The following is a 144,179-nucleotide window of genomic DNA, read 5'->3' as shown; positions in this document are numbered from 1 at the left end:
ACTTTATTTTGTCTCATTTCTCTCTTCCCCCTTTTGTCTTGAAGGTTTTCTCATTTCCTTGATGCTGAGTCCCAGCTCATTTTAGGATTTCTGTCCCATGTTGCCAGGAAGGTTTACACCCCTGGGAGTCATGTCCCATGTAGAGAAAGGGAGGGCAATGAGTTTGCTTGTCATGTTGGCTGAAAGAAAGGCCACGTCTGAGCAACAAGGGGGGTGACTCTTATGCCCAATTTTAAGTAGGCTTAGCCTATCCTTCGAGGGGTTAAGTTTCATATGAACAAACCCCAAGATTAGGGGTTCAGCCTACTGCTTTGGTTGTCCTCAATGCTTGTGAGAATATCAAGAATTCTCCATTTGGGGAAGTTGAATTTCCCCCTTTCTCACCATTCCCCCAAGGGGACTTTGCAAATACCTTTTTATTCACTGTTCAAACCTTTCTGGAATTTACTGAGGCATCATTCTAGACAAGCCTACAAAATCTCATGCTCTACTCAAGGTTGCATGGACTTACGGTGTTCAATTAAGCTGTCCACATAAGTTATATGAGGAAATGCATTAGTCAAAATATAAATTTTGCACCAAATAAATATTTTTTGCTTTAGTCTCACACATAAGTTAAAGTTTTTAAATATTACCATCTATTTTCAACACCCTGCATTGACATTCCTTTGTTCTTCTTCAAACAAAACATTTTTAAATTTGTACATTTAGTCACTATCATTATACACTCTAGGCATTCCTAGATTATAACATCTCAGTCTTTACCATGTATCTTTCTTTCTGATTTCATTTGTGCCCCCAGGCCTCCTGCCTCTATCATTCTCACATTCAGCTTCATTCAGTGTTCTAACATTATTGTATTACAGTTAGGTAGTATTGCACTATCCATTTCTGAATTTTTACAATCATTCCCACTGTACAATCTTTATCCCTTCAGTTCCAATTACCAAATATCTACCCTATTTCTATCTCCTGATGACCTCTGTTCTTAACTGAAATTATCCAAGTTCATTCATTAATGTTGGTTCATATCAGTGAGACCATACAGAATTTGTCTTTTTATTTTTGGCTTATCTCACTCAACATAATGTCCTTAAGGTCCATCCATGTTGTTACATACTTCATAACTTTATTCTGTATTACAGCTACATAATATTTCATTGTATGCATATACCACAGCTTGTTTAACCACTAGTCTGTTGATGGACCTTTGGGCTGTTTCCATCTCTTGGCAATTGTAAATAATGCTGCTATAAACATTGGTGTGCAAATGTCCATTTGTGTCTTTGCCCTCACATCCTCTGAGTAGATACCTAGCAATGGTATTGCCAGACCATATGGTAATTCTATAGTTAGCTTCCTGAGGAACCACCAAACTGCCTTCCACAGAGGTTGCACTGTTTGACATTCCCACCAACAGTGGATAAGTATGCCTCTTTCTCCACATTCTCTCCAGCATTTGCCGTTTTCTGTTTTATTGATAATGGCCATTCTGGTAGATGTGAGATGATACCTAATTGTGGCTTTGATGTGCATTTCCCTAATAGCTAGGGAAGTTGAGCATCTTTTCATGTGCCTTTTGGCCATTTGTATTTCCTCTTCTGAGAAATGTCTGTTCAAGTCTTTTGCCCATTTTGTAATTGAATTGTCTGTCATTTTTGTTGTTGTGTTGAACAATCTCTTTATATATTCTGGATACTAGACCTTTATCTGATTTATCATTTCCGAATATTGCCTCCCATTGTGTAGGCTGTCTTTTTACTTTCTTGATGAAGTTCTTTGATGCACAAAATTGTTTAATTTTGAGGAGTTCCCATTTCTTTCTTTCCTTCTTCAATGCTCATGCTTTGGGTGTAATGTCTAGGAAATAACCTCTTATTATAAGATTTATAAGATATTTCCCTACATTTTCTTCTAACAGTTTTATGGTCTTAGATCTAACGTTTAGGTCTTTGATCTAGTTTGAGTTAATTTTTGTATACGGTGTGAGATATGGATCCTCTTTCACTCTTTTGCATGTGGATATCCAGTTCTCTAGGCACCATTTATTGAAGACTGTTCTGTCCCAGGTGAGTTGGCTTGACTGCCTTATCAAAGATCAATTGTCCATAGATGAGAGAGTCTATATCTGAATACTCTATTCTATTCCATTGGTCAGTATATCTATCTTTATGCCAGTACCATGCTGTTTGGACCACTGTAGTTTTGTAATATGCCTTAAAGTTGGGTAGCGTGAGAACTCTGACTTTATTTTTCTTTCTCAGGATACTTTTAGCTATTTGGGGCACCCTGCCCTTCCAGATAAATTTGCTTATTGGTTTTTCTATTTCTGAAAAGTAAGTTTTTGGATTTTAATTGATATTGCATTGAATCTGTAAATCAATTTAGGTAGAATTGACATCTTAACCATATTTAGTCTTCCAATCCATGAACATGGTGTGCCCTTCCATTTATTTAGGTCTTCTGTGATTTCTTTTAACAATTTCTTGTAGTTTTCTCTGTATAGGTTTTTTGTCTCTTTAGTTAAGTTTATTCCTAAATATTTTATTCTTTTGGTTGCAATTGTAAATGGATTTTTTTTCATGATTTTCCCCTCAGATTGTTCTTCACTAGTGTATAAAAACACTACAGATTTTTGAGTGTTGATCTTGTAACCTGCTACTTTGCTGTACTCAGTTATTAGCTCTAGTAGTTTTGCTGTGGATTTTTCAGAGTTTTTGACATATAGGATCATATCATCTATAAAAAGTGAGAGTTTTACTTCTTCCTTTCCAATTTTGATGGCTTGTATTTCTTTTTCTTGTCTAATTGCTCTGGCTAGAACTTCCAACACAATGTTGAATAACAATGGTGATAGTGAACATCCTTGTCTTGTTCCCGACTTTAGGGAGAAAGTTTTCAGCTTTTCCCCATTGAGAATGATGCTAGCTGTGTTTTTTTCATATATTCCCTTTATCATATTGAGGAAGTTCCCTTCTATTTCTATCCTTTGAACTGTTTCAACAGGAAAGGATGTTGAACTTTGTCAAATGCCTTTTCTGTATCAATTGAGATGATCATGTGGTTTTTCTGCTTTGATTTGTTGGTAGGGTGTATTACAATAATTGATTTTCTTATGTTGAACCATGCTTGCATACCTGGGATGAATCCTACTTGGTCATGGTGTATAATTCTTTTAATATGCTGGCGGATTCGATTTGCAAGAGTTTTGTTGAGGATTTTTGTATCTATATTCATAAGAGAGATTGGTTGGTATTTTTTTTTTTTTTGTAATATCTTTGTCTGGCTTTGGTATGAAGGTGATGTTGGCTTTGTAGAATGAGTTAGGTAGCTTTCCCTCCTCTTCAGTTTTTTAAAGAGTTTGAGCAGGATTGTACTAATTCTTTCTGGAATGCTTGGTAGAATTCACATGTGAAGGCATCTGGTCTTGGACTTTTCTTTTTGGGGAGCTTCTTAATGACTGATTCAATTTCTTTACCTGTGATTGGTTTGCTGAAGTCATCTATTTCTTCTTGAGTCAATGTTGGTTGTTCATGCCTTTCTAGGAAGTTGTCCATTTCATCTACATTGTAAAGTTTATTAGCATAAGGTTGTTCATAGTATCCTCTCTTTATTTCTGAGGGGTCACTGGTTATGTCTCCTCTTCCATTTCTGATTTTATTTATTTGCATCCACTCTCTTCTTCTTTTTGTCAACCTCACTAAGGGTCCATCAATTGTACTGATTTTTCTCATAGAATCAACTTCTTGTTTTGTTGATTTTCTCAATTGTTTTCATGTTCTCAATTTTATTTATTTCTGCTCTAATCTTCATTATTTCTTTCCTTTTGCTTGCTTTGGGGTTAGTTTACTGTTCTTTCTCTAATTCTTCCAAGTGGACAGTTAGTTCCTTGATTTTTGCTTTTTCTTCTTTTTTGATATAGGCATTTGGAGCAATAAATTTCCCTCTTAGCACTGCCTCATAAATTTTGATATGTCGGGTTTTCATTTTCATTTGCCTCAAGATAGTTACTGATTTCTCTTGCAACTTCTTCCTTGACCCACTGATTGCTTAAGAGTGTGTTGTTGAGCCTCCATATATTTGTTAATTTTCTGGCACTCTGCCTATTATTGATTTTCAACTTCATTCCTTTATGATCTGAGAAAGTCTTTTATATGATTTCAATCTTTTTAAATTTTTTGAGACTTGCTTTGTGACCCAGCATATGGTCTATCCTTGAGAATGATCCATGAGCACTTGAGAAAAAGGTATATACTGCTGTTGTGGGGTGTAATGTTCTATAAATGTCTGTTAAGTCTAGTTTATTTATTATATTATTCAAATTCTCTGTTTCTTTATTAATCCTCTGTCTAGATGTTCTGTCCATTGATGAGAGTGTGAAATTGAAGTCTCCAACTATTATGGTAGATGTGTCTATTTCTCTTTTCAGTGTTTGCCTCATATATGTTGGAACATTCTGGCTTGGTGCATAAATATTTATGATTGTTATGTCTTCTTGTTGAATTGTTCCTTTTATTAATACGTAGTATCCTTTGTCTCTTTTAACTGTTTTACATTTGAAGTCTAATTTGTTGGATATTAGTATAGCTACTCTTGCTCTTTTCTGATTGTTATTTTCATGAAATATCCTTTACCCATCTTTCACTTTCAACCTATGTTCATCCTTGGGTTTAAGATGCGTTTCCTGTAGACAGCATATAGATGGGTCCTGTTTTTTAATCCATTCTGCCAATCTATGTCTTTTGATTGGGGAGTTTAACCATTAACATGTAGTGTTATTACTGTACAGGCAGTACTTTCTTCTACCATTTTCCCTTTTGAATTTTATATGTCGTATCTAATTTTCCTTCTTTTTACCTTTACTGATAGTTTTTATTTCTACGCTGTTCTCCACACCTCTCTTTCCTGTCTTTTCCTATCTGCCCCTAGTGCTCCCTTTAGTATTTCTTGCAAAGCCAGTCTCTTGGTCACAAATTCTCTCAGTGATTTTTTGTCTAAAAATGTTTTAATTGCTCCTTCCTTTCTGAAAGACAATTTTGCTGGATATATAATTCTTGGCTGGCAGTTTTTCTCTTTTAGTAATTTAAATATATCATCCCACTGTCTTCTCACCTCCATGGTTTCTGTTGAGAAATCTATGCATAGTCATATTGGGCTTCCCTTGTATGTGATGGATTGCTTTTCTCTTGCTAGTTTCAAGATTCTCTCTTTCTCTTTGACATCTGACATTCTGATTAGTAAGTGTCTTGGAGTGCATTTATTTGGATCAATTCTGTTGGGGGTATGCTGCAATTCTTGGATATGTAATTTTAAGTCTTTCATGAGAGTTGGGAAATTTTCAGTGATAATTTCCCCCATTAGTTTTTCTCCTCCTTTTCCCTACTTTTCTCCTTCTGGGACACCCACAATATGTATATTTGTGCACTTCATGTTGTCATTCACTTCCCTGAGTCTCTGCTCATATTTTTCCATTTTTCCCTATATTTTCATTTGCTTGTCAGATTTCAGCTGTCCTATCCTCCTGACATTGTAGGTTTCCATTGTTTTTTTCATCTCTTCTACTGTGCCTTCCATTGCCATAAATTCTGTGATTTGTTTTTTCAGACTTTCGATTTCTTCTTTTTGTTTATTCCTTGCCTATCCTCCCCTAATTCACTGCTTTGATTTTTGATGAGGTTTTCCATGTCTATTTGAACATTCTGAATTAATTGTTTCAACTCCTTTCAACTCATTTGAATTGTTGGTTTGTTCCTTTGACTGGGCCATATCTTCAATTTTCCTAGTATGATTCGTTATTTTTTTTGCTGGTGTCTAGGCATTTAATTACCTTAATTAGTTTATTCTGGAGACTGTTTTCACTTTTTTACCTAGGATTTTCCTGCTGGGTGACTTTGTTGTCTATCTGTTCTTTGAGATTCAGTTCAGCGTACTCTGGACCTCTAGCTTAGGTTTTGTTTAACAGACAAGAATTTTTCAGTTTTTGTTTGCTTGTTTCTTGTCCTGCCTGTATGGTGCCTTTTCTGCCCCCTTAGGAGGATCCACGTAGGTATTATAGACCCCAACCAGGGTTTCTCAGACCAAACTGACCTGTCAGGAGGAAAGAGTCACCTGAGTCAGTTTTCCCTGAGGGTGAGACCCAGAAGATTGAAAGGCTTTCCTATGAAGCCTCTGAGCTCTCCATTTTTCCTATCCTGCCCAGTATGTGGTGCTTGTCTGCCTGCAGGTCTCACCAGCGTAAGGTGATTTGGTACCTTTAACTTCAGCAGACTCTCCCTACTGGGGGCATGGTGGAGACAGAGGAGAGGTTGTAGTCTGGTTTTAATTGCTTCCCTTTTCCAGACCCTGGGGTCTGAGCTCCTTGAGGGAGGGATTCCACCTTAGCTGGGTCCCACCCCACTCCTGGAGAAGGCACAGGCTCCAGACAAACACTCAAACAAGCTTAATTCTGCCTGTGCTTGGGGCTGTGGAGCCCAAGAAGCCTTGCAGCTGTATCCAAAGAGCAGTCAAGCCATAGAAACACAGCCACCGAAATGAAGGAGAAAAATCCTTTTCAGAACAGGACCCCGTTCCTCAAGTTTGTCAATCAAGAGTTTAAGTTGGTACATTGCTCTGTGTATCTCCAGATCCTATATGCCCCCCTCCTTTCCTTCAGGGCCCAGACCTTGTCAAATCCAAAAAAACCTCTGTTTTTTTTTTCTTTTTCCATCAGCCCTGCCGCCTCTGCACTGGGGCAAAAACTAGAAACCTCCACTTTTACTCCAGATTTACCTGAGCTGGGGGCCTTCTTTTAGTGGTCACAATTTGTTAATTAATTACACAGTTGGAGCTTGGTTGAGCTCAACCCCTACTGCTGGTTTACTTTCCTTTCTGGGAAGCAGCCTATGAAGGAGGGGCACCAGCAGCTATGGTTTGGGGAACTCACAGTTCTGGGTGAGCTCGCAGCTGGTTCAGCTGGTCCAGACTGGGGTAAGCTGTGTGTCTGGTCACTGATGTGACCCCAGCAGCTGTTCTGTACTGTTCCTGGTTATTTATTAGCTGCTCTGGAGGACAAAATAAATCCTACACCTCACTAAGCTGCCATCTTGGCCCCTTCTCTCAAAAGGTAATACACTTTTAAAATATGTCTTCATAAATGGCTAACACTTAAAACAAAAAACACAAAACAAATTTTCTGCTCAAAGAGGTAGAACTTGAGTTATTTGAGAAAATGACATCTGGAACAAATCACTCCCTAGCAATGATAGACATGTACTCATGCACAACATGCATACCTCAATCTATATTCAGATGTGGTTGGTTGAATTATGTACCCCAACACACCCATGTTCATAATCTTAATCCATGGCACCTTGGGTGTAAACCCACTGTAAATAGGATCTCTTGAAGATACTGTTTTTAGTTAAGGTGAGGTCCAGCTGAATGAGGGTGGATCTTAAATCATTTTACTGGAAGCCTCATAAAGAAAACAGAAATTCACAGAAGGTAGAAAAGAGAGGGTATCACCACATGAGGGGAAGCAGAAATAAAAGCCAAAGAACCCAAAAGATTGTCAGCAGCCACATCAGAACACTAAAGTCTTCAAAAAGAAAGAAAGTCTTGTTGATATCTTGAATTTGGACTTCTAGCCTCAAAATCATGATCCAAAAAATTCCTAGTGTTTAAGCCAACCTACTGTGTGGTATTTGTCATAGCAGCTCAGAAAACTAAGATGCCAGCCAAGGAAAAATAATTGCTGGATCTTGAGTGCTCCATTGAGATCAGCTTCATTTATCTTTATTTACCTTGGAGATTATCTTACTTTGACTTCCAATTCAGAGTTTCTAGTGACTTTTTTTTTTTTTTAATTTTTATTAATTAAAAAGAAATTACAAGAAAGAAACACAAACATCCGTAATATATGCTCATTCCATTCTACATATATAATCAGTAATTCACAATATCATCACATAGTTGCATATTCATCATCATGATAATTTCTGAGAACATTTGCATCAATTCAGAAAAAGAAATAAAAAGGCAACGGAAAAATAAAATAAAAACAGAAAAAGAAAAAGAATTTTTACATACCATATTCCTTATCCCTCCCTTTCATTGATCGCTAGTATTTCAAACTGAATTTATTTTAACATTTTTTTCCTCTATTATTTATTTATTTTTTTTCCTGAATCTACTATGTGCTTTTATTTTTTTATCCAATTTTTAAAATTTTTTTTAATTAATCAAAAAAAAAGAAAAGAAATTAACACAACATTTAGAAATCATTCCATTCTACACATGCACTCAGTAATTCTTAGTATCATCACATAGATGTATGATCATCATTTCTTAGTACATTTGCATCGATTTAGGAAAAGAACTAGCAAAACAGTAGAAAAAGATATAGAATGTTAATATAGAGAAGAGAATTAAAATAATAATACTAATAAAATATATATATATATAAAGGAAAAAGAAAAAATGCAAAAACAGAAGATACAAACAAACAAACAAACAAAAAACCATATTTCAGGTGCAGCTTCATTCAGTGTTCCAACATAGTTACATTACACTTAGGAATTATTGTGCTGTCCATTTTTGAGTTTTTGTATCTAGTCCTGTTGCACAGTCTGTATCCCTTCAGCTCCAATTACCCGTTATCTTACCCTGTTTCTAACTCCTGCTGGTCTCTGTTACCAATGATATATTCCAAGCTGATTCTCGAATGTCGGTTCACATCAGTGGGACCATACAGTATTTGTCCTTTAGTTTTTGGCTAGTCTCACTCAGCACAATGTTCTCTAGGTCCATCCATGTTATTACATGCTTCATAAGTTTAGTCTGTCTTAAAGCTGCATAATATTCCATCGTAGGTATACGCCACAGTTTGTTTAGCCACTCGTCTGTTGATGGACACTTTGGCTGTTTCCATCTCTTTGCAATTGTAGATAATGCTGCTATAAACACTGGTGTGCAAATGTCCGTCTGTGTCTTTGCCCTTAAGTCCTTTGAGTAGATACCTAGTAGTGGTATTGCTGGGTCGTAATCCATTCTGCCATTCTATGTCTTTTGATTGGGAAATTCAGTCCATTACCTTTTAGTGTTATTACTGTTTGGATAATATTTTCCTCTACCATTTTGGCTTCTGTATTATATATATCATATCTGATTTTCCTTCTTTCTACACTTTACTCCATACCTCTCTCTTCTGTCTTTTCGTATCTGACTCTAGTGCTCCCTTTAGTATTTCTTGCAGAGCTGGTCTCTTGGTCACAAATTCTCTCAGTGACTTTTTGTCTATAAATGTTTTAATTTCTCCTTCATTTTTGAAGGACAATTTTGCTGGATATAGAAGCCTTGGTTGGAAGTTTTTCTCTTTTAGTAATTTAAATATATCATCCCACTGTCTTCTAGCTTCCATGGTTTCTGCTGAGAAATCTACACATAGTCTTATTGGGTTTCCCTTGTATGTGACGGATTGTTTTTCTCTTGCTGCTTTCAAGATCCTCTCTTTCTCTTTGACCTCTGACATTCTAACTAGTAAGTGTCTTGGAGAACGCCTATTTGGGTCTATTCTCTTTGGGGTGCGCTGCACTTCTTGGATCTGTAAATTTAGGTCTTTCATAAGAGTTGGGAAATTTTCAGTGATAATTTCTTCCATTAGTTTTTTTCCTCCTTTTCCCTTCTCTTCTCCTTCTGGGACACCCACAACACGTATATTTGTGCGCTTCATATTGTCATTCAGTTCCCTGATCCCCTGCTCAAGTTTTCCCATTCTTTTCCCTATAGTTTCTGTTTCTTTTTGGAATTCAGATGTTCCATCCTCCAGTTCACTAATTGTAGCTTCTGTCTCTTTAGATCTACCATTGTAGGTATCCATTGTTTTTTCCCTTTTTTCTTCTTTGTCCTTCACTCCCATAAGTTCTGTGATTTGTTTTTTCAGATTTTCTATTTCTTCTTTTTGTTCAGCCCATGTCTTCTTCATGTCCTCCCTCAATTTATTGATTTGGTTTTTGAAGAAGTTTTCCATTTCTGTTCGTATATTCAGCATTAGTTGTCTCAGCTCCTGTATCTCATTTGAACTATTGGTTTGTTCCTTTGACTGGGCCATATCTTTAATTTTCCGAGCGTCATCCATTATTTTCTGCTGGTGTCTGGGCATTTGATCAGATTTCCCTGGGTGTGGGACCCGGCTGGTTGAAAGGTTTTTCTGTGAAATCTCTGGGCTGTTTTTCTTTTCCTGCCCGGTAGGTGGCACTCGTGGCGCTCGTCTGTCTGCGGGGCCCACCAGTAAAAGATGCTGTGGCTCCTTTAACTGGCCAGTCCGAATCTTGCAGTCGGCCCGGGAAACCGCGCGTGGAGGGGGTGGATCGCCGGCAGCCGTGGCTTGGGGGACTCCGGTCCAAATTGCCCAGCTGGCCCGAGACGTCAAGCGTGGCGGGAGGGCCCCACTATTCAACGTTCCCACTCAGACCGGGGAGCCACGTGCGTGGAGGGGACCCCAGTCGCCAGCCGCCCCGGCCGGGAAAACGCGCGCCCCTTGGATATCTCATCGCAGCGGATTCTCCCTGCCCCTTCAGCCGTTCCAGAATGGGGTACGCTGTCTTTTTGGTCTCTGTTGTGGCTCCAGGAGCTGTTTCGTATTGTTTCTGTTTCTTTAGTTGCTTTTCTGGAGGAGGAGCTAAGACCCGCGCATCTTACTAAGCCGCCATCTTCTCCGGAAGTCCTCTCTAGTGACTTTTTTTAACCTCTCACCATCACCTGTTTGTATTATTAGGGTTGACATACTCTGCTCTTCCTCCCAGTCCTGCTTGTAGGTCACCTGGCTGGGCCTTCTGCCCCTTCTGGCCCAGGTGGGTCAGTTGAAGGGACCTTTGCTGTGTGTCAAGAAGTTTCAATTCAATGGGATGAAATGCAGGCCAGCACCACACAGTTGCCAGCCAGATGGTCTTGGGGAGCCAAGGTGGGATGGGCCAGTGTGGGGGAAGATGCTGTGGAGAAAAGTACTGGGAGCTGGAGCCATAGACTTTTGTTTAAGGCTTTGAGTAGCTGAAATGAAAACTGGTGTTTTTATTTTACAAGTTTATTTTTCTTCCTAAGAAATAAATAAGCCTTCAGCATCATAATATTGTGTAGGTTTAAAGGTTGAATTAAGAGGTTGGAGGATGGGCAAGGAACCTTACTTTTAGAATATTGCATTTTTCTTTCCAACTGACTGGTCTGAGCATGCTTATTTAATCATGAACTGTTGGGAAAATTGGTATGAGAATCTTAAACAAGGGAATCATTATACGGAAATTATTGTGTGCTTTTCCACAAATGATCATCTTGATTTGAAATAGGCTAATCAACTGAATATAGAGATATATTAGTTCTTTGTAACATATCTATGAGATATTTAGAGAAAAAATGACAGGTCTTAAAAGAGTCTGGATTTTTAAAAAATGTTGCCCATCATATTTCATCTGTGAAGGGGATGGGCAGGGAGCTGGACTTTCTGCGTGGTGAACCTTGCAGTCTCTGAGCACTGCCTGCTAAAGCTCAGTTTAGAATCCATCCATTTCTTATCCCATAAAAAACAATTTTGTCTAAAATCCTGGAGTCTATGATTTCAAACCTGAGTGAGAAGTCTTGTTAGTGGCTGTATTTTATTTAATTAAAAATTTACTTCAAACAAAATAAGGCTAGGAAAAGACTATGTAAACTGAGACCTTTTAAAAGTTTATTATTTTGCTAATAATGAAAACTGGAATTTAAATAATATTATTTATTATATTAAAATATTGCAGCCATTAATATTAGCATCATGAAAGGAAGCATGAGAATAATTTCCAATATGTGCCTAGAATCTTCCATCATCCCTGCCCACGGCTATACATCAACAGTGTGAGTTTTTTTTATTTATATTTTCTTGACTGAGCCAGTCGTACTTCATGACCACAGCACCTTACCTCATAGGTAGTGTGGTGTCTTTACTCCCAAGGAACCATAAAACTATATTTACTCATCAGTTGCAAGAAGCTTTTGAGTTTATCTGTGTAAGGACCTCAACTAACTGAGATTCTTTATAAAGGATCATGGCAGTACCTGCTGGATATCTAGGTTGGTTTCAATCTTAAACTGCTGCCTCTTGTTGAATATTTTGGGCTTCCCTTAGTTTGTTTTCCATTTTATTTTTCATTAAAGTTTGAATATACTGTCTACAATTGCCAGGCTGCTATGACAAATACCACACAATGGGTTGGCGCAACAGCAAGCAATAATTGTCTTGTGGTTTCAGAGGTTAGAAGCCCCAAATCAAGGTGTTGGCAAAGCGATGCTTGCTCCTGAGAGTCTGCAGCTTACCGCAATCACTGGGGCTCCTTGGCCGGCATTCCTGCTTCCTATCACAGGACAGTATCTCTTTCTTTCTGTTGCTCTTTTAGTTCCTGTTGACTTCTGGCTACTTTCTCATCCCTCCTCCCAGTAGCCTGCTCTTCATAAGGCTTCTAGTAATACCAGTTAAGACTCATCCTGATTCAGTTGGCTACGCCTTAACCAAAAACATGTTTAAAAGTCCTATTTACAAATAAATAAGATTAATATTAAGAATATGTCTTTTTTAGGGTATATAATTCAACATACCCCTCCCACTATAATTAGTTTTGTCTTTACACTATTTCCTTCAGCTTAGTGGTTCTTAATCTTCATTGTATTAATATATATGATTGCTTTAGCTTTAGACATTTGCTCATTTTCAGCGTTAATGTTGATTGATTAGCATACAATTTCTTCTAACTTTCTATTTTAGTTAGGGTTTTGCTCAGGTAGACAAAACAGGAGATCCCACCTAGCAGTGGCTGGAAGAAAACAGAAGCTGAGCTGACTTTTCCATTGTATAAAAGACACCCACAGGTGGCATCTGAGGACCATCATGGCTGCGTCACTGTCATCAAAGGGTCCTATTTTTCTAGCACCGTATCCCTGTGCGTGGTTTTCATGCTCATGGTCAATTCTTGGTCTAAGAGAGCTGTTGGAGAGTGGGCCATGGTGGCTCAGCAGGCAAGAATGCTTGCCTGCCATGCCAGAGGACCTGGGTTTGATTCCCGGTGCCTGCCCATGTAAAAATAAAGAGAGCTGTTGGAGCTCCAGCACTTATGAGTCTGCTGATAACCTTACCTTTTGTTGTATGAAAATATTTTCAGTTGGCCTATTAATCAGAAATGTGAGCACAGTTACTCAGGTTTTATGCAAAAAAGCAATGAAAACAGTTGCTCCATGTCATTCTTATGTAAAAATATCACTTGGGAAATTAATTTGGATATTCTATCTACTGGCATATGCTAGTTTGTGTGGCATGGTGGTATATTTGATGTGACTTTTGGGGATGTGAAAGGAGCCACTGAGGATTTATCAATGCATAAGTGTGGAGCTCATTTTCTACTCTATCTTCTCTTAGATACTGAAATTCTAGCTTAAAATCTTAAATTATATCTTTCTTGACTTGTACGTTAGAGATGATTCCCTTAGGGAAGAACAAGTTCTATCCCTAAGCAAATTTGTATTATTGATAGCTATTGATTTATGATCTTGTCACTTGCTAGATCCATAGACCTTGATGACGTGTGCTACTGGGTGTAACTGACTGTGTTAATGTCAATATAGTGCCTTTAATGTTATTTACTCACAAACAGAAATAAAATACTATTAGAAAACAGGCCCAGTTTTATCTAATGGTTTAATTTTACGTTGTTTTACAGGATGTGACTTATGCCTCAGTATAAATAGACAGAGAACATGCTTGCAATATATTTTTCAAATTTGTGTGAATGTACTATTTTAGGAAATAAGATATATTCCTAGTCCTCACTTGTTAAGATTATAATGGGTGTGATGATCTAAGCTGTAAGATCATGTTCTTAAAGCTACTCCATTCCTGTGGGTATAGACCTACTGTGGGTGGGATCTTTTGATCAGGTTTTTTCAGGTTAGGCATGCCCTAGGTGGCTTTTAATCCTCTTAGTGGACTCCTTTATATGAGGATGAAACACACATAGAAGCTGAGAAAGAAAACCACAGATGGAGAAGCCAGAAGGTGAAAACAACAAAACCCAGTTGAGAGGGGAGAGCCCCAAAGTGCTGCGATGTGCTTTGCCACTTGGCACAGGAACAGAAGATCACCAGTAGTCTGTCTTTAGAGTCCAGGTATCATCTTGATGATGCCTTGATTTGGACGTTTTCAAGGCCTCAGAACAGTAAGTTTGTAAGTTAATAAATCCCCATTGAAAAAGCCAACCCTTTTTGGTATATTGCATTTCAGCAATCTTAGCAAACTAAAATACTGGGAGATAAACTCAAGTAAATAATATTTGATAAATGATAAATAATCAAATAATCAAATAAATGTTTGTCCAACATAGTATAGACCTGGCTAGCAGGGACACTTGATCAGGTCTTGGCTTGTACAAGAAAGATTTTCCAAGGAGGGAACATTTTATAAAAGTCTGAAGAATAAGTAAAAAATAGCCAGGTGAAGGAAGGGGAGTGGCAATGAGGTTGGTAGCAAGGAATTATAGGTGGATGGGATGTGTACCCATAGGTGAAAAAGAGTTCCTGTGTTTGGAGAGGAATGTGATGTGTATGTAAAGTATTCAGGGGAGGGTGGTGAGAAATATGGCTGGAGAAAGCATGGGCAGATCATAAAGCGAGTTCTCTTCTAGCATTGTTGCATCCAAAAATGGTGCCCTGAGAGCACACTCAAGAAGACATGGCTCACAGAGAAATAGGTTTTAATAATGGTGGTTAGTTGCAAGAAACAAATATTTATTAAATATCTATTAAAATTCTGGTATGTCTTGAATGGTATGTCTGGTATGTTTTAAATATACAGCAAAAACAGAAACTGACACAGCCCCTACCCTCATAGAAATTATTAAACAAACAAAACAACAACAACAACAAAACCCTGCACGTAGAATTCCAGGTTTCCAGGTGAAAGAGAAAGCTCTTTGATTTTTGTTGTTGACAGAGCATAGAGAGGCTGAAATGGAAAGTGAGAGGTTGGAGAGGAGAGAGGCAAGGAACACATGGAATCAAGGAGAAATGGTAGGAAATGAAACTGAGGGTAATAAGGGGCAGGGGCCTGTGGACCACAGTAGGAATCATGTTTTCATCTGAAGAGCAGTGGAAAATTTGTCAGAGATTTAAAAGCAAGGTTTGATGATGTTTACCCTATGAAAAGTTTCCAAGGGAAATGGATGGTTAGAATGTATGCTTCGGTTGAGCTGACTTTCCTCTATAGAGGGCTACTGCCATCAGTACAGATGAATTTTGAGTTTCATTTGTAATTGGCTTGTAGATTTGTTATCCACACTCTTTACTCAGTCTTTCTTATGACCAAAGGTGGAACTTTAGGGGATGGCTTAGTCTGTGGCAAGGATAAAGCTAAGTACCTGTGATGTGGTCCTCACCTGAGAAGGACATCTGCCATATCAGCCAACAAGCATGCATAATCTTAATTTTTATGGTGATCTTAAAAGTAGACTTTATCATCAAATGTGCCCAGGTACCTATTTGCTAACAAAAAGCACGCTTTTTAAAATTGGCTAACGGTGCTATTTTCAAGTTCCCCTCAAGCCATGCGGACTTTATTTCTAACTTCATTTTCTTTTATATACAGAAACACTAGTTTAAAATCTTAACCTGCATCTCTCTTGCCTTGCATATTAGAGATGGTTTCCCACATGTAAGACCAAATTTCATCCTTAGGGATAATGTGCAATTTATTCTGACATTCTTATCCTGCTGTAGTCTCTTTCTTTCTACTTTTAGCTGCTAAGAGTGTATATTTCATAATATCTTAATCCCCAGTTGTATCCCTGCCAACAGAAGTAACTCTTGAACTAACTAGAATTTCTTAGAACTGCAAACAATTTAAGAAATATGGGTTTCATGCTCCAAATGCAGTTTGGGGATTTTGACACATCCAACACCTCAGACTTTGTGGTATGATTAGGTTTAATAATTAGACCCAACAATAATACTTGTGGAATTATTCAAATATGTGAATATATAAATATATAGACCTGTAAAGACAGTTGGATTAAACTGTGAACACAACTCTAGGATTTTTTAACAGGTGAACACATGTCAAAGGCACATGTCTTATTTCTTGAATGTAATATATTTTTCAGTTATATGTTTTATATTAGCATTCCATCTGATACTTAATATTAATTTAATGAGTTTTTTTGCAGTTACGAATCTTGTCAGTTCTTTCATTTACTCAAGCAAACATTTATCAAGGGTATTTTATGGGCAGAAGCTATGCTATTATTCTAGTTAAAGCACAATTATTCAAATATAACTTATCTAATTTCAAGATTAAGCAGGTCTTTTATTCCTCGTCCTTCCCTCTCTGCTTGCTTTTTGAACATTTAATTGTTCATTGTTCTTTAGCGTCTCTGTGAGATGATGAGCAGAGGAAATAACATGAACAAAAAATCAGATCAAATGCCCCTGCTACTTGTCTGCAAGTTTGGTAGGAAAAGATATTGTAACTGTTTTTGGTTTTTCCTTTGATGAATTTTTGATAAGTTTGGTTCTCTGAGTGGCTAAAGTTTTGAGCAATATTTAGGTTTCTGCCAACCCTTTCCTCGGGCCCTCTACTTACTTGGTTAACTGAAGCTTGACTAAATTCAGATTTACCGCCTAGATTTTAACAGGGCTATACGTCTTAAATATCTTTGGACAATCCCTACCCTTCTGCTTACTGTCTCCTCCCAAGTCCTAGCTACCATTATCTCTTGCCTGGAGCCTTAGTCCATGCCCTTTTGGGCCATTTCTCCACGTTGGCACCAGAAATACTTACAAGTCTAATCAAGCTACCTGCATGCTGACCCCATCCCCTCTGGACACATTTCATGGCTTCCCATTGCTCTTGGCACAAAAACAAAACTCCCTTATGTCCCTACATGACTGGACATGTATCCCTACTTTGGCAGGCTCACCTCACACGGATGTCCCCCGCAGTCACCTGTCATCATGCTCTCCTTCCAGCTTGTCATGACCTGCTCTCTGCACATTTGTGACTCTTTTTCACATACTGTTTCTCTCACATGTTCCCTGAGCACATTTTATTAGATTTAATATGCTATTGATTATAAGAAACACCATTCTTCTCCCAAGAGAGAAAAGAGCTGCCAATTAAAAGATGACACAACGCCTTGACAATAACCCTGGGTAATGCAACATTAGGCCCCCTTAACCTATTATTGCATGGAGACTTCTTTCCTATATTTCAAAGGATTGGGCAGGTTTTCCTACCCTCAGTAATATTACTTGGTGTGTGATAAGCCAGATTTTTGCAAGATCCTTGGTAACGAAACATCCTGGCTTCATCCACGCGTGGGTTTCTCCCTTTCATATGTTGTGAAATGCGTATTATTGTTACCTTCAAAGAAAACACTGAATTGCATTCATTCCTCCAGTGATGAATGTCTGCTTCCCTGATATCAAACTGAGCACTCCTCCTCCATTTCCAGATCTTTCTGTGTTCCCAATAGCCTTTTGTTTCAACAGTAACCCAATACATCTTCAAACATTTTGACAACCCTTGTGAAAACAACAGTGTACATAACTCAGTTGAAGAGAGAATAGTATGAACAGTAATTACCCAGTTCTCACACAAGCAGGCAGTGACAACAATGGATCCTTCTTCTCTCTGGGCTCTATCCTCTCAAATCCATTACTTCATGATTTTATCCTTACACTTCTCCTTAAAGTCCTAACAATTAAACTCATTTCTCCGTTCTCATGCCACAACTACATGAGATCTGATTGATGCCAGGCAGCTTGCTGGCTGCCTAGAAATTGAGAGCTGTCTGCAAACAGGACTTCACTCTCCAAGTCTCTTTTGAGTGATCTGTGAAGCAATTAAATAAGATAATTCCAACTAATTTTTTTTATATCAAGAAATGTCTTCTCTTCTCCTGTTTCCCATTCAGTTAAAGCCTTCCCCATAATCCTATGTTAACCGATCTGAAACAGAAAAACTACTTTCTACAGAATCTTATTTTCCTAGCTATTTGAAAGTCTAAATAAATTATGGTAATAAATTATCTCTTTTCTATACTTAGTAGACAGACATGATTTTCTTTTATTTGAAGAGACTATGTTGCCTTTCCCCCAAAAGGCTGTGATTGCATCATCATCATCAACTTTTGCATTTCTATGGCATTTTATGCTTTTCAAAGATTTTTTTCCATATATTATCTCATTATGTGTCCCATGTTCCTACTTTTCAAAGTTTCTAGCCAGCCACAGTATGCAAAAAACGTATACTGTTGAATAAATGAATGAGTGAGCAAATGAATGATCATCTCATGACACATCCTCGATTGTACAAAGTGTTGGCTGGCTTGGGTCATCTTGCAGTCTGTATAGGACTGGCTTGTTTTATAGATCTCCATCATACTTAGCAATGGGTTTTTTGTTTTATGCAAATAGGACTGTGATGAAGCTATGGGGGGAAAAACACATGTGTTTCATCCAAGATTTTGTTTTAAAAGCCAGATTCAGATGGATAGAACAGAAATAACTAATAAGTAAGGGTTGAATAAATTGTCATTAAGCTTATGTCAGTATGCCATTATATTTTTAATCTTTGTATATAGAGAGTGAGCATTTGCTAATTGCCATATAAATATATTGACTATAAAACATGCTTTAATATATTACTGCATCTCATCAGATTAAGTGTTACTTTCTCTCTTGCTTATAATTTTGTGGAGCTTTCTTTCCATATGGCCTATTAGCTTACAGAAAGAGTTCCTTCACTGCTTCTCACAACAGTATATATTCTCTCATGGGCACCTATCGGTTTATTACAAAAATGACCTTAATGTGATTTGCTTACTAGCATGTTTTACTAACATCTTGGTTGAATGAGTTGCTTCCCTACCTGAATTTTTTTATTGCTCTGGCATCCCTTTAGTGCAGGAAGGCTAAGGCTCAGCATTTCAGTCTTTAAGGTCCATCTCATTTGGTGCTATTGGTACCCTGCCTGTAGAAACTCATCCCCAAGGGCTGAGAAGTCACAAAGTCTGGACTGATGGGCACTTCCTGTGAGTTGTACAACCCATTGGCTGTCATGGGTCTTTCTTTCTCTTTTGGTTCCTGGGAGGCTATTTCCAGAGACAGTAAACCAATCAATGGTCCATTTAGCTAATGGACATTCACCTAGAAGATGCGAATTAGAAAAGCAATGGGAAGTTTTCACTTAGTTTATAATTTTTTTTTCTGATTTGTTGCTTTCATGGCAATAGTTGTGCAGGTGGCTTTATATAAATATCCCTGCTTCCATAAAGTATCAGAATGGGTGACTCTTGGTTTCCCAGTGCTAACTTTTCTATTCTTGCTTTTAAGTTACATATTCTTCACTGACTGTCAAGCTAAAATAGGAAACGCCAACAAGAATAAATAAAATCACAAGACTTGCAATTAAAAAGAAAAGCTTCCCTGTATACTTGAGTAGCTGCTGGCCCTTTTGATAAGATGTTGGGCATCCTGTATCTCCTTTCCAGTAACCTTTTATAAACATAGATCTAAGCTATCAAAAAAAAGATGCATCCTTAATCTGGGGGTGAATAAAACACTTACTACATCTTAGTTGCTGAAATTACTAAGGAAAACCACGTGATATGCTTCTTTGTGAAGAGTTGGGTATATTCAGAACTTTGTTGTTTTTGTTACAGTGAATGCAACTCCATGCCAGCTCCTTGAAATTTTAACTACAGTTTCTCAAATATCATCATTAAAATATTGGTTTAACATGGGAGATGACTCCCAGGGATGAGTCTGGCCCTGGAACCATGAGATCAACAATGCCATCCTGACCAAAAGGGGGAGAAAAGTGTAATAGATAAGATATCAGTGGTTGAGAAAGTTCATATAGAGTTGAGAGGCTACTCTGGAGGTCACTCTTAGGCAAGCTTCGATTAGACTTTGCTACCTATCATAACTTGCCAAGCCCCAACCAGGACCATTCAAACCAATCCTAGAGAACACTTAGGGAATTTTATGGGATTCTGCAGAGGTTTAATGCACTAGGGTAGCTTTCCAGAGACCTACAACCTCCAGATGGATCCCTGGACAAAATGGGTCCTGAAGCTGGAGGGTCCAGCCTCTCCAGAATCAGTTGGATCCGTCTCCTTACCCCATACTATTGACAGCCCCTTCCAAAATGAAAAAGTTAGACAGGGCATAGCCCAAATACCTTTGAAGAGTGGGAGAAAGAGCCAAAGCAATGGTGGAGTTGTACTGAGAAGGTAGGGTTTAACAAACGAATATGATTGCTGAATCATTATATTGATATTTCTTTTGGTCTCCGGTGCCGGGGAGTAACTAGAAGTGAAAACCTAGAATTGTGGAGTTGTAACCCCTACCAGACTCTGAGGTCTGTTCCACAACTGGTTGCTGCAATGTGCTTTGAAATTTATTGCTTTTTTGTATGTATGTTATTTTTCACAAACAAGAAAGAAAGGGTCAATTGTGATGATAAAAAAATATTTACCATTTAGCCTCCAATGTTCTGGAGCAGCTAGAAAGAAAAATCTGAGAGGATGGTATGGTAGCCCATGACAAACTCTTGGATCTGTCCTTTGACTACTCATTGAAGAGTGTTTGAAAACGGTTGCTTTTTTCTTTCATTGCTTTGTATATATGTTATATTACACAATAAAAAAAGTTAAAAAAAATATTGCTTTGAGTACGATTGCTCAGTATATGCTGATTTACTATGAGCCATCAAAAAAGTGATAACGATGAGCTATTTAGGAAACCAACCTGCTAACAGTAAGTAACCAAATTTTTTTCTGGAAGTTTCTTCTCAATATGAGAGAGAAGAACAGTTTGAGAATAAATTGGAAATAAGGTGAAAATAAGTAAACCTGATTCTTCTCCTCGTGTATTTCCATGTGGATAAGGTCCTTAAGATTTGGGAACCTGTACATTCAAATAGTATCCCTTTTTTTCTTCCCAAGTTCCTAAATTAGTTGATAAATATTAAATATTTTTAATTGAAAATTAGATTACGGACATTTCTCAAAGATGAGTGTTTAGGTACTTTCACTTGGGCTTTCTTCTGCTTCTTAAATTTATTGTTGCAAATTTAGGAAAGAAACTTAACAATAGAATTCTGCTTAACAGTAGAATTCAATTTTATAACCATATGATTTTGTTTACCTAAAACTAATTTTTGTACAGCTTTATTACGTACAAAAATTATGTATTTGTATTATGTGTGTTTACTTAGGATATGTCTGTTCCTTTGGTTATTTATTACTGATGCTTGTACATATAGCTGGCTAGGAAGTAATTCCATGGTTGTTCCCTTTACTTTTTTATATGTCTAATTTAGAAAGCAATTTGCAAGATTTCACTTATGCTCCTCATACCAGATACAATTTCACTGTCTACAGATATAATTTTCAGAATGAATTCTTTGTGTTCAATTGCCAAGAAAATAGTTTCTCTTGGTACATCCATGATTATACACACACACACACACACACATATTTATATATTCTTGTATCTGTTTTTAACTTTCTAAATTAAAGAAAAACAGGCATTTTAAATAGTCTGTACTTTACCATAATTAAAGATTTGAGGGTTGAAGTTTTATCTAATATGAGAGTCTCTACAATTTGATTCTATAGATTTGATTTGCTATGACCAATTCTCAGATGATTTCTATGTTGAAGTAAATGTATTATAATGATATTCTAAATACTGATCAGAGCTTTCAAGTGTGTTTATAGAGATGTCTGAGATTTCTATTTGACTTTCATTGTCTTCTCTGCTGTTAGCCAGTGATAAATTGGATGTTCGAGCTATTTCTGGGCAGGCCCAATAAAGTGGTACATTTGTAAAACCACTGTGAAATCTACTTATTCTTAATAGTAGTGATAAATTTCTTGCAAATTGCCTTCTCCAAGGGGACTGCAAAACAATGGCATTGTCTGACGATATAATGGTGGCAGTCAAATCACCTTCCATAAATTTGTTTAGGTAGAAAAGTCTGGAATCATATTTTCCAGAACATTAGAGCTTGACCACAGCCAATTTGAAAATCTAGAAATGCTCTGAAGCATATTCTGTATCTTTGGGATGTTCCCTTTTCTAAGCCTGTTGTCAGTTTGAAAATTTGGGGGGATATTTAGAGGGGGTAAGAAGGGAGTCACTTAAAAATTAGCAAAACTTACCTTGCCTTTGTATGGGTGTAAAAATGCAGCCAATTACAATTTGATGATAGTTTGTTCTCCTTGGAATGTAATGGATGGAGTGCCGGGGTAGGAATTACAAAACTTGAGTTCTAATCTGGATTGTTCTCCCAAATAGCTAAGTAACCATGAGGCAACCAATTATCCGTTTGATGCTACTCTTTCCCCACCTGTGTCATGGAAGTAAATTAATAATCAACAAATATCTTTTAATAACATATTATATTTTAGTGATAGTTGCAGAACTTTCCACCCAAATCCAAAGTTCTCTTTTCATAAATCATGGATTTGTTAATCAATCAATCTGGCATATGAGCAAAAAAATCAATCAATGGGATGGAATAGGCTGAAGAACCCAGAAAGAGACTGACATTTGTATGATCATTTGAATTTTGACAAAGACACCAAAGCAATCCAATGGGTAAAGAAAAATCTTTTAACAAATGGTGTTGGAATAACTACATGTCCATACAGTAAAAAATGAACCTCGACTCCTACCTCATACCATGCAAAGTAATTAATTCAACATGATCCACAGACCTAAACATAATAGCTAAAAATATGAAGCTCTTAGAGGGAAAAACAGAAGCCTATCTTCATGACTTGAGAGTAGACAAAAGATACTATTAAGGAAATAAATAAATTGGGAAAAAAATAACAAGCATATATCTGACTGATTGTGATGGTAACATATTGTATATTCAGCAGCACTGAACTGTATAGGTGACTGTGGTTAAAAGAGGAAATTTAGGATGTATATATTACTATAAAAATTTAAAGATAAAACATGGGCCTGTACAACACATTGAACCCATTGAAACTATTGATTGTAGCTAATAGTACAACTATAGAGAATGTCCTTTCGTGGATTATAACAAAATGTACAATACTAGTAAAAAGTGCTAATAATAGAGTGGTATATGGGGGGGGGGAATAGCAAATGTAAATAAGAGACAATAGATAGAACTATTGTAATAATCTTTCATCAACTGCAACAAAGGTAACTACTGTTAATACAAGGATCCTATATTTCATGCATGATTGTTCTTACAAACTCACAACTTCTTTAATAAAAAATAACCTGTTACCCCACTACCTAGTGTTATCACTATTATTTTTAGTGAATTGTGTTAATTATTTTTACTATCTTGTATGCCTATATGTGCATTTTTTCCTTGAATGTGATTGGGAGAATTGTCACCATCACATTAGATACTTAAACAATTTTGAACACTGACTGTTCTCTGTGCTTTTCATATATTTCCTTACTTTATATCCCACAACAACCTATGGGGTAAGACTATTGTTATCATGAATTTTCAGGTAAGAAATCTTGTATCCTTAATTTGTAAGCATTTTCCTGTACCAAATTTTTGTAAACATGAGTTCCAAAGACTATATAATATTTTATTTTATGAAAGTAACAAGCTGTAACTTCCAAGGTTGCTATTTACAAACGGTGTTGAAATACATGTATGTCAAAAAATAGATCTAGGAAGTTAAAGAGCTGCTACAACTCAGTAATAAAAAATAGAAACAACCCAATAAAAGATAGGCAAAAGATTTTAAGAGATATTTCACAAAAAAGTTATTATATGAATGTTTAATAATCACATGAAAAAGGGCTCATTGTCATTTGCCATTAAAGAAATGTAAACAATATCCATCATGAGATACTTGTCATCCATTTAAAAAGCTAATGTTAACAAAACTGTTAACAATATCATGTGCTACATAGGATGAGGAGCACCCAGGACTTCCATGCATTTCTGGAGGGAGTGTAAAATAGCACAATCGCATTGCACAATGTTTTGTTGCTTTCTTACAGAATTAAATATATGCTTACTCTGTGGCACCATAACTCTGCTCCTAGGAATTTACCCAGGAGAAATGAGAACATATGTGAGACAAAGACTGCACAAGAGTGTTCATAGCAACTTTATTCACGAAGGTAAAACAAAGAAACAGCTCAGTATCTAATGAAAGGAAAATGGTTAAACAAACTTTGGTACATTCATACAATGGAAAACTATACAGCAATAAAAAGCAATGAACTGATACATGCAGTAATATATGAATCTCAGAAGTATCATGTTGGATGAAAGAAGCCAGACACTAAAGTGTGTGTGTTGTATGAATCCATTTATATGAAATTCTAGAAGAAGCAAAACTAATCTCTATGATGGAAAGAAACAAAACCAAACCAGAATAGTGGCTTTCTTTCCTCTTGACAGAGACAATGAAGTCTAACTGGGAAGGAGCATAAGGAAGCTTTTCGGGGTGACAGTAATGTGCCCTATCCTGATAGGGGGGTTCGGTTACACGGGTCATTTTGATTACACATTTGTCAAAAGATATGTATATTTGATTATATGTAAATTTTACCTCAAAAGAAAAAAAATTGTACACAAATATTAGACTCTAGTTAATGATATGCACACTAAAGTATGCAAGAGGAAGTGTACTAAGTCTGCAATTTACTTAAAAACACATTAAAAATAAGATAAATTAATAGATGGGCAGAGGGATGAGTAGATAGATAGAAAATAAAGCAAATTTAGTAAAATATTGATGGGAGAATCTAGGTTGTGGAACTATAAGCATCTACTATGAAATTATTTCAACATTGCTGTACGTTTGAAATTTTCATAATAAAATGTTGGCACTTTGTAACAGACTAAAAATGCAAGATTATTATTATTTAGTTTTTCTAAATCAGATGGTTCTTGAGAAATTTTAATAGGAACCACTGTTGGTTGAATACAGTGCTAGTCTATGTGTTGTTTCAGGTTCTAGGGATATGGCTGTGGTGGACGCACCCAATGCTGACCCCTAATGAGTCTGATTTTGTACAATCCCCTCTCCTCTTGGGTGCAGGCAGAACCTGTGATTTGCTTCCAACCAATCGAATAGGGCAAAGATAATTGACGAGGCTTCATTGGAAGGCAAAGGTGAAGGGCTGGTAACTCTAAGGATCACGTTACCCTGTAAGATTCTGCCTCAGCAGACAGGAGTGAGGGTTCCTGCTGGCCTTGAAGAAGGGACCCATCAAAAGGTGAGAGGCCTGGTCTGAGGGCCACGTGATGGGGAACCGTGGCTTTGAAGCCTTTGAAGTTGAGAGTTCTCCCTGGGTGATGGAGGGTAGGAAATTATGCCAATAACCAAATGAATTTGGAGGAAGGCCCCAAGCTCCAAAGGAGAACCCAGCCCCCCTGACTCCTTGAATGTAGCCTGTGAGACCTTGAGAAGAGAACCCAGAAAAGCTGTGTCCAATTTTTGCACCCTAGAAATTGTGAGATAATAGATCTGCATGTTCCGAGCCACTGTGTGTGGTAATTTGTCATGTAAAAATAGATAACTAGTACAATGGGTTGAGAAAGAAAATGACTGTGTCTCCACTCTCATGGAAGTTCTAAGTAGGAAATCTGCAAGTTAATGAGATAGAGACTGATGGGATATAGGGTTGTTATTTTAGATAGTGTAATGGGGAAAGAACTGTCAATAAAGTAATATATTTTTACAGGTAACTGAGTGAAAGGAGGAGTTAGCAATGAGGATACCTGGAAGGAGAGAGTTCCAGGCAGTGGAATGAGCCACTCAAAGGTAAGAATGAGTTTTCTTGGCCAAGTTGACAAACAGCAAGGAGGCCAGTGGGGCTTGAGTTTAGAAAGTGAGGAGAGGAATGGTAAAAGAAGCATTTGTGGATGACGTAGGGGTAGTGATCATGTAGAAACTTTGTAGGCTATGAGAAGAGCTTTCTTCTGGGAAAGATGGGAAGGTTTGAGTAGATTTTCACAGTGTTGACATGATGTGACTGGCATTTAAGAAGGTTCTCTCTGGCTGCCATATACAGAATAGGCTCCAGGAGAATCAAGGTGGAGATAAGATGACCATTTCGATGGTGCAAAATAACTAGACAGCAATTTAGAGTAGAATTGTACTGGCGGAGGTGGTGAGAAGTGGTTGGATTCTGATGGGATTTTTCTGAAATAGAGTGAGAAAGGGGAAAGAGAGATAAAAATGATTGCTAAGTATTTTGACATGGGCACCTGGAAGTGTGCCTTCATTTGCTGAGGTGGGGATGCCTACAAGAGGAATAGGTCAGGAAGGATAAACGTGGAAATCAAGATTTTGGTTTGCATGGTTTCAGTCTGAGAGGTCTGTTAGAAATCGAGGACAAGTGTCAAGTAATAATCTTAAGAGTTGTTAACATTTTGTTGGGTGCTTATTTTTGTAAATTATCTCATTTAATCTTCTAAACAGCGCTAAGGGGTAGGTAACATTATTGTTGTTTTTTAGAAATGATGAGATAGAGCTCAGAGAGGATAAGCTCCTTGCCCATGGTAACAAAGTTATTGAGCAGTATAGGCTGGGATTTGAACTTAGTCTGGCCTCTTCTCCAAGGGGCTAGATGTGTAACTCAGGAGAGCTCGTTGATGGAAATACACATGTTGCAGTATTAGGCATGTATATAACATTTAAAGCCATAGACTGCTGTGATGGCTGTAGATGTGGGGAGAGAAAAGGGCCAATTTCTTGGGTGTATTTCAGAATTTAGAGCTCTACATTGTGAAATTAAGCAAAGGAGACTCAAAGATTGATCGGTGAGGAAGGAAAATCCAAGAGGAGCAGTGTTCTTGCAGTGAGGCAAAGAAAGTCTTTTTTGTGGAAAGAGTAAACAACTAGTGAGTAAGATGAGCTCTGAATATTGACCTTTGGATCCAGCTACATGGAGCTACCTGTGACCCTATAGATAAGCTTGGTGGAGAGAGGGGAGAAAAGTTGGAATAAGTTCATGAGATAGTTGTAACCAAGAAATTAAGATTTAAGGGTGGGTTTTGATTGCTGAATCATTATATAGGTATTCCTTTTGGTTTCTGGTATAATGGAGTAGGCAGAGGTAAATAGCTTAAATCTTTGAACTATAATCCAACCACTTTGATCTCTGATAATGATCGCATGCCTTTATCTTGTGCCCTTGTGATTGTAAAAATCTTGTGACTGACCCTCACTTGTCCATTTTTTCTTTTCGACTTTGGAGTCTTATGATTACTAAAGACAGCCCATGATGTTTATTGATGAAGAATCATGGGTCAACCCTAGACTTACCCACCCCAACTCCAAAGTTATCTTGATAACCGAGACTGGATCTAACCAAAACGGGCCTGCCAGACATGCTCAGTAGCCTAGACTTTAACCTATAAGTCACCTATACCTTATAGTAATACTGAAAATAATATCCATCATTTTATTAAGGTTGCCATTTTCTTACTTACATTCTTTGACTAAGCATGTAATCAATCTGTGCACGTGCAATAATTAAATCACTACTAATAACATCATCTGGGGCCATTGTGCTCATTATTCTGAAGCCTGCCAATCTTTTGATGCTATAAAACTATCAGAATTACTGCAGTTCAGGGAGACAGATTTTTGGGCCAATAGGCCATCTGATCTGTGTGAAGCATAAATTTAAAAAAAGAAAAAAAACTGTTTTCTCTTTGAAACCCCTTTGGTCATTTGAGCGCATCTGGCAGAGAATCCATCACCTTTGTCCAGTAACATGACTAGAAGAGAGGCAGTGGATACAGTAAAAATGGTTTTGAGAAACTTCTCTCTAAAGAAGAGAAGTAGATATTAGTTTGCTAGAGGGAGTGATTAATTAAAAAGTGAGAAATTGAAGATGAAAGAAACAGAGGAGAAAATTGCAAGAGCAAAGTTCTTTGGCAGACAAGGGGAATCCAGTGCACTTGGAGAAGGGTGGCTTTAGGATGGAGAAGAAAAAGTTCATCCCAGTGGTAAGAAGGGAAGCAGGGTTCCCAAGTATAGATGCAGCATGTTTGATAGACTTCGTGGTGGGTAGGTGAAGGTAGTTCTTTTCTCACAGCTTCTTTGTAAATAAGGCACAAAGTCATCAGTAGAAAATGGTAGCAATAAGCAGATAATACGGATTTGTGAAGTGAGTACAAAGTATAAAATAGCCAGCAAGGAGAGGGAGAGATTATTTGAGTATGGGAAGCTAATAATATGGCAAGAATAGAGAGGAAAAGATTTCTATTGCCAGAACTTACAGTGCTCAGATTTTTAACCAGGAGCACAACTAAATATGGAGATAATTGGTCTTACTTTGGATTTCCCTCAGTTTCCACATTCAATTCTTTTTCCAGAATTACGTGCATAGATGATCTCAGATGCCTCTGAAAGCCATAACACCTATGAATTTATGGAGAGAACCTCAGGGAAATCATTGCAGGCCAAGGAGAATGGCAGGCCAATGCCATGGCAGGTTAGTAGGGGACCTATATTTTGACATGGGTCTTGATAATTTCTTTTGCTCAGATCACATGGATAGTGGCAGAAATTCTACTTACTACAGGGCTGACCAGACTAATTCCATGGTGATGAAATGATAGTATTTTTATTTAAACAGCTTAGGTTGTGAAGTGAGTTGACACTGTTAAGCCCCTTGAAACTTTGCTTAATTTTTAAACACTGTATTCAGATTGGTAATTCGTCTCCTCATGTTTTACTCCTTAATCCTAATCAGTACTCACTTGCCATGAAAAACTATTTTGTTTATCTCGGGAATGTCTTTTTCCATGAAATTTATATTTTTATTCTACTAAACAATCTTAAACATTTTTTTCATAGAAAAGGTTCTTTGACATCAAGTCCCAAACATTGTCTCTTCATGTTTCATTACAGCAGCAACTTAAAACTCTACTTCCTCTTGGGAAAAGTTTTGCTCCTTGGTATGTGCTATGTTTCTCTGGCCCTTGGTGGTGAGACAGTCTACAGCAGGGACCTGAGAGGGGAGAGAAGATGCCGTGAAGAAATCCTTGAGCAAGGACGCTGAATTAAAGTCAGGAGGGCCTGTCTTGGACAGACATCCTGCCTGGGGCTAACCACCTAAGCGAAATACCCACAGTCAGCTGAACTGCCCAGGTGCACTAAGAGAAGAGAGGGTAGGTGACAGACCCCTGAATAAGGAGGGGGAGGGGGGGTAAGTAAAGCTAAGCAATAAAATATGGCCCCACAGTGCTGGGGCCTCTCACTTCTCACCTCTTCTTACTGGACAAAGGCTGTGGATTGTTTTGCCTGATGTACTCAATAACCAATTCCTGAGACATGGGGGTTTCAGAGAGAAAGAGTTTATTACTAGGCATGCAATAGGAGAGCAGATAGCCTAGCAGCCCAAAATCTGTCTCCCTGAACTGCAGTAATTCTCATAGTTTTGTTAGAGAAAAATATGGGCAGAGTTGAAGATAATGAGCACAGTGACCCCAGATGATGTAATTAGAGGTGATCTAATTATTGAGCATATGCAGATTTATTACATGCTTAGAGAATGAATGTAAGAAAATGGTGGAATGAGGTATAGATATCTTGTAGGTTGAAGTTAAGCTACTGCAAAAAAAGTTAAGCGGGCCCACTTTGGCCTCAGTTATCAATTTTTCTTTTCTTCTGTGCGACCTCATTTATCTGAAAGCTTTAAGTACTTCTCCTATGTTGATAACTCCTAAAGCATTAGTTCCATCACACACACTGGGTTTTATTTGTGTCCCGTCCACTTAACTGGAGATTTGGTTTTCCTACGGTTCTAGTTTGCTAGCTGCCAGAATGCAATACACCAGAAATGAAATGGCTTTTAAAAAAGAGAATTTAGTAAGTTATTAGTTTATTTGATAAGATGAAGTTGTGACTCCATCCATTCTAGAGCCTTTTTCTAAGGCTGAGGAAATGCCACAATTAAAACAAGTCTATAACAATGTCCAAATAAAGCACCAACAAGAGGTTAACTTCACTAAAGAAAGGCTGATGAATTCAGGGTTTCTCTCTCAACAGATGTTGTACATGGCGACCTTTGCTAGTTTTCTCTCCAAGCTTCTCAGTTCATGAAGCTCCCCCAGGGCCATTCTCCTTCTTCATCTACAAGGTCATTGGCTAGTAGACTCATGGTTCTTGTGACTCTCTTATGGCTCTCTTTCTGTTTCCAAAACATGTTTCCTCTTTTAAAAGATTTCAGTAAACTAATCAAGACCTGCTTGGAATGGGTGGAGTCACAATTCCATCTAATCAAAGGTTATACCCACAATTGGGCGAGTCACATCTCTGTAAAGATAATCTAATCAAGTTTCCACCCAACAATAATGAACGAAGATTAAAGGACATGGCTTTTCTGGGGTACACCACTGATTTAAACTGGTACACCCACAGTCACCTTAACCTCAAACTTTCAAACACCGAACTTATTTTCTACCCTGTCTTGGTTAATAAAACCAGTAGTGATAGGGCCAACCACATTATCCTCACCTTTTCTGCTTCTCCCTATACTTATTCATTCACTAAAGAGTTACTGAGTACTTTCTGTCTCTGGATACTCTCTTAAGATTTAAAGCCAGTGAGTTAGGGGTATCCTTGCCCACTTAGAGCTAACAATCTTTTTTACATTTCTACATTGCTGCCCTGGGTTTTTAAGGCTTATTTCATCCTATAGATATCTTGGCATAGAGTTTTGTTTTGACAGTAGGCATTAAATGAAAGAAATAAATTAAACCAGAAAGATTCTGAGGTCCTATGAGTTGAAAAAAAAGAGGATTAATGAAATTGTAGTTTTCTTTATGGCTGGTTTTCTTTGATCCTTTAATATACCCATGTGCATTATGCATCATCAAAGGGAAAGAAATAAATGGCATTATATGAACTTGACCACAAATCCTTTGGATGCAGACCACTTGGCTGACATTGTGTGCTTCAGGAAACTCTTCGAGCAATTCTGCTTTAATGAGCAAACAATTCATTCTTTTGTATCATAATTATTGTGAGCTTACTATGTGTTTTTTATCCTTACTCTTCTGTTAGGGACTATGTGGAATAAGAGGAATAAATCATTGCCTCTGACCTGAAGGGCTTATGATTTTTTTAAATCCCTTTATTCTTCCAGTCTACTAAGATATTATAGTTCCTAAAGCATTTGAACTCCTTTCTCATATCTGATGGTGAATTTAATCCCAAATAGGAATTCAAATCTCAATTCCTTTCCTCGTTGTGGCTTAAATTTCCTTTTTAAATTTCTCTTCTCCTGTACATGTTTTTTTTTGGTCTCACGGATGATTTCCTTACAGTTTCCTTTTGATTGTAAGCACATGGTGTGGGAGCAGTGTTGGACTTTCATTTGTATAGTTCCTAGCAGATACGTCATATCCAGAGGTTAATGAATGATAACAAATTAATTCTGGCCGCCTTGATGGACTCACCAATGATTGCAACGGTGTCTTTCTCCTTTTAATAGAAGGATTTCTGTGGTTGCGATGGAAATGGAATGCTTCTTTGGGTATTGATTAACAGATGGAATTTTCCTTGCTTTGTTCTGTAGCTATTATTTGGAAAGTTACTATGTTCTGAAGAGCAGTCATTTGTAGCACAGCAAGTGCATTTTTTCTGTTGTTGCATTATACCATCTTCTATAAATCTGTAGCTATTGTTGGACTCCAGTTTTTCTCATACACACCAGAATGAGGTGAATCATGTTATTGAATAGAATCAACACTAGCTTTATGAGAAGCTGAGAATGTTCATAGCCTTTTTTTTTCAACTAGAAAAATTTTTTCAAAGCTTTGGCTTAGAAACAGTAATTTTCTTTCAAGCCAATCTGAAATTCCCTAATGTAGTTATTGTGAAGCTTAGGGAGAGAGGCATGTATGTGTGTGTGTTTGTATGTATTTGAATATAGTTTACATTGTGGCTTATTTCTTGTGAGAATAAATATCATTTCCAAGTTTTTCATAAATCAAATATTGTCCACATAAATCATAAAGGAAGGTGATGTTGAGGCAATGGCCAATCTCTACAAATTCATGGATATCCAAAGATTATGATTAGACTTAACTCTGGTGACTATTACTTGAAGGCAGGTATACCAGAGAAATGAGCGTACAACTCAAAGACACTGGCATCTGCACTCTGAATGTCTGGGGACCCACCAGATCTGTTTTAGTATATATAGTGGGACACAGAGGATAAATCAGTATATGCATGTAAACACTCTAGTGAAATAATTACATAAAAGGCATGTTTCTGTAAGAATTTTGGACATAGTCTTTTATACTACACTTAGTTAACTTATGCTGAGGGCTAGCAAAGCTGGACTAAAGCGGCCTAAGTGCAATTGAGATATTTAAATATGAGCTCTTGGAAATCTTCACAGTTTAAACTCAATTTATTGATGGCAATGTGCTGTGTCTAGAGCTCTGACAAAACCCCTTTCTAGAACTTTAATGGAAAGGTAGTTTAGTGTCATGGAAGAAACTTGAAGGGAAAGTTTACCAGGAGAGGATACATGACAGAGCTCTGAGAGGTGGGCCTGAGTAGGAAATGTCAGTTGTTTTGTAGACCGGCATCCTTTCTGCCCCTCCTCCCTCTCTTGAGGTCTGTGATAACTGCACCCCATCTTCTTCTAAAAAATGCTCATAGAGTCTGAATGGAGCAGCGAATTTATTTTTTATTCCAGCATGGCCGTAGCTGATTGGGGTCTGCCACTTCCAAGCAAGAGACTCTTAACTCACAGAATCTGAAAGATAAACCAGGGAGAAGTACGTATGGACTAGAAAACAGAAAGTTGCTTCTGTTAAACCAAATAAGCCTTAATTCTTCCTGTTTGTGTGCAATGCTTCTCTACGAAGTATGAGATTCACAATAAGCGTGTGAGTAAACCATACTGGATATGCATGGATCTATTTTGTAGAATCCAGAAATCATTACTAAATTCAAATACTTGCCACACATTTGAGTTGAATAGTTTGCTCACTTCAACTTACTCTCTTCCCCACCTGACCACATGGAAGGACTCAAATTGGTATGAAACTGAAAAAAAGAGTTATATACCAGGCTATCTAAAGAATTCCAATACAATCAACATGTCACTCAAACAAACATTAATTTTGTATTTGTATAGCAGTAGAGTTCATAATACATGAGATTGATGAGCAGTAAAGCAGTTTTCTTTTCCATGACAGCTTCCCTAGATTCTACTTAGACATTCACTAATCAGTTAGAGAAGGATATGTTTATAAGTTTCAAATTACTTTAAATTTATAAGATAGCAACTTGGAGCACTTTGCATCAATTTGCCAGTAGGCACAGGATCAGAACCTATACCGGGAGCCTTACTCACTATCCATCTTTCCCCATGATGTCTTGCCCACTCAGCCCACCTCCTCCTTAGAATGTTAGGGAAATCACAGACATCTGTTAAGTGGCCATCGCCCAGAGCTCACTTACACTCCACCTCTAACACTGGGGAGGTCACAAACATAGGCTAAGTATCCATCCTGAGGACATCCACTCCACCTACCTCCTTTTCTATTGTGCACCATTCCACAACCTAAGGGAGAGGTTATGTCTAATGGAAAGGCCAGGTTAGACTGTAAACCCACAAATGGAGATCAAGCAGCCCCAGATGCTCATCAGAACAGGAATTCTCAGTGGCAGGGCTCCCTTCCCCCAGGTGGATAAAAACCACATTCAAATAATATGGATTGGTCTCTCTTCTCTGGTGAGAAGTGGGGCATGCATAGCTGTCACCTATCAACCCTGATCTGGAGCAGTTTTTGGTTACCCCAGGAGACTAGCCAAGATGGGATTTCTTCTCCTGCACTTCTGGTCTCCTTGTGCTGTGTAAGTGATAAGGAGATTGTTTGCCTTTTTTGAACTCTTTATTCTGTGAAATAAAGGGATCATTTGCTGAAAGTTTCTTTTATGTCCTGGACCTGTACTCTCATAATGCACTTTTGTAGCAGCTTTCTTCACAATGGATATTTAAAAAAAAAAAATTTATTGATAGATCTTAACATACAAATATTCGATGCATGATTTATAATCAGTGGCTCACAATATCATCACAGAGATGTGTTCATCACCAGGATCATTTTTTAGAACATTTGCGTCACTCCAGAAAAAGAAATAAATAGGAAAAACTCGTACATACCATACCCCTTATCCCCTCTCCGTTTGACCATCTACCCAATTTATTTTAACCTTTGTCCCCTGTATTATTTATTCATTTTCCATTCATATGTTTTACTCATCTGTCCATAATTACTCATCTGTCCATACCGTAGATAAAAGAAGCATCAGACCCTAGGTTTTTGTAATCACACAGTCACATTGAAAAAGTCATATCATTATACAATTATCTTCAAGAAGCAAGGCTACTGGAACACAGCTCAACAATTTCAGGTACTTTCCACTAGCCACTCTGATACACCATAATCCAAAAATGGTTATCTATATAATATGTAAGAATAACCTCAAGTACAACTTCTCAACTCTGTCTGAAATCTCTGAGCCACTGAAACTTTATTTTGTCTCATTTTTCTCTCCCCCTTTTGGTCAAAAAGTCTCTTTCAATCCCTTGATGCTGTGTCCTGGCTCATCCTGGGATTTCTGTCCCACATTGCCAGGGAGATTTACACCCCCTGGGAGTCATGTCCCATGTGGGGAGTGGGGTAGGGAATGAGATCACCTTCTCAGTTGTCTTAGAGAGATAGACCACATCTGAGCAACATAAGAGTTTTCTGGGGGTGAGTTTTAGGCTGAATTTTAAGTAGGTCTAGCCTATCCTTTGCAAGAATAAGTCCCACAGTGGCAGACCCCTAGTTCAAGGGTTCAGCCTATATATACTTGGTTTTCTCCACTGCTTTTGAGACTATCAGAAATTCTTCAAATGGGGAAGTTGAGCTCTTTCTCCTTTCTCCCCAGTGCCCGAAGGGGACTGTGCAAAAACTTATTTACTCACTGTCCAAATTACTCTGGGATATATTGGGGTATCACACTAACCTGGACAAACCAACAAAGTTTCAAGCCTTATTCAAGATTCCACATACTTATGTTATTTAACTAAACTGACCATACAAGTTAAATTAGGAAATGCACTACCCAAAATATAAATTTTGCACAAAATAAACATCACTCCTTTTGGTCTCATACAGAAGTTAAAATTTTAAAATATGGACAGTATCATCCTTTACTCTGTATTCTGATTTACCTTAGTCCTATCCAGATTAGCTTCATTCATATCATTAGTTGAAGTCAGATCCCCTTTTCAACTTTTTAAACAATTCCTGTATGGGGTACTGCTAACTTTCACAGCTTCAGAGCTCTAATTCTAAGTCTCAGGTGTCACATAAATACCCAAGTTTCTAGGAATGACCAGGTTATAAACAAACAGCTCAGTATCTCAGAATTGAAAAATAAGTTACAACTTGTAAATATATATGACTGCTGTAAGAGTTTACAACCTAAGGACTCTTTATAATAGGTCCCAACCTGATAACCCATGCTCTCAATGCCACTGAGTTTTTATATCATAGTCAGTCCATATGAGTGAGGCATGGTATTATTTGTATTTTTGTTCCTGGCATTTCATTCAACATACATTCCCAAGGTTCATTCACCTAGTTCCATGTCTCAAAACTTCATTCCTTCTTAGTATGCTTAGTGGTCCCTTGTATATATACACTATAGTTCCCCTTTCCATTCCTCAGTTGTTGTTAGGCCACCTCCATCCATTGTGGATTGTGTACACTGCCACCATAGGTACCAGTGAGCAAATGTCCATTCGTGTTCCCACACTCAATTCCCCTAAGTATATACTGAGCAACGGGATTTCTGGATACTACACCAACCTCTCCCCTATCTTTCTGTGGAACCACCACACTTTCCTCCAAGGGGCTGCACCTCTCAGTTTCCCTACCAGCAGTGAATAGGTACATCTCTTTCTGCACATTTTCTCTGACACTTGTTTCTCTGTGTTCATTTTTAAACAGTTTTATTCACACACCATACAATCCAACATAGATGTATAGTCATGCCTTCACCACCACAATCTACATGAAGACATTTTCTTTTCTTCCACAAAGAATCTATACCCCTTCCCCATGCCCCCCATCTGTCGACATTTAGTTTTGGCATAATGCCTTTGGGTGCAAGTTTGAAAGGATTTATGCACCCCAGAAAAACCACGTTTTAATCCTAATCAATCTTGTGGGAGCAACTGTTTATTCTAATTCCTATTCAGCACTATAGGTTGGAAACTTGATTAGATTATCTCTATGGAGATGTGACTCATGCAGTTGTGGGTATTAAATTTGATTAGATGGAGATGTGTCTCCACCCATTCTATGTGGGTCTCGATTAGTTTACTGGAATCCTTTAAAAGAGGAAGCATTTTTGAGAAACCTTCAGAACAACATAGCCATGAAAAGCAGAGTCCACCAGCCAGCGACCTTTGGCGATGAAGAAGGAAAACGCCTTCTGTGGAGCTTCGTGAAGCAAGAAGCTGGGAGAGAAAGCTAGCAGACTGTTGCCAGTTTCTCCATGTGCCTTTTCAGTTGAAAGGGAAATGCTGAACTCATTGGCCTTTCTTGAGTGAAGGTAACCTCTTGATAGTGCATTGGTTTGAACATTTTTATAGACATGCTTTAATTTGGAGATTTTCATGGCCTTAGGACCATAAACTTGTAACTTATTAAATTCCCCTTTTTGAAAGCCATTCCTTTTCCTACATGTTCCATTCCAGCATCTAGCAAACTAGAACACTTTGTTACATTAAGTGGAAGCATATTACAATGTTACTGTTGACTATAGACCCTAGCTTGCATTGATTATTTTTTTCCCCATATACCATCTATTTTCAACACCCTGAAATATTGACATTCATTTGTTCTCCCTCATGGAAAAATATTTTTTTATTTGTACATTTAATCACCATCATTGTCCACTCTAGGCATTCCTAAATTATACTGTCTCAGTTTTCATCCCCTTTCTTCTGGTTTCATATGTGACTCCAGTCCTTCTCTCTCTATCATGCTCACATTCAGCTTTATTCAGTACTTATACAATTGTGCTACAATCAAGTAGTATTGTGCTATCCATTTCTGAATTTTTACAATCAGCCCTGTTGTACAATCTGTATTTCTTCAGCACCAATTGCCCAATCTCTACCTTATTTCTATCTCCTGATAACCTGTGTTCTTAACTTCAGTTCTCCAAGTTTGCTTATTAATATTAGTTCATATTAGTGAGATCATACAGTATTTGTCCTTTGGTTTCTAGCTTATTTCACTCAGTGCAATACCCTCAAGATTCATCCACATTGTTACATGCTTCTTATAGCTGTGCAATAGTCCATCGAATGCATGTACCACAGCTTGTTTAGCCACTCATCTATTGATGGACATTTAGGCAATTTCCTTTTCTTGGCAATCATAAATAATGCTGCTATAAACATTGGTGTGTAATTGTCCATTTATGTTCTTGCCCTCAGGTCCTCTGAGTATATACCTAGTAATGGGATTGCTGGACTATATGGCAATTCTATATTTAGCTTCCTGAGGGACCGATAAACTGCCTTCCAGAGTGGTTGTACCATTTTACCTTCCCACCAACAGTGGATATCTGTACCTCTTTGTCCACATTCTCTCCAGCATTTGTCATTTTCTGTTTTTTTGATAATGACCATTCTGGTGGGTGTGAGGTGAGATCTTATTGTGGTTTTGATTTGCATTTCCCTAATAGCCAGTGAAACTGAACATCTTTTCATGTGCCTTTCAGCCATTTGTATTTCCGCTTCTGAGAAGTGTCTGTTGATGTTTTTTGCTCATTTTTAAATTAAATTGTTTGTCTTTTTGTTGTTGAGTTGAAGAATCTCTTTAAATATTTTGGATACTAAACTGTTATCTGATATGTGGTTCCCAAATATTGTCTCCCATTGCATAGGCTGTCTTTTTACTTTCTTGACAAAGTTCTTTGATGCACAAAAGTGTTTAATTTTGAGGAGTTCCCATTTATCTATTTCTTTCTTCAATGTTCGTGTTTTGGGTGTAGGTCTAGAAACCACCTCCATCACAAGATTTATAAGGCATTTACCCATATTTTCTACTAAAAATTTTATGATCTTAGCTCTAATGCTTAGGTCTTTGATCCTAATCAAAGTTATTTTGAGTTAATTTTTTATGGGGTGTGAGATATGGATCCTCTTTCATTCTTTTACATGTGGATATCCAGTTCTCTAGGCATCATTTATTGAAGAGACTCCTTTGTCCCAGGTGAGTTGGCTTGACTGCCTTATCAAAGATCAATTGTCCATAGATGAGAGAGTTTATATCTGAACACGTCATTTGATTCCATTGGCCAGTATATCTATATTTATAGCAGTAACATGTAGTTTTGACCACTATAGAACTTTGAAGTCAGATAGTGTGAGACCTCCCATTTCATTTTTCTTTCTCAAGATATTTTTAGCTGTTTGGGGCATTCTTCCCATCCAAATAAATTTAGTTATTAGTTTTTCTATTTCTGCAAAGTAAGTTTTGGGGGTTTAATTGGTATTGCATTGACTCTATAAACCAACTTGGGTAAAACTGACATCTTAACTTAACATGGTTTTCTGCTTCATGAACATGGGATGCCCTTCCATTTATTCAGGTCTTCCATGATTTCTTTTATGAATTTCTTGTGGTATTCTGCATATAGGTCTTTTGTGTCCTTAGTTAAATTTATTCTTAAATATTTGATTCTTTTGGTTGCTATTGTAAATAGAACTTTTTAATTGATTTCCTCCTCAGATTGCTCATTACTAGTGCATAGAAACACTACTGATTTTGGGGTGTTTATCTTGTACCTTGCCACTTTGCTGTACTCATTTATTAGCTCTGGTTGTTTTGCTGTAGATTTTTTCAGGATTTTCAACATATAGTATCATATCATCTGCAAACAGTGAGAGTTTTACTTCTTCCTTTCCGATTTGGTTGCCCTTTATTTTTCTTATCTAATTGCTCTGGCTAGAACTTCCAGCACCACGTTGAATAGCAATGGTGACAGAGGGTATCCTTATCTTGTTCCTGTGGGTTTTTCACATATTCCCTTTATTATATTGAGGAAGTTCCTTTCTATTCCTATCCTTTGAAATGTTTTCATCAAAAAAGGATGTTGAATTTTGCCAAATACTTTTTCTGCATCAATCGAGATGATCATGTGGTTTTTCTGCTTTGATTGATATGATTTATTATATTAATTGATTTTCTTATGTTGAACCATCTTTACATATCTAGAATAAATCCCACTTGATCATGGTGTGTAATTCTTTTAATGTGCTGCTGGATTCAATTTATAAGTATTTTGTTGAATATTTTTGCATCTATATTCATTAGAGAGATTGGTCTGTAATTTTCTTTTCTAGTAGTATCTTTGTCTGGCATTAGGGTGATGTTGGCTTCATAGAATGAATTAGGTAGCTTTCCCCTCTCCAATTTTTTTTGAAGAGATTGAGCAGGATTGGCAGTAATTCTTCCTTGAATACTTGGTAGAATTCACAAGATGTGAAGCCATCTGGTTCTGGACTTTTCTCTTTGAGGAGCTTCTGATTCAATTTCCTTACTTGTGTTTGGTTTGTTAAGGTTGTCTATTTCTTCTTGAATCAATGTTGGTTGTTCATGCCTTTATAGGAAGTTGTCCATTTCCTCTACATTGTTTAGTTTATTAGCATATAGTTACTCATTGTATCCTCTCTTTACCTCCTTTATTTCTGAGGGGTCAGTGGTTATGTCTCCTCTTCCATTTCTGATTTTATTTATTTGCATCTTTTCTCTCTCGTCAACTTAGCTAAGGGCCCATTAATTTTATTGGTTTTCTCAAAGAACCAAGTTCTGGTTTTGTTGATTTTCTCAATTGTTTTCGTGTTCTCAATTTCATTTATTTCTGTTCTAATTTTCATTATTTCTTTCCTTGTGTTTGTTTTGGGTTTAGTTTACTGTTCTTTCTCTAGTTCTTCCAAGTGAATGGTTAATATCTTGATTTTTGCTCTTTCTTCTTTTTTTAATATAGACATTTAAGGCTGTAAATTTCTCTCTTAGTACTGTCTTTGCTGCGTCCCATAAATTTTGATGTGCTATGTTTTCATTTTCTTTTGCCTTGAGATATTTACTGATTTATCTTCTAATGTCTTCCTCAACCAACTGGTTGTTTAAGAGTGTGTTGTTTAGCGTCCATATATTTGTGAATTTTCTGGCCCTCCTCCTGTTATTGATTTCCAACTTCATTTCATTATGATCTGAGAAAGTGTTTTGTATGACTTCAATCCTTTTAAATTTATTGATACTTGCTTTGTGACCCAGCATATGGTCTATCTTTGAGAATGATCCATGAGCCCTTGAGAAAAATGTGTATCCTGTTGTTGTGAAGTGTAATGCTCTGTAAACATCTGTTATGTCTAGTTCATTTATTGTATTGTTCAAATTCTCTGTTTCTTTTCTGATCCCCTGTCTAGATATTCTGTCCATTGATGACAGCAGGAAATTGAAGTCTCTAACTATTATGGTAGATGTGTCTATTTCTCCCTTCAGTGTTGTCAGAATTTGCTTCGTACTTGGGAGCACTTTGGCTCATGCATAAATATTTATGACTGTTATGTCTTCTTGCTGAATTGTCCCTTTTATTAATACATAGTGTCCTTTTTTGTCTCTTTTAATTGTTTTACATTTGAAATCTAATTTGTTGGATATTAGTATAGCTACTCCTGCTCTTTTCTGATTGTTGTTTGCATGAAATATCTTTTCCCAGCCTTTCACTTTCAATCTGTTTTTGTCCGTGTGTCTAAAACGAATCTCCTATAGACAGCATATAGAAGAGTCCTGTTTTTTAATCCATTCTACCACTTATATCTTTTAATTAATGTTTACTCCATTAACATTTAGTATTATTACTGTAAAGGCAGAACTTTTTTCTACCATTTTGTCTTTGGGATTTTATATATCGTATTTAATTTTTCTTTTCTCTTTTCACCTTTACTGATAGTCTTCATTTCTATACTCTTCTCCAGATCATTCTCTCCTGCCTTTTTCTATCTGCCTGCAGTTCTCCCTTTAGTATTTCTTGCAGAGCCAGTCTCCTGGTCACAAATTTTCTCAGTGATTGTTTGTCTGAAAATATTTTCATCTCCCCCTCATTTTTGAAGGACAATTTTGCTGGATATAGAATTCTCAGTTGGCAGTTTTTCTCTTTTAGAATCTTAAATATATTGTACTACTGCCTTCTTGCCTCCATGGTTTCTGCTGAGAAATCCACACATAGTCTTATTGGGTTTCCTTTGTATGTGATGAATTGCTGTTCTCTTGCTGCTTTCAAAATCCTCTCTTTCTCTTTGATATCTGGCTATCTGATTAGTAAGTGTTTTAGAGTACGTCTATTTGGATCTATTCTGTTTGGGGTATGCTGCAGGTCTTGGATTTTCAGTAATAATTTTCTCCATTAGTCTTTCTCCTCCTTTTCCCTTCTCTTCTTCTGGGAAACCCACAACACATATATTCATGCACTTCATGTTGTCATTCAGTTCCTTGAGACCCTGCTCATATTTTTCCATTCTTTTCCTACATTTTCTTTTGTGTGTCAGATTTCAGATGTTCAGTGCTCTAGCTCTCTAATCCTTTCTTTTGTCTCTTCACATCTATGTTATAGGTTTCTATTGTTTTTTTTTTCATCTCTTCTATTGTGCCTTTCATTCCCATAGGTCCTGTTTTGTTTTTTCAAACTTTTGATTTCTTCTTTTTGTTCACCCAATGTTTTCTTTGTATCCTTCCTCAACTGGTTGATTTGACTTTCGATGAGATTTTCCACATCTGTTTGAACATCCTGAATTAGTTGTTTCAACTCCTGTACTCATTTGAATTGTTGGTTTGTTCCTTCTACTGGGTCGTGTCTTTAGCATTCCTAGTATGACTCGTTATTTTTTACTGTTGCCTAAGCATTTGATGTCCTTGATTAGTTTATTCTGGAGATTGTTTTCACTCTTTTACCTGGGATTTTCTTGCTGGATGGCTTTGTTCTCTATCTGTTATTTGACATTCAGTTCAACTATTTCTAGACCTCTAGTGTAGGTTCTGTTTAATACATCAGAATTTTTCAGTTCTTGTTTTTCTTTTCCTTGTCTTGCCTATATGGAGCCTCTTATTTTCTATTTATCTATTTACTTTTTTTTTTTGAGGAGGGTCTCCTCAGATATTATAGACCCCAGTCAGATTTTCCCAGTCTGGACTGGCCCATGTCTCAGGAGGAAAGAGTCACCAACATCAGTGTTTCCTGAAGGTGAGACCCAGCAGATTGTCAGACTTTCCTAAGAAGCTTCTAGACTCTGCTTTTCCTCTCCTGCCCAGCATGTGGCAATTGTCTACCTTGGCTTCCCACTAGCATAAGATAATATGATGCCTTCAATTTTAGCAGACTCTCAAGTTCTGCATGGGGTCTTAGCCTGTTCACCTGGTCCAGACCAGTATAAGCATATTTCCAGTCACTGATGTAGCCCGAGCAGTTGTTCTGTACTGTTCCACCTTGACTTTGGCCTGTGCTTTCCAGGTAGCTGTGACATAGAGAAATGAGTACTAGCCTAGAATCTAGCTGTGACATAGAGGAATAAGTACTAGCCTAGAATCTGGAAATCACATGGGACATTGGCATTTACTTATTCTAGAACTTTAGGTAAATTATTTAATCTCTGAACCTCTTTTCTTTGTTGGTAGGCAGAGATAATACAAATATCATAGAGTTGTTACACAGACAAAAAAGTATTAGTTGGTCAATTCATTCAGTAAATATTTATCAAGTGACAATCATATGCAAGACACTTTTGGAAGCTGGCAGTAAATAGACCAAAGAAAATCTCAATCTGCCTAAGGATTATAGTCTATTGATGGGGATAGTCTGTAATGAATAAAAGATGCTGTGTAAGTGAATGAAAAGTGCTAAGGAAGAAAATAAAAGGAAGAAAGAATTAGGAAGTATATAAGGGTGTTGTAATTATTTGGAACTATGACTAGGGAAGACCATGCCGGCAAGCTTATGTTTGGATAAGGAGGAAGGAGGGGTCAAGTTCTGGGGTAAAACCTTCCCAGGTGGAGGGAACAACACATACCAAGCAGAATGCAAGATGTGTAGGAGGAAGAGATAGAAGAGTATTGTGTCTGGAGTGGAGAGGTGTGGAGGAAAGCTCATGGCAGGGAGGGCCTTTCTAGTTCCTTGAATGGACCTTGCCTTTTACTCTAAGTAAGCTAAATGCAGACATTGCTTTGGAAAGGACTTAGTCCATTTTCTGGTACATTGAAGGTTCAGGAAATGCTTATTGATTTGTTGCTAAGATATGGAAAGATCTAATCCTTCTGCTTTCATTTTCAGCAGGAGAGTAAAGGGTTGAGGCCGTGGCCATATTATATCATATCATGGCCATGGCCACACAGTGTAAAAAATCTTCTAAACATCCCAGGGGTGACTGCAACAAGTCTGCAAGCTAGTTGCTCCTTCACTGTTGCCTTAATTTCTTACCAAAGCCTGTTGGGGATGATCAAAGCTAGCTTAGAGTCTGAATGGGGTTGACTGATATTTTTACCAATAACTCATTTGTATTGGTGCACTTCCTAGAAGCAAGTCATCATATTTCTTCTCTATGAACATGGATAGGAGCTCATTAAATATATTTAACTGGTAGTTTTAGAGCCATTAAGGAAGTTAATTATGCAGTGCTCAAAAGAGCATAAAAATAGAAAAACAAAGTGAGTTGATCAGAGAGGAAGTGTCACACCTGCTGGGTTTCTCGCCTGACCTTGATAGAATCGTACTTGGAGGGAAGTTGGCCCATAATATTGAAAGTGAGGTTTCTGCTCCCTCTATGTTCACAGGTGCTCCTAACTAGCTCAACTCATCCATGAGAAATCAGAAAATTAAGGTTAAAGATATGTGCAAATGAGCATTTGCTATTCAAAACAATAATTTTAAAAACTCCCTTGATACAGTAAGCAGACAAAAAAACAGCTGTGTAGTTAGAAGGTGGCTTTCCTGTTTTTCTTTTTATTTGTTTTAAGAAGGCATTTCAGCAACACTTGCTAGTTCTGAATTCTGTCTGCTGAGGGCTGTTCAACTTCCTAAATAGGAACACGGTTTAGATCCTTAGTTAGCAATGTGTTCATAAATACCATATTTCATTTTTTATCACACTCCTTTTTTCTCTCACTATCTTCATCACTTGAAAAACAATAAGACCTATTGGCAGTTTGGGCACCAGAATTTTCCAAGTGCAGAGTATTTTTAAAATGAAGACGCTACAATTCAGTTAAAATGGATGAATTTCACAGCTATTAACAGTATTTTTATGATATGACTTATAGTCTCAGTAGCAATTATATTCATCAAATGTGTTTGCAAGAAATGGGAATAAACACACCCGAAATCATAAGCAGTTTACTTTTTTCAAACTAAACACAATTATTAGTAATGTCTATGAAACATCATATAGAGTTTCTAATGCATCTCTGAGTTTTACATTTTCAAGGTAACAGTGAGGATGACATTTGTTGAAATAGATTGATAAAGAAGAGAAGTGAAGTAAATAAGATTAAGGAGCAGGGAATATATGAGATTGATTTTTTTCTAGACCCAATAATTACGACCTGACTCAGTTTAAATTGGACTCTATGAAAACTGGTCCTATAAGAGTCGCCTGGACAAAACAAATGTGTGTTCGATGCATTTTAGATATTTTTTCAATTTCCTTATTTTGTTATAGCCAGACTGATTGGAAGGAAATATAATTCAGCATATTGTATGAACATTCATTTTGGTGACTTGAAGTTGGGAGGAGTTTATTCATCTTTTGAAATATATTGTTATGTTAGTCAGCACCCCTCTCAATCTCTGGTAGAAGAGCTCTCCTTCTCTTTAGGAAAGGATCCCTTCTCCCAGTTCTTCATTATGTGACCCGGCTGATGCTGCCATGTTTTCACAGGACCTTTTCTCCCTGCCTACAGTGTCTGTTTGTGGAGTAGGCAGTTATTCCAGGTTGGGCGGTCATGGTACCCAACCCCACACTTTTAGGCATTGGTGTGGGCATAGGCATATACAATCCAAACTGGACAGAGACTTCCCTGATCTTTTTTAAATTGGAGATAATAGAAGAATGGTGGTCTCTCTTGGAGGCCAGGAGTTGTGAGAAGCTGTGTGTCCTGTGTGACAAGTTAAGCAGAAGAACATGAGTTACCAGGATAGATGAGACCAGAGTGAGGGAGTCCAGAACATGAGCTAGTTCCTGATTCCAGCTGTCCTTGAGACCCAAGCCTCTGCATGTTTTTCCAGGTAGCTGGAATTGGCATTGCCTTATGCATGAGATTGGGAATGACTAAGACCTGATACCATAATCCTTACCACATTGAATCTCTGGCTCTGTAGAGGCAGGAACAATACTTTTCATATTCATTTTAAAATCTCAGAACACCAAAACATAAGTTTAATTTCTCAGGATGAGTCCAATACTTAAATTACTTATTTATGTGCATTAATAATGTATATTTATTTATATATATCTTTCATTCGAATGCAACTAAGATGCTGTATATATGTAGACATCTTAGGCAGAAACACAGATTATAAACAGGCTGTATGAAAGGAAGCTTAAAATATGACTTTTAAATTTTTTTAGGGTGCATTTTTTGTATTGCTAGCTTTCATTCTATCCAGTTTTACCTTTATAAAGAGAATTTTGTGCTGTGATAATCAATAAGGATCCAGTATTGGGACACTTTTACTGCAAAACCTGGATTTGTTGTCATGCCAAGACAAACTATATATTATACATGCCTACAATGAAATCCATAACGATGCAATTTGTCATTAGTGAAACTAAGATTATCTTCACTTATCACTGGGTATTTGCAAAATATTCTAATGATAAAGTCAAGCTCACCCAATACATCTTTTAAGGTCAACTTATGTGATTTGTGTCACAAAAAAAGTCCAACTTTTATTTTTATCTTGCACTGATTTTTATGCTGGTCATTTATGAAAATAGTTATTACCCATGGTTTGCTGTGGAGTCTATTGAAGCATACATGTCACAGTCATCATTGTTTATATGTAGATAAACATATGGCCCATCTTTGACATCAACAGATGTAGCATTTTCATACTATACAGAAAGTAATGGTGCCTGACATTTCTAGGTTGCAAGCTCTTCTTTGTTTCTTGCACTAATGGAAATAGACTCTTGGTCTTATTGTTCACTTCAAGATTGTATGTAAATGTTTCTATAAAAATAAGGTGGTTCCTTTTTTTTTTTTTTAATTTCATGGAAGTTAGAACATAAAGTTGAAGGAAGAAAATTGCTAGACAAACCAAGATGATTTTAAAAAACAGTTTGAATTCTAAGTACCCAAAATAAAACTGAGATACAAGTAGTGATGTTTGTCTTTTGTTTGTAGGTAGTGAATTTGCATGACATTTCCATAAAGGACGAAAGGATAGAATACTTCTGGATTGAGGTATTCAAACAGCTGCAATGTGCCCATTCCCTGGCAGCATTTCATATTTAGGTGTTACTTCTATTGGCGAAATCACAATGAAAGCTCAATTACTTTGATTTTGAAGAAAGAGCTCTTGTAACGTCAGTGGGTCAGCATTAAGGCTTTTCAAAAAGCCCCCTTGAATCAGCTATATTTTGACCAGCTCCCATTTTCTAGTGAAGCATGAGTGTTAAACAAGGTAACTTGTAATTTGTTACCTGAATTTTTAACATGTTGCAGCATCACTTGCAATGAGGAAATTAGCAGCTGAATATATTAGAGCGGTGGGTTGAGGTAGATCATGGTTATATCCGGGAAGAGAAAAACGCATTTATATTTTTCAGATATAATTTGGATAATATTCTTTATTATTGTAAAATCTTGAGGTTGACTGGCTCTGCTATACTCACACGAACAGAAGGATGTCCCAAAATGATAGAAAGAGGTGGTGGGTGAAGATATGATAACACTTTTGACAAAGAACTCTTATTAAAACTTTCCTGATCATAAGCCTTTGTCATTATTTTAGGGTTTTAATATTTGCTTTGAAGTTCTTTCCATAACAATGCAAACATTTGAGCTTAATGAAAGGAATACTGGCTTGTACAGAAAATTTTAGAATACACAGAGAAGCAAGAAAACATTACTACTCATTATCCTGTCATCCAGATATAATAACTATTAATATATTGGCAGTTTATACCTACAGTAATTTTTCTACACATATGCACTATGAAAACCAATTTTTAAATCATATACACTACAGTATAATTTTCTTTTCTGTTTTTGAAACATAAAGTTATAGAATAAACATTTCCCATCATCACAGCCTCATACTATTATATCCTATGAATGTACAAATCTTTAGCTGATTTTGTTGTTTTGGGAAACTTACATCATTTACAATTATTTGATATACAAAATGGAGTTCTGGTTTATATTTGAGGAGCAATTTAGCAGTATCTAGTAGAGTTGAAGTTATGCATATCTTATAATTTTGCAGTTCAATTTTAATTACATGCTAAAGAGAAATTCTTGCCTGTGTTATGATTAGTAGTATACATTGCTGCATTATTTGCAATAGCTAATTGTTCTGTCAGTAGGACATTACAGGATATACTGTGATTTATTTATACCATAGAATGACATATAGACTGGCATAGTGAGAGTAAACAAGATCTATATCAAGTCCATGTGGATGAATCAGAACACTTAAGGCTGAGATTAAAAAGTGAAAAAAGGTATATCATTTATGAAAAGTTTTAAACACAAAATACTATATATTGTTTATGAATATCCCATCAGCACATTTTCCCTTGTAAAAGCTGTCCTGATTATGCTAGAGATGAAATATCCATGTTCTTATCTAAAGATAATTCTTCCTTTTATGTACAGGATCCTAGCTTTTTTCCCTACTCCCGGCCTTGGCTCCATCAATTCTCCCCCATCTCTCTCTCTCTCTCTCTCTCTCTTTTTGTTGCATGGGCAGTCACCTGGAATCAAACCTGGATCTCTGGCATAGCACCACTGTGCCCCCACCCCCCATCTCTCTTTGGCGATGATTAATTTTCTGTTCTTCTGGACCACTTTGATCATTTAAACAAAATTTTCACCCTTACCTAATAACTCATATTTTCTCCTCCCTCTTGCAGCAAAACTCATCAAAATCTCCTGTTTTCTCCTAAAGCTCTCCAATCATCTTTACTCCATCTTCATTTCACTTAAACAGCTCTTTTCAAGGTCATCAGGAACATGTATGGCAGGGACCTCAAAGTTACTGAATCTAATGGTTGATTTTGTCAGCTTCATTTGATCATTCCTTCTCCTTGATATACTTTTCTTCACTTGGCTACTGGGGTACCACATTCTCCTGTGTTTCTCCTACTTATCTGGTGGTGCTTTCTGTCCCCTTGGCAGCTCTTCTTCCCTTCCCTAGCCTTTCAATGTTGGAGTGCTTCAGGGCTCAATTGCACGTTTTCCCTTCTTTGGTTCACTCCTTTCTCTTCCAGTCCCATGGCTCTAAATGCCATCTTGATACTGACAATAATTCTTAAATGAATATTTTATGTGTCAAGGTCTCTATTGAACTCAAACTTGTAAGACAATTCCACTTAGATGTTCAGCAGACATCTTGAACTCAACATGTCTAAAATGTTCCTGACTTCACCCCAAGATATCTTCTACCCACAATCATTTCCATCCCAATTAATGACAATCTTTTCAGTTTCTCTGTTACAATCCATAGTCACTTTTCCAGAAAATCTTATTATCTCTAACGTCAAAATATTTCCGTTGTCTGACCACATGCATCACATTCACTCATCCACAGCCCTCTCCCTGGACAACGGTTCCTGCCTCCCCTTGGATATCTATCTCCCCACTCCCACTCCAACTGGTGTTATTCTAAAATCTGGCATAGATCACATCGCCCTGCAGCTCAGAGTCTTCTGATGACTCCCCCTTCTGGTAGATGTTAAGATGATTTGTTCAAGTTAAGGTGTGCTACCAACTGGATCAGTGCGGGTTTTAATCTGTATTACTGGAAGGCTTTATAAGCAGAGTGAAAGTCCAATGGAGAGAGAAGTCACAGGGCACAGTCTTCTGAAAGTCAACAGAACCCAAAAAAGAAAAGAGAGGACATAACCATGTTCTTTGCCATGTAATGGAAAAACCAAGGAACTCTAGGGATTGCCAGCCAGCCAGAAGTTACCTACCCTGGAAGGAAGCAAACCTTCTAAGCTCTGAAAACTAGAGCCAATAAATTCCTGTTGTTAATCCAACACATTGTATGGTATGTGTTTTAGTAGCCAGGAAATTAAAACGTTTTTTATCCACTTATGTTCTCTGTCTCTTTTACCGTCTGTCTCTTTGCTACACCATTTGAAATTACGGATGTCATGGCATTTCATTCTTAAATATATTAGCATGGTATGCTGGTTTGAATCTATTATGAACCTCAGAAAAAACACGTTTTAATCCTGATCCAATCCGTTTTCTGTTAATTCTATTTATTTATTTATTTTTACCTTTTTATCATATAGTAAAACATATATACAAAGGAAAGAAATAAAAAAGCAATCATTTTCAAAGCACTCATCAGCTAGCAGTTACAGGACAGATTCCAGAGTTTGTCATGGGCTCTATGATCCTCTCAGATTTTTCCATATGATCCTCTCAGATTTTTCCTTCTAGCTGCTCCAGAATATAGGAGGAAAGAAGGCTTAAATATTTTTTATCACCAATCAACTTTTCTTTTTTTGTGTGTGAAAAATAACATATATACAAAAAAGCAATAAATTTCAAAGCATAGCATCACAATTGGTTGTTGGACATATTTCAGAGATTTGACATGGGTTACAATTCCACAATTTTGGGTTTTCACTTTTAGCTGCTCTAAGATACTGGAGACTAAAAGAGTTATCAATTTAATGCTTCAGCAATCATATTCATTTGTTAAATCCTACCTTCTCTGTATGTCTCCACCATCACCTTTGATCTTTCTATCCTTTTCTTTAGGGGTGTTTGGGCTATGGCCATTCTAACTTTTTCATGTTGGAAGGGTCAGTCACTAATACGGAGTAAGGAGATGGAACTATCTGATGTTATGGAGAGGCTGGACCTTCTAGAATTTAGGACTTATCTGGTCCAGGGACCCATCTGGAGGTTGTAGGTTTCTGGAAAGTTACTCTAGTGCATGGAACCCTTGTGGAATGTTACATGTTGCCCTAGGTGTTCTTTAAGATTGGCTGGAATGGTCCTGATTGGGGTTTGGCCAGTTATGGTGGGTAGCAATGTCTAGGAGGTTGTGTAAGAGCGACCTCCAGAGTAGCCTCTCAACTCTATTCGAACTCTCTCTGCCACTGATACTTTATTAGTTACACTTCTTTCCCCCCTTTTGTTTCAGGATGAAATTGTTAATCCCATGGTGCCAGGGCTGGATTCATCCCTAGGAGTCCTCTACCGTGTTGCCAGAGAGACTTTCACCCCTGGATGTCATGTCCCATATAGGAGGAAGGGCAATTATCTCACTTGCAGAATTGGGCTTAGAGAGACCGAGGCCTCATCTGAGCAACAAAAGAGATCCTCCAGAATTAACTCCTAGGCATGACTATAGGTAGGCTAAGCTTCTCTTCTTCCTACATAAACTTTACAAGAGTAAGCCTCAAGATCAAGGGGATGGCCTATTGATTTGGGGGTCCCTAAAGTTTGGCACAGTATCAGTAGATTTCCTGATGGTAAAGCTTAATAGTTTCATATTTTTTCCCCAACCCTCAAGAGATGTTGCCAATACTTTTTGATTATCTGCTTAATATATTCTGGGATGTATTCAGGTATTACATTAAGCTATACAGAATTACAGGACCTCTTTCTTATTCTGAGTTCCTTGTGCTTCAATTGCTCAAATGAGCTATACAGACAAGTTGAGTTGATTATGTGCTACAGAAAATTTGGGGTCCAGACCAAATAAACCTTTGTTCCTTTGGTCTCAAAGAGCATGTGTGGTTCTAAAATATAGACATTATCTTCCTTACCCCTGTGTTCTGAATTACTTTATCCCAACCTGATCAGCTTCATTCTTTTCTTTAAATATCAGATTATATGTATATAACAGCCTCTTGAAATCCAGAAATAATAATTACCACTCTGGACTAAATGTCTGCTATAAAAGCTTATAATCTAGGCCCCTGTTTTCTTGTAAGCATTTTCTAAAGCAGACCATCCATTGTTGCTCTTTTGTTTTTTGCCTCACCAAATGTCCCACACATTCATTCACATCGTTGCTTGACTCACGACTTCATTCCTTTTTTGCAGCAGCAGCACAACATTTGTTTTTAAGTATACATCATCGGTCACCAATCTACTTCTCAGTCTGTGCATCCTTCAGTCACCTTTCCCATGCCATAAAAGCGGAATCTTACAGTATCTATCTTTTATGTCTGGCTTATTTCACTCAGCATTATGTTCTCAAGGCTCATCCATCTTGTCATGTGCTTCAGAACATCATTTCGTCTTACTGTTGCATAATATTCCATTGTATGCATATACCACATTTTGTTAATCCACTCGGTCTGTGGATGGGCATTTGGTTTGTTTCCATCTTTTGGCGATTGTGAATAATACTGCTGTGAACATTGGTGCGCAAATGTCTGTTTGGTTCATTGCTTTCAGCTCTTCTGGCTATATACCAAGTAGTGCTATCGCTGGGTCCTATGCTGGGTCATAGGACAACTTGATGTTTAGTTTCCTAAGGAACTGCCAAACAGTCTTCCATAGTGGCTGCACCATTGTACATTCCACCAGCAGTGCATAAGTGTCCCAATTGCTCCAAATCCTCTCCACATTTATAGTTTCCTGTTATATCTTGAGGTTTGAGTCACACTCTCATGTCAAATGAAATTCTGGTGTTATAAATATGTTACATAGCAAGGCAAATTTGGAAAGCAATTTCAGGCAAAATGAGCAATGTGTCATTTAATCATTAAAAAAATGCAGGCTGAAGAACGCTGTTTAAACAGAGAAACAGGATCTGTGGTTCCTTAGGATTCTAGTGGGGACTCCCTAGCCCACTGATAACTTCTAATATGTCATTGAAAAAGTCACTTCACATCTCTGAGCCTTTAGTTCTCTCATTTGCAAAAAGGTGTAAACAATAAATATTTTCTTCGTAGGTGGTTATTGCTATCTAATAAACTAATGCTGGTTTATTTGCTACTACTACTGTCAGCTCTGTTGTTTGTTGTACCATTAACTGGAAAGTTCAACTGCTTCTCTTATCCTCACTATGGGTGTATGCCCTTAGTCATATAGGATAGTGCCTCAATCTGATGTGCCTTTTGAACTTCCAAAACAAGGTTAAATTATGCCATTAAATGCTAGAGCAGTGATTCTTAACTGGAAATGAGTCACACCATCCCTACAATGCATGGGACAGTCCTACAATAAAGAATTATCTGGCCCCAAATATCAATAATGCTGTTTGAGAAAATCTGGTCTACAGTATTTTAATGCACTGTAATTCTTTGGCAAGTGTAATCTGGTTTACTGTACACCCAGGAACTAACCAATACAATGCTCTATCAGCCAGAAACCACTTTCTTAAACCTTGCCGGGCAATAAGTTTTATCAAGGTTTACACACTAAGAATAATTTTTGGAGCACAAAGTTTGTGAAGACCTGACACAAATAATTAGGAGAGCACATTGAACTTTTCCTAGAACTCTGTAATGGATGAGATAGCTCCTCTCTGACTGGGATATCTGTGGCAGTGTCTGAGCCAGAGGTTTTTACATATCAGGTGATTTTCACATTTATTGTTTTTGTTATTCCTTTTCGTTGAAGGCCCTAGTTTCACCTATAGAACCTGATATAGCCCTAGGCACCCAAGGAGAGAAATAGTGGTCTAGAAAAACTTGGAAATGGTAATTCCTTGAAAGCAAAACAGCCAATTTGGTCACCTGTTATTATAATCTTCCTCATAAAACCTAATAGTGAGTGGTACAAATGAGTTCATTACTTTTTTCCTCTCTTCTTGATGCTCCCTTCTTTTCCTGCATACACCTCTGAGAAAAGGTTTGCAGAAACCCATGTATCTTAGTTTGCCAGAGCTGCCATTACAAAGACCACAATGGGTGGCCTGAGCAATAGAAATTTATGGTCTCAGAGTTTGGGAAGCTTAGAAGTCCAAAAGTAAGGCCATGCTTTCTCTAAAATCTGTAGTGTGCTGGTGGTGGTTTGCAGCAATTCATAAGTCAACCTCTTCCTCCATCACCTGGCTGTCTCTCTCCCCGTGTATCCCCTACTTCTTGTCCAGATTTCTTCTGCTTATAAGGACTCCAGTCTTCCTGGATCCACCCTCATTTAGTTTGTCCCCCACCTTAACTAAAAACATCTTCAAGGATCCTATTTACAAATGGGTCGATGTCTACAGGACTTGGGCATGAGTTTGTGGGGACATGATTCAATCCATTTGCTATGGAAGTTTCATTAAAAGGCTGTAGGATTTTAAATCATTCAGGCCATTCTCTACTGGCATTTGTGAAGAAAATGATGCTTGAGAGCTGCAGCTTTGAATTTGGAGCAACATGGGCTTGAGTCCAGTGCTTTTTAATGGCTGTATGTCTTTGGACAAGTCTGGAAGCCTCAATTTCCTTTACCCCCCAAAATGGGGTTTAATGTAAGAAGTAAATGATTATGTCTGGCATATATTATTGTCAGTAATGCTTATAATTATGATTGTTAATCAGAATCTGTTCCAAGTTACTTTTTATTTATTTATTTTTTTTGTACGCTGTATGGTGGGGTCACATTTCATTCTTTTTCCAAGTGAGTATCCCATTATTGCAGCACCATTTGTAAAATTTGTTTGTTTGTTTGTTTGCTTTTGGGAAGTGCATGGACCAGGAATTGAACCCAGGTCTTCCACATGGCAGGCGAGAATTCTACCACTGAACTACCTTTGCACCCTTGTTCCAGGTTACTTTTATCCATCTCTTTTTCTGATTTTCAGTGTTCATGCTTAGCAGGCAATGGGCTGTTCCCTAATCCAGAGCACTGTATCAGGCTCTGTTAACTTGTGCACTCCCCCCTTCTTCCTGGAACACCTTGCCTATCTTACCTGGCTGTCAAAACCTGATCACTCTTCAGCACCTAGTTCAGATGACACGTTCCTTGGGAAGCTTTCCCTGAACTCTCCATTCACAATCCCACTCCTCTGTGCTTCTATGTGGTTTAGTTCTAAGTACATGACTCCAAAGTACAGCTTAGAAGGCTTTGCAATGAGCCAATGAGCGAGGGGTACAAACCTACCCATCAGGCTCATTGTAGAGCTCCACGATTATCTCTTGAAGGAATGGATTCAAATTTGCTTTGGTTTGAGTGTGTGGATAATCCAGGAAGGAGTGGACTCAGGACCTCATGAGGTACTTTCTTGCAGGACCCCAAAGAGAAAGCACTTGACAATGAGAGGAAGTGGCAGAATGGGGAGGGAGAGGAGAGAGAGAGGTGTTTGTGGGAAAAGTATTCTAAATTCTTTTCTTTATATCAGTCACAATTGTTTTTATAAATGCAGCAACCATTCATCAAATACCTACTGTGAGCCCCAGACTGTGGGAGCTGCTGGTGACGCAGTGATGAGTAAAATAATCAAGCTCCCTGGCCATACTTAATTATAATCCTTTACCCCATCCTACACACAGACATATTGTGCCCTCTTATAATGTGGTCCCATAGAAGACAGATTTCTACATATTTAAGTAAATAAAACTTCAGTGCAACTGAGTCTTTCATTTGGTCTTTGGTGCCCGCAGCAGAATCTCTTGGTGGAGTTGGATCAATGGGTTAACTCTTCTGAGTTTGTTATGTCGCCAGGTAAAGTCATTGTCATTTGACAGGTGTTAATTTGTCCACATTATTCTCCGCCAAACTAAAAGCAGAATAACAAATAATTATTTCATCTTTGGAAATCATCAAAGCTTCAAGACTAACATGCAGACTGAAATAACTGTAGAATACTTGCTTTTATTATCCAGAAGCTTTTTTTTTTCCCCCTGCTGCTTGGCATGCTGATTTTGTTTCTCCAGAGATGCAGGGCATTCCTTACTGATTAGGACTCATTGTGTTATGATACACATTCTCTCACATTTTGCAAAATGGATGTTGTGTATGAATCCCCTGGATTTGGTCTCCTTTTTCTTTCTAGGTGAACTTGAAAATCCAAAGGTGATGGCGGGGGCAGGGTGTGTGTGTGTGTGAGACCCACAGTATAACTAAAACATTGGATACATCATCCCTCCCACCCTTTACTAATTTCTAACTAATGCTTCTCATCTCAGAGAGTGCATGAATATGTAGGTGCAAGCGCTACTTATTGTGAACTCCAGACAAAGCAGAGGGCTATAGATTTCACTGCGTTTGGACCATAATGTGCTGCTTTCTTGATAATGGGTTCTCTTGGCATTGAAATGAAAAGCAAACATGTCATTAAAAAGGTGCTCCATAAAAACTGTCTGTCGTATATCTTAAGCTTCATTAGTTTAGATTAATGACTTGCTTGATATACATGACAATAGGTGAAGCAAATCTTTGTTTATTTATTGACAATTAAATGCAGTGGTGACCTGGATAAACAGGCTTCCTTCTGATTAGTTCCATGTTTTAAAGTAACTTTGTGTTATAAAACTTGTTAACCACAGTATCATTTTATTGAGCTCTGCTGGGTGAATGATGTGATCTACATTGAAAGGCATCGATATTGCCGCCAGTCCTGGCAGTCACTGGAGCATTGTGCTCACAGATTGGAGTTGATGTCTCATTGTACAAATTCAGGGACCCAGAAAATGTCCAGTTATTGAGCCTCTGCCCTGCGAGGACAATGTTCTATTCATGGAATCTGGGTGCAAGGTTGCAGACTGAAACCTGAACGAAGTGTAAGATTCAAATTCGTTCCTTGGTTTTGCACTGGACCTCCCTGAAAGTTAGTGTTGTGAAAACATAGAGCTTTTCCCAGAGTAGTCTGCTATAGAATAACGCTTCCTAACGCAATGCAAAAGAGTGGATAAATAAATGCAGTGCCTTAAATCAGGAGACTGCTAGGGCACTAGGCAAGCTTACCTTTTAAAAAGATGCTAATGGGTCTGATGTTATATGGATTCAGATGACATATGAAAGCTGCCAAGAATACCCCGTAACAGAGGTACCATTTTAGAAAAAAAGCCTGGGAAGGCACGAGAGAGAAAAGAGGAGAAAAGGGGGTGAAGGGCAATGTGGCATAAAATTTATATGCACGCTAGGCTCACCGAAATATTTGCGGTTTGCCTTTCCATGAATTTACAAGTTGGAGGCTGTCAGGGATGATCAGCCCTTCTCTTCACTGACACCCCGTGTCTTCCTTAATAGCTCCCTTTTATGTGCCATCAGTCCTCAAAAATACATTTAGAAGACACTTATTTAGAAGGAGGCATAAAATAAAATCCATGTTGCAGTTGGGCATTACAAATGATTCCTGGACTCCATTCTGTGCTATTAGGCTTTCTGTAGAATTTTCATGCAAAGTAAAGAAATAAACTCTCAGCCAGCCTGGAGGAGAACTCATTTGACGAAAGGAACTTGTTTATTCTACAAAGCCACTCATGACATTGCATGAAGGCAGATTTGCCCAGATACTGGAGACCAGTAAAATTTACTTTCCTTAGGGAATGTCTGGCAAAACAGCATATACCTGATGATATTTCCTATGCAATATTCTGAGGCAAAGACTGAATGCAAAGGAAAGGATCTGGTGTGGGCTGCTGATATGAACCTGAACATTTTCTGATTTTACTCATAGCACCTGTTTTAGTTTCCTTGGCTGCTCAAGCAAATACCATGAAATGGTTTGGCTTAAACAATGGGAATTTATTAGTTCATGATTTTGAGGCTGGAAAAATTCAAGTTAAAGCATCATCAAGGTGATGCTTTCTTCCTAAAGACTAGCAATCTGGGACTGGCTGCCGGTGATCCTTGGTCCTTGCTCCTCTGTCACATGACAAAGGCACAAGGTGGCTTCTCCTGGCCTCTCCCTTCTCTCCCAGGTTCCTCTGACCTTCAGCTTCTTGCTTACATGGCTTTCTGTCTCTCTGTCTCTGAGTTTCATTCTGCTTATAAAGGACTTGAGTAACAAGATTAAGGCCCATCCTGATTGAATTGGGCCACATCTTAACTGAAGCAGCTTCATCAAAAGGTCCTATGTGCAAAGGGTTCACACCCACAGGAATGGATTCACTTTAAGAACATGTTTTTTGGGGGGTACACACAGCTCTAAACCTCACAGCCTCCAAGGTAGCTCAGACACAGGCACTGATTGTCCTTGAACGATGACTCTAGAATCATTTTCCTCATAATTGGTTTTAATACAGAAAAGTGATTCCTATAATATAGGAGAGGAACCAAATTTCTGCTCCTTAAATTACGCTTTTTCTCTTCTTTTCATTAAAAACCATTTCTCCCCTGCTCAGGTCCACGCTCCCTCCCCACCACAATGAATAGCTCCCAATGCAGGTGATAACATCCACCTTAGCCTTGGGGACTGTTGTGGCCAAACCTGTGCAGGTTCTTCAGATAGCAGTGTGGGGACAGTCTTGTCTCTTATCCATCTTGTATTATGTTTGTGCTTTTGGCGAGTGCTAACCCCTCTCAGAGGAACCAGCCAAGAATGCCCAGACCTGGGGACCAGGGAACTTTAGGAGGGACAATAAAGGAACACGGCACAAGGGATTAAAAAAGTAATCAGGACTTGCTCCTTGCTTGTAAACTTTCTTCATTCTTCTTCCTGCGTTTAAAGATGTGAAAAGTTGCTAAAATATTGCTATGGTGAGTTTTGAGTTTTCCGGATAATTCACTGTCAAGCATTTCTCTGCTTCTGTTCACATGCTTGCTTCAGGATCTGTTGGAAGGCTGCTACAATTCTCACATAATAATAATCATTGTCATCAATTATGAAGAGCACTTGGATGCCCTTGGGGCACCTCCTTATTTTTTTAATGACTTCTTTTAAGCATAGAAATGTCTGCTTATATTTGGAAAGAGAAAGATTTATATACAAAAGTTTCTTAACCAAGGAAATATGCACTCTATCCATTTTTAATGTTTTTTAAAATTGTGAAATATGACATATATGCAAAAAAAGCAATAAATTTCCAAGTACATTTTAATAAGTAGTTATAGAACAGATTTTAAAGTTTGGTATGGGTTACAGTTCCACAATTTTTTTTTTCTTCTAGGTGCTCCAAGACACTGGAGACCAAAAGAAATATCAATATAAGGATACAGCAGTCATTCTCATTTGTTAAATCTATCTTCTCTGTTATATACCTCCTTCTTTCTCTTCTCTTTTTTTTGTGAAAAATAGCATATATACAAAAAAGCAATAAATTTCAAAGAGCATTGTAACAATCAGTTGTAGATTTCAGAGTTTGGTGTGGGTTACAATTCCACCTTTGTATGATCTTATATATTGCCTTAGGTTTCTTTAGGATTGCTTGAATGGTTTTGGCTGGGGTTTGGCAAGTTATAATGGGTAGCAATGTCTAACTGAAGCTTGCATACGAGTGACCTCTGGAATAGTCTCTCGACTCTGTTTGAACTCTCTCAGCCACTGATACCTTATTTGTTACATTTCTTTTCCCCCTTTGGTCAGGATGGCATATATACCCTATACATTTTTATGAGTGCATTCATCTACACATGTTCTCTTCTTTGGGATTTTGTAAACATGTTTTGGATTTCAGTTTTGATACGTCATTATCTTTTATGAAGGAACAACAGTCTTCCTAGATTTATCCAAGTTTATGAACCAGGTATTTACGATCACGAGCCATTAGATGGTGATACAAATCCGAAGTGATGTGAGACAACTGGCTTAAAAGATAAATTGACTAGGACGTATTTTATTATCAGACAATGGTACTGAAGATCGGACAGAATTATATAAAAGAAACTAATGTGGTGAGTTTTTTGTCTTAAGAGTGACAGGCATACTTTCACAGACCATGTTGCAAAAATCCTTACCAAACCACAAAATTAAAGGCAATCCATCTGTGACTTTGAGATAATAAACAACTTTTCTTCTAAACAATGAATGTATTGGACTCTCCTAATGCTTTTGAACAGAAGCTTTGTACATTTTTTTTCAGAGAAGATCTTTAATATTTTCCATGTTTTACAAATTCTGCATCATCCATCTTGATTTACCTATTAGAAAGAGTTCTCATACACTAACCAGGAGTTCCTAATACACTGATCCTTTCCCTAAAATACTATGCTTATTTTATTGTACCCTCCTTTGTTCTTAAGACTCAGCTTTTCTTTCAACATTGCACCCTCTTTTCTCTGTTACAGTGTTCTGAAGCTTAGAATACAAATGATCATTTACAAATTGAAGGTTAACGCAGAGATGCATTGTACTTGTGATTTGATGAGGAAAAACAGATCACAAAATAAGAACAAATGGCAGTATTATCCCATGGGAAAGAGCCTTCGGTATTGATCTATTATTTCCCAGCTTGAAATGTGCCACTATTGTAGTTCCACTTGATTATGGGCCTTGTTACCACTTCCCCTGGTTGATTCAACTTGAGTGCTTCTGACATTTGCAAAGTTCCTTGCATATTCTACTGAGCAGCAGGGGAAACCTCGTTAATGAAGAAATAACAAGTTGAAGATTTGAATACATATTTAGCTGATTGAAAGGAGGTACACAGTTAATTTTTTTTATTGCTCACAACTGAGGAAACTCACTAACATGCTTTGCTTGTGTTAGCTAACAATGGGTCTCAGCAAAGTTTTTCTTTCTTTCTTTTTTTTTTTTTTTTTTTTTTTTTTACTGCACCACAGGGCACTTTCATTTCCTGATTCTATTATAAACTAAGTGGCCACCTGAACCTGCCAATGAACTTGTTCTATTATGTTTTTCTATTTTTAATCCTGAAAGAGTAAACACATTTCTCATCAGATGTGTTACAAGCTGCCATACATTGGAGAGATTTTATGAAGGTGCCATTGGGTTATTACAGAACCATTCATTTATAAATAAATGTCCATTCTGAAAGGAAACTATAGAGGATAGCAGTATTTTCATTATTTCACAAATCTATATTATAAAAGTGTGTAGGTACTTTTTTTTTAATACTTGCTACAGTGGCATGGAAACAATTTGGATTTTATGCTTTTGGGAGGCTGTGTTCTCAGTCTTAATATGTAATTAAATTGCTGGTCTTATAACCAAGCTGATGTTTTATGTGATAAGCAGTAGCGGTGGTGAGAAGAAGAAAGACGTTTCTTCAGGATTCAGGGATTAATTAGAGAAACACTGAGAGCCTGGTCTTGCTGTTTCGGGAATGGTCTCTCATGAACCTGGAAACCCACTGGAAACTCCTAAGTTCTCTTCCATAGTATCACGGTGTGTTCTGTCCCCTAGGAATGTGTTTTTTCTAGGACATTGTGCTGGTTTGAAACTATTGTGTACCCCAGAAAAGCCATGCTCTTTAATCCTGATTTAATATTGTAGAGTGGGATTTTTTTGATTCAGTTGTTTCCATGGAGATGTAACAATTGTGAGTGGGACCTTTTGATTAGATGATTTCCATGGAGATGTATCTCTGTCCATTCAAGGCAGGTCTTAATCTGCCTACTATAGTCCTTTAAGAGGGAGACACTTTGGAAAAAGCTTCAGAGCAGACTGAGTGAACAGAGTTAACATGAGATCCAAATGTTTGGAGATGGAAAGAGAAAATGCCCCTGGGGAAGCTGTTTGCCAGCCATGTGCCTTCCTAGACTGGTCTTCCTTGAGTCAAGATATCTGTCTCTGGATGCCTTAGTTTGGACATTTTTCAGAACTTAGAACTGTAAACTTGCAATTTAATAAATTCCCTTTTTAGAAACCATTCAATTTCTGATATATTGCATTCCAGCAACATTTAAAACCCAAAACAAATATATATACATGCATTTAGAGCTTTAGTACATGCGAGTTAGTGCCCTGAATTGAGGATATTTGAAACTATCTTCCAAAAAATGTGTCAAATACCAACACACTTGAAAAAGACTGCCTCAAACAAATGCATTTCAAGTGAAGGTGGGAAAAAAATGAGTGCATTTGGGTATTGATGTTATTTAATGAATGTCTGTTCCCCCATGTGGTATAATATCTAGAATCAAAGAACCTCAGGGGTAGGAGGCAGCCCGAGAATATTAGAACCTGATATCAGAGGGACTGGAAAGGTAGGGAGTGAGTTATGGGACATTATAAAAGGAGAGGGAAGAGCTTAAAGTGATCTGGGGTCTCCAGAGTGTAAGACTAGGGAAAAGATACTAGTGTTGATAGAAATAAGAGAATTTAGGAAGTCATACCAGGTTTTGAGAATGGGGTGCTCAACAGTTACTCTCTCCTTTATCAAAATGTGGGAAAGGGAAATTCATTCTATATAACAAATGAAAAAAAAAAAAGAATTTTTCTTAGAAAGAGTTGGAAGAGTCTTGAGTTCTACATAATTCCCTCTGAATTTATGCTTTTTTGGTTAGCTCTGAAAATGTCCCTAACATTTCTCAGGGTACATTGTAAAAATGATCAATCTACTCAAACCCAACATGTTTAGTTTGAAGTTGTGGCAGAACTTTCAAATGTGATATGTTCTGTTGCGAGTTATAAATTCCAGAATTGGATGTCTTAAAATAGTTAATGTGATTCCAATGTATAGCTGTATACTGGATTTTCATTTATTGAATATAATATTCCATAAATGCTTAAAATAAATACATTCTTGAACATACCTTGAGTAGCAATGCTTTTGAGAACCAGCATTTTGATATTGACACAAGAGATAATGAATATTTAAAGGGACAAAGCTATTTTAAATATGATAAATGACCCTTCCAGTTTTGGTCAGTTGGTGTAATTTTTTTTTGCTATTCTTATCTAATGGATCACTTAATCCCAAGATGAAATACAATGAAGGATATTTTTTTTGTGGGAGAATAATGTTCATCTTGGAAAAATTTCAAAAATGCAAACTGAATTTTGAGAGTTTGCGCTGCAGGATTCTTATTTTAAAATGCTATCTACATCATTCAACCTCATGTTTCTCAGACACTGTCTATTTATCTTACTGCCCAATCAAAAAAGAAACTCTTACTGAAGAGTTTCAGTAAGTGCTCCTTTCCTCATTTTATTTCTCATTCACTGAAAGGGTCAGGAATAATGGTGGCATATATCAGTTACCTTTACAGAGCACATGAATTTTATATATAAATGAATTTAATAGGCTACCTTACAGGATGCAAGACCATGCTATTTAGTTTTAATTTTGATGCTGGGAAGCAAATTTGGAAATGTTGATAGATACTGTTCCTGGTTCAGTCATTGGGAGATGTTAACTGAACTATAAAACATCATTTAACTATGGCAACCTGTTAGCCATGGGGATTATGAGATAAAAAATGGAAGCACACTCATTACAAAATTGACATCATATGCCAACAATGTTTTCTGGGTCATGCATAATAAGTATGAATGTTATCTTGGATGAAAAAAAATATTGGTTTTATGCAACACGCAACATTGAGAAAAAGTTTTGACTTTCATTCTTAATACCGTTCATAATCTTTACTATTGAAAATAATATTATGTCAGTGTTTTACTGGTATAAAGAGACAATATTTCTGTAATTCAACAGAACTGAGATGGTTCTTAAAATAGAGATTTCGTAAAACAAAGAAGGACAATTCATCAGTCTTAATGGAAACATCCTTTGAGAATATCCAGTTCTCCTTATTCCAAATTTAAACTCATAAAGCACCCTCTGCTTTAATCGTTTGTTCTCCTGGGGGAATTTATCTACCAGGATTGAGTTTACAAATAGCCTTTATTCCTAAGCCAGGTAGGTCTGTCTTTGGAAACTATTGAATTTACATCAATGAAGTTGTCGTTTATGAATTTAGTTAGCCCTAGTTTTCCCTTGAAGCTTAGTAAAAACACGTGTCCTTAAAATTTGAATTGTGGGGACTGCAGACCTTAGACCAGAGCCTAGAATTGTGAGTAAAGTGTTGTGGGGAATTTTGTGATTCCGTGTGCTTATGGAGCTGTGGATGCTTTTATGAATCTTTGGCAGACTGTCCATTGCTGGCCACACCTTCTGATTTTTTATTCTCTTATGTGGTCTCCTCTCATATTGACTTGTTTTGGCCAATGGAACATCAGCAGGTTGATTCCAGCAGAGGCTTACCAAACACTGGAACAACAGAGCTCTTCTGGAAAGCTATCTCTTGGAGGAACGTTGCCACCTGTGAGGAAGTTAGGATTAGATTATTGAATAGAAATATTACTAATATTAATATTACTAATAGTAATAGAGGTCGGGGCCATCTTGGAAGTACAATCTCCAGCTGTGGACCCCACCAAACTGGCTACATGAATGACCTCAGCCCAGTCGAAGATAAGCTCAAATGAGTGGTCCCAGTTGAGTCTAATCTACTCACAGAATTGTGGTAATTAATGAATCAGTGTTCATTATAAGCCAGCAAGTTATTTATTTATTTGGGGGGGGGGGGGGTTGTGTTGTTGCACAATAGAAGAAAACAGGATACTTTTGTCATAAGTTATGATCCCTTTATCTTAAATGTATCATTAGTGAATACTTAAAGAGAATAATATCTCATCTCAGGGGGCAGCATAAATAGTAGTACTTATCCAAAGTCCCTTGAACCCATTTTGTTACATGCTGTACATGAGTGGTATTACACTGACATCTGGTGGTAGATACTAAAATGTTCCAGCATTCCTGAAACTTAAAATACAAATAAGCACACAAGCACAGAGGACTCCAGGGGGCTAAGGAGAATTATTTCATAAAGTGAACTTGATGGAACTTACCCGCATGCACAGTATAAGGGTTCTTTGCTTTGGTCAGTTGCTCTTAACCTCCTACTCACTCTTGAATGGTTGTGGACTCAGGGAAATACCATGATGCCAAAAACCTGCTACTTCTTATCCTTTCTCCTCTGGGAGGGGAGACAGGACATGAAGTTCAGAAGAGAACATCTGCTGCATGAAGATGTGAAATGGACTCTAGCACTCTGAGATTTCTGAAACCTTTTTCATGTGGGCAGCAACTGCTACGAGTAGGGTGGAAAGTGGGGAGGCAGTGGAAAATGAAGGAGCTTTCAAATACTGATTTCACTTGACTTTGTCCTGCCTGTTTTGCAGTGATCTGCAGGAACTCATACTGTCAGGGGGCCAAGCAAAGAAAGCCAGGACTGGATGACTTAGCAAGGATGGTTCTCGGGCTTGACCCAATCTTCCTAGAGCCTGTTTAGGTTTGTGTCCAAGGTTTTTTTTGCCATTGGGACTATCCTTTCTTCTTTGTGCTAGATTGAAGGGGAAATTCGAATACTTTTGGGGCTTGAAAACACACACGGTAGAAATGCCCACAGATTTCTTTCTTTTGTCAAAGAAAAATAATTGTACTTTGTGATATATTTGCCATCAAGGTACAAAAGCACAACACCTATCATAGTAAGTAATGGGTGTACATTTGTGCTCATGTTAAATCTAGTAAAGGAAAAAAATGTGATTTCTTCCAAGTAAAATGCTTTGATCTGAATTTATGATATTGAAGGAAACACAGTACGTACTTTATCTTTTCAAGTTGAAGTAAATTTCTCTTACCATAATGTATATTACAATAATAGTATCTAGTTAAGATTTCATTATGACATTTCAGTTCAATATAATACACAATCCCTGCCATGTTTTTGTAAAACATTACTCTGTGTGAGATATTCACATTAACCACAATTGCTGAAATGACTGATGTCTCAATCGAACGACAGTTTCTATCATTATTAAACTTCATTATAAAATAAAGTGCGTTGGCGGAATTGTGAGTTGATGCTTTTTGTAATTTGTGCTCTACCTTTCAATGTACTTTTCGGTTACATCAACTGAATCATTTCATCTTATGGATGCAAAGATGAAGGAAAAGAACAAAAACATGGCCATTAACTGAAGCAGCACAAATGTGCATAGGTAATGGAAACCATTTTGACATTTTGCATTTGATTCCATGGTGTATCTACTCAAACAATTTCAATGGCATATTAGAACAAAATGCTACATTGTGCTCTTCACTAAGAATGCAAGTAATAGACTTCAAAAATTACCTTTTCACTACAAGTATTATCTGCTGGAAATGAAGAAATGTTTTGCATTATGAGAGGCTAATGGCAGCAAGGGATGGGGGCGGGAGGGCTGGTATAACTCCGGGATGGGTTGGGTGGGACTTGACTCTTTACTCTCCAAAATGTAGTCTTTCATTTTCTAAAGCACAATAACAATATCCCCTTTCAAATCCCTGAGTTCAATGGTAATTTTTTTTACATCTTCTAATTGTGTTGTTTCTAATTCAAGTGAAGGATTATGTAGTTAAAATTGAGTGTGGATCTCTATTTACCACTGGACCAAAGTATAAAACATAACGGATGCCTTTTAAAGAATATGAAAATTTTGATTCTGGAAGAGAATTTTTGATTCTGGAAGAGAGATTTCTTTTTTATGTATAAAAACCATAGTGTCTTAAAATTTTGCATAAAGAACAAAAAAGCTACTCGGTCCTTATTTTGCATACTAATAGGTACCTCATTTTCTGGGGAGCAAATATAGGTCCTATGAATTTTTCTAAAGATGTGGTTTATTAGGGGTGTTCTGATGTAGGGCAGAAAGGAGGGTGCCTACACATTTGAGGGAGGAGCCCCAATGTGGGAGAGGTACATGTGAAGCAAATATTCTCTCCATTTTTCTAACATCAAAACTGAAGCTCATAGAGAAGTGATTTGCATAAGTTCACTCAGATAGACAAAACCAGGAATTGAACCCCTGTCTTTTGCATCAACTTCTATTTGGGGGAAATGTGGAGGTGGAGAGATAAAAGGGGAAATAAATCAACGCTACAAGACTGAGTGTGGGAAAGCTTTTAGTTGGGCTGGGCAGATTTTGACTCCATGTATTGACACGTTTGAAGGGTGGAAGCAAGGCTAGTGGGAAGAGATGACAATGATAAAATCTGAAGATGTTTTCATTTGCAGCAATCAGAATGGTGTAAATTAACCAGTGGATAAGTGACGTGGTATCTAATAACAGGTTTGAACAGAAATATCAAGATCTGGTTTTCTGTCTCCCTGGCATCTGCACTATGATAACCTGTGCTACCCACTCGAGACCTCAGTGGAGCACTGCCCTGAAGCCTTGGTAATTTCATGTAAAAGGTCAAGCAGAATCTGGGTCAGAGCGACGGGAAAACCCAAGGACCTACTTCTGTAAAAGAGAAAAGGGTGAGATGCCTTGAAGAAGAGAAGGCAAAGAGAGTGAGAAGGCACATTGCAACATCCTTTTCATTACCTCCTAAATTTTTTTTTCAGTTCAGTGTGTGGCCCAAGTTTCTAGTTCTTGGTCAACTGCAAGCACCAAATGAACACCAATAGTTCAGAGTATCTCCTGGTTCTTTTGCTCCAAATGCGGCCTTCTAGGATAATTCATCCTTGTCATTGTTGTTCTGTAGTTACCAAGTAGGCAGAAGCCTACAAGCTATGCAGGGGAAAAGACAGGAGGCCTGGATGCTAAAAAAAAAAAAAACCCAATTTCTCCATTATCTGAGAGAACCAAAAATGATAAATCTCTACAAAAACCCAAGGTGCCAAAGAAACATTTTTAAAATTAAGTGGGAAGTTCATTGATTGTACCTTTCTTAAACAAGAAGCAATGAACTACTAGTGTTAGTCTACTTGAAATTCTGAATGTTCCTGTCCTGACCAGTTACTGAGAGAATTTGTACATTAGAATTTATATATTTGAGATGAAATATAAAAAAAAGAATCTATTTCTCTTAGTTCGGGTAGTGTAGCATTGTTTCTCAAACTGTAACTCATCTCTGCAGAATCTGTTTTTAAACTGTTCCTTTGATCCTGGAGTGAAGTTTACATGTCCAGAGAATGAGAAGCAATTGCCAAAATCTACGGTCTGAGAATTCTATCTGCCATAAGCTGAACAGCTGTGCTAGTCAGCATATTGGGGATCCATTTTTAGCTGATTGGGTACATATGTTGTCACTGACGGCCAGACCAGCAGCCTGGGTGGAGCTAAGCAGGACAAAGTACAAAGCAAAGAGTGAGTTGTGAATGCATGTACCCATGTTAGCAAAGGTATGATGGGTGGGTGGCAGGTCCATGCAGGTGGTCCTCAGAAGCTCAGTCCATGTACATTAGATAGCAGGGGAGAAGGCAGCAGACTAACTGCAGACCTGCAGCCAGAGTAAGGGTCAGGGGCAGATGCATCCAGGGTGCTCAAGGGCTTATAAACTACTAAGTCTCAGGCACCTGCAAGGGGCTTAGGCAGGGAGAGGCTGATACACCATGGGGGGGTGTCAAGCAGGTGATCCTTTTAGAAAGTGTGTGGTAAGGAACAGAGAAGGCTGGGTGCAGTTTTTAAACAGGACTTTTATTTGACTGCCACCACTCCTAGTTTGTAGAGGAGATTCCCCAGAGCAATGCAGGTACTGGAGCTACAGAGGGACATCTGCACTTTAGGTGCTCCAAGCATGGGGAACCAGCTCTGATTACCTGGGCAATACATATTTCCTGTTGATAGGCAGTATACAAGTGGCAGAAACAAGTGCTGTATTTGTGCACATGCTTCTTAAAGGAAGCAGACAGCAATCATTCTCATTATCCTTAATAGTCATTCAATCAACATACCTACATATTTTGGTTATTCACATTAGAAATTTGTAGAAAGAATGTGTGCCATGCTGCATCTACTATTTTGGTTTGGACATTTACCTATTAAAGAACAAAGTTTCACCTAAAATGTGAAACAACACCTTTCTTGAGGAAAATTATACCTTGGAAAAATCTACCATTGCATTGTCTAAAATTGTTTTTCCCAAACAGTACTTTAACATATAAGCTATATTATTTAAACCAATAAACCACGCCTTAAGCTTAGGGACAAACATAGGCAAATATATACAAGGAAGAAAAAATGCAGAGAGGACTATCACCTGATGTGTGAACAGTTATGACAAACAATGGAGCAGGTGGTGCCTTGGTGCATAAAAATGAGAATGCAAAAGCACAGCAATCAATACCAAAGAAAAATCAACACATATTCAACATCATCCTTATAGTGTTAAGCTGATTATCCACTTCAAGTAATTGAGGCAGTAGAGATGAAATGTGCTAAGTAGCCTTTATTTTTCTTTTTTGGAATGTGGAGCTAGGTATAAAGGTTAGCTGGGAGCTTAGATAGCTCATCATTCCCCATCCCAGCCATAGACAACCAAGCAGAAAGAGAACTTTGGCGAAGGCTGTGTAATGCCTCCTTACTTTCAATCATCTTTAAACCATGTTATCATTGGAAAAGGAGTAATTTTTTCTTTTTCCCCATTACACATATGTACATAAATACATTTACACACATTTGAAAACACAGAGACGTACATATACTTATGCACAAACACACACCACTTGTATCATTTGATGGCGTCACGTGCGTGTGCTGTATTTGAACAAAGGAAAACTTCAAACAGACCCTTTTAATAAAAGTCTCCTATTTAACATCATGACCTCTGAAGAGGCAGCATGATCTATATGGACAGAAGAGTTATACTAAAAATGGGTTTGTATAACACCACAATGTGAAACTTCTCCAGGTCTCTGTAGATGATTGTTTCTCTAAAACCTTTGAAGACAGTGTGGTTATCTTCCTTGGTGAAATATTCTGTTAATCACTCTTATGATCATTATGAAAGCATGAAGCTGCTAATATTTTAGCTTAGGCTCTTTTCCTTTGGTGAGAGGATTAGCTGTTTTTAAACATCCGAGTAAACATCCTTCATGAAGAAATAATGCTTATAAAGTTATTGACTGAGCCTCCTCTGCACAGACCCTAAATTGCCCAGTTCCTTTAACTTTCCTTAGAAGACTTGGTATTCAAGAATTTTCACTTGCATCTTCCCTAAACCTTCTTCCCTATCTGAAAACTTTTGCATCTTTACCAGTTTACTAATACTCTACTCCTCTTCCAGGACCATTTTAAATTGTACCTCCTCAATAGAACATTCACCCAAGAAACATCAATTCCCACTTCCTTGGAGTCTCTCAGTAATACTTTAGCACATATCAGGGGCAGTACAGAGGCTGACAGTGCAGCTTCTAGAGCAAACAGATCTGGCTTTGAATTCTACTCCTTTTGGGCAGTTTGTATAATATGTCTAAGCTTCATTTCCCCTCTTTGTAGATCAGAGTAGTCATATCATCTTTCACTGAGGGAAGTTGTTAGGATTACATGATCAAATGCAGCTAGGTATTCAGCTCAGAGTACATAAGTGTTCCACAAAAATTAGCTGTTGTTATCAACATATATATAAATGTATGTATGTGTGTATGTATATATAAGTATTATATATATATATATATATATATATATATATATATATATATATATATATATATATTACACTTTGGGACTGTGTGGGCTTCTTTATGCATATATGTTTAAACTATGGGCATCCTTGGACAGGATCCCAAATCTGCACAAGTTATGGGTCAAGCATGAAGCAAGTTTATTTAGAGGAATGTGGGGCCAGCACCCTATGTGTCTATTTTCATGGGGAATTTAGGAGATTCAAGAAGAGGAACACATCTATGAGGAGTGAAAGTCAGAGTCAAGCTTGAGTCCTTCAGCCCAGATCCCCAAGATTTTTACCTAAAAACTTGGGGAAAATGGATTTTAGTGAATAGTTTATTAAAAATAAAAGCACATCAAGGAAATTTATGTAAGGCAAAGGTCAGAATGATTTTGTGCCTTAGGCCATAAGCTGTGATGCTAGGGGTTGAGGCATGTTGTTCCCGTGTATTTTAGTAAAGTTGTTACTGGACAAAGGCTATGGATTCTTTTGCCCGGTGCGTTCAAATAACCTATTCCTGAGACACCAAGATTTCAAAGAGAGAAAAAGTTTATTACTAGGCATGTAGCAGGAAATTGGATGGCCTATTCACCCAAAGTCTGTCTCCCTGAACTGTAGTAATTCCGATCATTTTATAGAATTAAAAGATGGGCAGGTTTTAGGATAATGAGCACAGTGGCCCCAGCTGATATAATTAGAGATGATCTAATTACTGAGCATGTGCAGACTGATTACATGCTTAGTCACAGGATGTATATGAGAAAATGGTGGCCTTAATATGATGATGGATGTGATTTTTCATAGTGTAATGAGGTATAGGTGACTTGTAGGTTAAAGTTTAAATTACTGTGTATGTCCGGCAAGCTATTTTGGTTAGATCCAGTCTCGTTTATCAATATGGCGTTGGACTTGGGGCATTCTGGGCTGACCTAAGACCCTTCATTAATAAGCTTTAGGGTCTGTCTTTAGTGATTACAAGACTCTAAAGTTGAAAAACTGGATAAATGTGTACAAATGAAGGTTAGTCACAAAGTTTTTACAATAACAGGGACACGAGATAAAGGCTATACAATCATTATTAGAGATCAAGGCTGCTGGATTACAATTTAGAGATTTCATGGATTTCCCTCTGTCTACTCCAATATACCAGAAAGCAAAAAGGAATATCTGTATAATTATTAAATAATGGAAATCATGCCTTAAATCCTAATTTCTCAGTTACAATTCCTCCCTCCAATTTGATGATTATTTTGCAATCTTCTTGGATAGCTGGGCGATGATTCTTCTAACTGCTTCAAGGAGAAGGGGTGCTGTCATTGAGGGGCAGAGGGATGAATCAATGAAACTGTTTGTTGTTCTTGGAGAGGCCAGTATTTCTGGGTTTCAGAGCTTCTCTGGCATTGGAACAATCTGGAGGTTTTAAGTCTCTGAAAAACAAGTTTTATAGAACCCAGGATATCTTTCAGTGTTTCCAGGAATACTGTTGGTTGGGTTTTGCCATACTGTGACAGTTGGCAATATCTGGCTGAAACTTGCATAAAAATAACCTCCAGAATGACCTCTTGACTCGATTTGAAATCCCTTAGCCATTTCAATTCTGCTTCTTCCCCCCTTTTGGTCAACTAATCCATGATGCCAGGGCCAGGCTCATCCTTGGGACTTTATGTCTCATGATGCCAGGGCTGGTTATGTCCCACAATGCCAGGGCCAGGCTTATGCCCCTGGAAATCATGTTCCATGTAGGGGGGAAGCTCAGAGTTTGCCTGATAGAGAGACCACAATTGAGTAACAGCATTGGGTAATAGGTTCTCTGGAGATAACTGTAAGGCACTAATCATAAGTAGGTTCAGTTTACTATTATAGAAATAAGTTTTATAAAGGCAAGTCTCAAGATTGAGGTCTTGACTTATTAAATTGGGCACTCCTCTTGCTTAAGAAAATGTCAGGAATTCCTCAGATGGGGAAGTTTAATAGTTCTATTTTCCCAGTCCCTGAAGGGACTTTGCAAATACTTTTTCATTTTCTGCCCCAAATACTCTGAAACTCATTATGGTATGACATTAACTTGTACAGAATAGAAAGATTTTATTCCTTATTCTAGGTTCTGTATCAAATGAAACTGAATTAGGTTGTTTAAATAAACTGACTAGACAGATTAAATTAGATCAAGTGCTACAGAAAATTAAAATTTTGGACAAAATAAGCATTTTTCTTTTTGTCTCACACAAAAGTTAAAGCTTTAAAATGCAGACAATATTTATTTTTCACCTTGTATGTTGATTTTCCTTAGTAACTAGATCACTTTCAGTCACATCTTTAATCAGAGTCTGATTTTTTCAGGTTTTTTTTTTTTTTTTAACAGTTGCTGTGTGGAGTTATGCAGACTTCCAGAGCTGAAGAACTAAATCTAAGTCTTGGGTGTCACATAGATATTTAAAGTTCCAGGGAACTATTAGGTTATGCAAAGAGAAAAGCATTTCAGAATTTGAAGATAATAGTTAAAGCTTACAATTTAAACTCTAATTTTTATAAGCATTTTAAATGAAGCTACTTTCAGATATAAAAACATTAGACAGTTGTTTTATATTATAGCAGAGGTTTTGTTCTGTTTCACTTTTACACATTTACCAGTTATGCTAATTAACATAAAATATAATCTATATATTTGTCCTGCCTCTTTTTAAAGTCTCTGTTTCACTTCAGAAGCATCAATTTATATAAAGCCATCTGTTTATTTCTTAAGCAATTCCAGGAGGGCTTTTTTTAAAAAGAATTTTGTTACTTTGTTATTACTATTTGGAGGGATGAGACTGTACATTGAACAGACTGACAGACACAGACAGAAAGTTAGTTATACAAGAAACAGAAATACTTTGAAGAGGGACAAGTAAAGTATTGAATGTTTAACTCATCCCATTTTTACCTTTTTGCAGGACAATTTTAACTGTAATATCCTTAATTTTAACTATAATGGTAGTATTTTCATTTTAAATCATTTTGAGGCTAGATTATGTTATAGAAATAAACCCTTTTTTATAGACTCATGTACTGGTTCAAAAAGATGTCTGTCCCCTAGAAAAGCCATGTTTTAATCTAAATCCCATTTCATAAAGGCAGAATAATCCCTATTCAATACTGTGTGCTTGAAACTGTAATCAGATCATCTCCCTGGAGATGTGATTTAATCATGAGTTGTTGTTAAACTGGATTAGGTGACAACATGTCTCCACCCATTTGAGTGCGTCTTGATAAGTTTCTGGAGTCCTGTGAAAGAGGAAACATTTTGGAGAATGGGATATTCAGAGAGATCAGGAAGAATGACATAGCCATGAGAATTAGAGAGTCCACAAGCCAGTGACCTTTGGAGATGAAGAAGGAAAATGCCTCCCGGGGAGCTTCTTGAAACAGGAAGCCAGGAGAGAAAGCTAGCAGATGACACCTTGCTCAACATGTGCCCTTCCAGACAAAGGAGAAGCCCTGACTGTGTTTGCCATGTGTCTTCTCACTTGAGAGAGAAACCTTGAACTTCATTGGCCTTCCTGAACCAAGGTATCTTTCCCTGGATGCCTGTGATTGGACATTTCTATAGACTTGTTTAATTGGGACATTTTCTTGGCCTTAGAACTGTAACTAGCAACTTATTAAATCCCCTTTTTAAAAGCCATTCCATTTCTGGTATATTGCATTCCAGCAGCTAGCAAACTAGAACAACTCATAACTAAAATCTTTTTAGTTTTCAATAGAGCCCAAGGGTTCCCTATTTAAAGAATTTCCATAATCAGTAACCAATTAGGAACACTTGATCAATACAGTAGGACACCAACTAACAAATTTAAACAGACACTTAACATTATTGTATTTAAATAACACACCGATTAATAACTAGATCGAATACACCAACTAACAATTAAGCAGGAATTAAACACTTAACACACCGATTAACTATTAAACAAACATTAAACTCTTACTATATCTGGTAACACACAGACTAGCATTTAAACATGCTTACTTAATTTCATTCAATACCAATTAATTATTCATTTTCCAGGAGTACTCAACAGACAAATATAGGTCAGGGCTTCAAACCCCATACAGCACGGTGCCCAGAAAACAGAAAGGTGTAGAGGTCAGCGCAAAGGGGATTGTTCTGGAAGCAAGACTGCGCCTTAAAGCCAGGTCCAAGGGGACTCGAACTGGCATATTTACTCCCTGATCCACATTTACATGGATGACCCACTCACCCATTCAGATGTCCAGACCTGGAACTGAAAACAGTTTCTCTCTGAAGATTTTCAAGGTACTGAAAAATCTCTGGAGTGCTGGCAGAACAAAGAAACCTTGGTTGCTGAGCATCTAGACTAAATTCAGTCCAATAGCCACAAAGTGCTCGGTTACCTGGCTTACCTGCAGCTCCAGAGTCTTGGACATCGTTCCTTTGGAGGGTGGCCAAACTGCTACTGGACAGTGGCGGTGGATTCTTTTGCCTAATGTGCTCAAAGACCAATTCCTGAGACAGCATGGTTTCAAAGAGAGAAAGGGGTTATTACTAGGTGCATAGCAGGGGAGCAAATGGCCTATCAGCCCAAAATCTGTCTCTGCAGTAATTCTGATAGTTTTATAGCATTAAAGGATGGGCAGGTTTTAGGATAAAGAGCACAGTGGCCCCAGATAAAGTCATTAGAGGTGATCTAATTATTGAGCATGCACGGAATGATTACACGCTTAGTCACAGGATGAATATAAGAAAATGGCAGCCTTAATATGATGGTGGGCATAATGTTTAGTATTATAATGAGGTATAGGTGACTTACAGGTTACAGTCTAAGCTACTGCACATGTCAGGTGGCCCCATTTTCATTAGATCCAATCTTGGTTATCATGATAAGTTTGTACTTAGATTGGGTTATTTCTGGGCTGACCCGTGGCCCTTCTAGAGGGCCTTTAGTGATCATAAGACTCTAAAGCTGAAAAGTTGGATAAATGGGTACAAGTGAGAGTCAGTCTCAAGGTTTTTACAAGCAGAGAGCACAAGATAAAGACTATACAATCATTATCAAAGATCAAGGCAGCTATAGAGATTTCAGGTGTTTCCAATATACCAGAAACCAAAAGGAATAGCTATATAATGATTCAGAAATCAAATTTATCCCTTAAATCCTAATTTTTTATAACAAAGTGATAATTGAAGCATCGTGGCACAGAAAGGACAAAGAGGACCCTCCATGGCATACAGTCAGCAATGAGAAGAGGAGAACGTCACAGCAATTTCTGGGGCCCAGGGACCTTTGTCCGGGGCCACACTTTCTATGCTAGAGCATTAGCAGACATGGAATGGAGTCTATGTGGACCCAATTGGGTGTGAGTGAAAAGGATCCCATATGGTATCCAAGATAACTCTATTTCCCAGGGCACTTTACATGCTGCAGCAGAACCCTGAGGATTTCCTTAATTAGTTGGAGCATTTAAGGTAGGCTGAGATTGTCATGCTCCGCAAAAGGAAGTTCCTCTGGAAAACTGTTACTGTAATACTATGGTATGGCTTGAGTTTGTGAGGTTTGGGACAATGTGGATGATATATTTTCCTTACAACTAGATTGCAGATCCCTTGAAGACAGATATTTATTTAATCAGACCCAGGGTCCCTGTGAAGATTAAATTGGTCTAAAATAGTGGAGGGCCTGGCATGTCAGACCTCCATTGGTTCTTACCAGAAAAACTTGAAGGAGCTTTCACAGAATATTAATATTATGAAGTTTCAAGAAGATGAAATACTTAGAAGTATTTTACTTTTTCAGTGAACTGATTGAGGAAAGAGTTAAGAATGCATGAAATGAAGTAATATGTGACAGAATGCAGGAAGTATGAGAAAGTGCAGTGAAAGATCCCAGAAGGATTTAATTGGGCATGTGGTTTTAATATTCAGTTAATTGCATCAATCACTAGAATACACAAAAAAAGAATGCTAAATTATCATATAAAGCTGGGATGAGATGCAAATTTTTGCATCCTAAAAATATTAGTTCTATATGGTGAATATATTCTCAGGGAATAATTCAAAAGTGTTCATTGCCGTGCTACCTATAAAGTAAGAAAAGTAATGGCATACATTTCTTTATTGTTTGGCCCTTAGTTTAGTGAAATTATGTATAAACACAAAATGGACAATGACACGATCTTTTAAGTTATACAACAGTATATAAAATTATACAATAGTTTTTGCTAGTGTACAAAGTGTGTATATATATATGTGTGTGTATATATATATATGTATCATCCAAGGGAAGCAATCCAGAATCTTATTTATAAATACACATAAAATTCATATTGTATGATAATAGCTCTGTAAAAGTGGCATGAGAAAAGCTAGAAGAATATATGCCAAAAATTTAGAAATGGTTATCTTTAACTGGTAAGCCGGAGTATTTTTAATGTATTTTAATATATTTGTTTTTTTACAATGTTACAAATAATGAGCATGTATTACAAGTATGAGGGAAATGAAACAAAATGATATATTCTTTAAAAATACATACTGTTAAGTTACTCTGTCAAATAGTGGTATCTATTTTATTCCCACCAGCAGCAGATGTAAGAGCTCATTTCCGTATCTTCAGTGGCAGGGATCATATTTAATTCATTTTTGCATCCCTTCTCCTATAGCAAACTGGACAATGTCCACCATGTTGTTGAATGAATGAATGAATGCCAGAAGATAATCTCTGCAATCTTCCTTTTCTCTTCACTTGTCCTGCCCCTACATCCTCTGTTCCTTGCCCAGATTTTTGCAACAATCCCTTGACTGATCTCCTACTACTCATTTCCCTTCCTCTTTCTGTTCAGGCAATTTGCTGTTTCTTGAACAAGTAGCAGAAACTGAGTGAATCTCAGCTTCTTAATTTTCAAGAAAGAAAAAAATGAGAAAGTTGTAAAGTGCTTGAAAGGCAGCAGAGAGAAGAGCAAAGAAATTTGACTGGCTTCCCTGCAAGACAACATTATCTGGTGCCATGTAAATATACCTCTATGAAAGCTGTTATAAGCTGAGAATAAAAGGGGAAGAAAATGAATCATTTCCATACCTACGGGCAGGAAAGAAGTTAAAGATAAGGAAAAGATAGTCTCTGAAGAAATGAAATAAGGTAAATTAAGATAAAAAACAGTGTTTTTTCCCCTTCTGCATAGAATACACTTTTGGTTTCCTTTATCCTTCTATAATGGGGCACAGATACTGAAGAATACTATGAGATAGGAGACAAGAATATGAAGAATGAACTGAATTTTTTCTCAGCTCTTCTAAAATTGGTCTTCAAGCAAAGTGAAAGGCAAGGTTTGATTGCTCCATCTGAGTATCTCTAAAATTCAAACCAAGATTTAACTTCCTCCTAACAAAGCTAAACTAAAAATAATAAAATCACACTTTTGCTCCTCCTTTCCTTTGGTGCATGGTCCAGGAATTGAACTGGGTCTTCTGCATGGAAGGCGAGCATTCTACCACTGAGCCACCTCTTTCTTTTAAACAGTATTTTAACCTAGTTAATTGAGAGTTGAGGAATTCTAGGTTAACCGTTAGTTGTCAAAAATAGCAAATATGAGAAATATTTTTAAATTTCCTGGAATTTTACCCCCCACCCTCACCCCACATTGGATAGAATCTAAGAGTAAGAATAACTACAGGATTTGCTTTGGCGACTTTGGTGTGGTTGCTATGACAATGAAACTTTAAGGTATTGTTGCCTACACGGAATAACCAAATGACAGATGGCCCTTGACAGAATCATACATATTTGGAGATGAAAAGAAAACACGTGACTATGAACATTTATTCTGCTGTTGCCAAAAGAGTTGGGACATGAGAACTGAGTAGGATGAGAAGAAGCAACCAGAAAGGGAAGGTTAAAATAAAACTCTATCCATCTTAAAAGCATGTCACCTGATTTGAATACGCTTTAGAGATTACTGCCACTCCCCACCCACATAGAGATTTTTTATCCCATCGGGTATTTCACTGGCACAGTTTTGTGCCAATCTGAAACTTTGTCCATGACTACAGATAAAAGGCCAAAGCAAAACTGGCTAAAGACAAGAGGATGACACCAATATGCAAGTGACAAATGGGAAGGCTTCATTTGTATACTCATTCTTGAGTGGTTTTGACAGTATATAAGTAAATGATTGGAACTATCAGAAAGGCTGATATGTTTCCCTATAGGTCTGTCCAAGAAGATATTAGCAGATTGGAATTAATAGGTCAAACATAAGAAGATCAAACTTAAAACACATAATACAAAGTTCTGAGCTAGGTCCTCAAAACCGTCATTGCTGGATTCGAGTAATAAATTAAGAATTAACACCTTTGAAAGACTGTGGTAATTTTGGACAACTGGTGAGCTCAGGATGGGTAAACATTGTGATGTAACAACAGCCAAGTGATGCTGTTTATTACTAAAAGCATGATATACAGACAAGGAAAGAGATAGTCTTTTATGACTGTGATCATTTCTTGGGATGACTGCAGAAGAGTATCTATTATTCTATGTATTATCTATCCACTTATATTGATCCTCTCTACCTATCTATCTATCTATCCATCCCTCCATCCTTCCTACCTCCCCATCTTTGCTACCTTTTTATAAATAATGAAACACCCTACTATGAGAGGACCTCAGGTCATATGATATACTGTGTGTTTCTAGAACCAGAGAAATTTTACCTGTCTTCAAGTGTCTGAGGCACCTTGCTGCAGAAGGCAGAATGGGACTCTCTTTGGTCCCAAGGGAAAGTATGGGTGAAGACTTCAAGAAGAAATGTTTTAGTTCAATATTTTTTAAAACCTTTCTAAAAGTCAAGCTTTCTCAAAACAGCATACTGCCTTAGCAGGTAGTGAATTCTCTTTCGTGAGAAGTAACCAAGCATCAGCTGGTTGGCCTCAAGGCAGATACATTGTCAGGAGGATTTAATTATCAGATGGGAGCCTTGGCTAAATGGCCACAAGTCCTCTCCTAACTTTGAGATCCATTATTCTCCGGTTTCTGAGCTGGACCAAAGGTGCTCATCAAACTCTTGAACCATGAAACTCCTGCATTCCTCAGGCTCAAACCCTTCTAAGGCAGGGCTCACAAATCATTTGCAAAATTGGATAGTGGGATTGAGAATGAATGAACATTAAGGACAAGGTTGGGGTGATTAGATTTATTCTTTATGATGGCTACTTGATATATTTTTAACCTTGGCCTCTAAGGATGTAAAGTCAATACATTAACCTTGATGACACTAACTCTTTTGCAAAGATTCCCATTCAATTAATGGAAATGTGAAGCTTGTCAAAATGAGGAAATAAGGCCATTTCTCCTTTCTAAAGAACCCTTGCAGTATATCAAAACAAAATACGTTGAAGAAAGCTTTCTCACATTTTAGCAGCACAGCATTTATCAAGAAATATTTTTGTTGGTTAGACTTTTTCTTGAGTGCCATAAAATATTATTAAAAATCTCTACCTTTGGAGAGATCAGTATATGGTATTGCTAAGATATATATAATATATATATATACACACACATATACTATATGCATATATCAATGTGCAAGCACTATTCATTTTTCACATGTTGGCATGCTGTAAAATTCTGTTTTCTTTTCATTCATAGATGTTGTAAATAAGTGGGATCTGTACAGTAGGTTTTTTGTCTGACTTCCAGAAAGACAATTTTATTTTATAGCACATCCCAGAGTGACAGCCAGAAACTCTTGTGTAGCGCCTCAGTACAAACAAAATTAGCTTTTCACAATATTTTTGCAGATGTTAAAGGTCATTAATAGAATGAAACCAGATGACTAAAGCAATACATTTGGAATGATTGGGTTTTATTTTTCTCCCTTAGCTTAAAGACACAGAGTCCCCTTTTCTCTACTACTTGGCTGCATTTCAGAATTTCCAGTTATTTAATGGTTTCCAAAAATCATAAAAGTACAAGTGGTGGGATATGTATTTCTTGGCTTATGCCACCTTCCTCATTTAACAGAGTTGGAATTTTACTAGGATGAAAATAATATGAGCTGTTAAAAAAATGCACTGACAATTGCCCAGGCTTTCTGTCTCTACCGAGGTCAAGCTTTTGTTTTGCATCAAGTGAAATCCTCTTTCTGACTGAAAGGAGAAGAAGAAGAAGAGAGAGTTAACTGGAAGAAATGCTACTAGATTTCTCTTTCAGAACGGAGTGGAGGGAAGTGACTCTGGTTGAATGGAGGATGGACTGTACTTTGTTAGGACAGAGTGGGCATGCTGGCTGTCCATACCTGCCCTGTTTAATTTGTAGTATCTCACCCATGGGTAAGGAAGCTCCTGTTGATATCTACAAGTGGATATGCTTATGTTAGTAATGCTTATAAATCAATTTGAAGTTAGTAGACATTTTCTAATTATCCTGCCTTTATTAGTCAGTAGGTGGTTACTTAGAAAATAATCTTCATCATGTAGGTTTCAAAAAATTATGATTTACTCCATTTCCTAGTGAAAATGAAGTAGCAATGTAAATCTGGTCCTCATTTCCCAGATATACCTGTGGCTGGATAGGTGGAGAATATTGAAGAAGTTATTTGTTTTGCTTTCCCACCAGGACCAAACAGCTTCCCCTTATGGCCAACCATAAAGTGGTTGCAGAAATGGGGTAAGAAAGAGGTGTGAAGAATAGTAATAATAATGATAATGATAATGATAATGATAATAAAGCTCTTATGAGTAAGGGCTGATCACTATTACATGGGACTTTGAAGGAGAGAGAAGGGATTGAAGTACAAGGAAGTGAGTGGCTAAAATGTGGGAGTTTGGGGGATGTTCTTTCCTTTTATTTTGGGTTTCCAGACCCAGTGGGACTGATTGTGTAAGCCTGAGGGAGCATGCTGTACATTTATTATTGAAAATATATCTTGAGACTCTACTGTGTGCCAGGCGTTGTTTGGCCTGCTGAGAATCTGGGGTGAATACATCAGACTAGGCATTGCTCTCAAGAAGCTTATTTTTTTAGTGATAAACATGTAAACAACAACAACAAAATAGCCATTCCAAGCAGAGGGAGTACAAAGGCCCCACTATAGGGTAAAGAATAAGCTTGCTTGGTCAAGGAGCAGAAACAAGGTCTGCTTTTTGTAGTAGGTTAGGGACACAGTGATAGGAGGCAGAGTCAGAGGGTGGATGGGTCAGCCCACCTAGGATCTTGGAGGCTTTAATAATGAGGAATTTAGATTTCTTAGATTCTAAGAAAGGGGATGAAGAGACACAATTTAAATTTCCAAAGGACCACTTAGGCTTTTGTTTGGACCAGTTAGAAGACTTGAGCAGTGATCACACAGATGATTTATGGTGCCTTGGAAAGGGTGGTGGCTGTGAAGACGGAATTCTGAAAAGAATTTGCCAATAAGCTGAATGCCAGGACATCTGAGATCCGGACCAGGTTCCTTAAAGTCATAGGGCTGTGTTGATTTTCCTCTGTTAGCTCCTAAGACAAAGCCTTTTTTCTGATATTAAAAAAAAATTAGTTGTGATGCAGACAGTCAAGAAAATAATATTATGTACTTGTCTGAGCTGGTGTAAAAGAGTGGCGACATCCTCCCTCCCCCCACACCTTTATGTCTGCAAGGTAGTGGTTGAATTAAACTACTGAAAGACAAATAAGTATCCTGGGACAGAGCTGGGCAGTGCGTGTTCTGGCTATTTTTTCCATCTGAAGTGTGTCAGGCAAATGCTAACTTTTGGAGATCCTGTTGTTCTTGAAATTGATGAACATGTTAAAACACATTTTTGCTTCTCCTTTTTCTGATGTTGTTTAAAAAAAAAACTTTAAATAGAAAGCTAAATTCCCCTTTGATCACTATCCCTTTACCTTTACTTTCTGTGCCCCAACTCCTCAACCAGGGAAGCCATAATTACGAATTTGATTTTGTGCTTTTTTTTTTTCCACATGGGCAGGCACCAGGAATTAAACCCATGTCTCTGGCATGGCAGGCGAGAACTCTGCCACTGAGCCATCGTGGCCTGCCCTAATGTGTGCTCTTAATAGATGAGTTTGATGCATGTAGTATCTGTTTTTATATATTTATATGCAAATATTGAAAAACAGAAGGTAGTATTTTTTGTGTGTTTATTTAAAGAAATTTGCATAAATTTAATTTTGTAAATAATGTTCTGCAAAGAGGTGAATTAATCTAAAGAGTTATTTATCTATATCCATGAAAATATGTGAAGATATTCTCCTATATTTTCTTTTAAATTATTTGAATGTTTTAGTGTTTAATTTTTTCTTGAATTTTTTAACGTGTTTGGTGTGAAATATATAATTTTGTACTGTGCCACAGGCAAATCAATTGTCCCACTTATTGAGGAATGGCTCTCTACTTATTTTACGTTCATATATAATGAAAACTGCTTTTGATCTTTATATCCCATTCCCTTGGTCTTATTTATTTCTCAACTAGTACTCTCTGTTTTAATTACTATAGCTCTGTAATGTATTTTAATGCCTGGTATCTTTCTTGATACATGTCAGAATTATATTCTTGTGCCTGTTTCTTTCCTTATGAGTTTTACATTTAGTATATCAAGTTCCAGAAAAAGTCCTATTGATATTATGATTGGAAGTGCATTGAATTGATAAATTAACATGAGGAAATCCAACGTCAAGATAATGGCCATGTCTATCCATATATCTTTCTGTTTAGTCAGACCTTTCATAATCTTGGATAAAATGTTATTATTTTTTCCATATAGATTTTCTCTTTTTTCAGGTATGTTACAAATGCTGCCTCTCCTGCTGCAGCTTCTACTCCTACTCCTACCTTCATTATTCAGATTGAACCAGATATCACTTTAGGTAATTCATTTGCATCATTTCATTTCATCTTTACATCAACCCTCGGAGAAAAGTATCCGTCATTATTCCCATATTCCAGATGAGAAAACTGAAATCTGGAGAGATTGAGTCACTTTATCAATGTCATGAAACTAGTAATTGGGGGAACTCACTTGAAACCCAGTCAGTTTGACTCCATGGCTTCTTATTGTTATGAAAACAATTTCCAGCTTCGCAGTTATAGATTTTATTGCTATTTAAAATAAGATATTCTTATTACATTTTTAAATTTGAGCAAGCTAATATATATTAATGTTATTGATTTTGTACTTTGATTTGGGTCCAGCAGTCTCTCCGGATTCTTAAATTCATTTTCATAGTTAGCTGTTGATTCACTTGGGAATTCTCTACGAATATCAAATGCAAATAATGGCCATTTTGCCTTTTTCTTCCCAGTCTTTCTACCTCATTATCCTTTATCTTGTCTTATTGCAATGGCTCTGGTACAATGTTTAATAGTATGATTGCTTGTGGGCATCCTGGTCTTACTCCTGATTTTAATGTTTCTGCTTCTTAGATTTTACCATTGTTTCTTTAAATAACCTTTTTTTTTTTTTGCATGGGCAGGCACCGGGAATCAAACCTGGGTCTCTGGCATGGCAGACAAGAACTCTGCTTTCTGAACCACTGTGGCCCACCCCTTTTAATAACATTTTGATAAGAGTTTTATCATAAACAGATATTGAATTTTATTGAATGTCTTTTTCCTTGGCAGTTTTTTCCTTTAATGTTTAATGTGGCATTTAATGCATCAGTTTTCTGATGTTAAACTAGACTTGAATTCCTGAAATATTGCAACTTGGTTACAATATCTTATATTTTAATACATTGCTGGATGTGATTTATAAAAAAATTATTAATATTTTAAATGTAATTCTATTTTTATACATGAGAATGTATTATCTTTAAGCAGATTTATATTAAGGTTATGCTTTTTTCATGAAATGGTGTAAGAAACTTCTTTTTTCTATTCTATTTTCTACCATATTTTGTATAAATTAGGAATTTTCTGTGACTTGAAAATTTAGTGCAACATTTAAAAATAATCTAAACATGGTGGCTTATTTGGAGGGAGATTTTAGAAACTGCTTATTTGTCTATTTTGGTATTTTACTTTTTCTTGATTAAATTTTGGAATTTTTAAATTCCCAATCAATTGTCACTATCAGCTGCCTTCATATTTGTAGACATGATGCTATTCATTGTATTCCCTATAAATAAAAATGTTAAATCTCTCTTTAGTTATGCCCTTTCATTCCTCGTATTATTATTTTTTCATGATTATTCAAGTTATAAGTTATTCTCTTCTATGTTTTCAAATACCAAGCTTTCCAATCTGTTGCTCATATCCATTGATTTGTGTATGTGTGTATTTTTTATTTAATACATTTTCTTCTTTAATCTTTACATTTCCTTTCTTCTTTTTTTGAAGTGACGTCATTGTTCATATACTAGCTTCTAGTTAAGTGATTAGCTCATTTATTTTCAATTATTAGTCTCTCATATGGGCTTTCAAAAGTATAAATTTTCTTCTACGTGTTTCTCTATCTGTTTTATACAAGTTTATGTGCCATTTTAGTGTGAAGTTCTAATTGTCTTAACTTTTATTATTTTGTAGCTAAATGAATTATTTAGAAGTGTGCTTTAAGTTTTCACACACAAGTTTTTTCTGGGGGAAGGAGGCTATATTTTAGAATTTTATATCCAATTTTATTGCATTATGGCTAGAGAAAATATACATGAAATTAGTTCTTAGGAATTTGTTGAGATTTACTTTGTGACCAAGTAGTTAGTTTTTGAAAAATTATTACATATTACCTTGTCAAATAGGCATTATCTATTTGTGATCTATTTGGTTGTTAATCTAATTATTCAGATTTTCTTGGTCATTTTTGTCTCCTTGATGTAACAGTTTGAGAGAGTGCTGAAAATCTCCCACTTACTGTAGCATCCATTTCTTCTAGTGGTTATTTATTTATTTGTTATTTTTAAGTATATATATTTTAAATTATAGAAAGTGTAGGCTTACAGAAAAAATCATGCAGAAAATACAAAGTTGTTATATACCCTCCTTTGCATTCTATTTACTTTGAGGTGAGTTGTAAATTATAACCAAGTCCATGATTGTTATATCTTTTTGGATTTTCATTTTCTCAATATAAATTTTCCTCATGATCCCTTTTATTACTTCTTTTTTAATATATATATTTACTGACAAAACACAACAACATACAAATATGAACATTCTTAACATGTGAACATTCCATACTTGGTGTATAATCAATAGCTCACAATATCGTCACATATTTGTATATTCATCACCATAATCATTTATTAGAACATTTGTATCACTCCAGAAAAAGAAATAAAAAGAAAAAAGAGAAAACTCATAATACTATACCCCTAACCCCTCCCTCTCATTGACCACTAGTATTACCATCTACCCAATATATTTTAACCTTTGTTCCCTCTACTTTTTTGTTCTATACCCCTTACCACTCCCTTTCATTAATCATTAGTATTTCAATCTACTCAATTTATTTTAGCATCTATTCCCCCTATTATTTATTTCTTTTTAATCCATAATTTTTACTCATCTGTCCATACCATAGATAAAAGGAGCATCAGACCCAAAGTTTTCCCAATCACACAGTCACATTTCAAAAGCTATATCATTAGACAGTCATCTTCAAGAAATATGGCTACTGGAACACAGTTCTACAGTTTCAGGCACTTCCTTTAGCCTCTCTAATACACCTTAAACTAAAAACGGGATATCTATATAATGTGTAAGAATAACCTCCAGGGTAACCGCTCGACTCTGTTTGAAATCTGTCACCCATTGACACTTTATTTAGTCTCATTTCTCTCTTTCTCCTTTCGATTTAGAATGTTTTCTCAATCCCTTGATGCTGAGTCCCAGCTCATTCTAGGATTTCTGTCCCATGTTGCCAGGGAGGTTTACACCCCTGGGAGTCATGTCCCATGTAGAGAGGGGGAGGGCGATGAGTTTGCGTGCCGTGTTGGCTGAGAGAGAGATAGGCCATATCTGAGCAAAAAAAGGTTCTCTAGGGGTGACTCTTAGACCTAATTTTAAGTAGTCTTAGCTATATATGGGGATACGTCTCATATGAACAAACCCCAAGATTGAGGGTTTGGCCTATTTATTTGGCTGTCCCCACTGCTTGCAAGAGTATCAGGAATTCTCCAGGAAGTTAAAATTTTCCCTTTTTTCGCCATTCCACCAAGGGGACTTTGCAAATACTTCTTTATTCACTGCTCAGATCACTCTGGGATTTATTGGGGCATCATGCTGAACAAACCTACAAAACCTTATGCCCTATTCAAGGTTCCACATAGTTATAGTACCCGATTAACCTGTCCATATAAGTTATATTAGGAAATGTACTAGTCAAAATATAAATTTTGTACCAAAAAAACATTTTTGCTTTAGTCTCACACAGAAGTTGAAGTTTTAAAATGTGAATGACCATCTATATTCAACACCCTGCAATATGGAAAAACATTTTTAATTTGAATATTTAGTCACAATCATTGTACACTCTAGGCATTCCTAGATTGTACCATCTCGGTCTTTATCATCTAACTTTCCTCTGGTTTCGTATGTGCCTCCTCTCTCTATCATTCTCAAATTCAGCTTCCTTTTTCAGTGTACTTACGTTATTGTGCTACAATCAGGTAGTATTGTCCTATCCATTTCTGAATTTTTACAATCAGCCCTGTTGCACAATCTGTATCCCTTCAACTCCAATTGCCCAATATCTGCTCTATTTCTATCTCCCAATGACCTCTATTTTTTTTTTTTTCTTTTTTACATGGGCAAGCACTGGGAATCAAACCCGGGTCCTCTGGCATGGCAGGTGAGCATTCTTGTCTGCTGAGCCACTGTGGCCTGCCCTCTATTCTTAACTGAAAATATCCAAGTTCATTCACTAATGCTCATTCATATCAGTGAGACCATACAGTGTTTGTCCTTTTCTTTCTGGCTAATCTCACCCAGCAAAATGTCCTCAAGGTCCATACACCTTGTTACACACTTCATGACTTTATTCTGTCTTACAACTGTGTAATATTCCATTGTATGTACATACCACAGCTTGTTTAACCACTTGTCTGTTGATGGACATTTGGACTGTTTCCATCTCTTAGTAATTGCAAATAATGTTGTATAAATGTTGGTGTGCAAATGTCCATTTGTGTCATTGCCCTCCTGTCCTCTGATTAGATACCTAGCAATGGTATTGCTGGATCATATGGCAATTCTATACTTGACTTCCTGAGGAATTGCCTTTTATTGCTTCTTGGTTAAATTCTATTCTGTCCTTTTGGACTTCCAATAGCTTATAATTTAGTTATTTGTTTTTAATATTTCAGTGGCATTTTATTTTTGTTGGGCTCTAAAAATATAGTCTGTATTTTGGTGTGAAAATTTAACACCTTTGTACTTATTTTTATTATTGATATATTTGAACTTATTTTTGCCATTTTAATTTGTAGTATCTTCTCACCATTCTTTTTTTGGGAGTCTTTTTACCCTTACTGTTCTTAAAGAATTGATTGAATTTTTTCCTTCCATTTTCTTAGCTTATTGTAAGTTATACATTATATAACTATTGTATTAGCATAGCAGTTTTCAAACATTTTAGACTTGGGAACACTTTACTTTCTTAATATTTATTCAGGACTCAAAAATATTTTGTTTGTATGGGTTATATATTTTGCCATTTATTGTATGAAAAAAATTTATTTCTAATTTTTTTTAAACAATAATGATAAACCTACCACATGGTACCATAAATAGCATATTGTTTCGAAAATAATGGCATTTTCCAAAGCAGAAGCAGCTAGGGTAGCATTGTTTCACATACTGGCCAATCTCTTTCGTGTCTGGCTAAGAGCAGACAAGTGGAGTTTTCTACCTGCTTCTGTGTTTGATCTGCTGCAATATTATGTTTTGATCAATTTATAACAGTAAAATCCATCCTCACACAGATAAGAAATTAGAAAAGTCAAGACCCTGTGGACCCCTGAGATACTCTCAGGAATCCCTGTAAGTTTCCACACTTTGAAAGGTGTGGTTATGGAGTTACTCCTACAAAAATTTACATTTCTCCATGAAGTTGGAAGTTAATCAGCATCTCCTTTTCAAGCAAAAATTTAGAACACATTGGCACTCTCCTTCCTTACTTCACCATGATTTCCATGTTAGAGTTGTCTTGAATTTATTACAGCTATGTTTTCATTGACAAAATATGTTCATGAACAACCAACCTTTTTTGCTCACCATTGCTTTTGAGTCTATTTTTCTTTATGTTCAAGAGTATCCTTAAGTAGTTCTTTCTCAGTATCTGCCAGTGGTAAAACACGGATTACTTGTATGTCTGAAAATATTTTGGTAGAGTATTATATTGGATTAGATTTAGATTCTAGGCTTGGGCCAACTGCTGTCTTAGAAAGAGTTTGATGTTACTTAGATTCTCTGAGCCTCAGGTTTCTCACAAGTGAGATTGCACCTAAGTTCCTGGCGGAGAGGACCCATGCTGTCATGGCCCATATATCTCTGTGCCAGTACAGTGCCAGATATAGTATGGGCCCTTCACAAAGATGGATTGAGTGGATGAATTCAATTGAACGGCTGCATACAATTATACATCTAAAAGGTAGAACATGGGTTATTAGGGATGAGTTTCCCAAAACACAGATCGGTTTTATTATTGCAGAATTGATAATTAAACATATTAAATATATTCCAGTTATACTTCTCTATCTCACTTATATAGAAAGCAATTTCCAACACAAGTTTAAATTTTTGGTCTCATTAAACACTGTTGATTTTGTATGAGTTGAATTTGCATTGAACTCTGTGCTTCAATATGCATGGATGAAACATAGTTTTAGAAAATGGTTGTGTTTGACTTCAGACATCAAATACCCTACTGAAGTGAATTTGGACTCCACCTTTAATAGCTAAGCATTATTAAAGTTGAATAGATAACCCCCTAGAAGTACAAATGTGCAATTCTTTATATAGGCATAATTTGGAGCTATATGAAGTTTGGCCTAAAACTGTGTTCCCCTTTATATTAAAATATTTAAAAATATTTATTTGGAATGTTTCAATGCATTAGTTAGTTTTGTATATTTCTTTTTATTAAAGAGGATATAGGCTTACAGGAAAATCACGCAGAAAACACAGAGTTCCCATATACTTCTCCTATTATTAACATTTTGTGTTATTGTGGTAACTTTGTTACAATTGATGTAAGAATATTGTTTAAATTGCACTAATTAACTATTGTCCATAGTTTACACTAGGCTTCACTCTTTGTGTTGTTTAATCTTATGGCTTTTTCAAAGCAAAAATTATTCTAGTAATATATATATAATCCACCATTTCTCCTTTTAACCAGATTCCTATGTTATTCAGTTTTGACATAATGTATCTGAATCCATATGCAATCTCACTGAGATTAAGTGACAAGTTATTTGCAGATAATCTTAAAATAATTCATTTTCCCCTCATATTCTAGTTGGAACTACTATTATTGTCTCATATTAGAGTTATGCATGTGGCTTCCATTCTCTGAAATATCACTGTTGCCAAGCATGATAAAATATCCAGATCTAACAGATCTTAAGTCTAGCAAAATATAAACCTGTTGGTAATGTAGCAAGCAGGACCCTTGCAGCAGGTGGGCCCCTCACCCCTCCTTGTACATTTAAACTACCTCTTCTTTAAAAATTCCCCAAATTCTTCTGAGCAGTCAGAACTACACATAAACAGAATGCTTGCCCCGAGAATGGGTAAAGCTGCTCGTAGGCAAGATAAGACAAATTCTTGTAAAGAAACCCCTCCCCTAACCACTCATCTGCTTCTGCAAACCCAGCTTCACGCCCTTCCCGATTTAAACCAGCCAATCGTTTACCTTGTCTTTAACGTGACATCCTGTCTATAAAACTGATGTTAACCCTTTGTTTGGGGCTCAGACTTTCAGAGGCTACTTGGCTGAGCCCTTTGGCCATGGATGAATAAAAACCTACTTCCTGAAACTTTGGAGCCTCGGCCCCAGTTTGTTCAGTTTCTGCGTAACATTCCTGGAGGCTTGCAGCACTGTCCCTGGTTTTACGTAACATTTCTAGGGGTTCCTCCGGGATGGAGAGACAGGTGATATTTTTACCTCCCTCGCCCATGGCCGTGGCATTGCCCGGACCAGAGACCCGAAGGAATCCAGTGCTGGCAATGGGGCTTTTCCCCATCATGTGGATTCTTGACCTCCCCAGGCAGGGCTACTGTCACCGCTGGCATGGCGATGGATCCGGGACAGTTTCTGGAACCAGATTTCTGGGAGCACTGTCCGTCTGACTGATAAGCACCTGGGTGCGTCAGTCTCAGCCCACTGGTAAAAGGCTTGGGGAGCCTGAGTGGAAGGGCAGCCTGCTCACCTCCCAGAGACTCTGTGAGTATTGGTCTCCAGCTGGAAGACCAGGGGAAACGGAAGTCTTCAGGTCCGGTTTTGGGAAGGGAGGTGCAGGAAGGGATGCTGGAGTGTGTGTGTGTGTGTGTGTGTGTGTGTGTGTGTGTGTGATTGTTGTGAGTGAAAGGCAGCCCTGGGACACAGAAGCTGAGCTGTGCACCAGGCCATCAGTGAGTTCGGATTCTGCGAGTTCGTGGAGACCCTCATACAGCTCAGGGTGGGCAACCTGAAAGGGGGGCCGGCAGGGGTTTATACCGGACCACCGAAGCCAAAAGGTGCCCAATGTCCCCGCTAGGGGAACGGACAGACCGGATGAAGCAACAGTTTGTTCAAAACCTTTTGCTGTTTGTCGGTAAGCCTCTCTCTAATTGTTGGCACCACTGATACCGGAGGGGACGTCAGTGAGACACGGTTGCGGTCCACGATGTTTAACGTTAGGAAAGCTTTTACTGATGACTGGGAGTCAAGCTGACTCCTGGCTGACTTAGGAAACTTTGTGAATCAAAGTGGACCACTTTGGGGGAGGATAAAAAGAAATTCTCTTGTATTACGGTTTATCATTACTCTGTCTTATAAATTAAAATGTTCACATTTCAAAGTAAGAGGAGAACATCTGTGTAGAGGTTTTAAAATGTATCTCATTAAGAGAGTCTATTTTTTACAACTGATGTTGCCATTGCGTGATCTTGGTAAGAAACAGTTAAAATGTGTGCTCTAGCTGGGAGGACTGGCTATCCTCCTGGAGGGAGGTGCACTTTAATAAAGATATCTAGGTCCCAGAAAGCTCTTCTTGGTCCCTAGCCAGTTCCCAGAGGACCAAACTGGGTCCAATCACATAAGCTAATTGGAATTTGGCCACTATTATGTGAAAATATCATAAAAAAAATTGCATGGAAGCAGTTAGAGAAAGAAAGGAGAAACTTAGAAGAAGAGAGAGAAGAACTTTATGAGAGAGGGAGAGCACCTCATCAGAATCTTCTGCTCTGCTATGGATCTTAACTAAGGAGATTCTAAATGCTGCCCCCAAGATTGCTGTGGATTTTTACTAATGAGAGTTGAAATGCTGCTTCTGAAACTCTCCAGCGCTTCTCTTCAGGTGTTGGTGCCATCTGATTTGGTGATGTAACTCTGCTTTGCTTGTGAAGACTCTTTTAATTGCTATCTTTTAATTGTTTTATTTCCTAACAAAATCTATTTTTATATCACTGAAGTCTGTGTTGTCCATGAATCCAAACCTATAAATCAAATGGCCACAAATATCACATTGCCTTTTGTGTGACAAAATTGGTGCTGAGTTGACAAGCAAACTCACTGCCCTCCCCCTCTCTACATGGAACATGACTCCCAGGGGTATGGACCTTCCTGGCAATGTAGGACAGAAATCCTAGAATGAGCTGGAGCTCAGCATCAAGGGATTGAGAAAATCTTCTCAACCAAAAGGGGGAAGAGAGAAATGAGACAAAATGGAATGTCAGTGGCTGAGAGATTCCAAACAGAGTTGAGAGGTTATCCTGGAGGTTATTCTTACACATTAAATAGATATCACCTTTCTAGTTAAGGTGTAATGGAGAGGCTGGAAGGAAGTGCCTGAAAATGTAGAGCTGTGTTCCAGTAGCCATGTTTCTTGAAGATGATTGTATAATGATAAAGCTTTCGCAATGTGACTGTGATTGTGAAGGTCTTGTGTCTGATGCTTCTTTTGTCTAGCTTATGGACAGATGAGTAAAACGTATGGATTAAAAATAAGTAAATAATAGGGGAAACAAATGTTAAAATAAATTTAATAGATTGAATTGCTAGTGATCAATGAAAAGAAAGGGTATGGGGTATGGTGTATATGAATTTTTTCTGTTTTCTTTTTGTTTCTTTTTCTGAATTGATGCAAATGTTCTAAGAAGTAATCATGATGATGAATATACAACTATGTGATGATATTGTGAATTACTGATTGTATATGTAAAATGGAATGATCATACAGTAAGAATGTTTGTGCTTGTATGTTAGTATGTTTAATAAATAAAATAAATTAAAAAAAATTGGCACCGTGAGCAGGATTTGCATTTCAACATGGCTTCATAATGGTGAAGGTCAGTAAGACAAGCTTTAGAAAATTTGTGCAGAAAATATGGACTGTGTTCTTCTGAATATTGTAATGCTTTACTAGGACCATTCTTGATAAATTTAAACTCACCAGTTTCTTATCATTTTCATATGTAAATGTTTTGGATTTAAACATTTTGTCTCCCTGGTTTGTACTTTCTAACACTATAAGACATTTGGAAATTTTTAAGTCAATAACCCCTCTTCAAGATTTACTTGAGATAGATTCATAGTGGGCCAGAAACTTTGGACATAGGTTAGGAGATAATGTCATTTTTGCAAAAGTCCTCTAAGCTCAAAGTAAAAAACCAAAAAATTCCAGGAGGGATGATTTACTTTACTCTTCACTTGCAAAGAAATGGGCAAAATGCACAAGACCCTATGAAGATTGGGGGAATAAAATTAAACAGGGAGAGCCTATTCAGGTTGCTCTGTGTCTAGAAAACATTCCATTAGAATAAGGGAAAGAAATGATTGGGGTGCATAGAAGAGGATGGGTTTTGTTAATGGAATACAGAAAAATGTATGAACAGAGAGATCGAACAACCTCTGAAAAAATGAGCTATGAAAAGGAATTGGCAGAATTACAGGAAAAACTTTCCATGCTGCAGAATCAAAACTTTTCTTTGGAAAATCAAATTTGTAATTACCAGTCAGTAGCTGAGAGGGCCGTAATCCCTGTGGCCCAATATAAATAGAAGAAGAGATGAGGTAAAGTGAACAAAGGGAAAATACATATGGTACTAGCCACTGCCACTGCTAATCGGGACCCTGATAAATGGGATGGTGATGTGTGGGATGAGGCAGATGATGGTAAAAATGAGAATATTTTAGATGAGAAAGTTTGTCAGAAAAAAAAGTAAATTATCCTCCAAAAAGAGGAGCTAGCCCAATATAAAGGCAAAAAGAAGAGAAACAGGGCAATCAGGTTACTTTCAAAACCACTATAAAAGAACAAAAAATAACTGACATTCTTAGGCGTTTACTCAGAAAACTGGTAAGACATTAATTACCTGGATGTTCAGAATTGCTGCTGCATTGGGCTAATGGAATGGTGCTAGACTATGCTGAGTGCATAAAACTTGTAAGAACTAGCACCAATCCCTTTATACAAACTGCTTTTCAGGAGTATAGTCAGCAGACTGGAAAAAGTTTTAATTTGCTGGCCTTGGCTGCACAAAGGTGTAATGAGCAATGCCCTGATAACACTATGTGGCCACAAAAAATTGACCCTGGTACACTTTGTGAGATACTATGTAGAAATTAAAAAAGGAAGTTATGAAGTCAGCAATTGCATTGGGAGAGGCTGACACATGCCACCTCTTCCCTGTCAATGTTTCACAGAGAAATGCTATCATTAAGGCAGCACCTCCAGCATATAAACACTTGATAATGACTTTATTATTAAGAAAAACAGGCAATCCACTTAATAGTGTCTTAAATAAAATGACGGAGTTGGGAGACACGGGAGACTGGAATACAGGGAAAGGAAAGGCCAAAAGTTATAATGGGAAATGTTTTCCCAATACCAGTAACAAGATTTCCTGCAGAGACATGTTCCAAGCCCTGTTGGAAGCTGGGGTCAACTGAGAAAGTATTAATGTTTTGTCAAATAATGAGATAAAAAGAATGTATAAAAGAAATGTAAACAAAGTTATAATCATAAAGTGAATAGTGCTCTTACTCCTGGCAAGGCAGAAGACCTATGTCCAGCTTCCTTGGCACCTCTGTACCCTCATTTAGTCCCTTTCTTCCAGACAAAGGGATTAAGCCAAACTCCATTATCTTTGACTCCAAATTTGTGGCTTCCCTCTGGTTTTATGTTTCATATTTTTCAATTGTAAAAGCTGTTTAATATTGAGAAATTTCTTGTTCACAAGTTTTATCCTTACAGTTTTTTGAAAAAAGTCCTGAGATGTGTCATTAAGTCTTACTTTAAAAATTGTATATTGATGTTTCAAATATGCATTAACTAAAGCATTTCAAGTATTTAACATTATTCTGACAAATTCGATTTTGATGGTAATTTATGTGGTGAAATGTTTGCTTGAAGTAATGACTTAAGTATGAAGGATATAAAGGATGTGTTTTTACTAAAAGGAAAAAAAAAAAGTAGCTTTGTCCTAAGACAAAAATAAATGGCTGCTGCAAAATGAAGAAAATGTAAGACAAAGCCGGAACAAATATAGAAAGTTGCTGAAGGTTTGTGAAAAAGGAATTTATAGTCAAAGTTAGAAAAAGTTTTAGATGAATTAAAAGGGAAAGTGTTGAAAGCAGTACCCCAACTCTTTAGCATCTATTGTCTCTTACATGAGGTTGAGCCAGGGAATGTGGTGTGGATAAAAAATTGGAGAAAAAAAATAAAGGCTCCCTCCAGCCTCAATGCAGAGGTCCTAACCGTGTGGTTTTAGTGGCGATCATCCTGTGGATTCACCACTCTCGGGTCCAGAGGCCACCGCAGACGGCCCCTGGTGCAGCCCTCATCCTGAACACCTGACGCGTGTCATCCTCCGGGAGCCACTGCGTCTTCTCCATCTCAGCAAGATCAGCTGACCAGCCTGTGACCGAAGCCTGAATGACCCTCATTGCCCGGCTCTAGCTCACTGGAAGCAGTTTGTCAACACATGGCCAAAGCCCGAGGAAACCTCCAAGCCCTGCCTCAGTCACCCCGGAAGCTGTCTGACCTACGCACGGCCAAAGATTGAGGAATCGACGCATGGGCATCCCGGCCTGCCAGGTCTGTGGGCTAATTGTCTTTTCTTGCTCTTTGCATTTGTCTTTCATTTAGTAGTTTTAGCCCTCCTGGAAATAGGTCACCTGGAGTTCTTTCCGAAAACCAACTTTACTCTAATTTGGTGGATCCCTCTTACCTAGGTAAATCCCCCCTTCCTAGCTGCTGCCCAGAGTGTGGGTCTCCATTCCTCCCCTGAGGCTAATTGTGCTTTCATGTGGTGGCTCTCCCTATAGCTAGCACCATGTGCCTCACTCCTCTGCTTCTGCTCGGCATGGCCATAGCCCTTCCAAGGGGAATGAAGCATGCCAGGCATGCCTCAAGACCACCTATGTTGGGAAAAAAGGTGAGAACTATAACCAGTATTAACGCCGGGGCACTTCTCAGACCTGCATTATTCTGTATGCACCCTAAAGGAAGGTCCCCCAGTATGCTGTAATCCCACCTCGCCAGGTTCAGTAGTGCTGTTTTTGCTACTCTAGGGTGACAAGACTATCACCATAACCCCTAGAAAAGGAAACAGTTCCCAAGTCCACCTGACCTTCAACACATGTACAGTTTCACCCCCCACCGAATATGACACCTTTCCCGGGGCAGTCCTCCTGGTAGTGCAATGCCTACGAGATCAGGGGGAGCTCTTGGCTGGGCTGAGGAGGAGGCCTCCTGGGAGCTGGTGCCATGCAGTTTGTCTCTTGCCCAAGTCTATGAGCTGAGCCCTCACTGAAGGAAGAAAAACCTGGGTTCCCCAAAACATGTGACCAGAGCCAGGGCCCTGCCAGCAGGTGAGAGAATCTCAAGGCAGTGTAGGGCATGGAGGCCAGGGGCATAGGCTGTGAGAAAACAGATCAGATGCTCTCGGGGGCATTGCCCTTCCCTCACTTGCATGTCTCACATCACCCTGCTTGGCCCTAGAGGATGGCTGGTTAGCCAAGGACAGGTAAGCTTCCTCAGGGAAGGAACAACCTAAGACAGGCACAGTTGCAAAGGGGCCATCAGGAGAAAACTTGGGGCCAGCAGAGGTGGAACACAGACCCTTACCCCCCTCAACTTTGCAGGAACCTAAACCCTGCCTGGCTACCTTGTTTGCCACACCCAGCTCAAATTGGGACATAGCAACACCTGCAACAAGAAAAGGACGAAATATAGGTGATGCTATAACCCCTTCTTCTAAGTCGGGGTAAATGGGGAAATGTAGCAAGCAGGCCCCTTGCAGCAAGCAGGCCCCTTGCAGCAAGGAAGGGTGAGGAGCAGGCCCCTTGCAGCCCCCTTGCAGCAAGGAAGGGTGAGGAGCTCCTCACCCTTCCTTGCACATTTAAAGTACTGCCTCTTTAAAAATTCCCCAAATTCCTCTGAGCGGTCAGAACTACACACAAACAGGATGCTTGCCCTGAGAATGGGTAAAATTACATGTAGGCAAGACAAGACAAACTCCTGTAAAGAAACCCCTCCCCTAACCACTCATCTGCTTCTATAAACCTAGTTTCATGCTGTTCCCGATTTAAACCAGCCAATTGTTTACCTTGTCTTTCTTTAACATGTCATTCTGTCTATAAAAACTGATGTTAACCTTTTGTTTGGGATTCAGACTTTCAGACACTACTCAGCTGAGCCCTATGGCCATAGATGAATAAAAACCTACTTCCTGAAACTTTGGAGCCTCAGCCCTGGTTTGTTCTGTTTCCTTGTAGCGTTCCTGGAGGCTTGCAGCCTTCTCCCTGGTTTCGCACAACAGTAATAGCTTTATCTTTCTGCCATCAGGCTACTCCCCCTCCCCAATTCTCCTAGCTCTTCTCTGAGGTCTGTGATTCTTCACGTTTCCCAGCTATCAGTAGGAGGTTCACATTTTACATTTCTTCTCTCTTCCTTCAGAATTAATGTTATATCTTCCTGAGCATCTCTTGGACACATCTTTTGCTTGGGCTCAGTGTCCCTTGTTTTCTACCTACACCTTGTCTTTTGTATCTGAAACCACGGTGGAAGTGGATGGTTACTGCCACAGGCTCTACATTTCCTCCTCATGACTCTCTGCTTCACAGACGAGGGTTTAGAGTCTAGAGAGGCTACAGAACAGTCCCATGGTCATGTATGGCTCACCTAAGATTGAAACCAGGACAGCCTGCCTCCAGAGCCAATACTCTTACCAAATGGCCTGTTTTCTCCCCTTCTCATTCATCTTGCATCCTCTTCCTCATGGAGTCACTTGGTGATCTGTTAGCTGCAATGTCTCCTGGTGATCATCACATTGCATTAAAGCTCTTCTGTAAGGTTTGCAAGGCCTACCTCCATCTGGGACCCACATAGTCAATTCTCATTTCCTAGATCTCCTCAACACACAGCCTCTGAGTCTACACTCCTGACGGTGGCCTTCCTGCCCCATTCCGCCACAACATGTGTCTCTGAGATCTGTGTCTCTGTCCTCCAAACACCCTCTGTTTATCATGTTATCTTCATCTAAGTGCTCCTCAACTGACACAGATTTGCTTACTTCTTTTTAGATGCTTTGATTTCATTCATCAGCTCGTTGGTCTGCTGAGTCTAAGATGTTTCATGGATTCCCACTGGAGATTATAGATTCAGAGACTACTAAATTCAAGTTTCTTGTTTTTATATATGAAGAAAACAAGTAACAGCTGCTGTTAACCAAGATGGGGCACATGGACCCAGTATAGCACTTTGAATGAAAGACACTGAACTTGCTTTGGGCATGTTGAGCTTGGCTTACCTAAATCGAGATGTCTAGTAGTTGTTGTCAGTGTAGATCTGCCACTCAGGAGGGAAGAGAAGACAAGAGATTCCATTTGGGGGTCCATCATTATAGAATTGGCCACAGAAGCCATGAGAGTGGTTGAGAAAGCCCAGAGAATATTCAGAATTAGGAAAAAGCCAAAGACTGGCACTAGGGGATCACTGATGATTTTTAGGGGGAAGAAAAGGGACCAGCAAAGGTGGCTGCAAAGGTCAATGGGCTGGTAGGGAGTTCAAAGCAAGAGAGAAGTGTTCAGAACATTGCTGTGGGTAACCCAGAGTTTTCTCACACAGAACTCTGGTAAGTCTATGACCTCAGGCTCCACATTTCACATGCCACCCCAGGGCTTTGGGCCCTTTATTTTCATGCAAATGCTCTTTAATGTGTATACTCACAGCCTGTTCTGCAGCCTTGATGACCAGGCACCTGTGGTTTTAATGAGACCAGACCATATTTTTCGGTTGCCTATAGGTGGAACCCTTGTAAATATCTTGTTCCATCTCTAAATGATAAATTGTGTAACGATATGAAATTCACTTTAAACATTACAAGTGAAAGGAGTATGTGATTTAAAATGTCATGCTTTGGAGGTGCTGTATGAGTAGAATTCCTATAATCAATCATCCAAAGCAAAGTATTATTTAGAAACTATTTAAAAATAGATAAGCTGAAAATATCTTATTTTAAGAACAAAGAAAACTGATGGTATATCAGAAATTGCTTTTTTTTATATCAACATCTTGGGTTTTGGGTTAAATTTAGTGTTATTTACTTAACAAGATAGAACTTCAAAGTATCTCTGGAAGGCAATAAATATCAGTGAGAACACACTTTACTTAAATTTCCCTCAAACTTAGTGCACTACAGTTTAAAGCCAAATATGAATATTTCTAATGTTCTGAAACTTTTGCTTTGTTGCTTTAGAATCTGTTATAAGAGGTAAGCTTTGATTGGGTCAAATTTTTCCATTCTATACCACACACACTCACATCCATGCACATATACAAATATACACAGAACATTACCGTGTTTATGCATGTTTACATAAAGTATCGTGGAAAAATATATTGGGAGCTTGAAATTCTCATATAATGCTGGATTACTTTGAAATATATCAATACGTGAGAGGTTTAAAAATTGGAAGTGGTGATCTGGAAGGTGCATTAAAGGTGCTTATCACACAAAATAGAGACAACTAAGGCCCATTATTGATCAGGCTGTAATCAATAATGATAACAGATTAATAAAATATAAAATAATAATGACACTAAAGACCAACAAACAGTGTCTCAGACTTCTTTAGTTTCACAAAATCATTTCAGAGAAGTGAACCATGTAGTAGTTTTATTTTTCTTGAAATGCAACAGCACATCATAGGAAGAAAGAATAATGACTTTGGAGTCACGCAGGTCTGGATTTGAATACTGGCTGTGCCACTTGCTAACAAAAGTACGGGCAAGTGTCTTAAGGTTGATGAACTTCAGTTTACGATAGGATTAAGTGGGAAAAAATGCGTAAGACTCTTTGTAAAATGAATGGACGAAGTGAGTTGAGTTGAACTGAAACATTAGGAGCTATGCAAGAAAGAGACCGAGGTAGAGGGACAGTGGTAGAGGAGTCTGGCAACCCAGGGTGATTTGTAACATTCTTAGATGTTCCCAGGAAGAGGAGTCCCAGCTTTTACAAATGCCGAATGTCTGGCATTGCAGCAGTCCCAGCTGTACCATCGAGTTTAATTTAGTCACAGATCAAATGCCATCATGCATTTGCCTCTTCCTAGCTGCTTTTACCGTGGGCTGGGAAAAGTTATAGCTGTTGTATACACAGATCTCCTGCTGACAAACTGTGAAGCGTGGGGTGGCTTTGTGAGTTAGTGTATCTAGGCTTAAGCTAATGAGGATGTTTAGCACAGTCCTTAGCAATTTGTCAACACGGTGGAATTCTAGAACCATTTCCCAGGGCACTGTGTAAACATTTAAATGTTAGAGACAAAACAGGCTTCTCGTTAAGAATAATGTTATATGTTCTCTGTGTGCTTTATCCTGCTATTTCAGAAGTGAACAAGACTTTCTTTTAAACTGGTGATTCAGTAGACAGTTGCAGGATAGTTTTAGAAAAGTTTAAAGGCTTTCCTGCTAGAGATTTTCAGTGGTCTTCCAGACATCGCTGGTTTGCAAAACGACCAACACAGATCTATAAATATATATTATTCAGAAAGAAATTGTTTCCAAGATGACAAAATATGAAAGAAAACTGAGGGAAAGTGAAATATCTTTATGACATTTCCTTTCTTTCTGACCCATTCTGGGTCAATGACATGAACACGTGGCCATAAACTTCAAAGATGGCTTTAGTGCTTTATGCTTCTTATTTGCTTAAAATATTTATTGAATGTTAACTTAGTTTTGACAGCTGTGCAGTAAGTACGGATTGCATTTTCATTAGGGGAATCTGGGTGAAAGGTATATGGGAATTCTCTGTGCTGTTTTTATGATTTTTCTGTAAATCTAAAATTATTCAAAACTAAAAATTTTTAAAAACATAAAAAATATCCATGGATATAGCAGTTAAAGTGAGTTATCTTGTTTTACTCTTTTCTGCTATAGTTTTGCATAATCTTCCCTATAATGTGTCAAAGTAGGAAAAAGTATTTATTGAACATGTATTATGTGCTGTTCTAGACATTTGGGATATGTCAATAAGCAAACAGACAAAACTCCCTGACCTGATGGTACTTATAAAAGTATAGTAGGAGAGACCAACAGTAAAGAATAAGCACAAAAATTAGTGAATGGATGGATGAAAGAATGAATGAATGAATGGATTTAGACTGCGGTAAGTCCCATAGGGACAAAAAAACAGAGCTAATTCAGAGCAATCAGGGATGAGGGGCAGGGGAGGTTTAGGGTACAGGTTACAAGTCTCATAAGGCGGGTCTCATTGAGTGGGTGACATTTCAAATTCCCAAGGCCAGGAAGAAGTGACAGAGTTGGCTCTGGGGAAATCTGGGGGTGTCACATTCCTTCAAAAGGCCCCAAGGAGGGGCTTGCCTGCTATGGGAAGGGAGAACAAGGAGACCTGGACAGGCGGAAGAGGAGGGAAGGAGACCAGGTTCTCAGTCTGTAAGTAATTACCTTCTGGTTCCTTCAGTTTACCTCACAGTAAATACATTTGGCTCATGGGGGAAGAAAGAGAAAGAACATTTAGTAGACACCTATGCTCCAAAATTTTATGAGCATTGTTTTACTTACTCATTGTAAGAAACTCAGAAAGCGGAAATAACATCCAAGTTACAGGTGAAGAAGTTGAGGTTCAGAGAGATTAAGTAGCTTACCTAAGGCCACACAGCTAATAATCGGTGGAGCAAAGGTTCTGACGTTAATGTCAGAACATAGAGCTCATGACCTGTCAATACTTTCCACTCTGCTGTGCTGTTGCCCTACTAGTCTTGCACATCAAGCATAGCTGTGTCCCCACCCCCTTTTTTTGTTTTGTTTTTTTCCTTATGGCAAAGCACCAGGAATCAAACCCAGGTCTCTGGCATGGCAGGCAAGAACTCTGCTGAGCCACCGTGGCCCACCCCCACCCCCCCATTTTTTTTTTTTTAGTCTCTTATCCATTGCTTCTGAGTGTGGAATAGTGAGAAATAGCACCATGTGGTTCTGTAAATTATTTTCTTCTTATTTTCAAACACATACTAAATTTTATGTCTACATGGGTAAAAGCAACATTTCCTTCTGAATCATGAACTCATTCTAGAAAAAGGAATCCATTTTATTGACAAATATGTTGAAATTGCCATCCTATAACGTATAGTATTTAAGGTACACTACAACATAAGACGGTATCAGGAGTAACTGATATTTCTCAATTTAAGGATCTTTAGTTTTAAAAAGGAATGAGTTTGAGGTTGTCATCTGAAGGAAAATCACTGCCCAAGCCACAGTAAGTGATCTGAAGATGAGAACAATTTTTTAGGTTATATTTCACAGGAGAACACTTTTTGCTTCCATGGGAGATTTAGTCTTATATGGAGGGAATCCACAGAACCTAATGTCACACTTATTTAATACAATTGAGCATTTAGTTGTTGAATAAAAAAAATAGCTGACGTTTTGTCATTAATTGTGTGGGGAAAAACTAAAGTCTGACAATTTAAAGAGAAAGTAACAGTGCTGACAGTAAAATCAATATACAAAAATGGCCTCATTTAATCATTGATAAAATTAGGGGAATTATAAGACAACAGTACTGTCCTTTATAAGGTCAGAAAGAAAAGCTCACAGAGAATACTAGACAAGGTCCAAACTAAATTAACAATGTGTAAATCTCAGAGGGGTCAGAGTTGGGTTTACAAAAGATTAAAAACTTATTTAAAAAAATCAAGAATCTGCAGATGGTTTAAAATGTTTATATAAGCAGGTTTTCTTGTAAAGTTGTGTCTATATTCACAAGAGATTACTGTTGGAAATACCCACAATAAATGGTATTTGCTCAGCACTTTTTATGACACAGTTTCAGATCTGTGGTTTGATAAGTAGAAGAATCTGTTGCTTCTATCTTGCAGGTATTATCAGTAGTTGCAAATGGAGACCTCATTCTATAAACTGATAGCATATAGAGTGGAATTCACTTTGTCAACTGGAGAAAGAGAAAATATCTTTCTTTTTCCTATTCCCCCAATTTTCACTTCTCTTTTGCTTATTTGGACATTGTATTATTGTCTTGCTTAGTCAGTTGGTGCAACCATAGATTTGGTCTGCTGAGTTCCAATCCTTTTTTTGTCTATTTGTGATCAGCTCTTGCCATCCCATCTCTCAGTATATGATGGATAATGATTAGGGAAAAAAAAACCCTGTTCTCATCTTCTATTAGAACACTATTGCACGGAGTGGTAGAATGAGCTGTCTGTCACAGATAATACTTTTTACAAGAGGGTCAAAAGTTTTAGAGATAGGCTGGTGATTCTGTGACTCTTTCTCTTCTTTAGTTCTCCTGAAAACATATGACAGCAATCTAGCTAAGACAAAGTGAAAAAAAAAATAAAATTCTAAGCTAGAAAATAATTGTACAAAGTATAGACAGTCATTCCAGCATCTCATTCCACCCTTCTGGGTCTCTGGGAGACCAGAAAGGGCCGGAGCTCTGTGATACGAACACTGTGTCCCTGAGCTTCTCCAGCAGCACCTAAGAGCTGCCTCTCTGCCTTCCTAGTTTGGGCAAGAGCCATAGGTCTGATGAAGCAGCATTACATGACAGCTGACCCAAAGGTTAGACTGTTTTAGCATCTCTAAACAGGATTTATCAAACCTGATGAGTCAGTTGTTCCTCAGCTGGGCCATTGCTGGTGCAGCGTGATTTTAAAATATTTTTAGTCATTTGTCATCTGTTTGTGATAACACAAGCTTAGGTGGCTTCCCGAAAATCACATGGGAACGTGGATCCTGCTCCGGACTGAGACTTCTGAACATCTGCAGAGAAATGCAGTACAACGGCAGATTCTCAGCAGGGTCAACATTTTTTCCAAAGCTCACTTCAGAGTGGATATTATTAAGAAAATCTCTATTTAACATTTTATTTTCTGTTGGTGAAAGCAATGTCGTCAAGGGATATAGATTTATGATATTGGGCTCAAATTCTACTTGAGTTACCTTTCTTGTTATTTAAGCGCTTCTGAAATTCTAGGTATAATTAACCTAGTTTCTGTACCCGGTTCAGCATCTCATGAAGCAGATATTGTTGAGCAGTTTTTATAAAATGTTATGTTAGCCAAATAATCTGTACTATGGTATTTAATATAGGTAATTACCATGTTAACTAATGAGAGTGACTTTCTCCTATTTCTTCTTTGAAAGAAAGTTAAAGACTTTGAATTCAAAAGCCTATATTTTGAAAAAGGAAAATAGGTTAGCTATGTTCATAATTGGAGAGTTATGTGTTTTATTTTGGTTAAACAAAAGTTCCTTAGATGCTTAGCACTAACATAACTACTTCCTTCTTTTTCACACATAGCAACAGGTGTTTATAGCCTGGCTTAGAGAACTTTTTCAACAGTAGTCTGCCATTTTCCCTTCTTTTGTGAAAAATAAATCATGTAGTTTCAAATTTACAGAGGAAATTCTTTTTTAGATTTATAGCATGGGCAGTTGAAGATTGGAAGACAATCATTCATCCTCCATTTTACTTGTGGAACCACTTTTTATGCAATAACAAATTCCCAGTTTCTTCAGGGAAAAGGGACTTTAAGACCATGGGGGAGACCGCATATTTTTGTGAAAGCATTTAGGCTTAGCCCCAAGATCTGGGTTTGACTTCTTGTTCTGCCATTTGTCAACAGTTTTGCAAACATTATTTTACCTCTTCAAGCTTCTATTTCCTCCTGTGTAAAACCATGATGATAATATCTATGTATGTAAAGCACCTAGTAATGCGCTTCGTTGATGACAGACATTCACAAATGGTAACGGATTAGGGAGAAAGGATGGTATAAATTGAATTCCAATTTAGCCATCTAATCATAGACAAACTAGTAAATGTTATAGAATCTTATTTCGCTTCCATCAGTCCCACGCTATTCTCCTCTCAAACTCTCTGCCTTTTGAAAGCAGATGGTTTTCAGTGCAACATTAGGTACTAAAGGTATCTGCCCTAGGAAGCAGGAACCACTGAAGTTTTTTTTCATGTCCTGACTTGTTTCTTTTATCCATCTTGTGGTTTTTCTAATGGATTTTCATACTCTTCTCATAGCTGTCAAAGCCCCACCACTTCCTAAATTTTAAGAACTTTAATCAAAAGTTTAAATTGAAGGAACTATTTATAGACACTAAACACCCAATGAAAACCCAACCATTGACAAATCCTTGAGCGTCTTTGCAGCTCCCCCATCTCCTGTCTTTTTTCTTAATGTGCAGCCCCTGCTGCTGATCTCAAAGTTTCTGGCTTTCCTTCCCCCCCTCACCACTTTGCAGACCTCTGCAGTGGTTTGGTGAGAGACATTATTGTTGCACCTGCCCCACCCTCCCCTCTCCCATAACACAAGTACGTTTTGAGTTATTATTGCAATAAAAGTGCTTTATGCTGCTTTTTTCAAACCAAAGAAACAACAACAACAACAAAAACAAAAACAATGAATAAGCAATATGAGAACCTTAGAAAAATGTAGAAATTTTAAAAGGAAACCAAACAGAACTACTGCAGATGAAGAGCACAATCACCAAAATGAAAAATGCCCAGGAGGGTTTCAAGATCAGATTGGAGCTGGCAGAAGAAAAAATCAGTGAACTTGAAGATGAAAGCAATTGAAATGAGTTAGACTGAGGAACATAAAGAAATATTTAAAAGTGAAAATAGTCTAAGACATCTCTGGGACACCATCAGGTGTACCAATATATGCACTATGGGAGAACCAGAAGGGAGAAAAGAAAGAGAAAGGGGCAGAAGGAATGGTCAAAGAAATAATGACATCAAACTTCCCAAATAATTTTGTGATAATATCAATTTGTCTGGATCGTTGCCTCTCTAGTGCCTAGAATACAATTAGCATATGCTAATATGACAATTTGTACCATAATTATTGCTGCCATTAGCCTGTCCTGATGCTCTTCTGGTCTCTGCATCTGACCCAGACTCACCTCTGAAGTGCGTAGTCTGGTCCCCTGTGGTTTAGTGTTTCTGCCTCCGGTGTGATTTTGGTTTCCAGGCAGGTCCTTTGGGTAGAGCTCCAGTTTCCCTATCCAGGAAGCCTCTCTGTTTCCTGAAGTGTGGGGAAGAATTTTCACTCTGCAAGGTTTGGCAGCATCCTTATGTAATTTTGCATTCCATTGCTTAAACAGGGATTGCTTTGTTGATATACATTAGCCATATGGGGCTGTTTCTCATCGTACTGTTGACAGTTATGCTTATATTGCTGTTTGTTTCTTTTTTTTTCTCTTTCCTAGTTTTAAAACAACTGAGGGATGGGAGATTCTATCCATACTGTAATAAGCATCACTTTCTTCCTTTTTTTCCCCTTTCGTCCTCTACAAACATAACTTGCTCCTTCTTTGTAAGTGTAGGCAAATCACTGACTTGCATAGCAGAATTGATGATGATGAGTGTCTTTCAGAATCTTCTATCTTAAGGGAAACATATTATTAAGTTTCCACCAATATAACTAAATGACATAAAAAAAAACAAGTGAGAAAAATAGACGGATAAGATGAGGTAAAGGGGGAAATTGTTTCAAAGTTTAATTAAAGGATTATTACAAATATAAAGATAGGGAAATGGTCTGAGTTTTAATGAGCTTTTGGAATACATCAGACTTAAAAAGCTATTAAATTATAATAGAAAGCAGAGCACTCTTGCATATTTTGATGTAGTGCAAATTCTTACTATAAATATCTCCTCTGGTTGAGGAATGGAAAGTTTGATAGAATTTTAGAAAGGAAGGGAGAGAAAAAGTCTATTGATGATTTGCAACCTATAAATAACTATTCACCAAATTTGGCGAATGGTGCTCTCCAAATTAGGCATTTGCAGCAAACGGACTAGATTCTTGGGAATCTAAAATAAAAAATTATGAAATATTTCTATGTATCATGAAAAGTCCTTAATCTGACCACAAAGGTGGGATGGAATGCGAGATTTATTTTTATGTGGAAAAACAAGAATGAATTTAAAGTGTGCTTCCATTAATATGAAGAATTAAAACAGACAAAACAAACCCATAATGATTAAAATCAGATCTATGGTTACTTGGGTAGGGGACAAATTAACAGCAAAGGGGCATGAGGAAATTTTTCATAGCAATGAAAATCTATATATTGATTGGGATGGTGGTTGCATGGATATGTACATTTGTCAAAATCCATTGAGGGTGGTACAATGGTGGCTCAGTGGCAGAATTCTCACCTGCCATGCCAGAGACCCAGATTTGTTTTCCAGAGCCTGCCCATGCCAAACAAGCAAGCAAACAAAAAAACATTGAGCTGTACCCTTAAAATATGTTCATTTTATTATATGTTAATTACAACTTAATGTTGACTAAAATATTGAGTTTGTACCAAAGAGCAGACACACTAATTAGGAAAACTATTGAGAGACGATTATCTCTGTTTTGGTTCCCTAGGGCTGCCACCACAGATTACCACAAACTGGGGGCCTTAAAACAACCGAAATGTTATGTCTCGCAGTTCTGGAAGCTAGACGTCCCAAATCAAGGTATCAATAGGGCTATGCTTCTTCTGAAATCTATAGGGAAGAATCTGTTCCTTGCCTCTCTACTGGTTTCTGACAGTAGCTGGTCAACAATCCATTGTGTTCTCTCCTCAGCCCTCACTGGTGTTCTCCAGGCCTGTCTGTCTATGACCAAATTTCCTCTTGTAAGGACACCAATCGTGTTGGATTAAGGGTCAACCCTACTTTAGTATGACCTCATTTTAACTAACTTAGTTTCATCTATAATGACCCTATTTCCAAATAAAGCCACAGTCTGAGGTAATAGGGATTAGGATTTCAACATGTCTTCTGAACAACAATTCAGTTCATAAAAATCACTGATATAAAATATGAGTTCAAATTGATAATAAACTCCCAGAAAACTGGTACACATGAGCCCATGAAAATATAATCTTCAATCAGTTATTGATTAAAACTAGCCAGCTTTAAACCAGTAATTTAAGGCTTATTTCCTGCAGCTATCATTCATTTAATAGACAATTGGATCTGAGTCAAAAGTTTCAGCTTCCTAAGGATTCTCTATAGACTTTGACCACATGAAGACATAATATTTGGGTAAAGGGAAAACTTAATCCAGCTGTACATTTAGATATATGTGAACATTTAAAAACTCTCAGCCTAATATATTAATTTACCCAATAAAATATGCATCTTGATACAAAAATATAAAAGGGTGAATGTAACAATCTTTTTCTGGCAGTCCTGTGCAGCCTGATTTCTCTCCTTAATTAGAAATGCACAAAAGTGGGTTGAGGTGCACAAAACTCAGTGATCAGAGGGCATATTTGTGTGTTGGAAGTGCTGTCTCCTTTGACATAGGTGCTTATCAATGAGCTATATGACTCCCAAAGAGATGCTGACATCTAGGCCAAAGAGGGGTCATAGGCAGACCCCAGCTTTTGTGTTCAGCCGAAGTTCATTGGGAGTAAGCTATGTGCCTAACAGAGGGTCTTTCACATAGTAGGTGCTCAAACATATTTACAGATTGAACTATATTCACTGCCTCCAACAGCCAACTTTTTGTTTCCCACTGAAATACTGTAGGGACATGGCACATAGTTATGCCGTTTGTCTTCCTAATGCTTTGAATTTCTTTATGAGTTAGAATTTTATTAGATGCCTTATTAGCATGTACAGTGCTAATTTATTATCCCTACATAACTGACAATAGAGTGGGAGCTTCCTCTGCAAGCATTTCTTAACATGATGGATTGTTTAGTTATCGAAAGGTTGCAGTGTATTCCCCTGCAATCATAGAATTCTACCTAGGATACAAATGAAAATTTATCCAGGTTAGAGAAAATCTCTCCACATCAATTTAACCCAGTCATAATATTCAATATAATTTGGGCATCTCATTTGGCTTCATTTGTTCTGCTTCAGGTAGTATCTACTTAATGATCTATTTATGTAATTGTGTAACAATAATAAAAAAATGCCTATTTCAAGACTCATCATTGTATGACAATAATAAAAATGTCTAACAATTTTAAGACATTCCAAAATGTTTTTCAGGGAAATCTAATAAACTGTGGAGTGGTCCGAGAGGGGGGCAAAAAAAGGATTTTATGTCAAAGAAGTTGGGAATCACTTTATAGTTTTGCAGTTTCATTGTGCCTTTCTAGCAAATGAATGCCTCAGGGAGATATCACAGTGAAGAACTGTGTAGAATTTCATTTAACCCAGCATTTCACAAATTTCAATTTTGTTTTGCAATGCTTTCTGGCATCTTAAGAAATACTGGTCTTTTAAAAAAGCTAATCCCTCTGACCAACTTAGTGAAGGACTCAGAGAACCAAAATTATGTCTCAAATGAAATAAGCAAGTGATGGAAGAAGGATCAAATTCAGTTTTACTCCAATGCCTGCCATCCATCCATCCATCTGTAGGAGCCAAGGGTTAGAACAAGACCTGCAGAATTTGTGGAAGCAGTTGGCCTCAGGATGGTGGCAGTAAGCCATGGAGATTGTTATGTAGAGCAGTCTGGGAGGAAGAAAATGTTTACCCCAAATGGTTATGTTAAGTATGAAGAACACTGAAAGATAAGAACTTTGCTCCCTCAGGAAATGCATGCATGCCTATTGACATCCTGTGGTATATAACCAGGATCTGGTTAAGAATAAAATTGTCTGAAGTCTGTCTGAAGTAAACTTAAGCTTCAAATCCCCTGAGCCCATCTGTGTCTTTCTTTCTTTCTTCCTTTCTTTTTTTCTCATCATTCCTTAATAACCTTAGAGCTCCGTTTCAATAGGAAGCAACATCCATCCATCCATCCGTCCATCCATCAATCCATCCATCCACCCATCCATCCATCATCTTTCTTCCTACAAAATATAAGCTTGCTTCTGCTGTAGGCTTATTGATTGCAGTTTTTATCTTCACAGAGTCTGTATTTTATTGGCAGGAAAAGACATCTGATAAATAAGATGTTTTTATGCAGTGATCTCTGTAATGATAGAAGCAAACAAGTGGATATGACAGGAGAGATGGTATGGAACTGGACTGGACTGTTTTAGATGGGGTCCTGTCAATGGATGTGAAACCTGCTTTGAGACCTGAAGGGTGGAGAAGAAGTTCTTCCCACAATTTTTAGTTAAGCTGGAGGTCCCCAAGATGACACAGAATCATGATTTAGAGCCTGCGTTTTAGAGTCCTGTTGCCTTGACTTAAATCCCAGTTCTTAGGATGAGCAATCTTGGACAAGGAATGCATCAACTGTGTGTCTCAGTCTCCTGATCTGTAGAAGGTGAATGTTAATCCTACCTATTCTGCAAGGGGTTGGTAGGAAGTTTAGAAGAGTTACTATGTGCTGAGAACTTAAGGTAGGTTCCACCTGATTCATAAGCACTCAATAAAGGCTGGTTGCCGACATTATCATTTCCTCATGATTTCCAGCATTTGCTCCTACTGGAGACCTGGTGTGAATGTGGCTAGTGAGCTGACTGTTGGGGCTGCAGGGGATTGCAAGGCCTACAGAGTCTCAGTTAAATCAGGCACATTTTCTGATTTTTAACTGATTTTCATGATCTTGAAAAACCCTTTGATGTGATAACTTATGAGCCCCTTATGACTTTGTAGAAAGTTGGACTTGTCCAATATGGACATTGGTGTGCTCTGTAGTCTGATGAAGTTGATGCCCAGGTGGCAGACCTGTTCCTTGGCTGTGCTTAAGGGGTTAGGGCAGCTGCGCTGCTGATTGTCCTTCACTCAGGTGGTCAAGAGTACCATCAGGGCCAAAGAAAGCCAGTCCAGCAGTCCTCAGCTTTGTCCAGCCTCCAAGGGTTTTAGGCATACCTGTAACCCCTTGATGACACCCATGTTGGAAAACTCTGGTCTGTGGCTCCTTAGAGCTAATTAGCATCCTGGGATGTTATGGGGAGGCAAAATGATTTGGCAGGAGAGATCTTTAAGCCAGGAAGGGTCGTGAAACCGGAGCTTGAGTCCAGCACATGCACCAGTCTCCTCAATTGCATTCCTCCTGGATCACAGAACTCTGGAATGATTCTTTAGGAAGGAAGCCGGGACCAAACTCAGCTCAAATGTGCCACAGAAGTAGCGTTCCTTTCTCCCTGCCAACTTTCACTATTCACCTTCTTCATTCCTGCTGCTTCTATTTTAAACTGTTTCTATCAATAGTCCTCATTTTACACTTACAAGTGATTAAAAGCCCACAATCCAACTTGATGGTTTATGAGGAAAAAGTTGACGGCTAGGAAGAGACGCCCTATGCTTTATCAATGTAAACCCTTTTCCCCCCTTAACATGCTTCTTTAATAAGAAGATCTTGTTCCCAAGCCAAGGAACAAGATCTATTGCTTTCCTTGAATAGGGACTTGCAAAATATATAAAATTCAATACATCTTTAGATTTCCCAAAACATTTATTCTTAGGAGTATACATATTTTCAATTTTTGTGAAAATAAAGATATCACTATTCTGGGAAATCTACTATTTATAGATGTTCATAAGTGAATTTTCCATATGTGTTTGGACTAACCTCTCCCCCCAAAATATGCATCAGTTTAGACTTGTAAATGATCATTTCTGCCTATTTAAAATTTTTCATTCATTCATTTATTCATTCAACAAAAATCTGAGAACCTATTATGTCTCCAGGATTGTGATAGAGGGTGGATGATACAAGGGATGAGGAAACTATGGTTCTCTCATTTTGAAGAACTGCTATTTTGGTGAGACAATAGGTAAATGATCAGTTAGATCACATTGTGAACAATCACAAAGATGAAGGGAATAGAGATGATAAGTGATCAAGTTTTCCTGTGAAAGTTGAGAAGTTGTTATTTGAATTGGCCACAAAGAATAAAGTGCATTCCAGGGTCCCCACACAGAGATGGAGGGGACTGGAACTCAGAAAAGGGCCTGCTATAAAAAATGAGCAGGAGGTACAGTAATATCGTACTGGGGTGGTGGTGGCAGTGATACATTTAGTGTGTCTGCAGGGAGGACATGTGGAATGGAGGGTGGGAGATGAGGTTGGGTGTGAAGAACAGGGCAAGACAGGGATGGGGGTTGTAGTTTGCTAGCTGCTGGAATGCAATACACCAGAGATGTATTGGCTTTCAATAAAAGGGGATTTATTTAGTTAACATATAGTTCTTCAGAGGAAAGGCAGCTAACTTTCAACTGAGGTTCTTTCTTAAGTGGGAAGGCACAGGGTGATCTCTGCTGGCCTTCTCTCCAGGCCTCTGGGTTCCAACAACTTTCCCCAGGGTGATTTCTTTCTGCATCTCCAATGACCTGGACTGAGCTGTGAGGGCTGAGGTGAGGTATGCTGACCTGCTTGGGCTGTGCTATGTTGCGCTCTCTCATTTAAGCACCAGCCAATTAAATCAAACATCATTCATTGCAGCAGGCACGCCTCCTAACTGACTGCAGATATAATGAGCAACAGATGAGGTTCACATGCCATTGGCTCATATCCACAGCAATATAACTAGGCATCTTCACCTGGCCAAATTGACACCTGAATCCAACTACCACAATGGGCTTTTGTATCAGGTAAGAAAATTTGCCTCCTGCTAGCTGGCAAGGGAAAGCAACATAATCCAGCCTTTTATCTCCTTGGACTTGATTTGCGAGGAAGTTTGGCAGTGAGACCCAAAAGGTGACTCTTTCAAGATTCCTAGTGTAATGATGATGAGCTCCATGAAGGATTGAAAAGAAGGGGAGAGAATGGGTTTGAAAGACATTTAGGAAGTAGAAGATGCAGAAATTGGGAAATATAAGAAAGAAAAGAGTTAAAGACACTATCAACATTTCTGGTTTGAACGTTTATTTATTAAGAAAATTGCCATTGAGAATTCACCCTATTCCAAGCTTAATGCTAGATATAAGGGCACAATGGAGTGTCCAGTCCTGGGACCATGTTTTTATTTGCAAAAAAAGACAATTCAGGGTGACATTTGCTACCTCAGGGGTTAATGCAGAGTGCCAGGAGAACACGTTTGGGGAACACTGCTCAGTTCCTACTGTTGTTTGACAAACCACCCCAAAGGTAGTGGTATGAAACAACAGTTTTATTGTGCTCATGAATTTGATGGGTAAGGCATTCAGAAAGATGTCTGGGGCCTCAGCTGGGAAGACATGCAGGCTGGGAGGAGTTACTGGCTGTGAGCTGGAATTATATAAAGGCTTATTCACTCTCCTTCTGGCACCTGGGCTGGAGAACTCAGACTGCGCATGGAAGCCTCTACATGTGGCTTGGCTTCCTCCTTGCAGGGCAACTCAGGGGAGTTGGATGGAAGAGAACCTGGACCGTGTTCAAAAGGTGGATGGAATTCTTGATGGTTTTAAGGCAGTTGTGGTATATGTGACATTTTTCTATTTGTGATTTAGATAAATCATGCCTTCTGCTGAGTCTCAAGTGATGAGCCAGTTTTGGGGGGACAATGGAAAGAACAGGATGGACAGTCTTAAAAAACAGAGGTCCTAAGGCAATGGTAAGAGGTGGGCTGCAGAATGCAAATGAATTGGAACCTAGACGCTTAAAGGCAGGGTCAGGAGGAACAAGTGTTCGTGGTAATTTAGCCAAGATAGAATTGTCACCTAAACTAGGAAAATGGCAGGAAGATTTGGAAAGAAATAGAGAGATGTGAGAAATAGGCAGAAGGTACAACTGACTGGACTGGATGACTGCTTATATGTGCAGGGGGGAAAAAGAGAAACAATATATAGTGACAACTAATTATGATAATGAAGAATATAGGAGGGGGAGCAGGTTGTGGAGGTGGGGAGAATGAATGGGCTTTTTTTCATTATTGCATTTTAAATCACTAATTAAACACTTAACCTGTACTGTATGAATTTCACACCGAGACATGGTGGTGTTTATTCTTGGCAGTACCATTGTATGGGTGAGAAAATCACCTCCTGAAAGAAAATACACATTTTCACATGAAATACATAGCATATATTCATAGTCATTTACTTTTGATTTGTTGAGTCTTTGCCCACAAATGCAAGAAGCAACTACCAAAATGACCTTATAGATTCTGAAAAGCAATATTTGGTCCCCCAAGTATGTTTCAGTTGGGCCCGAACCACCAGGGGAAAATTTTGCTGAAAAATCTATTGCAATGGATGGACAGCTGGAGGTCACCACTGAAGCTTTGGCCTGTGGTTTTGAAAATCAGAAATTTCATCTGTATCCTTGGAAGGTTCTAGAAGCTTCGAATTGTTCTCTCTATGAACTCAAATCAGCTACAACCTCATTCATTTGCACATGCACTTCCGAAAGCAAATACTGTTCTTGGTTATGAAAATACAATTTCTCCCCTAATGGGCTGCCCTTTCTTTGTGAGCATGCTTGCCTTTATTATTCAGAAAGGACAAATACCGTCTTCTGTGGGATGAGAGCTGCACATTGATTTCAGCAGAGTAAAGAGAGTCTTGTTTCCTCATTATCTTGAGCTTACAGGCAATACACCCACTTCCAAGCAAAATAAAATTTCTACAAGACATATTAAATGAGAACTTGTAAATTTGCTCTGAATGGAAAGCTTGTATATAAAAGCCATTTCTATAATTTTTACATGGTTATGTATTGCTATATATACACACACATAAAGACACAGACACATCAATTTAATTCAATAAATATTTTTAAAACCTCTACAAGGTGCAAAATAACGTTCTAGGTGCTGGGGATATAGCAAATGAACACAGAAAATCTAAATCCCTGCTCACATGAAGTTCATATCCCAGTGGAGGGAAAATGACAGTTCTGGCCCCAGATAAGTTTGAATGAAGACTTTGTAGGAATATTCAAAAAAAAAAATGAACTTCTCTAAATAATTGACATCTTGAATGATCTCCTTTCTAAACCTTTATATCAGTTGTTGAAAGTGTGCCCCAGAAGCATCCAAGTAGTTGTTGAAATAGGGGCCCAGAAATATGAATTTTAAATATGTATGGACTAGAATGCAAATAGATCATGAGCCATGCTTTGAGAAACACTGCTACATGATAAAATTTCCATTTGCCGTCTCTTGTGCCTGTTCTTTTTTTCCTCATCATTGTTAATATCCTAGAGACCCCAGAGAGAGCTGCGTGCCTTCATCGGCCTTCTTGAACCAAGGTATCTTTCCCTGGATGCCTTAAATTGGACATTTCTATGGACTTGTTTAATTGGGACATTTTCCTAGCCTTAGAACTGTAAACTTGCAACTTATTAAATTCCCCTTTCTAAATACCATTCTGTTTCTGGTATATTGCCTTCTGGCAGCTAGCAAACTAGAACAGACGGTCAAAACTGTCTTACCCCAGGCAGCTTCAGTGGCCCCAGCTTGCATTCATGGGACTGTCTGTGCATCAGGGTACTGTGATATTGGTTCTTCCCCAGCCTGCCACCTGCTCATCTAGGTCTAGTGTCATGGCTGTTGGGAACACCAAGTTATTGCCCCTCGCCCCTGCTCCAGTGTTCATTGCCTCCAGCCACAACTGTACCCATCAGGTAGAATTCTCATAAAGGAGGAACTATGCTTGCAACCATATTAGTTAGGGTTCTCCAGAGAAACAGAATCAACAGGGAACACTCACAAATATAAAATTTATGAAAGTGTCTCATGTGACATGGGAACACAGAGTCCAAAATCTGCAGGGCAGACTGTGAAGCTGACAATTCCGATGGAGGGTCTGGATGAACTCCACAGGAGAGGCTCACGGGCCGAAGCAGGAAGAGAGCCTGTCTCTTCTGAATCCTCCTTAAAAGGCTTCCTGTGATTAGATTAAGCATCACTCATTACAGAAGACAGCTCCGCTTGGCTGATTACAAATGGAATCAGCTGTTGATGTAGCTGATGTGATCATGATTTAATTTTGAAATGTCCTCATTGTAACAGACCAGCACTTGCCCAACCAGACAAATGGAATCAGCTGTTGAAGTAGCTGATGTGATCATGATTTAATTTAATGAAATGTCCTCATCGCAACAGACAGACCAGCACTTGCCCAACCAGACAAACAGGTACCACCATTTGGCCAAGTTGACAATGAACCTGACCATGACAATGCCCAAGGCTTTGAGTGAATGCAAGCATATGGTGTCCTTCTTAGAAACAATATGACTTTATTCATTTATGGAAATGAAAATTTTGAATCAGAAGTTTCCCAATTACAGGTTGTTGTTCCTCAATCATGTGATCAACCTATTTTGTGTATATTCCTTCATAGCTTATATGTATATTTAGTTTTGATCATTTCCCTTTGTTAAAAATATCCTTGTCTATATTTGCAAACCTACATCATGCATGCTCAAGGGAAGACTTGCATATTGCTAATAAAAGTAAACAGCAAACCTAAAAACACCTAATGATTTATGTGCTCCTTTTACATGGGGTCTGCAAGTGCAGATTTCAAAATGCCTGAGTTTTACATGAAATCCCACCTTTACCTCTGTCATAATTAACTAAGAATTGGGCAAATAATCAAACTATCTGACCTTTAAGATGTGAATGATACTTAATGAAACCCATGGTGCAAAATAATTTTTTCTTATTGGACTCTTTTCCTTCACAGGTCCTCCTGCAAATTGCTGCCCAATTTTTCTATTTCCAAATACACACTTATGACACACCCTACTTAAAAATATGTTTTTCCCAGTTGTCCATAAGATTTTCACCAAATTCCCTTCTTCTGTCCCACCACTACACACTCTGTCTTAGGCCAGGGTGAACATTTTGCCCAGTTCTTTTATGCCACTAGGTTTGAGCATAGATGTTTCCTTTTGTTTAAAATATACTTTCTTGTTTGGAGCTCTGTATCCTAAAAAGCATGTTCTTAAAATTAATCCAATTCCTATGGGTGTGAACCATTGTGAGTAGGACAATTTGATAAGGTTAATTCAGTTAATGTATGGCCCAAGTCAATCAGGATGGGTTTTAATCCTATTACAGGAGTCTTTTATGAGCAGAATGAAATCCAGACACAGAGATAGAAAGCCATGGGAAGCAAGGAGCTGATGTTCAACAGAATCCAAAAGAGAAAGGAGATGCTGGGAGAGGCCATCATGGGTATTGCCATTGACAGAGGATCTCAGGACCAAGGATCTCTGGCAGCCGAGTCCAGAATGCCAGTCTTTGGGAAGAAAGCATTGCCTTGATGAAGCCTTGGTTTAGACTTGATTTGGACTTCTTCAGTCTCAAAACTGTGAGCTAGGATGCACAGGTAGTTCAGTGGTAGAATGCTTGCCTTTCATGCAGGAGACACAGGTTCGATTCCTGGACCATGCACCCCCCCAAAAAAACAAAAAAGCTGTTACTTAATAAATTCCCATTGTTTAAGCCAACCCATTGTATGGTATTGCTTGGTGAGCAAGGAAACCAAGACATACGGAGATATATATATATATATATATATATATATATATATGTATATATCCATTTTGGTGGTTTCCATTTTTTGGCTATAATGAATAATGCTGCTATGAACATTCCCATATCTCTTGTCTTTTTTTATCTGGTTATATCCTAGTCATCTTTGAAGACCTGACCCAAATGACATCTCCTCTGTGAAATCTTTGATCTTCACGAGGTTACACCTCCCTTCCCCTTCTATAATGCTCACTTAAAACCATGTCACTACCTATGATATTCCCTTGTATTGTGGTTTTCAATGTGTCTATGTCCCTCTCTCAACTGTGAGCTTCTCAAAGCAGGGATAGTATCTCACCATTTTTCGTATCTTCTCTGGTCAGTAGTTAGTGTTTGATAAATGTCATCTGTTAGAAAGAAAAAAACAAATTAAGGAAACAAGAAAGGAAAGGAAGAAGTAGTTTAAAAATAATAACTGTTAGTTTTTAACTGAATCACAGTGCTTATTTTCTGTGATTCTTGATGTCAGTAGACAAATTAACTGTTGGAGGAGTGAGAAAAAGGGCTTTTGGGGATAAGAATAAGCTCATTATATGTTAATACAAAATCAAGAGGCTTGAACAATTTTATCGTAGTTACAATTTTTACCAGAACAGAAATAAAATGCAAAACCAAATGACAGCAGTGAGTCAGAAAATTAAATATGCACACACTGTAAATAAGTTTAGTGTGTGTATATTAGTTATAATAACACCATTTAATTTGTTTTTAATCAAGACGCCTTTTTCAGATAAGAATTTTCTTGGATAGTTCTTTATTTTATAAAGAACTACTGACCAGAGAAGATACGAAAAATGGTGAGATACTATCCCTGCTTTGAGAAGCTCACAGTTGAGAGAGGGACATAGACACATTGAAAACCACAATACAAGGGAATATCATAGGTAGTGACATGGTTTTAAGTGAGCATTATAGAAGGGGAAGGGAGGTGTAACCTCATGAAGATCAAAGATTTCACAGAGGAGATGTCATTTGGGTCAGGTTCTTTATTTTATAGCATTGATTATATAGTTGGGAAATTGTTTATTTTATATACACACATACATATAAAACTTGATATGTCAGAGAGAACCTCTAAGAGGGAAAGGTCTTTCTTAAGTAAAAGTACAGAAAAGACTTCACAAATGTGTGTCTTTCATCTTTCAAAACCAATGCAATGACCACCCATTTCGATAAACCTGGAACACAGAGAACAGTGAATCTGAGATGTTGGAAGCTTTGCTGTGGGTTGGAAAAGCTTAGTGGGGGAACCCCATGTTGTTCTTGCCTGCACCTTATCCTTCCATTAATTAGGTTTTAAGGTTTCCAAGGAAGACATCTGTTGAAAGTGGAGCAGAAATGGCTGCCTATTTTTCAGGAAAGATCTGGATTTTTCATTTTCATGTCCTCAAGAAGGATGATAAGGTGATTTCAAAGCAACGATGATCATTACTTACTCCATACTTTTCCAGGGCAATGCTTGTGGTCATTTCCTTCCAGCTATTGTTTTTGCTCAAGTATATGAGTTACAGATCAGGGATTGGCGAAAGATGCAATGGGATACTCTCAGCAATAATCTTTACCCAATTGGTTGAAAGCTAATAAATGGCTCCAATAACAAGAATAAGGCTCACCATTCACTGGACTCTATCACAGGACTAGGCCCTCTACTTACTGCTTTACATCTGTAATCTTGCTTAAAATTATTGCACTGTCCTGGTAATATAGGTATTTCTAGCCCTGTGTTATAAAGAAGGAAAGGGAGATTTTAAGAGATGAAGCCCATTGTCCTTCATTCATTGATTTATTCCATCTCTTCTTTCAATGTTCATTTATTAATATAGTACCTACTCTATAAGAGGCACATATTTGTGCTTTCAGTTTGTTCATATCCAAAACTACCCCATGACACCTTCATTACAACCTTTCTCCATCATTTATTTTGTCCTCCTGCAGCATCAGATTTTTTATCTGCTTTCCCTGTTGGATTAAAATCTCTTTAACCACTTTCTCATTTACATTTGTTCCTCTAGATGCCCCATCTCCTTCCATTTGAAAACAAACTTCTACAGATGGTGTACATTCATTTCTACTTCCTCATGGACTCACCCCTCAACCCACTGCACCATCCTCACCACTCCATGCAACTGTTCTCACCAAGGTCATTATTAACTTTCCTGTCACTGAAAAAATGCATGTACTCTTCTGTTCCTTTCATACATAATCTCTCAGCAACAAGACTATGCATCCTTCTTTGAAATTTTCCCTCCTTTGTCTTCCCTGTTCCTTCAATCCTCCAGTGTCTCATTCTCAGTCTCCTTTGATGGCATCTCTTCTTCATTCAGCCTTGAAATATTAGTGTTTCACAGAGTCCAGGGCCTGCTTTTCTGCTTTTCTTATTTTATGTACTCAGAAGGGAAACTTAATCCTGAAGACTCCCAAATTTATAGCCACTGTCCAGATTGCTTTTCTTCAAAATCATAGGAGCAACCTCTGGCTGATTCTTCACATTTGGATGTTCTATTCACAGATCAAAATCAAATGTCAAAAACCAGATTTCATGCCTTCCCCTCCAAATCTGCCCCCCACCTTTTTAAATTATGAGTGATACCACCTCACTCAGTTGCCTAAGCCAGAAAACTGGAATTTTTTCAGTTTTGGAATTGGCTTAAACATATTCCTCCTTCAATCTTCTTCCTATCTTTACTCGGTAACCAGATGCTGTTTCGTCTACTTGCCGTGTTTTAACTGGAACACATCCCTTCCTCTCCATCCCTATTTGTTGTTGCTTTAGCTTACTCTTTTGTCTTGTCTTGCCTTGATTACTATGATAACCTCCTGGATAGTCTCCCTGCCTTCAGATTTGTTTTTCTGCAACTTATCTTTCCCAGAACTGACAGAGAGATATTAAATGCAAATCAAATCATGGCACTCCATGATTAAATTCTTTCAATGAATTTCTGTAGCCTTCAGGAAAATCTAAATCGCTGAGCTGGGCAAACAAGGCATTTTGTAATCTGGTCCATGTCTTTCTTTCTGGCTTAAACTATCATACTCTCCCACATGCCAGCCTCACTCCAGGCAATCTGAAGTGTAGACTGCTTACTGTCAGAGGTACTTGGGACATGATGACCTCTACATGTGCATTTGCTCTTTCCTCCTTCGTGACTGATCTCCTTCCCTCTTCATCTTCTACTGGTTCCTTTGGATTTGTGACAAGTTAAACTGACTTCTCCTCTACTCTGAGTGAAATTATTTCCCCTTTTGTTTGATTCCATGGCCCACTACTTATTGCCTTTTTACATTTAATATTACACATACAACACTTCACTGAGACTATCTGCATTCTTATTTATCTCAGGAATAGATTACTCTTTGAGAAGATTTTATCTCTGTACCTGGCACAGTAGGGATTCAATTAGTATAGAAAGTGCTGTCAAATGAATGAATGAGTCTGTTCTTTAAGAACACTAGAGGATTCATTCTAGGTTTTCTGTAAATGTTATAGAAAAAGCTATTTCTTTCCAAGAAATATTATGGAGGAATTAAAGCATTTCATGTACCTTATCTATTTATTTTTCATAGTGGGCATTGCTTTCTCCTTGATTTTCTCATTAGTAGTTTGTTTATATTACTCAATTTCTGATCAAAGTCGACTTTCAGTGACAGACAGCTTAACATTCTTGAGAAAATTCATCATGGGAATTCTCATTGTTTGGAAGATTGAAGACTGCCCTAAAGCAAGGCCAGTTTATGAGATGCCCTCAGCCTGATTGAGGTGTGAGATTTCTGAGGTTGTAGCATGTTTGTTGGTTTTCCTTCATTTATTTAAAAATATCTAGTGAAGGGGAGAAGCTAGTTTTATAAAATAGACTGCTTTTATATGTGGATGTTAGTGATCATGTAGGAAAATGATTTAGATTTAGAGTTTTAGATAAAATCTTACATGCTATAGTTAAGCAAAATGATATTTACAAACATGTTAACCATACATCATATCAGCACAGCCGGTGGGGGCTTCTTGGGTGACGCTGGCATATTACATTAGGATGGGAGGATTTCCTTCCTTCATTAAATGAAGGATGATGGACAGTTCTGTATATCAGCCATACAATTTCTTTATTTCCCATTATTTAACGTCCCATGATTGTACCATTTCCTTCCCTTTTCTTCTCCAAATTTCAATCTAATACTCTCTATCTCCTCTCATTGATAGATTCTGGAGCAATATTTTCTAGGGAAAATCAGAAGATCTCTTCTCCATGCTCTACCCAATGGACCTCTTCATGTCTGTGAAGATGATCATATCTCATTCATTCTAGCCTTTCTTAAAAATCAGTATCAATTTATTTTTCTCATTTTTTTTTTTGGCTTTGCAAAAAAATTCATTTGTTACAGTCCACTAGTGGCTCTTCCCACCCTTGGATTTGTTCACAAAGCATATAAAAGAACTTTGAGGCTCCACGTTGATTCATTTATCTAATAAATATTTACTGAGCACTTGATATATATTAGCCACTCGGAATACACCAACAAATATAACAAATAAAAATTTCTGCCTTGTGAGTTTACCTTCCTGAGAAGGGGGCAGACAATACATAAAAATCACAATAAACCAATATGGACTATTAAGTGTCTTAAAGATAATAAGTGCTATAGAAAATAAAATAAGACTAAAGAATCAGGAACATGAGGCTGAAGAAATGGATTGCAATTTGAAAGAGAATGGTAAACGTGTCATTGTAAAGATTAAGTATAGGCCAACACTGAAGTAGGGGATGGAAATAATCAAGATTCCTGAAAAATATGAACATCAAGTGCAATGGCCCTGGAGTGCTAAAGTACATGGCATGTGTGAGCAACAGCAACAAGCCATAGCAGATGTAGAGGGGAGGTGAACGGAGTTACAGGGATGACGAGGTCAGAGAAGCAACAGGAGGCAACTTACTGGGATCTAAAGACTTTGGCTTTTTTTTTTTTTTAATGAGATGAGAAACCATTGAAAGGTGTTTAACAGATCTGTGATGTAATCTAATAGTTTAAAAAGATAACTTTGAATGCAATTTTTTTTTTAATAGTGTGAGGAAGGTGAGCCAGATGCAGGGAGAACTTTTGGAAGCCGCTATAGTAATCCAAATGGGGGAGATGATGATGGTTTGGAACAGGATGGTGGCTGTGTGTGTGTGTGTGTGTTTGTGTGTGTGGTTATTCAGTCTTCAGGTTATTTAATTTATTTATTTTTATTTTTTGCATGGCAGGCACTGGGAATTGAACCCGGGTCTCTGGCATGGCAGGTGATAACTCTGCCTGCTGAGCCACCGTGGCCTACCCCAGATTATTTTTAAAAATGTGAATGTAATAGGATTTCATGATGTATTAAGTGCAGAATTTTAGAGAAAGAGAGGAATCCAGGATGACTCAAAGATTTTTTTCTGAGTATCTGAAGGATGGAAATGCCACTGAAATAAGGCAAGATGGAGCAGGCTGGGAAGAAAAATTAAAAGTTCAATTTTGGAAATGTTGAATTTAAGATATCAGAAATCCAAGTGAAGATGTTTAATAGGTAGTTGGATTGATGAATCTGAAGTTCAGGAGTCTGGTATGGGTTGGAGGTTTAAATGTAAGAATTACTGTCAACATACAGAGGGTATTTAAAGCCATGAAACTGGATGAGGTCATCAAAAGAATGTACTTGGAGAGAGAGACAGCACTCAGTCTTAATAGTAAGTGGTCTAGGAGAACAGAAAGATGCAAGAAAGGAAACTAAGAACGTAAACCACTTGTGATATGGAAGGAAAAGCAGAATGTGCTGCTCTAAAAGCCAATTGAAGAAAGTTTCAAGGAGTGAGGGATCAGTTTTATCCCATGCTGCAGATGAGCTAAACAAGATAAAGATGAAGGTCAGCAGAGAGGTCATTACTGAACTTTGCAACGGAATAGTTTGGTGGACTTGTGGGGAAAGCCTGTTTGAGAAACCCAACTTGTAAGGTTGCTAGATTATGAAGGGGGAAGAATTGGAGAAACAAGTATAGGCAACTTTTCAAAAAGTTGTACTGCAGAGGGTGTTAGGAAAACAGGTATCAGCTGGTGGGACCTTTAGGGTAAACCTAGAATATGTTTTCTCAACAAAAGGAATCTCTTTGAAATGCTGATGAAAATGAATCATTTGAGAGGAAAATATTAATAATGCATGAAAGGTAGGAAAGAATTCTGAGATTGATGTCCTTGAGGAGGCAGGAAAGATGAAATCTGGTACGCAGATTGAGGGATTGGCCTTATCAAAGTAGATGAGTGTAATTGCTGGTAGGAAGATGGGTATAGTGGTGAGAAGACTGTGAAAACGCTTTTCTGACATTTTAAAAACGTTTTTTGTTTGTTTTATTAAGAACAACCCACAGAAAAGTACACCAAACGTACAGCTCGATGAACTATCACCATAAAGAAACAGCATGGGATGGTGTGATGATGGCTCAGTGGCAGAATTCTTGCCTGCCATGCAGGAGACCAGGGTTCATTTCCCAATACCTGCTCAGGTAAAAAAAAAAAAAACAAACAAAAATGCCATTGTCTTGGTCAAAGAATAGAATATTGCAGGCACCCTGGAAACCCTCACAATCCTTCACAATTCTTGTGCATTTTCTCCTTACCAAAGATAACCACTATACTGAATTGTAACATTACTGCTTACTTTTGAACTTTAAATAGATGTAATAATTCAATATTTAATGTTTTACATTTGGCTCAACATAATGTTTGTGGAATTAATCTACTTTCTTGCATATAGCTGTAATACATTTATTTTTATCGTTATTGAGTATTTCATAGTATGATTGAAAATTTAATTTTCTATCCTACAGCTGATGGGTGTTTTGATAGTTTCCAGCCTGAGGCTTTTTGTCTGCTATGAACTTCATTGCACATGTCTGTGGGGCACATATGCACACATTTCAATATATATGGAAGGGTAGAAATTCTGGGTCAATGCATAGGCACATCTTCCGCTTCAGGAGATACTGCCAATCAGTATCACTTCCTAGCATCATTTGCATTCCCTCTAGCAGTTATACGAGTTCCTAATGTCCCACATTCCCTCCAGCATTTGCTCTTGCTATCTTTTGAACTTCAAGCTTTCTTGAGAGTGTGTACTGGTATCTTATGGTGGTTTTATTTTGCACTTCTCATAACTAACAAAGTTGAGCAATTTTCATCCGTCTATTGGCCATTGGATATACTCTTTTGTCAGGTATCTATCAAGTCACTTGCTCATTTTTTTTTTCAGTTAGGTTGTGTACCTATTTCCTATCAATGTGTAGGGGGTTTCTTTTTACATTCTGAATTTGAGTAGCCCTTTGCTGGTTTAGATGTCACAACTGTACTCTCACACTCTGGTTTGCTTTTTAGCTCTATGAAATGTGCTTTTGAGGAACTGAGGTTTTTAATTTTAATATAGTCCTATTTATCAGTTTTCGTCTTTATGATTACCATATACTATAAGGAAACTTTTCCTATCACTGATCATGAAGATAGTATTGTATACTATTTTCTAGAAGCTGTATTGATGCAGTTTCACATTAGATCTATAACAACCTGGGATTGAGTATGGTATGAAATATAGTCAAGATTAATTTTTTTCATAATGAAATCTGGTTTTGTCAACAACACATTAAAAATACCATTCCTTTCCCACATCTCTAAAGTGCTACAGTTGTCTTAAAATGAGTATCCCTAAATGTTTAAGTAGATTTCTTGCTCTGTATTCTAGTTTTTTAGTCTTGTTTGTTCCTTTTTTCATCAATGCCACATTCTCTTTATTAATATTGCAATATAGAAAGTCTGTTTTATACAATAGAGTAAGTCCTCCACCATGTAATTCTTACTTTTTTAAGAGTATACTGGTTCATTCTTTTTTTTACTAATTTTTTTTTTTAATTTTGGCTTACTCTTTTTTAAGTGCATTTCTTTATAAATTTTGGAAGCAACTTTTAAATTAAAGAAATGATTAGATTTTGATGAGGATTAAATTGGATTTATGGATCAATTTAATTTATCTTAAAATGTTTTATAGTTTTCTGTGTAAGGGTCTTGCACATCTTTAATTACATTAATTCCTAGTTATGCAATTTTATATTTGTTATGGGATCTTTAAAATTTTTATTTCTAGTGGTCTGGTTTTGATATTAGAAATGTATTCATTTCATTACCAAACTTAATTCAAAATTCTAATAATTTATATATAGTTTCCTTTAGGCTCTTTTGTATACATAATTATACACTATGATGAATGGTGATATTTTTTGTTTGAGGGGGGAGTGTATGGTTCAGAAATTGAACCTGGGTCTCCCACATGGAAGGCGAGCATTCTACCACTGAACTATCCATGCACAGCTTTATTTCTTTCTTCTTAATGCTAAATCTTTTAAAATTTTTTCTCGTCTTACTGCACTGACTAGACTTTACAGTAAAATATTGCATAGAAGTGATAATAAAAGATAGCCTATTTTTACACCTTATCTCAGTGGGAGAGCAAGCAAGACTTTGCAAAATTTGTATGAGCAGAACCACTGCTCAGCTTGGACTGAAAGGGACAAATTGAAGGAAGAATGACTTGGAAGCAAAATTCCAGCCTGAAAAGATCCCCTCCAGCCAAGAGAATGGGCCCACCCACATGTGAAGAAAGAACAGTTCTCTCCCTGTGCTTGGAGGGGATGGGCCTCATACCCCACTGTTCAGCATGCTCAGAGATGATGGAGCTTGTGCTTTGGCATTTGTGGAGACCCTGGCCACTATTTCATGCTCAAAGGGGATGGGGCTTTCATCCCAGTGTTTAGGGAATGTGTGGCCCCTGCATAGAAACTTAGAAGGGGTATGGGTGCTACTCCATTAACCCTGGAGGACAAAACATCAATCCATAGGTAACTCTCTGAAATTAATGGAGCTTGCCCTGCTAGATTTCATGTTGTTTGTGACCCATGACTCTGGTTTTTCTTTCAATTTCTCTTTCTTGCTACAGGAATGTCTACCCTATGCCTATCCCACCATTGATATTGGAAACAGATAACTTGCTTTCTAGGTTTCACAAGTCCATAGACAGAAGGGAATTTTGCCCCAGGATGGACTACATCCATAACTGATTTTGATGATACTTAAAACTTAGCATTGTTACTGACATGACTTAAGGCTTTTGGGATGTTGTAATGGAATGGATGCATTTTGCATGTAGGACAAACATGTCTTTTTGAGGTCCAAAGGGCAGACTGTGGTGAATTTAATTCCAGCTTGGACATGTTCTTGATCTTGGTCTGCAACTGGTAGGTGTAGACCCATTATAAATAGCTTTTAAGATGTCACTTCAGTTAAGGTTGGGATTTATTCCACATTACTGGAGTCCTTTAAAAGTAGAATGGAAGTCAAACAGAGAGAGAAGCTACAGGGAGCAACCAGAAGCTGGAAGTTAACAGAAATCAGAAGAGAAAGGAAAAACCACTACCATGTGCTTTGCCATATGTTGGAAAAGCCAAGCATCCCCAAAGACTGTCAGCTAGCTGGAAGATTCCCACTCTGGGAGGAAGCAAGCCTTTTAGCCCTTGGAACTGTGAGCCAATAAATTCTGGTTGTTAAGCCAATCCATTGTATAGTATTTGTTTTTGCAGATGGGAAACTAAAACAAACCCCTCTATGGAATTTTTAATTTCTGTTACTGTGGTCATCAGCTTTCTTTGGTTCCTTTTCATAATTTCCATCTCTATATTAATATTCTCTTTTTCTTTTAACCATTGTTTTCCTGATTTTCTGTAGTTCTTTGTCCATATCTTCCTTTAGCTCTTTGAGCATATTTAGGACAATTTTTTAAGGCTTTGAATGTCTTGGATCTGATCCTTCTCACTGATGCAGCCTAATGCTTTGATGTTCTTTGCCTGAGGCATCACTTTTTGTTTCTTTGTATGTTTTGTAATCTTTTATTGAGACCTGGGTATTTTGAAATTTTAATGTGTTATCACTTGAATTTAGACTATAAGGTATCTGTTCCTTAAGTTTGTATCTAGTTTTTGTTATGACAGAGTTTTCCTTGAAGGCCAAGAACTAATAAATAAAAAATAAAAGAAGGAAAATACTTTTTACAATTTTGCAGATATCTGCGTGAATACTCTCCTTCAGGGCTTATCCATAAAAGGAATTTAGAGAATAGCTCCAGGCCAAAGCACAAAATCCTCTTTGGTCCTTTCTGCACATGCAACTTGTCTTAGGCATGCACATTTTACCCTAGGAATCCCTCTGTTTACATTCTTCTTGTTCTCGGGGAAATAGTTTCTTCACAGTCTAGGCACTGCATTGTAAGTCCTACAGCCATGCTTTGCCCTAGGCAGTTATGTGTCTGCTCTCCCACAGTGTTCTGTAGGAGAGCTTTGTGAGCTACCTTCTACACACAGAGAAAATTCTGGGACAGTGAGTCCCTTGGGACACCACAACACAGATTGGGCCAGACATGGCATTATATACCCCCTTTCATTCATATTCACCTTTAATATAACAATGTTAGGTATAAATCTGCTAATCAGTTATCACTTCTATCCATTCCCTTGCATTTAGATTCAACATCTTTGGGTAGCATTTCCTTCATCTCTAGCTTCGGAATATATACAGTGGTCTAGGTCTGCTATATACAGTGTAACCTCTGAGATTACCTTTACCAGAGTCATAGTAATGAAATCATACAGTATCTATCCTTTTATCTTTAATTTATTTTACTCAGCATTATGTCCTCAAGGTTCACCAATGTTGTCATATGTTTTGGGACATCACTTCTTATATTGGCATAATATTCCATGGTATGCATATATCACATTTTGTTTATCCACTTGTCTGTTGTTGGGCACATGGTTTGTTTTTTAAATATTTTTATTGAGAAATATTCACACACATATAGTCTAACCGTTGTATACAATCAGTGGCTCATAGTATCATCACATAGTTCTGTATTCATCACCATTATCATTTTAAAAATATTTGCATCACTCCAGAAAAAGAAATTAAAAGAAAAAAGAAAAGACTCATACATCCCATACCCTCACCCCTCCCTCTCATTGATCACTAGTATTTCAATCTACCCAATTAGTATTATGCAGTTTTGATCATCGTGGCTTTAGTAAGCTTTAAAGTCAGGAAGTGATAGTCCTCCCACTTCACTCTTCTTTTTTAGGATATCTTTAACTATTCAGGGTCTGTTTTCCTTCCATATAAATTTGAGAATCAGTTTTCCCAAGTCTTCAAAGTAGGTTGTTGGGATTTTGATTGCATTGAATCTATATGTCAGCTTGAGTAAATTGATATCTTGATGATATTCAACCTTCCTATCTATGAGCATGGAATATCTTTCTATCTATTTAGGTCATTGTAAAATTTCTTTTAGCAATTTTAAAAAAATTCTGTATATTCTGTATATAAATCCTTGATATCCCCAGTTAGGCTTATCCCTAGATACCTGATTCTTCTGGCCGCTATTTTGAATGGAATTTTTTCCTTAATTGTCACCTCAGGGAAGTCATTGCTTGTGTATAGAAACATTATTGATTTTTGTGCATTAATCTTGTATCCTGCCACTTTGATGAATGTGTTTATTAGTTCAAGTAGCTTTGCTGTAGATTTCTCAGGGTTTTCTAAGTTTTGGATCACATCATTTGCAAATAATGAAAATTTTACTTCTTCCTTTCTTATTTATATGCCCTTTATCTCTTTCTCATGTCTCATCACTTCAGCTAGAACTTCCAATATATGTCTTGGAATGCGCCTGTTTCGGTTTATTCTGTTCGGAGTTCATCGGGCCTCTTTGATTTGCGTATTTATGTTTCTATAAGCGTTGGCACATTTTCCCTGATTATATCTTCAACTAACTTAACTATTCTTTTACTCTTCTCCTTGTGGGACACCAATGAGTCTTATATTTGTATGCCTTTTATTGTCCATCATTTTCCTAAGATCCAAGTTGCATTTTTCCCATTTTTCTTTCCATTTTTTCTTTTGTACACTCTAATTCAGTTGTTCTATCTTCTAGCTCACTTATTCTTCCTTCTGCTTCCTTAAATCTGCTATCATGTGTCTCCAGAATATTTCTAATTTGGTCTATTGTATCTTTTGATTCTGGAGTTCTGCCATTTTTCTATTTAACTTGCCAAATTCTTCTTTATTCTCATCTAGTATCTTCTTGATATCCTTTATTTCTTTATAAATATCCTTGAGTAGTTTTCCTATATTCTGTGTCCCCTCTGTAATTTTGATTTGGTCATTTGGCTGGGGCATTTCTGCTTGGATCTTCATGTGCTTTGTGATTTTCCATTGTTTTCAGGGCATTTGATTATCTTGATTACCTTGATATCTTGGTTTTTGCTGAAGGTTTCTTTTTGTTGGTATTCTCTGCCAAATCATGGTATGGATCTCATGCAGGGGATACAATTAAACTTGAGGGTCTACTAGAAGCTAGGCCAGGATGTACAGGCACTTCAGTGGCAGAATGTGCTCACCATGTGGGAGACTCAGGCTTGGCTCTCGGCCAGAGCACCTCCCCCCAAAAAGATAATAATGAAATAATTTATTTCATAATAAAAATATGAAAAAACAACAAGAACAATAACAAAACACACCTCAACAGTAGTTGGCCCCAGAATCAAAACGGGGACACCCTGAGATAAACTGGGAGTAAAATCAGACTGGTACCCACAAAAGGGAAAGAAAATTTAAGAAAAAAAATAAGTGAAATAGAATAATAAAAAATAATATATGACATAAGAATTATAAAATAATCAATAAAAATATAAAATATCTATAGAAATAAAAAATAATGTAAAACAATTATACTACTAGTAAAATATATACAAGGAATATATTTTAAAATGTGGGAAAAGAAAAAAGAATGTTAAGAAAAAATAAAAATGAAATAAAATAAAATTTTAAAAACCTAGGCAATAGGGTGTTAGCCTGCCTGCACTAACCCTTTCTCACTAGTAGATGGTGACCTGGAGTCACCTCTTTGACTCAGGCTTTCCCCGTCCCATCTGGAACAGCTGACCTGCACTTACCACTCCTTGCCAGCAGGTAGCCTGAGGCTCCTCCTCCCTCAAGCCTGCCCCTCCTGACCTGCAGCAGCTTGAGGATGGCATGCTCGGTGGAGGGACTGCTTCTGACCCACTTCCATCCCATGGTGGCCAGATTGCCAGTCCCTGCTGGCAGGACTGGGAAGCTGACCAATGCCTAGGCTATGCTGACCAGCAGCACTGTTGAGCCTGCCAGAACCTATGTCTGTGGGGCTGGCTATTCCCACACCCAACCGGGTGATCACTCCCCCTGCCCAGAGGCCTGGCTCCCTGCGGTGGACAATCGGTCTACCTCTGGGCTCTCTCCGGGTGCTGTCAACTCTGATCAGAGCAGAGAGATCTCCCCAGCCAGCAGCTGGGGGAGGCTGGAGCGGAAGGAGGATTAGTTCCCTCTGGTCACATCTCCCCCCTGCCTCAGCCTTCCCCCGATGGTGATACCGGTCACCTGGGCACCCTGCACTCCCCATCCCAATCCCCTGCCTCTGTCTTCCCCAAGATTCCCAGGTTGATTACTCACCCCCCAGGACCGCAGTCCCAGTCATTTTCTCCACATCTGCTATCTTGTTTCGTAGAGCAGGAGTGAACGCCTTCCACCCCACTCCACCATGTTACTGGAAGTCTGCTGTCGATCTTATCACTTTTTTTTTTTTTTTTTTTTACATGGGCAGGCACCGGAAACCGAACCAAGGTCTTCGGCATAGCAGGGAAGAACTCTGCCACTGAACCATCATTGCCCACCCCTGATCTTACTACTTTGAAGTAATTTTTTTCTGGACTCGGCACTTACTCTGTTACTACAATCCTTCAACAGTTTTCTGGAGCATTGAGAAAGATGTTTCTGCCAGCTCTTGCTGGTTGTCCAAAGCTTCTGTGGTATTATGGGGCCCTGAAGATTCACTCCACTATCTTGGTCAGGTTGGGGGCTCTTCTTTTTTTTTGAAGATTTTGTTGAGATATCTTCACATACCACGTATTCCATCTAAAGTATACAATCAATGTCTCACAGTATCATCACTTAGTTGTACAATCATACTCAATTTTAGACCACTTTTACTGTTCCAAAGAGATAAGTAACAGATAAACACACCAAAAGAAAACCCCAAACAAACCATATCCCTTCTCCCCCCTTATTATTGATCCCTAGTATCAGTGTGGTACATCTGTTAGTATTGATGAAAGAATGTTAAGCAATTACTGTTAACTGTAGTCTGTAACTTGGAATAGGTAATTTTTTCCCATATATCACACTACTATAACTCTTTGTAGAACTGTTGTACCTTCGTAGTGGTTCATGCAAGAACTTATTTATATTGTAGTGTAAATTGGTGACATACATGACTTGAAACATCTCTATCAACCAAATTCATCTACAGTACAGCAGTATTTCTACTAATCCCAATAATGAGCTAACATGCCTCTTTTCATTCCCAAACATTTAAGTTCAACCTCCTTAACAATTTTGTACTTATTAAGTAGCCACTCCTCCTTCTCTAGTTTCTGTCTAGCTCTAGGAACCCTATATTCTGTTTTAAGACTCTGAGTTTACATATTCTAGTTAGTTCATATTAGTGAGATCATACAGTATTTGTCTTTTTCTGTCTGACTTATTTCACTCAGCATTATGTCTTCATGCTTCATCCATGTTGTTGCATGCTTTAAGACCTCATTCCTTCTTATTGCTGTATAATATTCCATCGTATGAATGTACCATATCTTGTTTATCTACTCATCTGTTGATGGACACTTGAATTCTTTCCATCTTTTGGTAATTATGAATAATGCCACTATGGACATTGATGTACAAATGTCTGTTCATGTGCCTGCTTTCAGATCTTCTGGGTATATACTGAGTAGAGGAATTGCTGGGTTGTAGGGTGACTCATTCTTTAATTTTCTGATGAACCACCAAACTGTATTCCACAGTGATTGTGCCATTTTACATTCCCACCAGCAGTGAGAATTTCTATTTCTATTTCATTGCACCCTTTCCAACATTTGTAGTTTCCTGTTTGTTTAATAGCAACCAATCTTATGAGACTGAGATGATATCTCATTGTGATTTTTTTAAAGAGAATTTATTAGGTTGCAAGTTTATAGTTCCAAGGCTGTGAAATGTCCCAATTAAGGTAAAGCTATAACATGTCCAAACTGAGGCATTCAGGGAAAGATACCTGGGTTCAGGTTTCTCTCTGAGCTGGAAAGACACATGGTGATGTCTGTATAGATTTCTCTCCTAGATTCTTGTTTCATAAAGCTCCCCCAGGGGCATTTTCCAACCTCATTTCCAAAGATCTCTGGCTGTGTGGGCTTTGTCAATTCTGATGGCTCTGAGTTTTTTCCAAAATGATTCCCTCTGGGGCTCCAGCAAACAACCCCAACTCGAGTGGTTGGAGACATATCTCCATGGAAACCATCTAATCAGTAGTTACCACTCACAATTGGGTGGGTCACATCTCCATGGAAACAATAAAAAAGATCCCACCCAGTAGTATTGACTAAGAATTAAAGGACATGGCTTTTCTGGGATACATAATACTTTCAAACCAGCGTTTTCCACCCTTTGGACCCCCAAAAGACATGTTCTTTCCAAATGCAAAATGCATTCATTCCATTACAGTATCATAAAGCTTTAAACTATTTCAGTAACAATACAAATACAATACAAAGTTAGAAACAGTACAAAATCTCCACAAAGTCAGCTATAGGCATGGTCTCTTTTAAGGCAAAATTCTCCTCTGACTTTGGATCTGGAAACTTCAGAAAAGTTATCTGCTGCCATAATACAAAGTAAGAACAGCCATAGGATACATGTTTCAATTTCCACAGAAAGAAATTAGAAGGAACAGAGTGGTCACTAGACTCAATCACTTATGAAAACCTGCAGGGCAAACACCATTAGATTTCACCAGAGAACCACTTATCCTTGGGGCTTTAGAACGTGGCAGTCACATCCTTACCAAGGGCCTATGCAGTGGCCCACCTCTCTCCAAATGCAATCATGGAGGTCTTTGGGGAGACCACCTTTTCCTTGACTTCATTCTCTGCAATCATCAGGGTTGCACCCAGGCTCTCTGCCATCTCTGGGGCATATGGTCACCCCTCTCCAGGACAATGGAGTGGCAACCAGGTTCTCCCAAATTCCCAAGGAATGTGCTCCACCCTCTCCAAGGCCTGAGGCTGTACAACGTTTCCTGAATAATGAGATGGAAAGCCAACCCTCTGCTTTTAGGGCAAACTCACCCTCTCCAAGAGCTTGGGTGGGTCCACTCTCCCAGCTTGAGGTTTCTTGACTTCAGATCTTAGCTTCCATGGTTCTGCCCCTGAAGTTATTTTTCCTCCAATTTGTCCCTTTTCTGAATCTTTTAGTCAAGACTGGCAGTGGTTCCTTTATACGGATCCTACAGCATTCTTGTTGATTTTCTGTGCAGTACACTGGGATCATGCCTATCAGACAAAAGGACTTTCCACAGATCCTTTCTGGATCACTCCATTTCAAATAGTTACTTGCCTTGTAATGGCTGACTGCTTCCATGTTTGGTTAAATCCTCACATGGGGCACTGTTCTCTAGGATCTCCCTTTCTGGAACCCCATAGTTTTTCAGACCATCAATTTCTGGTTTCTTTGTACCCAAGAGTTCAGTTCTTAGTTTATCTGTTTCCTGTTGCATTTCACTATAAGCTACAGGAAGAAAGTAGGCCATACTTTACACATTCAATTTGGAATTCTCTTTTGCTAAATATTCAAGTTTGTGGCTTTTAAAATCTGCTTTCCATCTAAAACTAGTCATCAATTTTGCCAGATTTTTTGCCACTTTAAAACAAGGATTGCCTTACTGTGGGTTTGTAATAATACATGCATCATTTCTGTCTAAGGGTAAAATCACATTTCTACCAAAAGTCTCTTCAAAGCATTCTAGGCCTTCTCTATCAAGCTCCTCACAACCCTTTCAGAATCTTTCCATTATTCATTTTAAAAGCCATTCCAACATGTTTGGTGTTTGCAAAATGCAGCAACACCCCCACTTCTCTGGTACCAAAATCTGTTCTAGTTTGCTAAAGCTGCCAGAAGGCAGTATACCATAAATGGAATGGCCTTTTTTTTTTTTTTTTCACATGGGCAGGCACCAGAAATCAAACCCAGGTCTCCAGCATGGCAGGCAAGAACAGTGCATACTGAGCCACTGTGGCCTGCCCATGGAATGGCTTTTAAAGAGGGAATTTATTAAGTTGCAAGTCTACAGTTCCAAGGCCATGGAAATGTCCAAATTAAGGCAAGGCTATATATAAAATGTCCAAACTAAGGCATCCAGGAAAAGATACCTGGGCTCAAGAAGGCCGATGACATTTGGGGTTTCCCTCTCAGCTGGAAAGGCACATGGCAACATCTGCTAGCCTTCTCTTCAGCTTCTTGTTTCATGAGGCTCTCCCAGGGGCATTTTCCTTCTCTAACTCCAAAGATCTTTGCCTGTGTGGGTTCTGTGAGTTCTGCTGCCTCTCTCATTGTGGTTTTGATTTACATTTCTCTAATGGCTAATAAAGGTGAAAATCTTTTCATATGCTTTTTAGCCATTTGTATTTCCTCTTTGGAAAAAGGTTTAGTCATATAATCTTTTGCCCATTTTATAATTGAATTGTTTGTCCTTTTTTGTTGAGTTGTAGGTTTTATATATAGTTGTTTCTATTTGCTAAACTGCTGGAATGCAGTATACTAGAAATGGATTGGCTTTTACAAAGGGGATTCATTAGGTTACAAATTTACAGTACTAAGGCCATGAAGATTTCCAAATTAAGGCATCAACAAGAAGATCCCTTCATTCAAGAAAGGCCAATTGCATCTGGATTCCACTGTCACAGGGGGAAAGCACATGATGATGTCTGCTGTCCTTCTTTCCTGGCTTCTGGGTTCAAACGGCTCTCTTAGCACCTTGTGCATCTCCATACATCTTTATTTGGGTTCATCTTTCTGCTCCCAGTGTCAGCTCTGATCTTGCTCTATCTTTCTGCCTTTTATTCTCTTCCTACAGGGCTCCAGTAAATGGATTAAGACCTGTCTTGAATTAATTAGGTCATACCTCTGTGGAAACAACCTAATCAAAAGGTCCCCCCCACAATAAGTCTGCCCTCACAAGATTCGATTAGAAGAAGATGACTTTTCTGGACTACATAGCAATTTCAAACCAGTACAATACTGGATATAAAACTTTTGTCAGATATGTGGTTACCAAATATTCTTTCCCACACAAAGTCCTTTGAAGCACAGGAGTGTTCAATCTTTAGGAGCTCCCATTTATCTGTTTTTTCTTTTGTTTCCTGTGCTTTGTGTGTAAGGTCCATGAAGGTGCCTTCTATCCCTAGGTATTGAAGATGTTTCCCTTTATTTTCTTCTAGGAGTTTTATGGTACTGGCTTTAATTATTTAAGTCTTTGATCCACCTTGAGTTAATTTTTGTATAGAGTGAGAGGTAACAGTCCTCTTTCATTTCTTTGGATATAGATATCTAGTTCTGCCAACCCCATTTTTCAAAGAGACTCTTCATTCTAGTTCAGTGGATATGGAGGACTTGTCAAAAATCATTTAAAAAATCAATTGATCATAGACTTGAAGGTCTATTTCTGAACTCTCAATTCAATTCCATTGATCAATATGTCTGTCTTTGTGGCAATACCATACTGTTTTCACCATTGTGGCTTTCTAATAAGCTTTAATCAGGAAATGTAAGTCTCCACTTCATTTTTCTTTAGGATTTTTTGAGACCCCTTTCCCTTCCAAATAAAATAAATAACTTTTCCAAGTCAGCAAAGTAGGTTTGTTGGAATTTTAATTGGTATTGCATTGAATTTGCAGGTCAATTTGGGTAGAATTCACATCTTAATGATATTTAGCCTTCTTATCCATGAGCCTAGAATGTCTTTCCATCTATTTAGGTCTTCTTTGATTTCTTTTAGCAATATTTTGTAGTTTTCTGTGTACAGGTCCCTTACATCCTTGGTTAAGTTTATTCCTACATACTTGATTCTTTTATTTGCTATTGTGAATGGATTTTTTTCTTAATTGCCTCCTTAGCTAGTTCATTACTAGTGTATAGAAGCAATAATATTTTAGTGCCTTAATCTTTTATCTCTCCACTTTCCTGAATGTGTTTATTAGCTGAAGTAGCTTTTTCCTAGATTTCTTGGGATTTTCCAAATATAGGGAATTTATTACATTATAAGTTTACAGTTCTAAGGCCATAAAAATGTCCCAACTAAGGCATCCAGAGTAAAATATCTTGATTTAAGAAGTCAGTGGGTCCAAACCACTTCTATCGGCTGGGAAGGCATGTGGCTGGCATCTGATGGAATCTTTGGCTTCTGGTTTGAAACAGCTTTCCTGGGGGCATTTTCTTTCTGTGTCTCCAAATGTATGAGTCTTATGTTGGCTCTGTTAGCTGTGTCACTTCTGATGTTTCTCCAAGATGCTCCCCCAGTTAAAGACTCCAGTAAACTAATCAAGACCCCCTTAACTGGGCAGAGTCACATCTCCATCTAATTAAAATGTCACATGCACAACTGAGTGGATTATATTTCCATGGAAACAATCTAATTAAAGGATTCTATCCTAAACAATATTGAATAAGAATTAAAGAACTTTTCTGGGGTGCCTAACATTTTCAAACCAGCATATTTATCTATTGAAGAGAGTGGTGTGTTGAATACCATTATTATTGTAAAAACGGCTATTGTTCCCTTCACTTTTGCCAGTGTTTGCCTCATGTATTTTGGAGCACCTTGATTGGGTGTGTAAACATTTAAGATGTTATTATCTTAGTTCCTGGTAAATTGCCCTTTTTATTAATATATAATGTCCTTCTTTATCTCTTATGACATCTTTGCTTTTAAAGTCTATTTTGTCTTTTAGTCTATTTAGTATAGCTACCCTGTCTTTCTTTTGATTACCACTTGCATGGAATATTTTTTCCATTCTATCACTTTCAACCTATTAGTATCTTTGGATCTAAGATGTGTCTGGTAAAAATGAAAATAGATGAATCATATTTTTTAACCCATTATGCTCATTTGTATCTTCCAATTGCAAAGTTTAATCCATTAACAATCAATGTAATTACTGTAAGATGATTCAATCATCTTATCCTTTGGTTTTGATTTGTCAGATCTATTTTTTCTCTCTCTCCTTTTATACTTGAAGTTGCCCTTACTGATATTCTTCAATTTTGTTCCCTCCTCCAGACCTCTCTCTTTCTTTTGTCTTTTATTTTTCAGCTGACAGAATGCCTTTAAGTATTTCTTGCAGGACTGATCTCTTTGTTAACAAATTTTCTAAGCATTTGTTTATCTATGAACTTTTAAAACTCTCCCTCATATTTGAGAACAGCACTGCTGTAAAGGGTTATTGGCTGATAATTTTTCTCTTTCAGAATCTTAAGTGTATCATATCATTGTATTCTCACCTCCATGGTACTGAAGAGTAGTTAGGACTTAGTCTTATGTGGCTACCCTTGTGTGGTGAATTGCTTTTCTACTGCTGCTTTCAGGACTCTCTCCTCTTTAGCATTTAGCAGTCTGATTATTGTGTCTTGGAGTGAATCTTTTGGATTTATTCTATTTGGAGTTTGTTGGGATTCTCTGATTTGCATATTTATGTCATTTATAAGGGCTGGGAAGTTTTCCCCAATTATCTCCTCAAATAATCTTCCGAGCCCTTTATTCTTCTCTTCTCCTTCTGAGACACCAGTTATTCCAATATATGTGTGCTTTATGTTGTCAATCATTTCCCTGAGATCCAATTCAAATTTTTCCTTCTTTTTCACCAATTGTTCTTTTGTATGTTTGCATTCAGTTGCTTTGTTCTCTAGTTCACTTATTCTTATTTCTGCCTTTTCAAATCTGCTGTTGTGTGTCTCTAGTATATTTTTAATTTGATCTTCTGTATCATTCATTTCCATAAGATCTTCTATTTTTCTATTTATTCTTTCAAATTCTTCTTTCTGCTCTTCTACTGTCTTCTTGATATCCTTCATCTCTTTTGCCAACTCACTGATGCTATTTAGGAGATCTGTGTGAACTCCTTTGATTAGTTGTTCCAAATTCTGTGTCTCCTCTGGCTTTTTAATTTGGTCATTTGGTTTAGCCATTTCTTCTGGCTTCTTCACGTGCTTAGTGATTTTTTTGTTGGTTTCTTCACATTGATTATCTTGACAAGGTTATTATAGAAGTTGACTTCCCTCACAGGTAGAAAATTATGTTGTTTATTGGGTTTGTATTAAAGGTTTCCTTTGGCACTTGGTTTGTCAGTAATTCCCAGCTAACACAAGGCCAGGGTCTAACACAAGAAGTACAGCCCTTTTTGGAAAACTATTAGTAGGGAGGCAGAAGAGCAGCTTGTCAGACTGCACTTTTGAAGTCTTCCCAATAATGGCACTTTGGCCACCTCTTCCCCACAATCCTGCTTCTCCCCTGTGGCAGCTCACTGGACAGGGACCACACTAGGCAACAATTCAGTCAAGGCTGGAGACTTCTGTGCATGCTGGAAGTCACTGGCTCCTGTGTTGGAGGAGCAGAACACTGCGCACCTTGTCTGGAGTGTCCCAAGCTCTCATGTGGAGAGACTTCAGGCTGTGGGACTGAAAAGTTCAAGTTCTCCAGCCCACAACTGACCCAGAAGTGCCCTTCTTCTTACCAGCCTACAAGACCCAAGCTGGTGTGTACCCATGGGCCTAAGATGTGGGGGAGGGGTGCCTATAGTGCAATGCAATTCCCTCACTCCCACCTCTCACTTTGTGCATGTGGTGAGTATTCTGGACCTCTATGGAGAAAGGAAGGAAGCAGCAGGACCCAGAGTGTCTCTCTTGCTGGCCAATTGTCAGACTGATTCTGTTCTGAGTCCCCCTCTCCCCTGAATGGGGCCACCAGTTTCCCCCCAAACCAGGAGCCTGCAGTAGCCTGTCTCAAGGATGGGGGTATGTGTAAGGCAACTGGGTACTACAGCAAGGTCTCTGAGTGTCTGCTGGAAGGCCCCCACATATGAATGCCAGGATGTGGACTAAGAAGGTTGGCCTCCCCAGCTGGCCACTGAGGTAGGGGTACACCACTTATTCCTCAGCTGTCCAATCTGGCCACTGTGCAGAAGCAGGCCTCCAGATTAAAGCACCAACAAGAGGATACCTTCACTCAAGAAAGGCTGATCAAGGGTACAGTGTCTCTGTCAAATGGGAGGAAACATCATGAAGTCTGCTGTCCTCCTCTCCTGGCTTCTGGTTTCAAACTGCTTGCTCAGCATTTCTAAGCATCTGTATCTGAGCTTTCTCAAAAATGTTCTCCTCTTAAAGGATTCCAGTAATCTAATAAAGACCACCTTGAATGGGAAGGGCCACATCTTCACAGAAATAATCTATTTGGAAAGTCCCACCCACAATTGGGTGGGTCACATCTTCACGGAAACAACCTAATCAAAAGAGCCCACCCACAATAAGTTTGTCTCCACAAGATTGGGTTAGATTAAAAGAACATGGTTTTTCTCTGGGTACATAACAGTTTCAAATCAGCACAGTTGATAATTGCTTTCATAAAGCATATTTCATTCTAGTGCCTTCTTGCATTCAGAACTTCTGATGAAAAATCATTGCTTAATCTTATTGTAGCTTCCTTGTACTTAATACGTTGATTTTCTCTTGCAGCTCTCAGAACTCTCTCCTTATCATTGGCATTCAGCAGTTTGACTACTGTGTATCTGGGCATGATTCTTTTCAGATACACACATGGGATAGGTGTAATTGGATCTTTCATTAAATTTGGGAAGTTTTCTGCCATTATTTCTTTAAATAGTCCTTCTGCCTCTTTTTCTCTTCTCCTCTGGGACTCCCATAATGGATATACCGGTATGTTTTATGGTGTCTCACATTTCTCTTAGGCTTTGCTACCCCTTTTTTCTGTTATTTTTTTCTTGCTTCCCCTCAGCTTGAATCATTTCAATGCTCTTATCTTCAAGTTAGTAATTTCCTTTGTGTCAGCTCCAATTTCCTCTTGAAACCCTTTCTGAAATTTTTCAAGTCAGTTATTGTGTTCTTCAATTTCAGTATTTCCATGTGCTTCCTTTTAAATTTTTCTATCTCTTTATTGTGATTGTATTATTCATCCTTTGTTTTTCTGATGTCCTCTGAGATTTCCTTTATATCTTTGATCATATTAAGTATTATTTTAAAAAATCTTTGGCATGTTCAGTGTCTGGTATTCTTCTTTGGTGGTTTCTGGATTTTTTATCTTGTTCCTTTGGCTAGGCCATCATTTCCTCTTTCTTTGTTTATCTTTTAATCTTTTGTTAGGCTCTGTAAATTTTAGTATTTTAATGTATTAAGTCTGATATTCAGTCCCCTGAGCTGTCTGTTCCTTAAGTGTGTATCCAGGTAGGAATATGACAGATTATCTTGAGTGTCAGGAGCTAACAACATAGGACAAACCAATGCAAAAAACACATTTCACAGTCTTTGCAAGTTGACTCTGCATTTGCTGGTGTTCTCCTTCAGTATCAAGCCTACTTATAAGGAAAGATTAGTCTGAGGTGAAAGTGAAGAGCCAGGTCCAATACAAACCCTGTTACTATAATACATTGCTCCTTGTTCTCTGTAATTCATGATTTATGTTCTGAAATTTATACCCATTGTCATATATTGCCAATATCTAAATGGTAACCTTAGAGACTGATTAGACTGAAAATGCCTAATTGATGCTTATATTCTTGTGCCCAGTACGTTACCTCAAATACAGCACAATGGCATCAGGCCAAAACCACATTATTTTTATATGAACACTGGTTAATTTGTACAAAATACAATGTAGCTTTTTATGCTTTAGAGGCTACACCGTGTCTTTAGGAAGGTTGCTAATTTGTTTTCTTCACTTCTACGTGTGATAGCTCATATAAAAGTATTGTATTTTTTTAAATCAAAATCCCATTGGAGGAGCAATTGTAACTCATACTAAAGTCTCAAATCTGTTCTATAGCTAATTGTTGTGATGTGCTTTTGAAATTTATTGCTTTTTAGTATATGTGTAATTTTTCACAAAAATAAAAAATATGTATTTCTTCTAGCCTTCAGTTTTTTGGAGCAGCTAGAAGACAAAATCTGAAATAGTGGAATGATAACCCATAACAAACTCTGAAATCTGTTCTGTATCTACTTATTGAAGTGCTCTTTGAAATTTGTTGCTTTTTTCCATATATATGTTATATTTAACAATAAAAAATGTTAAAAATTAAAAAAAAAGATTTAAAAACATCCCATTGGAACAGCAGATTATATAGGCTGATAATGAGGCTGAAAAGTATTTTAACACTTGTCTTCAACTTGGTATGTTTATTTAATTGAAAAGGATTATAGTGTAAGAGTTACTGAAATAATTTCTTGGCCTACTATCTTTAAAATTTCTGTTGAGTTTTTTTTATACTTACAAGGAAAGAATTGAACTTTTTCTCTTCAAAACAGCTTTTTTCACAAATCAATTATCTGGCCAAATAGCAAAAGAAAAGCAGAGATTCTCCTGCTAATCTTTCTTTATCTTTACCTTATAAATGTTTTATTTGTTAGCAGCTTGAAGGTGGGCCTGGCAATTTTTGTTTCTAAATGGGACATTTTAGTCAGCAATGTAATTGTTGATATATTGGAGGTTAAATTCCCCTTCTTACTATTTGCTTTTGCTTTACCCCAATTATTGCATGATTCCCTTTTCCCCTCTTTCTGTTTCTTTTGGATGATCATTTTCAACATTTTTTCACCCCTCTATGAGCTCATATAGTAGTTGTGTATAGTCTTTCTTCCTCTACTATTGGTTATCTAGAAATCATTCCATACCTCTTGTCATATCAGAACCTAATGTACTTAGTTATTTTACCCTTTTCCCAGACAATGTAAGACCTTTACAATACTTTGACTCTATTTACTCTGCTCCTGCATATACACAATTTTTATCTTTCTGTAAATAAGTATACACATACACACTTTCTTAACAAATACATATATGTGTGTATTTGTTAAAAAACAGTATACTACTAATGAAAAGCTAAAATTTAGTTTTGTCTTTGTTAAAACAGCAATATTTTCTTAAATGTTAGTCAGTTTTTAGTGAAAAGTTATAAAAAGCTTTTTAAACTAAGTTTTCTATCTAAAAAACAAATACTCCATATTAACATATTAAATCAAACCCTAAAAGAGATTTTTTAAAAATTTCAAATTGTTATAAAAGATTTATTCTTTCATTATAGAAAGTGAAATGCTCAAATTAGTTTCATTTAATATAAGTTGCATAAAGAATGGGAAGTTTTATGAAATTAAAAGGGATTGTCTAACCTTCTGTTGATTGGAGTTGTATAGACGAAATGTTATTCTTATATTTAGAAATGGTGTAATAGTCTTATAGGCTTAATGTTCTCACTTTCCATGTTATGTCTTGATACTGATCTGAATAATATCAAGCAACAGTATATTGATATTCAAAAAGCATTATATTCTCTTTTTGTTATGTTATAGAAGCAATATAGCAATATTCATTCACACTTATACATATTTATCTTTTTATTGCTTTGCATTCCTTCCTGGATTTTGATCTCCCATTGGGTTTCGTTTCCTTTCTGTCTGAAAAACGCCTTTTAGTATTTTTTTTTAGCGCAAGTCCCTAGGAGCTAAATTTCTCAGTTTTTCTTTATCAGAAAGTGTCTCTTTGGTGTACTTTTACTTTTGAAGAATATTTTCTTTGGGTGTAGTTTTCTGGGTAGGCACTTTTCTTTTGGTGCTTTAAAGTTGTTAATGATATGTCTTCTGGCTTTCACTGCATCTGTTGGAAATTCTCCTGCTGTGTAACTGTTTGTCCTTGTGAAATAATCTCTTTTTCCTATACTGTGTGATTGTAAGATTTCTCTGGTTTTGGTTTTCAGTATTTTAGTGTGATTGCTTATTTAAAAAAAAACCAAACTTCTCCTGTTTGTGGCTCACAGTGCTTCTTGGATCTGCTTACTAACTCTCATCCATTTTGGAAAACTCTCAACCATTATCTTTTCAAATATTTCTTCTGCTCTGTTTTCCTCTGGGACTTTGACTACATGTTTATAAAACACCTCTGCATTAAAAAAATTTTTTTTTCTCTACTTTCCGTAACATTTTTCCTCCTTGTTTTGTCCAGGTTATTTTCTCCGAATTCAAGGAAGACAGCTACCTTACTTCCAGCTCCACCCATGGGAGCTGAGGGAAAACCCTTAACACCACTGAAGGGGAAGCCCATTTACAGGGGAGACTGGGTATTCAGTCTGTGCAAGACAGGGAAAGACTCTTTAGAGAAGAGGTTGAGGATATGGGATGTTTTTCCAGTGAACTGTAAATTCCTGTTGACACTGAAAGTTTACATTTCAGTCAATTCTAAAAAGCCATGGCTGTGCATAGCTAAGAACATGAAAACTGGTGCCATGACTTAAGTATGAATTAAATGTTAGAGCACTTTTATTCTAGTAAAATCCCAGTTTCATGTTGCTTAGGATCGGTCTAAAATGTGTCAAGAGAGAAAGAGAGTTTTGATGACTTATTTTAACTTTTTAATAATAAGCTCTAATCAAGTATGAGCTTTTTCCACATACACCCTTGATTAGAACTTTCTATACACACATACACACTGTGCACACAATACTACACAAAAACATAAATTGGAATTCCTTTGGCATCAAATAACAGAATATACAGCTTAAATGGCTTAATTTATTATTTATTAACACAAACAATGAAAGGCCTATGGTAGGGTGACTTTGTGTTTTTTTAAATTAAAGGTCTCAGTGACGTTATCAAGGTCACAGAATCATAATCCTTTTCTACTCTGCCACGTTTAGCATTTAGGCTAGTTTTCTTATGCTGGCTCTGCTTATTATCCCCACATAGTTGATACAATTTCACCCATCACATCCAGAAAATTTTAGAGGAATAAAAAGGAATGTTTTCTCCTGCCTGTGGCTTGTTAACAGTAAGGAAATATTCCAAAGCAGACTTCTCAGGTCTCACTTAACAGAACTTCATCCTATACCTACACATAAACCAATGACTACTACCAGTATTGGTTCTGAGTCATACTCACCCTCTGAGGCTGTTCCCACCTTCCCCGAAGGGCACAGCTACAGGTTGAATAAAATCAGGGCTTTGTTATCAAGGAACAATGAACAATTGCCATTGCTTAAGGCAACTCATGGTATGTGCTTCACGGTTTTCCCTTTCATCCTTCAAACCAACTGTTCCTAATTATACACATCACAGTTTTGCTATAATTACCTCTTGATTCCAAACTTGCTGACATGTTATTCTTAGTACGCAGATATATATATATAGATATAATATATAAATAGGTATAAAGTACGTTAATTTTCTATTGCTGTTCATCAAACTATCATAAACTGAGTTTCTTGAAACAGT

This window comes from Tamandua tetradactyla, chromosome 6 (assembly GCF_023851605.1).
Source record: "Tamandua tetradactyla isolate mTamTet1 chromosome 6, mTamTet1.pri, whole genome shotgun sequence".
NCBI lineage: Eukaryota > Metazoa > Chordata > Mammalia > Pilosa > Myrmecophagidae > Tamandua > Tamandua tetradactyla.
The sequence above is the reverse complement of the archived record's forward strand: the minus strand, read 5'-3'. Positions refer to the sequence as shown.